General features: G+C 34.9%; 6 protein-coding genes and 3 long non-coding RNA genes across 11 annotated transcripts in view; 6 read left to right on the top strand and 3 right to left on the bottom strand.

The window, feature by feature from the left end:
• The first annotated feature begins 1,775 nt into the window (after positions 1-1,775).
• rheb (Ras homolog, mTORC1 binding) lies at positions 1,776-16,022 on the top strand. The gene is made up of 8 exons (XM_048175055.1): positions 1,776-2,058; positions 7,728-7,799; positions 8,985-9,052; positions 9,395-9,477; positions 10,626-10,682; positions 10,996-11,043; positions 11,813-11,894; positions 15,260-16,022. Exons 1-8 carry the CDS (start codon positions 2,007-2,009, stop codon positions 15,350-15,352), a joined length of 555 nt encoding a protein of 184 aa, XP_048031012.1. The 5' UTR covers positions 1,776-2,006; the 3' UTR covers positions 15,353-16,022.
• Positions 16,023-16,344: 322 nt separating this feature from the next.
• Positions 16,345-21,980, top strand: LOC125258615. The gene is made up of 3 exons (XR_007182654.1): positions 16,345-16,757; positions 21,002-21,073; positions 21,790-21,980. It is a non-coding gene; the product is annotated as an uncharacterized LOC125258615 (long non-coding RNA).
• A 39-nt stretch (positions 21,981-22,019) lies between these two features.
• On the top strand, positions 22,020-25,298 carry crygn2 (crystallin, gamma N2). Its single transcript, XM_048175562.1, has 4 exons — positions 22,020-22,214; positions 23,534-23,782; positions 24,761-24,906; positions 25,042-25,298. Exons 1-4 carry the CDS (start codon positions 22,194-22,196, stop codon positions 25,175-25,177), a joined length of 552 nt encoding a protein of 183 aa, XP_048031519.1. The 5' UTR covers positions 22,020-22,193; the 3' UTR covers positions 25,178-25,298.
• A 582-nt stretch (positions 25,299-25,880) lies between these two features.
• On the bottom strand, positions 25,881-35,196 carry nub1 (negative regulator of ubiquitin-like proteins 1). 2 transcript variants are annotated; one of them, XM_048174862.1, is made up of 15 exons: positions 35,084-35,196; positions 34,728-34,926; positions 31,567-31,731; positions 31,423-31,487; positions 31,071-31,135; positions 30,825-30,992; positions 30,595-30,683; positions 30,289-30,395; positions 29,760-29,946; positions 29,562-29,669; positions 28,286-28,438; positions 28,058-28,204; positions 27,883-27,939; positions 27,630-27,810; positions 25,881-26,674 (listed from the first exon to the last, which is right to left on the bottom strand). In XM_048174862.1, the coding sequence occupies exons 2-15, from the start codon at positions 34,842-34,844 to the stop codon at positions 26,514-26,516; spliced, it is 1,770 nt and encodes a 589-aa protein (XP_048030819.1). In that variant the 5' UTR covers positions 34,845-34,926; positions 35,084-35,196; the 3' UTR covers positions 25,881-26,513. The 2 variants fall into 2 exon arrangements, with proteins under 2 accessions (XP_048030819.1, XP_048030820.1); XM_048174863.1 differs by having other exon boundaries at positions 34,728-34,888; positions 35,084-35,194.
• Positions 35,197-35,572: 376 nt separating this feature from the next.
• Positions 35,573-38,310, bottom strand: LOC125258011 (uncharacterized protein C9orf152-like). The gene is made up of 2 exons (XM_048174802.1): positions 38,011-38,310; positions 35,573-36,705 (listed from the first exon to the last, which is right to left on the bottom strand). Exons 1-2 carry the CDS (start codon positions 38,189-38,191, stop codon positions 36,269-36,271), a joined length of 618 nt encoding a protein of 205 aa, XP_048030759.1. The 5' UTR covers positions 38,192-38,310; the 3' UTR covers positions 35,573-36,268.
• A 14,620-nt stretch (positions 38,311-52,930) lies between these two features.
• Positions 52,931-86,687, top strand: xylb (xylulokinase homolog (H. influenzae)). 2 transcript variants are annotated; one of them, XM_048174793.1, is made up of 19 exons: positions 52,931-53,079; positions 53,834-53,916; positions 54,161-54,230; positions 54,347-54,427; positions 55,553-55,639; positions 55,968-56,096; positions 56,181-56,246; positions 57,603-57,675; positions 57,896-58,014; positions 58,095-58,176; positions 60,223-60,263; positions 62,248-62,363; positions 63,257-63,372; positions 64,737-64,810; positions 66,419-66,515; positions 72,021-72,079; positions 72,239-72,326; positions 80,203-80,297; positions 86,358-86,687. In XM_048174793.1, the coding sequence occupies exons 1-19, from the start codon at positions 53,026-53,028 to the stop codon at positions 86,412-86,414; spliced, it is 1,587 nt and encodes a 528-aa protein (XP_048030750.1). In that variant the 5' UTR covers positions 52,931-53,025; the 3' UTR covers positions 86,415-86,687. The 2 variants fall into 2 exon arrangements, with proteins under 2 accessions (XP_048030750.1, XP_048030749.1); XM_048174792.1 differs by lacking the exon at positions 86,358-86,687 and adding an exon at positions 80,860-81,096.
• An 11,248-nt stretch (positions 86,688-97,935) lies between these two features.
• LOC125258024 lies at positions 97,936-101,995 on the bottom strand. The gene is made up of 3 exons (XR_007182495.1): positions 101,828-101,995; positions 98,303-98,400; positions 97,936-98,120 (listed from the first exon to the last, which is right to left on the bottom strand). It is a non-coding gene; the product is annotated as an uncharacterized LOC125258024 (long non-coding RNA).
• Positions 101,511-113,089, top strand: LOC125258022. The gene is made up of 5 exons (XR_007182494.1): positions 101,511-101,857; positions 102,230-102,603; positions 105,109-105,524; positions 112,640-112,722; positions 112,834-113,089. It is a non-coding gene; the product is annotated as an uncharacterized LOC125258022 (long non-coding RNA).
• A 24,717-nt stretch (positions 113,090-137,806) lies between these two features.
• The window catches only part of acvr2ba (activin A receptor type 2Ba), a 48,937-nt gene continuing 42,564 nt past the window's right edge, over positions 137,807-144,179 (top strand). The window contains exon 1 of the mRNA XM_048174610.1: positions 137,807-138,271. Coding sequence (XP_048030567.1) covers positions 138,220-138,271 — 52 coding nt within the window. The 5' untranslated portion in view covers positions 137,807-138,219. The remainder of the gene's footprint in view (positions 138,272-144,179) is intronic.

The following is a 144,179-nucleotide window of genomic DNA, read 5'->3' on the forward strand; positions in this document are numbered from 1 at the left end:
GAATTGATAAAACTAGCTACCACACAGTACAGAGTACTTAGAAATCTTGAGGACTGGTAATTCAATTTTACAAATTGAGTACTTAGTTCAGTCATGTTAAAAATCTTGTTCACATTATGTAGAAACTGCCTTAAAATGTCACCGTTGTTGAGATTTACACGCTGATTCTTGATGTCTCTGTGTGTCTATATGTCCATAGTTGCAACTTTGAGTAAAAAATGCTTGAGGAATTTAAAGTAGTTTCTACATAATGTGAACAAGATTTTAACTTGACTGAACTAAGTACTCAATTTGTAAAAACTTACTTGCTAAATTTAAGGCAATTGTTTTCCTTAAGTTTTTTATGTAAACCCAACAGTTTAATTAAGCTTTCTAAGTAAACTCAACTAATTACATTTTACAGTGCAGGATGAAGTCATTGCGAAACTGGATTTTTCTAAAGGGATTGAAAGATGCAAAGTAAATTAATTAGCAGTTAAAGTAATATTCCCAGGAAAACATGTTTTAAATTCTGATTTGAGAAAAAAGTGCAGATTTAAAGTTTCTGCAAATAAAAATTAACATCAACTCAAAGTGAGAAATTATTCAGCCCTATGTTAATATCATTGTGATATTGTGGTTTATGTATGATTTCCATCTTTAAAAACTGAGTTTGATCATATATCATATTACATACAGATATATGGCATGCAGCAACTGTGCATGTTTACACAATTGCTTTTTAAATTTATATTGGCAATATAGATAAAAATACTGTCGAATTAAAAACATTGACTGACCAGAAGAGGGCAGCAGAGGCTGGTATTTCACACAGAGTCCAAACTATACTGTTAATGATGGGTCTATTCATTTGATCAAAATCCTTGAAATAACATGGAGATTAATTTGATGAAGTTTTGCTCATTCCTGAATATTTTCAACTCTGTAACTTGGAAAAAATGAAATAAGTTTGTGTTGTAATTTTAAGTCTTTGCGTAATTAGACTTCAGACAAATCTGCTATAGTTAACGTCAAACATACAATTTCATTAGACCTAATTATTTAATGCATGTGTAATGCACATATTTAATAAACTGGGTGTTCATAAAGAGTTATAGTGAGTCTCAGTGAAGTACAGTTACCTTATATGAGGACATCAACCTGAAGAACCACTAAAATGTAAAAAAAAAAAAAAAAAAAAAAAACCACCCAATGATAACACTGATCCTTACTGATGTTTGTGCTGTTGTTTCCCCGAAAAAAAGAAGATGAAAATGGATTGAAGAATAAAGTGCATTAATTACCAGTTAAAATGATATTTGAAATGACATTTTTATTTAAGAAAGAAAAAGCATTTAAATAGTCATACTTTATTTTAGAAGTTTGTGCAGCTAAAACTTATCAGCTCAAAGTGAGAAATTATTCAGCCCTATGTTCAGTTCATTGTGGTTTATGTATGATTTCCATCTTTAAAAACTGAGTTTGATCATGTATCCTATTACATTCAGATATATAATAATGGAAATATAAAGTATAGTTAAAACAATCCAAAACCAGTGGCACGTAAAGTTCATGTAATGTCATGTAAAAGTAGTTCTGCACTTCTTTTCTATTCTGAAAATTGTAAAACGCATGATGTCTGTTGTTTAATCTGGCGTCTCATCATTGACAACTGCAGCCATCCAATCACATTCCCACATATAGAACCGTTGAGTCCCGCTGAGCCAATGATTGTGCGATTAACACCGACACGTCCCGCCTCTCAGGGCGGGCTCAACCAATCCAGCGCGCTCATTCTTGCATAATTAACGCAGGCTTGCAGTGGGCAGTGACGCAGAGTCTGAGACTTTCCTCGTAATTTATCAAAAATATCGCTTTATTCGCCGGAACGGAGTAATTACTTTATTCCCATTCAAGCTTCTCAACTCTGTAACGCAGTGCCGGATCAAATCCATGTGATTTCGTTTGTTCCAGACAGGACAAGCCCTCTTACATGTGGATATTGATGTGGTAGGGAATAAATAAAGATGCCGCAGCCGAAATCGCGCAAGATCGCCGTCCTGGGCTACAGATCCGTCGGTAAGTGTCTCGCGCGGCCCGCGTGCACTGCGTAACATCAGCTTTGTGTTTTGTGTATCGTTTGCATTATCTTTTGATATTTCCCCGCATGCATGAGATTCGTGCGTGCTCTCGTGAGCTGAATGTCACCCCATGCGCGTGCTGCATCCGCATGCATTGAAGCACGAGCTGAAGAAAGCATGCTTTGTGACATATAACAGAATATAACACACCCTACACACTCGTGCATCTAATCCCAAACTTAATTCGCATTGTCTTCATGATTAACGCAGTGTGAATGCTGTTCTGCAGATGCATGCAGGCCTCAGTTCAGTGTCAAAGTGATTCTACTGCATTATTATAGTTCATGCATTTTCATTCTTCATATCATGAATACATATGTCAGCACATTACAGAGGCCTGTATTCATTTATAGTAGCTTCATGCCAAATAACACCAAATATATCTCTCAGATCTCATTTGAATTGATGATAAGATTAAAAATGAGATGTTTTGCAGTATCCGATCTGAATTGAATGTGAACTCTCTATTGTTGAATCGAATTGTAAGTAATTATATGAGTTCAGAAGACTTATTTTGTCCATTTTAGAGCTTGACATTGATGATGATGTACTGATGCTCATGGATCTGTGCTGTGAGTGACTCCAAATGTCAAACTGATTCTTCCCACTTGAGTTGGATCGTGATCTGGTCGATTTTGAGTCAATGGTCATTTAGAGCAGATTTATTCTCTCTGCAGTAAAACGTTTACACCGAACACGTGTGTGCTGATGTGTGTGATGATTCCTTGCAGATCACAGTTGAGAGAACATGCGAACATCACATCAGGACACACTCGAGTTGACTCCAGCCTTTGGGAACAGTTCCTGTCATACAGTCATGCTGGTTTCATGAAATCATGATCAAATCTTAGCATGAATTCTTTGTGTTCACTGCACTCATTTTTACTAATAAATTAGTGATTAAACAAAAAGATGAGGCTGAAATTAAAATTTGATAATAAAATTTGGGTAATTGAACTCTTAATGCTGTTCAGGATGTCATTTTCTCAGGTTAAATTTACAGTTGTTGTAAAGTTCCCGATATTTCAACTGAAACAAATTAACATCATTTTTGTTTGGAGAAGTGCTAATTGAACTGTGTTTTTTTTTTTTTTTTTTTTTTTCCTGGCTGAAAATTTTTGGTTGCCAGAATTTTGGTGCATTATCCATTCATCCATCCATCCATCCATCTGTCCACTTATCCATCCATCCCTCCACTTATCCATCCACTCATCCATCCATCAATTCATCCACTATCCATCCTCCCATCTTTCCATCCATCCCTCCATCCACTCATCCATCTACCATCTATCCACCGATCTATTCACCCATCCATTCATCCATACAGGTCCTTCTCAAAAAATTAGCATATTGTGATAAAGTTCATTATTTTCCATAATGTAATGATAAAAATTAAACTTTCATATATTTTAGATTCATTGCACACCAACTGAAATATTTCAGGTCTTTTATTGTTTTAATACTGATGATTTTGGCATACAGCTCATGAAAACCCCAAATTCCTATCTCAAAAAATTAGCATATTTCATCCGACCAATAAAAGAAAAGTGTTTTTAATACAAAAAAAGTCAACCTTCAAATAATTATGTTCAGTTATGCACTCAATACTTGGTCGGGAATCCTTTTGCAGAAATGACTGCTTCAATGCGGCGTGGCATGGAGGCAATCAGCCTGTGGCACTGCTGAGGTGTGATGGAGGCCCAGGATGCTTCGATAGCGGCCTTAAGCTCATCCAGAGTGTTGGGTCTTGCTTTCTCTTCACAATATCCCACAGATTCTCTATGGGGTTCAGGTCAGGAGAGTTGGCAGGCCAATTGAGCACAGTAATACCATGGTCAGTAAACCATTTACCAGTGGTTTTGGCACTGTGAGCAGGTGCCAGGTCGTGCTGAAAAACGAAATCTTCATCTCCACAAAGCTTTTCAGCAGATGGAAGCATGAAGTGCTTCAAAATCTCCTGATAGCTAGCTGCATTGACCCTGCCCTTGATAAAACACAGTGGACCAACACCAGCAGCTGACATGGCACCCCAGACCATCACTGACTGTGGGTACTTGACACTGGACTTCAGGCATTTTGGCATTTCCTTCTCCCCAGTCTTCCTCCAGACTCTGGCACCTTGATTTCCGAATGACATGCAAAATTTGCTTTTATCCGAAAAAAGTACTTTGGACCACTGAGCAACAGTCCAGTGCTGCTTCTCTGTAGCCCAGGTCAGGCGCTTCTGCCGCTGTTTCTGGTTCAAAAGTGGCTTGACCTGGGGAATGCGGCACCTGTAGCCCATTTCTTGCACACGCCTGTGCACGGTGGCTCTGGAGGTTTCTACTCCAGACTCAGTCCACTGCTTCCGCAGGTCCCCCAAGGTCTGGAATCGGTCCTTCTCCACAATCTTCCTCAGGGTCCGGTCACCTCTTCTCGTTGTGCAGCGTTTTTTGCCACACTTTTTCCTTCCCACAGACTTCCCACTGAGGTGCCTTGATACAGCACTCTGGGAACAGCCTATTCGTTCAGAAATTTCTTTCTGTGTCTTACCCTCTCGCTTGAGGGTGTCAATGATGGCCTTCTGGACAGCAGTCAGGTCGGCAGTCTTACCCATGATTGCGGTTTTGAGTAATGAACCAGGCTGGGAGTTTTTAAAAGCCTCAGGAATCTTTTGCAGGTGTTTAGAGTTAATTAGTTGATTCAGATGATTAGGTTAATAGCTCGTTTAGAGAACCTTTTCATGATATGCTAATTTTTTGAGATAGGAATTTTGGGTTTTCATGAGCTGTATGCCAAAATCATCAGTATTAAAACAATAAAAGACCTGAAATATTTCAGTTGGTGTGCAATGAATCTAAAATATATGAAAGTTTAATTTTTATCATTACATTATGGAAAATAATGAACTTTATCACAATATGCTAATTTTTTGAGAAGGACCTGTACATCCGTCCACTCATCCATCCATCAATTCATCCACATCAATCCACCCATTATCCACCCATCTATCCATCCATTCATTATCAATCTATCCAGCCATCCATACATCCACTTATCCATCCACCCATCAATTCATCCACCATACATCCATCCACTCATCCATCCATCAATTCATCCATCCACTCATTATCCACCCATCTATCCACCCACCCATTCATCCATACAACCATCCACTCATCTGTCCACTCATCCATCCATCCATCCATCCATCAATTCATCCACATCAATCCACCCATTATCCACCCATCTATCCATCCATTCATTATCAATCTATCCAGCCATCCGTACATCCACTCATCCACCCACCCATCAATTCATCCATACATCCGTCCACTCATCCATCCATCAATTCATCCATCCTCCCATTATCCCCCCATCCATTCATTCATCCATACATCTATTATCCATCTATCCATCCATCCATTGTTCATTTATCCATTCATCCATCCATCCGTCCACCCACCCATTATCCATTTACCAACCCATTTATCCATCCATCCATCCATCCATCCATCTCCACAACTTCTGACAACTTCACAACATCTTATTATGTAGCTCTTAATTGGTCCTGTATTGGAAATGTTTAATGAAAGAATGCAGGACGAATAAATGTATGTTTCGTGTCTGATGATGTAATGAAGCTGTCAGCTCTCATCAGGTTCATTTCTGGCCTCAGTATGGCAGATGCATGTGAACTTTAGATTACATGACGTATATTTTGACCTCCAGTTTTAATTCGATTCAGCCGTCAGTTCTGTGTTCGTCAGTTCTGGTTTTCAGCTCTCTATATGGCAGTGCCGTAACCTTCACTAGTCAATAATAATGAAAACCTTCAAGTTTAATTCTAAAGATGCTCTCAAGTCTGTGCAGTTCGATTAAACCAGCCATAAGCTCTCTTTTTTTGTGATTTCCAAAAACAATTGAATTTCTTTTCAAGTAGAAAGCCTTTAAATCCGTCTCATGTAGGAATTGTACAGGATTCCTGCTCTCATTACAGATATAAGCGCTTCGCGTCGGAGGCCTGATTGTGGAGGATCTCTGCGTGTCCACTTCACTGGTCACTGACTAAACGCCGTCCGCCCACATCTGGGCTTTGTTTGCGGGGTCACGAGCCGGCCGATCGGAACTATATGTTCCTGATGCGTTTGCTCCTGTTTCAGTGTCTATTTATAGAACTGATGAGGAAGGATGCTTGAAATCCGATGCGCTTCCATTAAAATGGAGGGATTCAGGGCTGCTGCTCTCTAATGGATTTAACATGGAGAAATGCTTGAAATGAACAACTGAAAAGTGACAGATGGAATAGATGTTGCCTTTTATAGACTGTTTGTTTAAAAGTTAATTCATATTCCTGGTCTTATTGTGAATGATTCAGAAGTGACGATATTATAATGAAAATAAATGTTTCTGTTGATGTCATCCATCGCTTAAGGATGACATAAGGATAAATCTTGAAGGACTTATTTTGTTAGATTGCATTTTCATTTTTGGGTGAAGTAAATTTAATTATTTTAAATTATTATTAACACATTAAATATTTTGAATTATTCACATGTGTTAACATTGACAGCCCTAATTTAAATACAACAATTCATTCGTAAATATATTGATAAAAGTCATAACTCCTAATATGGTGGCTGTAGCCCCGCCTTTCTTTTTAAAGAGCCAATCCACCTTAATCGTCAGTTTGTTACTTTAGAATGTTAGAGGCTGTTATTTTGTATCATGTGAGCTGAAGACACACAGTTGCTACAATTGTTACATTTTTATTTCTGATTTGGAATCTTATCTAACTGTAACATTGACAAACTTGTTACATTTTTGGAGGCTTTGCCTTTGGTATTTCCCCATTAGCCGACTTGTATAAAAAGACTTTAGGAACACCCGCTTTTTAAAGTCCATTGGATAAAATAATTTTTTCTTTCTTTTCATTGAAGATTCTCCTGTTGCATCTCTAGTCAGAACATGTTTGGGCGTTCCGTGTGAATGATCAAACACGCTTCTGTCCTTCAAAGAGCTGCACTTCCATTCCGGAATGTCCCGATGTTCCTGTGGGCTTTTCCCTGTGAATGAGAGCTCGCATTAACAAATGCTGGATGCAGAGAGGAACTCGCGTTGTTATAGCAACAGGCTGCAGGGCAAATCTGCCCACACACTCATTCTGTGTGTGTGTGTGTGTGTGAATGTCCTGCGTTACTACCACTATGGCAGTTTCATCACAAACGCTCTTTTGAATGGGAGTGTGTTTAATCACAGAGACAATCACATGATAGCGTCACATTTCACCCCAAAATCATAAATAATATTTTGCATATAGAATCAGAAGCTTGTTGAGATGTTTGAACATTTTTTTGATCTACTGTATTAAGATAATGTGTTTGTGAGATATGAATAGTTTCAATTTGGCATTATGATAATGATTTCTGCATGATTTACATGATGATGTAAATCTCTTCAGCATGAATCTAATATGCATTTTACTATACATGTGTCCTGTGAGCTGGTCATGCATTACATAACTGAAGAAAACTACGCTGTACATGTATGTTATGTGTTAATGCATGTTATTAATGTCAAGTTCGAATGTACAGATCATCTTTCACGCTCTCTGACTTTGTGTTTCAGGGAAATCTTCCTTGACAATACAGTTTGTGGAAGGCCAGTTTGTCGACTCCTACGACCCCACTATTGAAAACAGTAAGTCAATCAAATCACAAACGACTGCATAATAATAATAATGTAGGTCTGGGAATTGAAATTCAATCTGTGAAGTGATAAATGACCATAGATGGTATATACTCTATATAAAACACACACTGTGGTTGATTTGGACTAAAACTATGATTTACCGTTTATGACTTGTTGCATCTGGTCTAGTTTGGAGATGGTGTTTGTCTGTGAGCTTGTTAGTAAACGGAATGTATTGACCGTATGTTGACCTCCTGTCCTGTGTGTGTGTGTGTGTGTGTGTGTGTGTGTGTGTGTGTGTGTGTGTGAGTAAGTAAGTAAACACTGTTTTTCTTCATTCTCCTCATCTGGCTGTATGACAGAGCTGTTGGCAGGAAGATGTAAACTCTTGGAGGAAAGCCATGTGTATGTGTGTCATGTTTTGTTGTGCGGTATAGATGCAGATGCATGTGACTCCAGCAGCATCAGCGTTTTTGCTGCTGATCGCAGACGCAGTGGAGATGCGGTCAGCACAGACCAGTGTGAGCTGCTTCTGCTCTCGGTCACCGTGACTTTGAAGAGCCGCTTTAAGTAGACCAGATGTCGTCTTATTAGATTATGATGAGATATTTTTAAAGGGGTGGTTCATAACGCAGGTGTGGAACAGTAGTTTGAGTGGACTCACGGAGGCGGGGCTTGATTTGTATGGGTGTGGCTTTCACAGAGATGACTCCACCCCCACAGTATTATTTGCTTATGTTTATAAGGGTCTGTAACACAAATTTAAAAGTGTTTTACACTTAAATTTTTAAAGATATTAATATTTGTATACAATTTCAACATTGATAATAATCAGAAATGTTTCTTGAGCAGCAAATCATCATATTAGAATGATTTCTGAAGGATCATGTGACTCTGAAGACTGGAGTAATGATGCTGAAAATTCAGCTTTGATCACAGAAATAAATTAGAGTTTACTATATATTCACATAGAAAACAGATATTTTAAATTGTAAAATTATTTTATATTTTTACAGCATCTTTGAGTAAATAAATGCAACACTTTTTTTCAAAACATTAAAAAAATCTTACCAACTTTTGAACAGTAGTTTATGTATGTTTAGAAGGTTTGTGTGTGATTAATGTTGGAGTATTGATTGTATCTGCTGATGTCTGCAAACTCTCTCTCATCTGATATTTTATTTCTTTCCACAGCGTTTACGAAAATGATCACAGTGAACGGTCAGGAGTATCACCTGCAGCTAGTCGACACAGCTGGACAGGTGAGAGCCGGCTTTACTCACACACGACTAACTAAACCAGTCCAGTTCAGTACAACAATACCAGAAAAACATAAACGAAAATTAAAAATGTTGCCTTGGCAATTAATAAAATATGTTTCATTTGAAGTACTACAATAAAGCTAAATAGAACTATGCTAAATTACTAATATTATTTAAACAAATTAAAATGAAAATTGAAAATATAAAAATAAAAGCCTATTCAAAATATTAATAAATACTATAATAGCATATACATATACACTTCAACATCATGTCATGAATCATCATTTATTTTTTTTAATGCATCATCTCTGAAGTGTGTTTTGATTTTCCATCTTTCAGGACGAATACTCAATTTTCCCTCAGACCTACTCCATAGACATCAACGGTTACATTCTGGTGTATTCAGTCACATCAAATAAAAGGTAAGAGCGCAGATGGTTCTTAATCTCCACTGAGATGAACATCTTTGGGACTGGTTCCTAAAGGATGTGTCTTTGCTTAAAGGGACTATACGTAATTTCATTTTCATGTATTAATCGCTTTTTATTGCCAATATGTGAACAGCTTGGAACAAAACTTCCCCAAATTCCTAGGTTGTCTATGAAAGCCTGTAGAGACAGATTTTTGCTGGGAAAATCTAAAGGATGAGATTTAACATGAAATGAATTCTATTAGGATAATGCCGAAAGAGTCATTCTGTACTGTAATGCATATTTTCATCTTTATCTTTCATCTCCGATTAGTCTTAAATTATAATGAGCCTGTGTTAGAAAAAAAATATCAGTTTGCAAAGTTTACAATTCAATTAAATAAATATATGCATTGCGTTGAGTGAAGAGAAAGGCTTATCAACAAAAAAGGAGCTTTAAGGAGAATTTTTTTTTTCCCGTCAAAATAAAAGTCTGATGGTTTAATGTTTGAAATTGAAATAAATACAGCCAAAAATATTTGTATTTTAATTTTACAGTTGTGAAATTATTTTTATTTTACTTTTATTAAATGCTTTTTGTACAGTGAAATATTGCAATAGTAATATTTCTTACTTTTATATTATTTAGTATTTTTTTGGCCATATTGATTTTTTGGGCCAGTTGTTTAGCCCTACAAACAAGCATTGCAATTTATATCAGCAAAACTACAATTATATATTTTTTCCCCGAATCATCAAGCAGTGTTGACGGTCTTTGCTTTTTTAAAAATCTGAATATGATAATGAATGTGCTTCCATTTGTCCTTCATTATAAAGCATCTAAATCGAGCCGTCTGGACTGGTGGTGTAAAGCCCAAGGGCATGATGTGACTCTAATAACTTTGTCAAGAGTCGTTCCATGACTTTATGAATGTTTTATGAATAATGTTTCAGGAGGATGATGGAGTTTATGCCACAGTCTCGTTTGAGCTCATGAGCAGGTGTTTAATTGCTGGATGAATGATGCAATAAACCACTAGATATTTTAATGATTTTCTTCAGTGATTAATCACCTCTGCCTGCATTATTCTCATTATTAAGTCAGTTAAAATCCTCTGCTATAATTCCAAATTCTGATCCACATCTCCCTCTTCTCTGCAGTTTTGAAGTAGTAAAAGTCATCCATGAAAAATTGTTGGATATGGTGGGAAAAGTACAGTAAGTATGTTTATTTTATTTATTTATTAATTCAGCATTTGCAAAGTTCAGTTAATTACTGAGACTGGAGTTGATAATTAAGGCTTGTGGTATATTAATGTTAAAATGCATCATTTTACTACCATAATGTGATGAATTTCTGAGTATGAATACTGGGATGAATCATTCATAATAAACCCAGGGCGACGTATTAAGAATATTTAGGTCAGTTTTGACTAATTATCAGCAGAATAAATGATGATTGCATGTGTTAAACTGTCAGTTAATGTCTGTATGTGTCTCAAATGTTCAACATTAATGTCCTTTTTTCTAGAGTACCCATAATGCTGGTGGGCAATAAGAAAGACCTTCACATGGAACGGTACGTCACCTCAGGCTATTTTTGCATTAAGAGCATTTGATTAATGAAAGCATGTGATATTCTGTTCCTGATACGTCACGTGATGAGGATGATGATGTATTCATAGATGTGCTTCATCTCTTTCACATGTTCCTGCAGTTCAGACGCAGAGGCTGTGACCTAAATTGAAGGCAAATTAATCTTTCTGCAAAAAACTATAATTGAGTTATATTGAGCTTTTCCACAAATAAGATCTCTTGTGAACAGCATTTCAGACAATAGGTGACTGGGAATAAAGAGGAAATGGTTTTCAGGATGTGATGTAATCCGTGTAAATTCCCCTTCGTTGAAGCTGGATCTGAGGCGGTGGAATAAACCCGCTGTCAACATCCTTTACTAGAGTTTCCTTCATAACGTGAGCGTAATCTGAGCCTCAGGGAGGATGATGGGTCGGTTATTCCTGCAGTGAAGCCCAATGCTACACAAACACTAGAGGAAGGCAAATAAAACGCATTGACGCAGAGGCTGATGATGCAGCTTCCGTGTGTATCTGGTGTTTCGTGTGTGTGATCTGCAGTGCATCGATCCTCTGAGCTTTCTGTCTCCGTCAGGGATCCGCTTTAACTCGTACTGCACCGTCATTCATTTGTTCAACTCCTGTACAAGTGATTTTTTTTATCTCAGAGAGGTTTCTCTTCTTGTAAAATAAATAAAATGAGTGTAGATTTGTGTGCCGGATTGTGCACTTTAATGTATTGTATTTGAAGCTGTACATGTGTGTCTCTCTCAGTGTCATCAGTTGTGAAGAAGGCAAAGCTTTGGCAGAATCGTGGAACGCAGCGTTCATGGAGTCCTCAGCCAAAGAGAATCAGGTAATGATGCGTTTCCTGTCTGACCTCCTTCCTCTGACTCTAGTGTTTTCTGAGGAAGTGTTGCATCTGCAGAAGACTTCAGTGTTACTCTCAGAAGACGATCACTGATCTGCACACACTGTCTGACGGTCAATAACGTTTGATCCAGCAGTCTGCATACACTCAGTATTTGTATACAACATCTCTGAATCGACTTTCCTTCTCTGCTGACATCATCAATCCCTCTTGTTGTTCAATCTCCTGTCTATGTCAGATCTCAGGATGCTCTTCCAGTAGTTTTCTACCTGGAAAAAAAAACAAAAAATTATTACAAAAAATATTTAAAGGGGGTCATGGTATGGATTTATTTTTATTATTTTAATATGTTCCTTGAGTTTAACTTATAATATTAATGTTTAACTTATAAATTATAAAGTTTTTTGCACAAAAAAACATCGGAAAAAACATAGGACAGCAGAAAACCATGATTTAGAGACTAAGGGCCCTATTTTAACGATCTAAACGCAAAGTGTAAAGCGCACGGCGCAGGTGCACTCAGGGCGTGTCCAAATCCACTTTTGCTATTTTAACGACGGAAAAACGGTCCGTGCGCCAGGGCGCATTTTTGAAATGGGTTGTCCCTATTCTCTTAATGAGTAATGGGCGTAACGTTCAATAAACCAATCAGAGTGTCATCTCCCATTCCCTTTAAAGGTCCCGTTCTTCGTGATCCCATGTTTCAAACTTTAGTTAGTGTGTAATGTTGTTGTTAGAGTATAAATAAAATCTGTAAAATTTTAAAGCTCAAAGTTCAATGCCAAGCGAGATATTTTATTTAACAGAAGTCGCCTACATCGAACGGCCAGTTTGGACTACATCCCTCTACTTCCTTCTTTAATGACGTCACTAAAACAGTTTTTTGACTAACCTCCGCCCACAGGAATACACAAGAGTTGCGTTTGTAGAGTGTGTTTGTCACCATGTCGTCGAAACGCTGTTATTTTCATCCCGCAGTCCAATCACCGGGTCTGATTCCGGCTCAAATTGATAGGGTAAAATTAAAGACATGTTTACAATAACACTGAGCGCGTGCATCTCCACGTTATGGTAAGAGGCGTGACCTTTCCGGGCAAGGAGCGCTCAGAGCTGTCGAATCACAACACAGGAACCGCTGGCACAATCAGAACTCGTTACGTATTTCTGAAGGAGGGACTTCATAGAACAAGGAAGTCATCAGCCCGTTTTTATGACAGTGGAAACAGCGGTATACAGATAAGTAAATTATGTGAAAAATACTGTGTTTTTTTACACGCGAAACATGAACACATGTTATATTGCACATTATAAACACAATCAAAGCTTTAAAAAACCACGAAAAACGGGACCTTTAAGAGCGAGATGCGCTCGCGCCATGGCGGAATTTGTTGGCGGAAAAGCTGAACGCTTTTCAAGCGAAGAAACCGATCTGCTCGTGCGCGAAGTTAAAGCGCAGTTAATATATATGTGTGTGTATTGGCACGATTGTTCAATTAATTAGCCAATTTCATTCATCATTATAAGTAGTAATAGGCTGAATTGAAAATAGGTAGCCTAATTCTAATACATGCAATGACTATTCATCATTACATTTTTATATTTATGTAGCCTACACAATAATATTCTTTTACACTGTAATCTTTTTGTTTTTAATATTTGGCATGTTTGTGTGATGCGCATCCCTGTGTGTAATAAGCAAAGTCAAGGCGCACTGTGGACGCGCCCAGAGGCGCAGTTTCTACCAACGCACTCTAACAAAAAAATATTGCGCCATTGACTTTAGACTTTAGACCAGGTTTGAGTTGGTCTATAGCGCAGTCTATTTTCAGCTCCTTAAAATAGCAATGCGCCTGAACACACCTCTTTTTTAGACCAGCACGCCCATGGGCGCACTAACTGGCGCAAATGCATTTACTAATTTAAGGACGTGACGCTGAACGGGAAAACGCGAATGGCGCCGGACGCAAACTAGCAAACACACTTGCGCTGCGCCTTGCGTCGCATTGCGCCGGGTGTATTATAGGGCCCTATGTATTATGAATCATTTACTTATGGTTTGTGAAGCAGCTGCTGTCGGATCCAATACAGTTGGCTGCTTCATCTTTCAAAAAAATTTTCTTTGCAAATTCTCCATTACACTGTGCCTCGTTTACAAAACAATCTGCAGTCAAATGCTCCAAACAAACATATAATCCTCCAACACGATCTGGGATGGCATTAAAATAAACCATCCACTGTTTCCGACACTGGGATCCTTCTGAGGTCTGTACAGAGACGCAAACAAGCTGTTTAAAATGGACTTGTCAAAGCAAACGTTTCTTTACTCTATTTACTCTTCCATTTGTCCTGTTGTCGGCAGATGTCAGAAACTGAACGCACATCTGTATACTGTATCAGTGTAGATAGCATCAGTGATTATAATGACTTCTGTTTGCTTTTGATGCGACGCTCACATCCAGTGTAGGCAAATGTCAGCTGTTAAGCGACTGAATGCCAGTGGGCGGGGCCTATGATGCAATGATGTATAACTATTGGTCGATATCATATGCATATTGCCCAGTGACATCACAGATCCTGCAATATCAAAACGAGCTGTTTTTGGAGCTTGATTAAATGCTTTGTTTATAATGAGGAGGATGTTTTAATGTTACAAATACCTCTTATATGTCAAAAGATCAAGGCAAATTTGATTTCTCATGTCAATAAATTTAATTTTCACATTGAACAGATTCATGCTAATTCTAAGCAATTTGAATAAATGCATTTTGAAATGCAATTATTATTTAAATCAAATCAAATAGATGCAAATAGTGGAGTGCAGAAATCTGACCTGTTTCATTTATGGATGACTGACAGATATGTATTTACATTACATTTATTAGTTTGTTTGTTTTATGCAATTAAAATACATAAACCTTAAATGTAGGCCTAAATATTTTGAGTGCACTCACATCCGTCGCGTTTCATTGCTGGTTTATCAGCAGATGTGTAGTGAGACAGGATGAGATGTTAATTGAATATCACAGTTCCTGTTTTCATCCCAGAGTTCAGATCCCTGTTGGTTTTCCCTTCAGTTTCTCACGGAGCAGATTGTCATGGTCCATGATTGACGTCTCGCGTCTCACAGGAGAATCAGTGTTATTTTAGAAGTGTTGATGCAGAACTGCAGCTGATTTCATCAATTATGTGACTTAATAATCAATCAGTTTATAATGCTCATTCATTTCTCGTCTAAAATACAAAATCAGTTCTTAGCTTATTTTTTAGTGGTAAAATCATGAATTCTCCCTAGTTACGTTTATGTTATCATGCATGTGAATGAATCAAACTGTGTGTGTGTGTGTTTGCAGACGGCGGTGGAGGTGTTTAAGAGGATAATCCTGGAGGCAGAGAAGATGGATGGTGGTGCTCCACAGGGCCGGACGCCCTGCTCTATGATGTAGATAACCCCGCCCTCCTCCCAGCCTGACCCCGCCCCCTCTCCCACAGTCTGCCCCGCCCACCGGAGAACCAGCACAAACTTTTCTAGCAAGCATGTTTGTTTCTGGCTGGTGTTTGGGGTTCACTGAGCAGCTGTGCTTTTGTGTTTTGGTCTAGTTTACGGTTAAGACTCGGTTAGCTGTAGGATTAACTGATTTGAACAGGGTTAAGGACACTTAATATGAAATGTTTGCTAGAAAAGTCTGTTTACAGAGCCCTCCTGCCCCGGCCCGCACCACAGCACTGGACACTGGGATATCCCTCTACTTGAAGTGGCTAACTGCCTGTTTTCCTGCATAGACATTTTCTTTTAAACCTTTTTTATACTTCATTTTATTTTAATTTTTTAGTTGTAATATTTTTTTTCTTTTATTTATTCAGAATCTTTTTGTGACATACATGAATAACACACACTCCCTCTGCTTCATGTCCTTTTTGCGTCTTCAGCCTTATGTCTCCATTCAGCTCTTCTCTACCTCTCATCTTCCTCTCTGTCCCAAACCCTCTGGAATTTGTATATCGTGTTTCTTAAACGGTAAATATGGCCAATAAAGTTGGCAGCATTCATTCAGTAGTGAATGTTGTTGGACTTTTTTTGATTGTAATCATTAAACGCAGCATTTTGTTTCACTATCACTGGAGTCGCTTGCTGTGATTTACACCACAACACAAATGAGTATGCAGTTTCAAATGAGTATTTTTATTTTCTTAATCATGAATATTTTATTACACAGACTTTTTAGATGAACTAAAAATTGTATAGATTAACAGTGCAACAAATATATATTTAAAATTTGTATTTTTTAGTTTAAATAATCTGTTTAACATTACAGTAGGCCTAGTGAAAATTTGGTGAGGTAGAATGTTTGTTGTGGGGAAAAAATATGATGCAAAAAAATAAATAAATAAATAATATATATATATATATATATATATATATATATATATATATATAAAATACATTTTCTTATTCATTTCACTTGTTTTTGTAGTGAAAAAAAGAACAAAATGTAGATGCAGTAAATTAAGGTGTAAATGCAGTGTTTGTATAGTAAATCAGAGTAATGAAAGGAGGTGAAATGATGTTTAAATGGGTTATATGTAAGAATTGTCATGTATGAATTGCTTTTTTTATTGGCAATGTGTAAACAGCTTGTAACGAAACTAAAAAATCGAGACCGTCCCCGACTTTCTAGGTTGTCTAATGAAGCCAGAGCCCTGATTTTTATGTGAAGGACTCGGAATCGGGACGGTTTTGCCGGGAAAATCAAAAGGATGTGACGTTTACGAGCTTCCGTGGGCCTCTCTTCCATTCAGGAATGCTTATATTTTCAGGATAATGCCGAAAGAGCCATTCTGTACAGTAATGTAAGTGTCATGCAAAGAAAAGTGTTTAATTCAAACTATAGTCGGATCTATAAATTATAGGCATACCTTAATCAAACTATCATAGTGTAACTTACCTCATATTTCGACATGATGCCGGTGAATAGAGGGTATGCACGTGACGTCACCGTCGACCGTTAGGACTGCGGTTACGCACGCTGAGTGGCAAAAGACTGAGCAGCAGCATTGGTTTTCAGCGTGAATGTCGCGAAAAACACACAAAACACATCCAAAACGGGAAAGAGCTTTGCGGCTGACTGTACAAATAGATTTGACACAAACCCTGAGGTATATATTTAAAAACTAGAGAAAGCAACAGAAAAAGAAGCAAATGGATCACTGCAAGTCACAGAAACAGCTGGACTCCAGCAGAGAAACATGGATTTGCAGTTATCATTTTGTGTCGAATTGTTGGATTTTGTGGTAAAATCATACCTTATATATTGTATTGTTATATATTATGTTGACGACTCATCAATTAAATATTTTCCATCTTATATTATGCATAATTGGGTGTTTTTAAATAAACAACACTGTCAAAAACTATACTATAAAACTATATATGTTTTAGGGCTGGACAATGACGATATAACATTGATGTAAGTGATTAAGCAGATTTAAACCTACCGATATTGTAGTTATATAAAATATTTACAGCCAGATTTGCTTTATGTATTTCCCCGGCGTCAAATCAGGCACATATAAATGTCAGGAAACACGACTCCTGGCTGCATGTCAATATCCATGGATTAGGTTTATTTGACAAGTTGTAAGAAACACTTTCGAGTCCAACCTTTAGGATAATTCGTTAGTTTTACTCGCGTTTTCGCCGTTTCTCCTATTAATCCAGTTACGCAGCAGGTTCTTTTGCCACTCAGTCCAGTTGAGGGAGCGCGTTTTCGGCGGGAAAGTGACGTCGATGCATACCCTCTATAGACCTTATGTAGCCCCGCCCCTTTTCAGCGTTGCGCTCGTTGTCTTTTGACTTCCGGTTTGTATTTCCACAGCAATATTACATTGATGAATGAACTGCTCGTTTTAAAATCTTCCCGACCTACTGACGTTTGTTAAGACATCTGCTTTAAACATAACAATGCTCATGATAACTTTCATTAACTCTACAACAAGTAAATCCACTTAACCAACTAATTATTCTTTGACAGCGATGCCATAGAAATGTACAGAGCTACCGCAAAACGGAAGTTCAAAGACAATTTTATAAAGATGGCGGCGCGCTTGTTTCTCTGGTAAATAAGGTCTATTGCAGAGCTTGTGCAAACATCCACGATGATCAGATGCTTTTTTAAATGCTGATTTCTCACCGCTGTCATTGTGTTTGTGTGTTTATTTTGCTATTGAGAGGAAAACGCGTGGCACATGTTTTCATCTAACCGTCGCTCTCGACATATATTCGTCGTATATTCGTTAACGATATCGCTGCAAATGTGTCTCCAACTTTTTAATTCTAAGCCAAGAACGAAAAAGAACTTTGTCGTGAGTATATCGAGGCATTAAATCTTGTTTAATGCCAAGAGACACTTCCCACTGAGCAAATTACGTCCAGAAGACGTCTTTTTGAGGTCTTGTCTCAGGTTGAAAAGACGTCCACTGAGGGGCCAGAATGAAAGTTTTTATGACGTCTTTTTTTGACGTCTTCTGGACATCCGATATAGACGAACACGCAGAATCACCAAAGGAGAAAAATCACAATTTTTAAGCCACCATCGTGGAGATGAGTGTTTGCTTTAGTTGGGCTCTTGACCCTTGCCTTCTTAATATTAGAGTTTGTTTGGGCAGTTAACTGAGTCATAACAGCCAAACAAGTAAAGAGAAATGATCAGGTGTTGGTTTTGTTTTCATATAATCATTATTTGACCTGAATCACTGAACTCATGACGAGCCCAATCTCTGAGTTAGATTTACATTATTGATTCCAGCAGCACTGTGATTCTACAGCACAAGATCAGCTTTATCAATATAATATAAAGGATTTCACATGATAAAAAGATTTTTCTCTTAGGCACACACAGACATCAAGAATCAGCCTGTGAATCTCAATGACGGTGACAAGCAACATATTCTGATCAACAGATCAACTCTGAACATTAGAAAACAAGCTACTAAAAAGTCACATAAACAGAACAAAATAAAATATGAGAATAAAGGAAATTACTAAGACAATTAAGCTCATAATTTATTCATGCAGCAATGCATGATGGGAGCCATGGGTGAATTTTGATTGGTGGCTCCCAGAATGCACTGCAACATGCTTTTTGATGGTCACCACTGTTGAGATTCACAGGCTGATTCTTGATGTCTGTGTATGCCTAAAATAAATGCTTTTTTTTTTTTGTTCAACACACCTTTTCTGAAATCATTTGAATCATATTGTAAAAGCTGATCTGCTGTAGAATCACAGTGCTGCTGTAATCAATAATGTAAATCTAACTCAGAGAATGGGCTCTAAATGAGTTCAGTGATTCAGGTCAAATAATGGTTATGTGAGACCATAACCAACACCTGATCATTTCTCTTTACTTGTCTGGCTGTTATGACTTAGATAACAGCCCAAACAAACTCTAATATTACTACGTTAAGGGTCAAGAGCCCAACTAAAGCAAACACTCATCTCCACGATGGTGGCTTAAAAATTGTGATTTTTCTCCTTTGATGATTCTGTGTGTTCGTCTATATCGGATGTCCAGAAGACGTCAAAAAAAGACGTCATAAAAACTTTCATTCTGGCCCCTCAGTGGACGTCTTTTCAACCTGAGACAAGACCTCAAAAAGACGTCTTCTGGACGTAATTTGCTCAGTGGGTTGTTCACAAGTGCTAGCACAAGCATTAAAGGGTAAGTTCACCCAAAAATGAAATTTCTGCCATTAATTACTCACCCTTATGCCGTTTCACACCCGTAAGACCTTCGTTAATCTTCAGAACACAAATTAAGATATTTTTGTTGAAATCCGATGGCTCAGTGAGGACTTGGGTAAAGTTGGTTTTATATTCGCACATTCGGACTTCTGATAAATTCAGACTTTCCAATAAATGTGCAATAAATTAATATTTGAGAATTTTAAGCAGCGACATGATATTGACAACCAACGATTGTCAACTTACAACATTTTTCACAGTCGATCAAAATAGGTAAGTATTGTTTTAATGGCATATTTACTTGTGAATGTCCAATGCAGTTTGATTAACAAGGCTATTGAATACGGATGTCCGAATGTGCGAATATAAAACCAACTTTACCGAAGTTCAGTGAGGCCTGCATAGACAGCAATGACATTTCCTCTCTCAAGATCCATTAATGTACTAAAAACATATTTAAATCAGTTCATGTGAGTACAGTGGTTCAATATTAATATTATAAAGCCACGAGAATATTTTTGGAGCGCCAAAAAAACAAAATAACAACTTATATAGCGATGGGCGATTTCAAAACACTGCTTCAGGAAGATTCGGCGCGCCAAAGTCACGTGATTTCAGCAGTTTGACGCGCGATCCGAATCATGATTCGACACAAAAGATTCATAACGATCCGAATCTTCCTGAAGCAGTGTTTTGAAATCGGCCATCACTAAATAAGTTGTTATTTTTTTTTTTTGGTGCACCAAAAATATTCCCGTCGTTTTATAATATTAACATTGAACCACTGTATTCACATGAACTGATTTTAATATGTTTTTAGTACATTAATGGATCTTGAGAGAGGAAATGTCATTGCTGGCTATGAAGGCCTCACGGAGGCATCGGATTTCAACAAAAATATCTTAATCTGAAGGTCTTACGGGTGTGAAACGACATGAGGGTGAGTAATGAATGACATTATTTTCATTTTTGGGTAAACTAAACCTTTAAGTTGCTAGCTCGCTAATAACAAGGGTTTCTGGATTGTTCAGACATTCGAGTTTAATTGTGATTAAATGGGTGAAGATTGCGAAATTTGGAGGGATATATTAAAACATATTAATAAATATTAAAATATAATACTAAAACAGTCCTGAGACAGTCTAAAGAATTTCAAATATAAACTTTTTTTAGTATTCAAAAATATTCCAGGTAGGCTATTTCTTTCATGTTTCATCTTTAATCAAAATGTTTCAAACTAAACATGTTTTCTTGTGAATATTGATAATTAGTTTACAGTTTGTTTTTTTGTTTTTGTTTTTTGTGGTGTCACAATGTCACTTCCCATCTTTTGTAAAATCCCATGAACTAGCAGCCCACTTCCTGAATGACATTATCCTCCAGGAAGTGACATCACTCTGGAAGGAAAACTGCAGAATGATCAGTAAGTATTATCAATGGATTTGATGAATTCTGGGATGTTTGTTGTTTTGTGTCTCTGTAAAATCATTCATCAATTCATGTTCAATCAAATAACACAAATTAGTTTGATAATATCAACATTTCAAAAGATGCTTAAAATATGAAAATTATCTTCTATGTTGACGTCTTGTATAATTGAGCAATGACTAACTTTAGCTCTTTATCAACCTGCTCAATGAGTAAATAATCGAATTATAAGTTAAATTGATAATCTGATAAATCTGATAAATGCTTAAATAAAGCATATTTATTTATTGTTCTTCAATAACTTGAAGAATGGAATGATCCAGATATTGTATTTCTGGTGACACCTTTGTTAGTTTCAATACATGTATAACAAGATGAATGTGATTCAGAACAAGATTAATATTGTGATACTGATAAAGACCAGACAGCATGATCTGATTAAAAACTAATTACACATGCTGTAATGACTCAGAAAGGACAGCAGGGCTGTTTCATTAAACCGTGTTGAGCAGTGAATCAATAACACAATGACAGACGCTAGTTTCTGGATTTTTCCAACTTATTTACTTCTGCTTCATGCTGTTATTAAGTCAAGTCAAACTAAAAACAAAAAATGTTCTGACTGATGAATGATTCATTATTTTGATTCAATTCAAATTTGTTTTGAACATGTGAGTGATTCTTGTTTGTTGTCCATCTAAAACTCTCCAGATCTTCTGAAGGTCTCTCCTCGAACCCTCAGATATGATCGACTCAGAGTTCAGATGAAGAATAGTTTCATGTCATCTGGATTGTACGGTTGTGAATCTCCGGGACACGAGAGCCGTCAGAGTTGAACACAAGCCTCGCATTTGCAAAATGGCCCCACAAAGTCGAGCGAAGCAAAATCTATTGTGGCGTGGACTGAAGGCCTGGAGTCAAAGCCCAGAATCAGCAGTGAGCGGCGGGAAAGCGTCCCATCAGCAGAAGCCTAAAGCCCTCCATTGTGTGACCTTTGTAGGGCGGCTCTCGCGATATCGGGCCGCACGCGACCGGCTGTATATATTGGGCTGTCCAACTTTTCCAGTGTCACACTTTCTTACGTGTGGGTCAGTTTGGACACTATCCAGTGGAAAATGTCGCAGTATTCTGGAAAGGTAAGGATCTGATTGGTCACGAGTCAAGAGAACCACCATCTTTCTCACAGAATCCAGCCTTTAGCTGAAAACATCTTCATTAAATCCCTTTCCTTCTGAAGTTTTATGCATTTAACTTTGACTTTGTTAATATTTTGGCCGATTTTCATTTTAGGCCCCTGCACACTTGGAGCGGTCTGAGTTTTGCTGGCATTTATATACTATTAGAGTTTTTGTTAATAATTTGAATTAGATTTTTTTTTTTTTTGGTAATTTTTGTTTTCGTTTTAATGTTAGATAAAGTTTTAGTAATGTTGTTGTGTGTGTGTCATTTTTTTTTTTAATTTTATGTCTATACAGTTTTTATTAAGTTAAAGTTTTTTGTAAATCTGTATTAGATTTTTTATATTTTCCATTTATGTTTTGTCATTTTAATTATTTTTAATGTCTATATAGTTTTTAAGTTTTATATTTTGTTAATATTTTAAATTAGATTTTATTTTTATATTTTTCATTTTAATTTTATTTAAGATTTTAGTAATTATGTTGTGTGTTTTTGTTTGTTTTATTTGTTTTTATAGTTTGTCTATTAAAGTTCGTTATTAGTTTGTCTATGTATTTTTTATTAAGTTTTAGGTTTTAGTAAAATTAAATTTTATTTTTTTATATTCCATTTTTAGTTAAAATTTTAGTTATTTTATGTTTTTGTCATTTTATTCAGTTTTTCTTGTCTATATAGTTTTAGTTTTTGGTAATAATTTGAATTAGATATTTTTTGTATTTTAGTTAAAATTGTAGAAATGTTGTTTTTGTTGTCATTTTTTATGTCTATATAGTTTTTATTAAGTTTTTTTTTTTGTTAATATTTTGAATTGGGTTTTATTTTTTTACATTTTCCATTTTAATTTTAGCTAAAATTTTAGAAATTTTCCAGTTTTTTAATGTCTATATAGTTTTATTTTTTTTGTTTTTGTTTATTTAGGTATTTTAGTAGGCCTACTTCAGTTTAAACTAAATGAAAATGACATGTTGCTTTAGCAACTAGTTAAAATAAAATTGTATGATTTTAAATTTTATTTTAGTGAATTTTTTTTTTTTTTATTTAAAGTAATGAAAATGTTTTTATGGTTTTAGTTTTTAACTGATAACCTTGGCTTTCTGGCATTATTTTTTACTTTAGTAATATTATTTTATATTTAATTTGACGTCAGTTTCTCATAGATGTTTCACAGGAATGGAAAAGATTGAATCTTCATTCATCTTTAGAGGTTATTTTCCAGCCCATAATCTGAAGCACATTCTGGTCCTCACGATGCGTTGGTTTGTTTTGCGTGTTTCAGATCGTGTTTTACGAGGGCCGCTGCTTCACCGGCAGGCGGCTGGAGGTGTACGGCGACTGCGATAACTTCCAGGATCGCGGCTTCATGAACAGGGTGAACTCCATCCGCGTGGAGAGCGGCGCCTGGATCTGCTACGACCATCCCGACTTCAAGGGTCAGCAGTACATCCTGGAGCGCGGAGAATATCCCGAGTTCCAGCGCTGGAACTCCCACAACGATCACATGGGCTCCTGCAAACCCATCAGGATGGTGAGAAGTTCAATGCGGATCATAAAAGACCCACAAGTAGTTTACTAAAGAACCTTTCAGTGATCAGTTCTTTAAAAAAATCTAATTTTCTAAATAATGTTGTAATAATATAAAGAACCTTATATGCATGGATGTTAAAGGTTCTTTGTGAAACCATCGATGCCAATAACTTCATTTGTTAAGAGCATTGCGTTATGGGATGCAGCATCTCATGCAATATGTTCTTTTCTTTACTGCATTTAGAAATGCGTCTTTCCATGTATACAGGAAATTTGCATACTCAAAATCAATCTGCACCCTAAGTATAATAAACACTAGCAAGGGCTTTAATGCTATAATTATGATGCGATTACATGCAACACATTAACGAGGCCATGCATGAAAACATATCTGATATATCGACAACATTACAGTATGATTGTTTAAAAAGTAGTGCACGAAATAGACATATTATACAATGACAAACGTGAAAATGAAGCCGAGAGCATTGCATCATGGGATGCAGCATCTCACGCAGTATATGCTCTGTTGCATATTTTAACAAATGTAGAACGTTTTTTCATGCATACAGAAAATGTGCATAGTATGCATGCTTCATACTGCAGAAATAGTAAGAGTTGCATGCAATTCCAGATATAAAATGTAATGAGAAAATAAAATGTACTTGATACTGCAGAAATGGAGTTGTAATTTTGTTGTACTGCATATTTTAGAAAATGCACAGAATTATTCCATGCAAACTGGAAAATGGGTGTAGTATGCATGCTTCATGCCTCAGAAGTAGTTATAATTTTGTTGTATATTGCATACTTTAGAAAATGCAATCCACGCATACAGGGAATTTGCATACTGTGCATAGTATGCATGCTTCATACTGCAGAAATAGTAAGAGTTACATGCAATTCCAGATCTAAAATGTAATGAGAACTGTATGGAAGTGAACACTAGTCGTAACGTGTGCTTGTGAATGTCCGTCAGCACGGAGAGCACTACAGGATGGAGATGTTCGAGGGCTGTAACTACACCGGTCAGTGTATGGAGTTCTGTGACGACTGTCCCTTCCTCCAGAGCCGCGGATTCAACACAAACTGTGTCAACTCTGTCAGAGTGTTCGGTGACGGAGCGTAAGTTCAATTACCTCGTGTTTCTGCGGACACAAATCCATAAACTTGTGGTAAAACGCAGATTAATCACTGAAAGTTCTATACTTATTCTATATTATTATAGAATTATTGCTAAGTTTGCACACTTCTCTTTAGGTGGGTGATGTACGAAGAGCCTAACTTCCGTGGTCGCATGTACATTGTGGAAAGAGGAAACTACTGCAGCCATAACGAGTGGCAGGCGCAGAATCCCAACATCCAGTCCATCCGCAGGGTCGTCAACTACTTCTAAACCCTCCAGACGCTGCTCTCCTCCATCTTCCCCTTCAGTCCCACAAACTCTGACTCCCCCCTTCTCTCTGAACATGTAAAATAAACACTGAAAACCAAAATCAGGACAGTATTTTATCACACAACAGTCTCTGTCTGTCACTGACTCACAACATCTCCTGACTTTATCACACCTCAAATGAAGCGATGCACATCATCTTATCAGCATCACGATTATAGGGTAAAACTTAGAAATGCACCACTGTTCAAAAGGGTTTTTTTTAAAGAAATTAATACTTTTATTCTGCAAGGACACAATAAATTGATTAAAAGTGACTTATAATGTTACAAAAGATTCTTTTTCAAATAAATGCTGTTCTTTTGAACTTTCTATTCACCAAAGAATCCTGAAAAATAAAAAGTATCATGTTTTTTACAAAAATATGAACTGTTTTCAACATTGATAATAATCATAAATGTTTCTTGAGCATCAAATCATCATATTAGAATGATTTCTGAAGGATCATGTGACACTGAAGACTGGAGTAATGATGCTGAAAATTCAGCTTTGATCACAGGAATAAATTACACTTTAACATATATTCACATAAACAGTTATTTGAAAGTGTAATCATTTTTCAGAAAAGAAAAATATATAAAAAATATTTGTTTTAAAACACCCAATAGCTTCACTGGTTTTAAATGGTCATGCAGTGACAAATGCATTTATAAAAAAATACAAATATTTTATTTTGTCTTAGTCATAAATAAAACCACAAAAAATGTGTCACAATATTACCAGGTGTTCATCACTGTGACTGTAGGAGAATGATAATAAGGGACTAGATGTGGTTATAAAAACAAAAGGTTAACATTATTTCAGTGGAATTGAATTAAACATTTATTGCACACATATTAGAAAACAGTCAAGCAGAATTCAGCTTCCTAACGAGATGAATATTGCAGAATGAAAAGAGAGATTTTTCACCATAGACACGATGAGTGACTCTTTATTGCGTTCAACAAATAATGAACCGTATGAACGTGAACAGAAGAATCAGAACGGAGTAAAACTATATAAAGCACTTGCATTCAACTGGGTCATGAAATTAGTGTCTAGAATCACCATCAAACAAGATCTTTAAATAAAACTACCTTTTTATATGTCATCAATCATGTAGAAGCTAAAATTATTTAACTGAAATTAACATTGTATAAATCAAAGTTTCTTCTAAGTTCTTTTTAGATTCAATGTTATTTGAAAACAAAAATGCATTAACTGTTTTGAAGTCGTACTCATTTGTTGAACATGAACAGCTGCATTGATTTGGTGACTCTAGATCCGGTGAAAGCTCTTCTCATCCGGAGGACGTGGCCTGTTTGTCCAGACGGGATCTGATCTGGATCATGAGCTCCTGCTCCTCGTCCAGCGTGACGTCCAGATAGTCTTCTTCATGTCTGGGAATGTCCTCCAGAACCTCGTTCACCAGCTCCTCGTCCAGAGGACTAGAACTTGAGACTGGACACAAACACAAAAATGACACATAAATCACATACTGATAATGATATATTTTTATTAATAATAAATAATGGCATTTTATATACATGCATAATATAAATATGCATATTTATAATATTAACAAGATGTATTCAGTCACTGACACAAATCATTGTCATTTTGTAACTATATATATGTGTGTGTGTGTGTGTGTGAATGCAGTTATATATACATTTATTTTAACAATAAATTACATATACATTATATATATATATATGTATATATCACTGTTATGCATGCATTTTATATATATATATATATATATATATATATATATATATATATATATTATTAACAAAGAATGGCATTTAATATATATATGCATAATGTAAATATGCATATTTATAATATGCATTTTTTTGTTTTTTTATACATTTTCCCTGATACAAAGCATTGTTATGTTTTTATATCTAAAAGTACATCTATATTTTATATATACATATTTATTTTATTAATAATAAATTACATTTTATGTTTATGCACAAAAACATGCATATTTATGATATGCATTTTTAAATAAATTTTTTGTCAATTAATTTAATATGCTATTTGATATGCTATTAAATTCATTGTCATTAATAAAAAGCATTGTTTTATATATATATATATATAACAAGAATGTATATATATATTATGAATATTGCATAATATATATATTTTTTAAATTGTATTAAAAAATATATATATATAAATATATATATACATACACACACACAAATATATATGTTTGTAGGTGATGTTATACATGCATATTTGTTTATTTTTAATGAGAATAAATAATGGCATTTGACATATTTATGCATGTTTATAATATGCATATGTATTCTTTATGATTTCTCTTTTGCATTCATCTTATTTCTCCCTGTTTGTTGATCATAGTTTGTGTTTTCTCTGTGGATGTGTGTAGTGTTCTCACCGGTGCAGTCGGAGGAGGTGCTGGGCTCCTCTGAGGAGGATGATGGAGGAGAGGGCGACAGGAGTTCAGGAGGAACGGCACCCTGGTGATCCAGCAGCATCTGTGTGGCCTGCTCCAGATCATCTCCCATGAGCCTCAGCGCCGAATCTGCCACGTCCAGCGGAAAGCCATACGACACCAGCTGCACAAACACACACATGAGTCATGTTCATGATCTACAGCTGAAGTCTGCATGTGAATCACAGGAACCCACCTGATCCAGTTTAGTCTGTCTGTCTGAACTCTGAGCTTCAGTGCCGTCCAGCAGAATCTGCAGAAGAACATCAGCATTATTCTGTCTCCATCAGCTCACGTTTGTGTGTGTGTGTGTGTGTGTGTGTGTGTGTGTGTGTGTGTGTGTGTGTGTGTGTGTGTGTGTGTGTTCTCACGTTGTAGGCCTTGTCCACGTCTCCTCTGGCCTGATGCAGGGCTCTGCCCGCGTCTCTCTTACTGTAGCCCAGCTCCACCAGCGTGTTGATGTCCTGCAGACGCCGTCTCCTCTTCTCACGCTCTCTCTCCTTCATCTCCTTCCTCTCCTGATGGAACATCAGCACATGTTTAATTCTGAGCTCACATGACTGAAAGTGTTGGTCATTATTGTGTTTGTAGCGCAGCACCTTCTTCCTCTGTGTGATGTGATCCACGGCCTGTGGTAAGTCTCCTCGACAGGCTCTCAAACCCAGACGAGCGTCCTGCTCAGAGAAACCCAAAGTCATCAGCTGCATGATCTTGTCAGGGTCCAGATACAACTGACCGAACAGATGCTCAACCTGACGACACAGAGAGACAATCAGGAGTCATATTCTAGAAGAATCAAATGAGTCATTGTCTAGAAGAATTAAACAAGTCATAAGGCTTGTTCAAGATATATCAGCACTGTGTAGACCGATCTGTGTGTATGACATCAAAGTACTGCAAGAGTGATTCAAACACTTAATAAGGAGTCGTATGCTCTCGTGGTACCTTGATTTCATACGCCAATTGGTTTGCGCAGCGCCGATGCATCTCGAACAAGCCTATACTGTAGAAGAATCAATCAAGTCATACTTTAGAAGAATCAAACTAGCCATGGTCTGGAAGAATCAAACGAGTCATACTCTAGAAGAATTAACTGAGTCATGTTCTAGAAGAATCAAATGAGTCATACTCTAGAAGAATCAAATGAGTCATATTCTTTAAGTATCAAATAAGTCACAATCTATAAGAATAAATCTAGCCATATTCTAAGAATCAAGTTATATTCTATAAACATTAAACATGTTGTTTTCTATACAACAATCAAGTGCATTGCATTCTATAAGAATCACATTCTATATGAATCAAATGATCCATTTTTGCATTTTATTGTTGTTACTGTACCTTGATGATTTCTATATGGACAATCAAATGTATTTAAACTGTCATGAAAATAATGTTGCATGCAATGCAAGAAAAGGATTAATTTTCTTTATAAAAAATCTTCTACTTTGTATTTTTTATTTATTGGATTTTTGAATTATTTATGGCATTTTTATTTATTTATCATTGTATTTTGTATTTTATATATTGATATTGGAGTGAAATATGACTTGGACATGTTGAAAAGCTGGAAATTTCACTTAAAAACTTAAACCCCTATAATAAGGAAATATCTTTGCTGCCATCTGGAGCATTAATGTGAAAATACACGTGAAGGGGTTTGATCTGTGATTTTGTACAAAAGTGTTGAGCAAATGATTCAAAGATTCACTCAGAATTCACTTTCACTGGTTACCTACAGGAAGAGTCACCAAATGAATCACTGAACGGTCAAAAGAATCAAAAGATTCAAGGATGAATCATAATCTGCACTATTAGTAGTTGAGGTTCTTTTGGAGACAAATAGACATAATAATTAAAATTCAGAGCATTTACTTCTTTGAGCTTGTGAGAGGCTTGGTTCTTGTTGCCTTCGTGGTAAGCCAGCACACTCTGAAGGAGGTACAGCCTCAGAAACAGCACGTCTTCTCCTCCGGTGTGGCCCTGAGAGCCAGAAACACATGATGCATGCAGTGAACACACACGTGTGTGAGGTAAAGAACAGCGTTCAGATGCTCAGGGTGTCTGACAGACCTTGATGAGCCGCAGTCGGCTCTGCTGCTCTCCGTAGCACCTCTGGAAACACTCCTCGGCTCGAGCCAGCCTCTGTCTGGCATCGTTCAGACAGTCCAGCTGCTCCAGAGCCTGATAACACCACACGATATCCAGCTGCAGGACGGCGTAATTATCCACCGTGTTCAGCAGCGCAGAGTTGCACTTACTGCAGGAACATAAACATCAGCCATCAGAGTTGCTATTAAATATGCTATTAAATCTCCTCAAGTGCTTTTGAAAGCGCATATACTTTCTAATTACAGATATCCTTTATTTAAAATCGAACAGCACTGATGTCATTGTAATGATAATTGTTTTTTTTTTTCAAGCGATATAGATTGTATTATTATTGTTCTTTGGCTTTTTGCATATACACAGCCATTAATACACTGTAAAGATGATATTTTGATGTGTTTACGATGGAATAAACCTGATATGTGCACATTAGTGAACAGTTATGATTTATTATTCATGTCATGATGAATGTAACATGAAGATGAAGTTGTACTTGAACTGTTCGTCGGCGAGGAGCAGGTGACACAGAGCAACACTGTGGTCTCTCTTCTTCATCAGAGCTCGACCTTTCTCATGGAAACCCATCGCCAGGATCAGAGCCTGATATCAGCACACAACGTCAGATGAATTCAAGAGATCGGATATTAATGCAAGCACTTCTGAACTATTGTCTGTTTATACACTCATGCAGTGCATTCATTTGTCTCATCTGTGAGATTCAGAAGGCTGGATGACACATTTATTAGAATAATATTTAGAACAAGAATTGATACAGTAACATGAAGACGACAGGAATCACCTTCCTCTCATCATCAGGGATCTGGAGTGGATTTCCTTTCTGATCTGCGATCTCTAAAAACGGGGTTGTGGCTGGATCTTCACTGCCATCTGATGGATACAAAAAAGGAAATGATTTATTATTGACAATTATTATTATTGAAATGATTTAATATTGTTTTTGAACACTGCATTGACTAATCTAGGCCTGGTGTAAAATCTGTGACTGTTTGGATATTGTGTCATGTTCACCTCTCTCCGACAGGATCTGGAAACCCTTCTGCGTCCTCTGCACTCCTTCATCCTGACTGCGCTTCTTCTCCTCGTCCTCCCGCATTTCATTCTTCACCTCCTCCGAGGACACGTTCAGCACCATGATCTTACTGTTGTTCTTCACGTTCTGTTCTTCGAGCCTCATCCCTTACAGAAACATGGATCATGTTACAATATGCAGTAATTAATGGATTTATGAATAAATGTTCAAGCAGGCTAGTTTACCTAGAGCCAGTTTCTTTCCAGACAAAATCAGGTTGAAGTGTTTGAATCCAAACTCCTCACTTATCCTTTGAAAGCAGAATGAGTTTATAATCAAACACAGGATGCAGAGGAATGGGATAGAACCATTTAAATGAGCAAATCACATCAGAAATGGTTCACCAAGAATCAACGTTTACACTTCGTAATCAATGAAGTTTGCAACATTGACACTGTTATGAACTGAAATGAATAAGGACACTATTGTCTTATGTAGTGCTCCTTATAGAACTGAACTTGTTTCATAATTAACTTTACAGTAAGTGAACTGAACTGAATCAACACTGAACTGACTCAAGTATAAGACATGACTCACTGTTTCTTCAGCTCCTGCGTGGTGATGTCTAGTTTGGTTTTTAAAGGAACTTTCCTTTTCTTTTTCTTAAAGGAAACAACAAAAAATGAGGTAAATTATTGAACAACAGTTGCATGAAAGTGATTATCTGAATGCATGCAGTACCTCTCCTTCTTTGGGCAGGTGGAGCTCTAGCGTGGCCACTGACGTCTCTTTAAACTGTTTATTTCCTTCATCTTTCCTGCTGGTGTCTGACCTGATGGTCTCCAGTGATGACATCACATCCTCCACTGTAAAGCCAGTGACTGGAGCGTATTTAAGAGCCAGTTCCTGAGCACAAGAGATGAATAAAGCTGTTAGAAGCCGAAGTAACACGTGATCATAACAGAAGTAATGCATGATTGCAGCAGAAGTAACACGTGATCGTAACAGAAGTAACGGGTGATCGTAACAGAAGTAACGGGTGATCGTAACAGAAGTAACGGGTGATCGCAGCAGAAATAACATGTGACCACAACAGAAGTAACAGATGATCTCAGCAGAAGTAACACGTGATCGCAGCAGAAGTAATGCATGATTGCAGCAGAAGTAACACGTGATCGTAACAGAAGTAACGGGTGATCATAACAGAAGTAACGGGTGATCGTATCAGAAGTAACGGGTGATCGTATCAGAAGTAACGGGTGATCGTAACAGAAGTAACGGGAGATCGCAGAAGAAGTAACGGGTGATCGTATCAGAAGTAACGGGTGATCGTAACAGAAGTAATGGGTGATCATAACAGAAGTAACTTGTGATCGTAACAGAAGTAACGGGTGATCGTAGCAGAAGTAACGGGTGATCGTATCAGAAGTAACGGATGATCGTAACAAGTAACGGGTGATCATATCAGAAGTAACGGGTCATCATATCAGAAGTAACGGGTGATCGTAACAGAAGTAACGGGAGATCGCAGAAGAAGTAACGGGTGATCGTAACAGAAGTAACGGGTGATCGTATCAGAAGTAACGGGTGATCGTATCAGAAGTAACGGGTGATCGTAACAGAAGTAACGGGAGATCGCAGAAGAAGTAACGGGTGATCGTATCAGAAGTAACGGGTGATCGTAACAGAAGTAATGGGTGATCATAACAGAAGTAACTTGTGATCGTAACAGAAGTAACGGGTGATCGTAGCAGAAGTAACGGGTGATCGTAGCAGAAGTAACGGGTGATCGTATCAGAAGTAACGGGTGATCGTAACAAGTAACGGGTGATCGTATCAGAAGTAACGGGTGATCATATCAGAAGTAACGGGTGATCGTAACAGAAGTAACGGGAGATCGCAGAAGAAGTAACGGGTGATCGTAACAGAAGTAACGGGTGATCATAACAGAAGTAACGGGTGATCGTACCAGAAGTAACGGGTGATCGTATCAGAAGTAACGGGTGATCGTAACAGAAGTAACGGGAGATCGCAGAAGAAGTAACGGGTGATCGTATCAGAAGTAACGGGTGATCGTAACAGAAGTAACTTGTGATCGTAACAGAAGTAACGGGTGATCGTAACAGAAGTAACGGGTGATCGTAGCAGAAGTAACGGGTGATCGTATCAGAAGTAACGGGTGATCGTATCAGAAGTAACGGGTGATCGTAACAAGTAACGGGTGATCGTAACAGAAGTAAAGGGTGATCATCTCAGAAGTAACGGGTGATCGTATCAGAAGTAACGGGTGATCGTATCAGAAGTAACGGGTGATCGTAACAGAAGTAACGGGTGATCATAACAGAAGTAACGGATGATCGTATCAGAAGTAACGGGTAATCATAACAGAAGTAACGGGTGATCGTAACAGAAGTAACGGGTGATCGTAACAGAAGTAACGGGTGATCGTAACAGAAGTAACGGATGATCGTAACAGAAGTAACGGATGATCGTAACAGAAGTAACAGGTGATCGTAACAGAAGTAACGGGTAATCATAACAGAAGTAACGGGTGATCGTAACAGAAGTAACGGGTGATCGAAGCAGAAGTAACGGGTAATCATAACAGAAGTAACGGGTAATCATAACAGAAGTAACGGGTAATCATAACAGAAGTAACGGGTGATCGTAACAGAAGTAACGGGTGATCGTAACAGAAGTAACGGGTGATCGCAGCAGAAGTAACGGGTGATCGCAGCAGAAGTAACGGGTGATTGCAGCAGAAGTAACGCGTGATTGCAGCAGAAGAAACGGGTAATCATAACAGAAGTAACGGGTGATCGTAACAGAAGTAACGGGTAATCGTAACAGAAGTAACGGGTGATCGTAACAGAAGTAACGGGTGATCGTAACAGAAGTAACGGATGATCGTAACAGAAGTAACAGGTGATCGTAACAGAAGTAACGGGTAATCATAACAGAAGTAACGGGTGATCGTAACAGAAGTAACGGGTGATCGAAGAAGTAACGGGTGAGAAGTAACGGGTAATCATAACAGAAGTAACAGGTGATCGTAACAGAAGTAACGGGTAATCATAACAGAAGTAACGGGTGATCGTAACAGAAGTAACGGGTGATCGTAACAGAAGTAACGGGTGATCGTAACAGAAGTAACGGGTGATCGAAGAAGTAACGGGTGATCGAAGAAGTAACAGGTGATCGCAGCAGAAGTAACAGGTGATCGCAGCAGAAGTAACGTGTGATTGCAGCAGAAGTAACGGGTAATCATAACAGAAGTAACGGGTGATCGCAGCAGAAGTAACGGGTGATCGCAGCAGAAGTAACGGGTGATTGCAGCAGAAGTAACGCGTGATTGCAGCAGAAGAAACGGGTGATCGCAACAGAAGTAACGGGTGATCGTAACAGAAGTAACGGATGATCGTAACAGAAGTAACGGGTGATCGAAGCAGAAGTAACGGGTAATCATAACAGAAGTAATAGGTGATCGTAACAGAAGTAACGGGTAATCATAACAGAAGTAACGGGTGATCGTAACAGAAGTAACGGGTGATCACAGCAGAAGTAAAGGGTGATCGTAACAGAAGTAATGAGTCAACGTAACAGAGGTAACGGGTGATTGCAGCAGAAGTAATGATCGCAACAGAAGTAAGGCATGATCGAAGCAGAAGTAAGGCGTGATCTTAACAGAAGTAACGCGTGATCGCAGCAGAAGTAACGGGTGATCGCAGCAGAAGTAACGGGTGATCGTAACAGAAGTAACGGGTGATCGTATCAGAAGTAACGGGTGATCGTAACAGAAGTAACGGGTGATTGCAGCAGAAGTAACGCGTGATTGCAGCAGAAGTAACGGGTGATCGTAACAGAAGTAACGCGTGATCGCAGCAGCCGCTTCATTCATTCACCTCTATCTTCTGGCGGTCCGCGGCGCCGCTGTCAGTCGTGAAGGGCTCCATCCACAGGCGGATGTTGTCCTGCCTGAGCAGAGCGATCAGACGAGCCTGAATGTGCTGCTCATCCATCGCTACAAACCTCCAGAGATGATCGGAGTCAGAAGATTCTGGAACTGAAAGTGAAACTCATCAGCCCTTGAATGGAAATCCCCTAAAAATCCAGAATTTACAATAAACGCTTAAAATAACATCTGAGATTAGACACATTTAGACGGTTTATATGAATGATATACTTCTATATGCACGTGTATGTGTTGTTAATGTGATTAAATATATCAGTTGTCGAGATGTTGTTGAAAACGTCTCACCAACTCTGCTGCGATGCGCACACGTGATGTTGTTGTTTTCTTCCTGATTCAGTCACTTCCGGTCGCACACGTCATGACATGTCATTTGATGATGGCGATTTTTTGCGTTTAGCACCTCCAGCTGGACTGGGGATGAACTGTTATTATATTATATTTAAATTCATATATAGGTTTATAATAAAGATAATAATTTATTATTTTTAATTTTTTTAGAACACTGTTTTATTTAAAGCCACACGCAAAGGAGGAAAATGCAAATAGTGCAAATAGAGAAACACTTTATGTAATATATTTTATGAATATAAAGGGTTTTCTTTTTTTATGAATGGTTGTTATATACACTGGCATTTTTTTGTGTGTAATTAAAAAAAAAAATGTTTTCATACTGTTGTATACTTTGTTTTAATAATACAAATGTATATTTGATTATTATAAATCAACTAGAATTTATACATGCTTATATAGGCTATATAATTAGAGAGAGATTTTTCATCAATGTTTATTTTATATAAATATCAGGTTACACAGACTGATTGTTCTTGCATTATTCACATTGAAATGTACTTTGAAAACAATTTTCACAAATAATTACAAAGAATCAAGAAGTGACACAATGAATTAAACATGAAATGTTAAAGTAGAAAGACTGAAATAGTATTTCCTTCTAAAACACTCCAATAATTACAACTTTTTTACAATGTACATCAAATATTGATTAGATAATTAGCCTAGTGATTGTGCAAACTATGCAAAAGAACCATTATTAATATGATGCAAATGCAACTGATGTCTCTAATCATTCCATTGCTTGCCAATAACTCCTCTAATATCATGTTTGTGTGTTATAAACCAATGAATATCAATATATAATACATACATGCTGCATGAATATCACCCATGTCCATGTCATATAGAAAGCAATAAGAAACAGCCATCGTTTTTGTTGTTAGCTCATTTCAGTCACTACACAATACTATTGGTTTATTGCACATTTTTTTGCCCAAAATCATGTTCTAAGAATGTTCCCATTTACTTTAAAAAAAAACGTTGTTTTGAATGTTCTCAATAAGTAACATTTAAAAATGTCAGAGGAACTAAAACACTTCTGAACAGTTCCATGAATGATTTTTGAAAACATTATTAGAGGCCAGAAAACAAAAAAGAATTTTCAGTCATGTATCCTCATTAAAATGAGGCGTAGAGTCCCAGTCTCCTGGCGGTCTCAGACTTCCTTGGACACTTCCTCTGAGGGAAGGGGTAATATTTGGAGCCTGCAGGTGTGGAGCGATAACTCCCAAAGCTCATCTGACGGGACAAAACTGCAGGTGCAGACATCTTCCTGGAGTTCAGAGCACTGGAGTTCTTCAGATGATGGTTCGAGTCCTCCGGGAGCCGCTCTGACTCTGAGCTCGTCCTGGAGTCTTCAGAAGACACATGATTCCTGTGTTCAGACGCTTCGGCCGTGTGTGTCAGACGGTGCACGTCCAGATGAGTGCGCCACAGACCGCCAGCAGAGTCCACGACAAACTCGACCGGGGTTTCTTGGACTGGAGCTGTTGGAGAACGCAGGCACACTGGAACCACGTCCACTAGAGTTTTGTTCATCTCTTCACTGTTTTGAGCTGTAGATAAACACAAGAAGAGCATTTGTCATTAAATACAACATCACATCCTTAAATATACATATAAATCATGATTTGCTTTCAAAAGATAATGCCCTAATAGGGAACGTTTTCAGAACGTTCTGGTAAGGTTCTCTCAGCGTTATAAACATGTAACATTAGTAGAACGTTTGTTCAGAGTTATCTGGCCTTTAATAATGTTCTCTAAACGTTAGCATAGGAACGTTATTTATATGGAATGTTTAATTCTGAAATGTTTTAGTTGGATGTTCATTTAATGTTTTTTAAATGTTACAACTTGTTTCGGAATGTTCAGAAAACATTCAAAAGTAACAATGCTTGAAGATGATAAAATGGAATGTTGGAAGGTTTTGCATTAAAAAAAGAAACAGTTTTAGAACTTTTAAAAAATGGAAGAATAGAACATTCAGAAATAACATTTTGATCACTTAATGGCAACGTTATGAAAACATTTTTCTTCTATTCATTTTTTTCTACTCTATATAAAGAAGTTTGGGTTTAAACTCAGGGCAAGAGTATTTCACTTTAAATCAGGGTGGGGCAAGTTGTCACATGATGTATACTATAATAATAATAGTGTAAATGCTAAATATTTTTAAATGTAGTCAATATTTCAACATTTTTGTCTATGCAGATATTGAGTTTGGATAATAACCCTCCCTGAGAAATATTCAGTCCATGATGTAAAGTCTGTGACAACTTGCCCCAGACAAGTTTATGTGATATGGAACATAAAAACAAAACCTTTAAAAGGTTGCAATAAATATCAATCAAACATTAAGATGTAACTCACAATAGGATTGTTCATTTATACAATTATGAATGTCCTTCGAGTGTTTTGTAACATATAACTGGAATATTTTATCATATAGCCATATAAGAGATTTTTTTAAAGTAAATTACAGGCTAACCTGAACTGCACTTATCCAGCATACAAAAGAAAACATTTTGCTAACATTTCCACTAAGTTATGAAAACATTATTTCTAAAAGGTTCTTTAAACAAACCTTAAAGAAACATTATGCAAACGTTAAGAGAACATTCCATTTTTATCCTTCTTCAAACAGAATGTTACTTTTGAATGTTCTCTGAACGTTCTAAAACAATTAACTTTTAAAAAAAAAGTTAAATGAATCATGTATACATAACCTTTTGAGAACAATAAAGCCCAGAAAACTCTGAACGTTCTCTTAACGTTACTGGAAGAATGTTTGTTCAGAACCTTGCCAAAGTTTCCAGAACATTCTCTGTTTGCTGGACACAAATCCAAACAACACTTCTTACCTTCTCTGAAGCACAGCACCTGAGTTTGGCGTCTCTGTTTGTCTCTGATGGAGTTGTATTGCTCTTTTAAGAGTGTGATGTCCATCCTAACACTGCTCAGCTCGTCCTCTTCTGACTGAAACATCCTCGTCTCTCCCCGCACATCTGCACACGTCAGAGATAAGCAACAGCATGGCCACATCCTGATAACATCCACTTTTATTGAAGGATAGTCATAAATGCAGCTTGATTTCCCCTCTGAACAGCAGATCTCATGGCTGTGTGTTTTGTGGGCATTCCCTCCAAGAGTTGCAACAAAGTGCAAACAGAAGAGGGCAATTCAAGGTTGTTCTGTTTGCAAAGACAATGTTAAGACATTCATGTGCAATATTCATATATTCATATTAAAATGCTGTGCAAAGTCTGTGAGAAAGAAGTAAATATGGTAAAAGAAAGACTTTAGAAAAAGAAAATTATCCAGTTCAGAATGTCATTACTCATGAGGAATTAAATTTCTCAGCATGTTTGCACAGTATTGTTGATGCAATGGGTGAGGTGAACATTCATAAACTCATTTTGCACGTTATTATGTTGAAGTTGAAGTGTAATATTGCAGTTTGTTTGCAACCAAAAAATGCATTTATATAACACAATTTCACTTTGATAAAATTCTATTTCAGTAATTCAGATTCAGCACAAATTGCATGTCTGCTTTATTTCACACAGACACTTAAATAACTGGTGTGAATAAGATTTTTTACTCTTGCATGTTTAATCTTCTCTTTCTCCTGTTCACTTCCACTGCAACTTCCATGAATTGTTTCAGACATTAATTAGTTTCCTGTTTCTGAAATGTGCTAGGAGAAAAAAAAACTTATTAGTAAATGAGTTGTTCTTGAATACATATTTCTAAAGAGCATGACAATAATTAAACTGACATGGCTTGGGCTACAGGTTGAAGTTTATGAAGCTTTGCAAAACATGTTTTTTTCAGAGGTGCACGGTCCCATTAAGTGTACAGTATGAAGGACCCTGTTATTATCACATGCTCGCTGAGGTCATGAATATTAATTAGGATACATGACGTGGTTGGCGAGTGGTGAATGAATGAATCCTGCCATGGTGAAGGCTCATGAATGTTAAGTAGGTCACATGACTGTCACTTCAGGAAAACATGAATTCCTAAAACAGAAACTAATCTCTAACCCTACCCCACACCCTGACAGACAGCTTTCACGACCAGTGATAAAGACCTTTCTCCACGCCCCAACCTTTCATCATGTCCATTACTCCAACCAGCAGATACTCACACATTCCACATTCCATTTCATTCCGCTTTTGGTGCATAAACATATTGAAAATGTATCAAACTTTTTGTAAGGATATATTGTGATAATTATCATTATCATTTTATCGATCAGCTCTACCTAGTTATTAATTTTACAGATATTGTTAGTAATTTTACAGAGTTTTACGTACAATTTAAAATAAAACAATTTGACTGTGAAAAAATGTTTTTATTTTTTACAGTGTATTAATTTGAAGTTAGTTTTCATTCTAATGTTTAAAGATTGTTCCAAGAATGTTGTTCTAAGGACATTTCCTCCCAACATTATGAGGACATTTTAAAAAACCTTCTACAAACAATGTATAAATAATATTTTTGTGCTAACCTTTTGAGAAACATTATTGAAGACCAGATAATGTTGAATCCCCATTCTATTTACATTACTGGAAGAACGTTTGTTCATAACTTTAAGAGAACCTTGCCAGAATGTTAGCCGAAGTTATGAGAACGTTCCCTGTTATCTAGGTTAATGCTATTCACCTTCAGAAAATGGGTTTCTGATCTAATGTTGTTCTAGTTGTTTGCATTGTATTTCATATCAACCACACATTTTTCTAACTTCTACTTCTGTGTCATGCTTGCATTGATATGTTTGCAGTTCACAATGTATAAAAAGAAAAACAACAATCCAGTCCACCGCATATATTTGTGTAGGAGTAGTATAAAAATAAACAACTGAATTGATTCACCTTGCATGTACATGACACCATTTATACTGAATCAACCATCCGATAAACAAGCAGCTAATATTGGGTAACTTGTTATTTGCAGGTCAGTGTCTGCAAAAATGTAGCCAACATGTGAGAAATAATAATATTCTGCATTAGCTGCTATTCAAATCTTGTCATGTGTCTCTTGTTTGTTGTAAAGACACCTGACCTGTGGGTCTCTATGATTATTCCAAGCACTCACTTTACCAACTACAACCCTGTTGATGTGCATCATGTTGTGTACATCATTCTTTGAACATCATTCATCAACTGCATGACTGAAAAAAAAAAACTTGAAAACAAATGGTTTGCCACTTTCTTGCAAATCACATGATCTTCAAAATAGGTGTTGGCTCTTATAGAAATAAATACTGAATATCTTCCTGTCTCTAAGTTCCTGGAGTGAGTTAGAGAAGGAAGCACCATTACAAACACGGAATATTGTAAGTTAAATGGTCTTCATGTAGGCATTATACTGTATACAATGGGGAGCACATGGCAAATCAGGAAACATGACTGTGACTAAACTGCAAAATAAGACATGAAACATAAAAAAAAAATAGACATGACAGGACCCGTGGCCTCTGTAGGATACCTATAGCCATCACTAGACTCTGGTCAGGGGCTGGAGCCTTCTCTTAATTCTGGTCAGGGGCTTGAGTGGATGGGGGTTGGGATTGGACGCTGGTGGTTAATCTTGGTTGGGACGCTGGCTTGGCAGTCATGACGTGAAGAGGCTCTGGTGTGGCGGCCATGACATGAGCAGTCTCTGGCATGGCGGCCAAGGTGTGAAGAAACTCAGGCTTGGGAAGCATGATGTGAACAGGCTCAGGCTTTGCAGGCATGGCGAGAAAGCAACTCTGGCGTGGCAGACATGACATGAACAACTCCTGACAGTTGGATTGTGGAAACAGTCGGCTATGGTTGGATACTGTAGGATTGCGGGCCTCCTCATCCGCAAAACCTACCGTAAAATATGAACCAGTCAGCAAAAGTGCATAATCAATGTACTTAGCTAAAGTCCCAAGAAAATTGAAGAACCGAAGTGCAGTTTACTTAAATCCCAACATAAACAAAATATTAAACAAACAAAGGCTTGGCTTGACTTGGCTTGGCTTGAACTGGAACATAGAACTCACCAACAGTGGTTACAGGGACAATACCAGACATTTACATTTGCATTACATTGTAACCAACAAACTCTGCAAACATGCGTCTGTTATTCTAAACAAGTACAATTAAAATACAATTACAGTCAAGGTAGAAAATAGAACAAGCACAGATTCAAAATGAATCCTTCCTAGCAGCAAATAATAAATGAAGCAACTGACCCAAAAACAGATATTAAGCAAAAGACTTACGTGCTCTTGCCATCTCCACTGCCAGCTCGCTACTCCTACTAGACAAAGACGAATGGCAAACGTAGGTGGCTGGTAAGGCGGCTGCTGAGCTGATCAAAGTTGGACAAATTTTCAAACCAGAATGCATTGCTTTTGTCTGACGTCTGCCAGGAGGATTCTTCTAAAGAGTAGGACTTCTACCCATTTTTATTTTACTTGTTGAATATAATAGCTAATAAGGCTGTTAGAACACATTTTACAAATAACTATTTTACCTCTGAGATGCATTTAGAGGATCTCCACGTGACCCGTGGCGGCCCCATCATTGAGGGTAGTGAGAGTGGAGGAGGCAATGAAGTGGCTTTGGGTAGTGAAAGGTGCCTTCCAAGAATTCTGGATCTCTTCATGCACCTCCAGGAAGAAAAACAGGGGCAGGATTCCGCTGTGAACAGCATCCCGCTCCCAGGAACCAATTGTCCAACCGCGAGCGCTCATGGCCAATGTCGTCAATTCTGAATCCGACTCACCGTGAGCGACCAGCCCAAAGGGGGTAAGCTCAGCTTTGTCTTCATCCCCTGAGGACAACAGCCCACTCTCCAATGCAGCTATCAACATCTGGTCCTCGGCTGGAGCCCTGAATGACACACTAGATCCACCATGAGAGGGACCTGCACCATCATCCAGAAGCTAGACGACATATGACAAGCTGGAGGAGTGGGAGGTAAGTGGGAACTGGCACAGCTGAAGAGCTCCCTCTGTAACCCTTAGATCTCCCTGATTGTTAACCACCCTGTGCTTCGCAGATGAACCGGGCTGGGTAACAGCAAAGGGGACTCTATCCCTCACAAGGAACGAGAGACATTGCCATGGTTATACTCTTACAATTAGGACATGAACCATTGACGAACACTGTCTCAGCATGCTCGCAGTGAACCTAAGAGACATTTCAGGTGAGGAAAGGTGGCCAGATGCAACAGCACAGGCCACTTTCTATAAATGAACTTGCATATTTCCAGGGCATTGTATGTATTATTATTACTGTCTTATATATTGTCTTTTGTATTGTATATTGTTTTATGCATGCTTCTTGATTGAACCTGTAACGAATGTAGCGGTTATTAATAAATTTTTGGATGAAATATGAATATAATAATTCATAAGGTTATGAATAAATTATGATTCATATATCGACCCAACGGGGAATTAAACATATATTGTGAATCAATTACAACGAATTATAATCAATCACATATATGATTAGTTCTGGTTTAATAATTATTTAGAGAAAATAATTCGTTTGTCCAGCAAACTAAGTCCCTCACAGAATATTATAAACGGAGTTATTCTCTGGCCATGAAAATAACTTGCTATTATAGCACCAAAGCATAAAGCGATCGAAAAACGTTAAAGTGACTTGGTCTTCAGTTGAAAGAACAACAGAACAATCGAGCATGAATTAAGTGTTTAATATATGCAGCTACGGCTACAGAGATTATACGTCTAAAATATATACAGAAGGTATATACATATATATACACAAGAGTGAGAATGAAGAAAAGACATGGAAAGAAAGATGATCAAAGGATGGCAAATTCTTTGTTAAAACTTTTTGAGAGAGAGCCAGCACAGAAATCAGTTTAGACAAATTCAGATAAATGATAATACTTGCTTATTGGTTCAAGTCCGTGTGTAGCAGTTTCAATGCGCCTGGCTGGGTTGGTCCTTTCAGAGAGGGTTTCTCCGGCGGGGTTTTCAAGAGGTTTAAGCTTAAGTAACTTAGCCGAAGAGAGAGAGAGTCTAAGGAAGTGGTCCTCCCGAACTGCGCGCGTGGTTGGGAAGCGCGGTCACCTGAGGCGTCCGTGCACGAGGTGCTCGTGAGTCAGTCGGGAGACAAAGGAGAAGAATAAGAAGAGAGCGAGCGAAGGTGTGTGTCGTTGTCTTTAAGGAAACCCAAGCTAACACACCTCCTGAATTGTAGCGACCAATAGATGCGCAGCACTATTTGGCGGGCAAAGTTGCTTTGTTTGGTCTCCTAGCTGAATTTGCATACTTGATGACTATCAGCCCGGATTTCGAGATCGAGTGCTTTCTTCACAGTATCATTAAACACATAGAAAAATGCATATGTCAGCCATGTGATCCACCTCAGTGAATAGCTCGAGTCCAGAGCTTTACGGAGAGATCAAACTCGACAGATCAGAAAGGCATAGACAAGAAGTTATGGTTTACAGACAGGATTCCCCTATTAAAATGCACACTAGCACAAATACACTCATTTAAACACTAGGAAACATGCATAGGCTCTAAAATATATCATATATATATTCCAGCATAGTGGTAGTTCACATATACAGTTAAAATGTATGATTGTGTGTTTCTGTATGTGTCTGTGTGTGTGTTTTTGTGTGTCCCTGTGTGTGTGGGGTGTTGGAATGTGGATCTGGTCAGTCTCTGGGGGGGGTGCTCCTTTTGAAGTCACCGAAGTGAGGAAGTTGCACTTTCTGTTTACCCTCGCAGGTCCACAAAAGTGTCAAGTGGGCTCATCTTTGGCAGATCTGTTCAGAGCCGGGATGGTTTTACAACCCAGTCCAGCATGCTAAAAGCGTTCTGAACATTCCAAAGTTTATTGATTATCCTGATACGTGTGCATACGCTACACAGGACACCTAGGTTGGCCTGTGTGCTAGCAACATTGGGATGCTGGTTACAGTTTTAGGGGGATGAGTTCAGAGAACTTTGATAGTGAGAGTGAGTTTATGGGTAATTCATTAAATACAATGAATAATTGTGTGGCTGATTGGTCCAGACGTTACACCTGTTACAGTTATATGGTACTTTTATGATCCAGAAGAATTCTGGAGAGACTAGTGACTCATTCTTCCTGAGAAGGACAAATAAACTCTCTTAATCCTATGTATTCTCTATATAACCACTTGGGAAATGTATAAACATGTATCCAATTTTCCCATCTCATGACTTTCCTTTTATAGGCTTTATTCTATGTATTAATTCTCTCTTTTGAACTATTTTGGTATTAATGTTCCATAGTTGCAAATGTATAGTTAACTGAGATCACATTGGCAGCATGTTTGGTATCTACGGACTCCAACTTTAATTTCCTATTTGGTAATTTATGTTACATGTTACTAACTCTGTGACATGTTAGAATTATAGGAAGCTAGAAGGTTATTCTCTCATTCATCCAATCCAGTGTCTTATGCTAATATCTTGCTACAGAACAAAGACTCGTAAAACTTCCCTCTGAAAGGGGAACTCCTTATTGGCTCAGACACCTCAAGAGGGTGTGACATCTTCACCCCTTATATTCACTGATCACAAGGAACCCCTGCTCTTCCTGCTCGTCCTCCTCTTCTTTTCTTTTACTGACAAATGCTGACGTCAAGATGACGCTTTAAGAAGTTAGAAGCTTCTAAGGAATCCAAGCTTGTGCCAGGCCTCGGCCTAGACCTTCCATTCACCAAAGATCCTCTGAATCCAACTGGTTCTCCTTCATCAAGACAATATCAGCCAAGATTCAACGGGAGCCTCCACAAATTGCATCAGGACAGTTTTAATTCAACTTGGTGAGACATGCAAGTATCAAACTTAGTCTCATTATCTGATACATTAAGTATCCTTACCCTTTGAAAGAAGGGCCTGTTAAAACTAAACTGATGGTTTGCTCAAGGCTGTTGATCTGCTGAAATGTCCAACAATGCTGTAACCTCTTGCTTCCTGTACTCTGCTTTAGCCCTCTCTCTCTTGGTAAACTGTATGCATGTATGTGTGTGAATGTTAGAGTAGTTTAAGTGTTTAGTCTAGTTAATAAAGTCTTGTTCATGTCACACGTAAGGTTGTCCGTGTTTTGCGCTCATATACTGGAGTCCCTATTCATGCAGATCCTGACTACAGGCTTTTAGAAGAATAAGATTGTTATTTCCCATAACCTGGAAATGAACATTTCTTAGAATTAATAAACAATTAACACTGTGTGTTCATTGAACAACAGGTTAATTGATTGTAATATTAATTTTATTACATTAAGTTAATTTTATTAACTGATTAAAATATTAATAATTAATTATAACTAGTTATGATTAATTATTCATATTTATTTTGAGCTAATTTGCTACAAACCACTAGTTAACGTAACCTCATCTATATCATTCTTGATATCAAATAATCCTTGTTTAGTATCTTACACATTGGTGTACATCCCCTCCTCATAGCTTACATTGTTGTTATATTATTCAAAATATAAAGAGACACAGAACTGCCAGCCGAATCTTATCGTGCAAATGAGTTATCTTCCAAACAAATAAAACCTTTCCTGCTTGAAAATTATGCTTTTCTCTGTGGTCAAGCCAAAACTTGAGAAGTGTGACCTCTGCAGAAGTTAAAAGGGCACTATCTCTGTGACCCTCTGTCCTTTGCTCTGGTGCGAAGCCGCACAGCTCTGTCGTAAATTCCCCGACTATAACCAGGTCAGACTGACACTGCTAAAGTTTGTCATTCCTCAACCTGGGGCAACTTGTTGCAGTTTTACCACTATCGTACTGAACCATCAAAACATTATTCTGAACACTTGTTTAATGGCTAAGGCATTGTGCAAGGATCGTACATTTAACTAAACAGAGGTTTAGTGTAAGCTGTAGCCCCCTTGTTGCCAAGGTGCCTTAAATTAAGAAACAGGTGGTTTGTTCAGGTGGTTAACTGACACTTGTGATTTTACTTATAGCTGCATTCCCCTATTTCTGTTTTCCCTGGGTTCATTCATTCACTTTCACCCATGTGTGCGTGATTGCCTGTGTGTGTGTATGTATGTGTTTGTTTAGACTATGTGTTCGTGATTTAGTTAAACTTTTGTGCACATTAACAAGTGTTGATTCTGTGGTAACAATGCAATCACAACTACATACTGTACCCAGTACAGTACTGTGGCCACAAAAAAATATCCTTTCTGAGTGTTGATAGATGATTAATACTGATTAATTCTATTACTGACTGTAATATTAATTTTGCTACATCACGGTAATTCTATTATCTGATCCAAATTTTTGTAATTAATTATAATGTGTTATAAATAATTATTTATATTTCACCAATTTGCTACACTCCATGGTTGCACTAGTATGTTTACAGTTTGCATTGTAACAGAAAAAACAACAATCCATTTCAGTGTGCATGTGTGTGTGACTGCTAACACATAGAACAGAACTGAAACTATTTAGTAGATATGCAGTCTGTTCACTTTATCAGTGTCACACACACTATATAATCTTCTTGAGGGGATTTTGTGTGGTATGTGTCACAATAATATGCCACTTTTTCCTTTCAACACTCTTATGTCACTTAATGAAAGTGAAACCTGAAAAATCCCACCAGTAATATACAGATAATAGTGATACAAACAGTGAAAACAGCCAGTGGAGCTGGACTAAATACCAGAACTCTTGAGTACAATCTTTTCATTAAATGGTTTGTTCTAAAAGATCCAAATATATGAGAAATAATAATACTTAGCATTAATCCTATTTAAAGCTTGTCATGTTTCTGCTTTTCTAATGTTTGTCCTGTCATTCTGAAAGTCTCATGACTCAACATTGCTGTTGCGCTGAAATGAAACATTAATATTATACTCTATGTGCAGAACCACGTCTTAGGGAATTCTATACATTACACTGGGTCCCTTATGTTTTGTTTTTTAAACAAAATGTAAAAATGCACCCTAGAAAAGCTAGCATGTGAATCATGTTATGTAAACACACTGAAAATTGTCTAGAAAATCTAGAAACTAAAGATTTGCAGGTTTTCTCAATTGATTTTAAAGCATTTCTCCAAATTAAAGAATTAGTTCATCCAAAAATGAAAATTATGTTATTAATGACTCACCCTCATGTCGTTCCAAACCCGTAAGACCTCCGTTCATCTTCAGAACACAAAAGAATCTTCCGGAATCCTTTCCATTGAATTGATTCCATTGAATCCTTTCATCTGTCAGTGTTGGTAATGCACTTTTAAGTCACCGTGGTTGTTTTTGGCGATTAGGGCATCCGTGACATGCACACTTATGCACCATTTTAAAAAATATAGCAATACCAAAATACAAACAATGTAGAATAGCTTGAATACAGCGTGCGTCTCCCTCAGACTGTAAACGAAGCTCGGGCGCACCGGATAACACATCAGCAGCGTCACTGCGGAGTCGTGAACCACACTCCGGAGCAGAAGGGGGCGGTAATGCACCAATAAGCTGGATGCCAACCGCCGTAAAACAGGAAAGAAGAAGAAGAAGAGTCTTGAACGCGAATTGACAACAGACCCGGAAGAGAAGACAATGCTGAATAAAGTCGTAGTTTTTGTTATTTTTGGACCAAAATGTATTTTCGATGCTTTAACAAATTCTAACTAATCCCACTGATGTCACATGGACTACTTTGATGATGTTTTTATTACCTTTCTGGTTTTTATTACCTTTCTGGACAGTGCACCGTACATACATTTTCAATGGAGGGACAGAAAGCTCTCGGACTAAATCTAAAATATCTTAAACTGTGTTCCTAAGATGAACGGAGGTCTTACGGGTTTGGAACGACATGAGGGTGAGTCATTAATAACATAATTTTCATTTTTAGGTGAACTAACCCTTTAATGCAGCTTCTCTCAAATCAATTAACACAGCAAATTAAACACATTCTTATGTTGGCAAAACAGTTCAGTATTCATTGCATAATGAAGCACTGCATTTTAGTAATTGCATTTATCAAAAATAAATACTAACATCAATACTACAAGTGTGTTCTCTGTTGATTTCAGCGGTAGAATGAAAGTACATGATTTTTGTGTTCTTTAATCATGCAAGTTCTTAAATGACGAGTTTAGTTGTATAACGATTAATTTTTCTTTTCCATCACTTAATGAATGAATTTATAAGGGTTGCGATCATATTCTTTCCATCTCCAAGAGGAGAATATGCTGGAAGGAACACCATCCTGAAATGTGGGTGATGCTCAAACCACTCTTGTACCGGTGCTGAATGGTGAATGTAGACATTGTCCCACACAACTACACAATTTCACTTAGTTTGCTCCTGATCACTCTGTGGAAAGTGGATTTCACTGAGGGAGTTTAAAAAATGTAGAAGCCTTTCTGTATTGTGCGGCCCCAAGACAGCGTTGTGTGCCACACCACAGTTGTTGTCCAGGGACATTGACTGTGGCTCAATGTTTATATTGGGCTGAACTATTTGTCCAGCTTCTCTCAAGGAAAGGCCATAATTTATAAAATGGTCAATTAGGTTGGCTCTGATTTCATTTGAAACCCATCTGTACCCTATCCTTCTACCTCTTCTCCCTCCTCTTACACCTTGCCCTCTCTCCATGTCTTCTTATATTTTCTTCTCTTGTTCTTTAATACCATTGCCCTCCACTAACATCTCGTCTCCTTCTACTCCTCAATCTTCTCCTCTTCCTACATCCTCAGCTCTTCTTGCTCCATCTCCTCTTCCTATACCATCTTTCCCCTCATCTCTTTCTACCTCTTCCACTGTTCCTCTCCCTCAGTATTACTCTTCCTCTATCCTCTCCAAAACCTCTCACTCTTACATCTCTTTCTTTTCCCATTCTCATTTTTTGTTGTTGTTGTTGTTTTTCTTTCGCCTTTTATAGTTTTTGTAATTGAGATGTGGTTTGTAATTTGCATGAAATGTTGGAAAATTTACAACCTGTTTAGGACAATTACAAACTGTTCAGATCACTGTGTTAACTGTTTTCAGAACAGTGACCTGAGTTTGGAGAAATGTGTCAAATGGATTGAGAGAAACTGTAAAGCTTTCTTGCATATCACATGATTTCAAAAAGAAAAAAAGGTGTTGCCTCATATATAAATTCCAGTGCAGATCCTCCTTTCTGACTGAGTTAAGGAAGCACTGTTACAAACAGGTAATATGATAAATCAGCATGTATTGTTCTGTTTACAAGATTGTTCATTGTTTAAGTTATGTCTTTCTGTACTGATGCCTGTTATCACAAATGAATATTATTTTATTTAGCAACAAATTGTTTGGCAACCTGCAGGACTCTCGAATCCAGAACCAGTCATGGCAGATTCTGCTGAAGAGGTACGAGACGCCGTCATTTTAGACTTGTTAATTCACTTTATTTTGCAGTGTGGAAATAAGCTATTAGTGAATGTGCAAAACTAGCAGTAAGTGGTAAAACTATTTGCACATACAAAGCAGTGTGTTAATTATTATGACAGTATATTAAAATAATATAAAAAATACCAGTTTGCAATATCAAGTAACATAATCAGCTGTTTTGTATGGAATAACTAAAAATAACTGGATATGGATGACAATGGAAGCATCAAGTTACAGTACAAGTTACACTAAAAATAGGTGAATTGGAATGTTAGAACACATTTTAACAATGATTTTGGTTGTTGAAATGAGAATTAAAAATTCTAAATATCATTTTTTTTATTAAAATATAGTTAAAAAGAGTAATTCACAATATTTCCAACCAATCACATAGTTGAACTCATCAGATGAAATGATGTTATTTGATGTTATTTTCACCAAAACATTCATGCATGTTAAATTAAAAGTTGCAGTGACTGCAATCACATTTCTGAAGTAAACATTTGAATCATAATTCATAACTGGATTCCAGTTATATGTCGTTTCTGAAATCCAGAAATGTACTTCTCTTTGAAAGCATAAAATTAATTTTAAGATTTATTCTGATGATGTTAGTAGTGAGGTTTTCTTGATACAACAAAATCTTACATAACTCTTACTTTTTTTACATCTCCAACTTACCGTCATTGTGTTATGTTGTTTTCCGCTTTACATTACAGACAAAATATGAGCAGTTTAAGGCCAGAATTGCAGAGAATTGATGAAATCACCAAGCAAAGTACTGTAATTGAGGAGGGGACTCCTGTTCGATACTATCTAAAACTGAGGACAGAGTCTCATGATCCATCTGAACCATATACAAAAATCACATTTGGAGAGAGAGACAAAAACAAACCCCATAAAACCATTCTGATGGTGGGAGAAACAGGAACAGGAAAAACAACCCTGATCAATGTGATGATCAACTACATGTTGGGTGTTCAGAAAGAAGACAAGGTTTGGTTTGAGATCACAGATGATCAGAGCGACAGAACAACATTTCACAGTCAGACCTCCATCATCACTGTTTATGGGTTTTATCTACAAGAGAGTCCAATCGATTTAACAATCATCGACACTCCAGGATATGGAGACACACGAGGAATCAGTCTTGATAAACAGATCGCTGAGAGTTTTCTTAGTTTAAGTGAATCTGCAGAAGGGGTTCATGAAATAGATGCAGTGTGTCTGGTGATTAATGCACAACAACATCGACTCTCTGGCAGACAAATATACATATTTGATGCTGTTCAGTCTTTATTTGGAAGAGATATTGCTGAAAACATTGTCCTGCTCTTCACACACTCACGTGGAGCTATCCCTAAAAATGTCCTGACGGCTGTTAAAGATGCTAAAATCAAGTGTGCAGAGAATGAGAAGAAGAAGCCAGTGTATTTCCTGTTTGACAACTGTCGTTCAGACACCACCGATGAAGGATATGAAATGATACATGAACAATCGTGGAATCTCAGTTTTAGAGGAATGAAAGGATTGTTTGAGTTTCTTGATAGAATTCAACCAAAAAGCCTGATGTTGACACAAGATGTGTTGCAACAAAGACAGCAGATGGAAGCAAATATCTCCAATTTACAATCACATGTTCAAATGATGAAACTGAAGCAAAATGAGCTGAAAAAAACTGAAGAATCTCTTAAGGAATATATCGAGAAGAATAAGAACCTTGAGTGTGAAGTTGAATTGCCCTACAAAGAGATGGTTGATATTGATCCTTCTGTAGCCAGTGTGGCGATGTGCTGCAGCGTCTGTGAGGAGAACTGTCATTATCCAGGATGCTGGCGGATCACCGGTCTCAAATGGTGCAACGTGATGAAAAATGAACACTGCAGAGTGTGCTCAAATAAATGCCACTACAGCAAACATGTCAAAGAAGCAAAAATATATGTAACAAAGATAAAGAAGGAGAAGAGGACAAATAAAGAGTTAAAGAAGGAATATGATGACACAATTAGCGATGTTGGGTCTGTGGTCAAGAAGCTGGAAAAAGAACTGAAAGAATTAGAGAAAGCTGAAAGTGAAACTTGTAAATGATGCTTTTCACTGTGTGGAAGCTCTGGAGATTATCGCACTAAACACTGATTCTGTGCTCACACTTCAGCACATTGATTTTCTGATTGAGAAGCTGAATGAAATAAATGAGCCTGAAAGGGCTGAAACACTGGAAAACATCAAGAAGAGAGCAGGAGAAGAAAAACAAGGAGCACTGAGATACATGTGCTTATCTGAATGTTATTTTTAAAAATCTGAGGACACACATTAAGTTGGTTGTGAAAAGCATGTCTATGCTGGAATCTCACCAGCAGCAAACTAACATTAACCAGCACACTGCCCTTAAGCTCTTTATAGAAAAATCAGAAATAAAATACTGAAAATGTTGTAACTGCTTTCAGTCTTTTAGTGTGATGTAAATACATTGACTGTAATCATTGAATTCACTGAATTATTCAAAATCATTGACTGTAATTTCAATATTTCTGTTAATCTAAGTATACATTGTTTTTCCTCATTTTGTAAGTTTTATTTTAAGTATCAGGTAACACTTTTTCATCACATCTGAAGGGGTTGATGTAAAGGGGCCGTGTGTAGGAGCCATTTTAATGCAATTATATTTTTGGGTGTCTATTGGGTGGCGCTCTGACAGTATACTAGGAGCACATGAATAATAATTAGGCAACGGGTGTGTTGATGGTAGAAGTGAGCAAGTAATTGATGCATGTGTAAATTAAATCCATGCACACAGATGTTAAAATGCAAACAGTCTTTTTTATTGTGTTCCAATCAATAAACATTACTTCCAAATTAGCTTCCTGTGAGCTCTCATTCTTTAAAGTTCATGGCATAACAATGCAACGTTCATACCTTCCAGATAGGGCAAACACATCCGTAATGTTCCTAAAGTGTTCAGTGATAGTTTGGAATTATATTATGGCTGCTTTATTTCACACAATACATTTAAATAACAGTGGTGTGAATAAGATATCAATGTTTTTACACGTGCATGTTTGATCTTCTCTACACTTCCACATGTTCTGAAAAAACATGAGCTGATTGTTATACATATTTCTAAAGAGAATGACAATAATTAAACACCTGACATGGCTTGGGCTACAGCTTAAAGTTCATGAAGCTTTGCAAAACATGTTTTTTCGAAGGTGCACAGTCCCTTTAAGTATACTGTACGAAGGTTCCTCTTAATATCACATGCTCGCTGAGGTCATGAATATTAATTAGGCTGCATGACGTTCGCCGACGTGATTGGCGAGTGGACGCACCAGTCAGCTGGTGAATGAACGAATCCAGCCATGGTGAAGGTTGAGCTCATGCATATTAAGTAGGTCACATGACTGTCGCTTCAGGAAGTTTACTGTAGCGTCCTCATGAATATTCATGAAGTAAGCCTTCGCTACTGTAGCAATCGATGGCGGGATGTTTGTGATCTGAATGGCTGAAGCAGCAGATTCTTGTTTTCTAGGGTTTGATTTCAGCACGCAACAGGTAGAATCACACACACACACACACACACACACACACACACACACACACACACACACACGCTCTTAATGAAGTATAGTGTTTATAAATACATATGTCAGTGTCTGTATTGCATATGAGGTTTTGTACTACAGAAATCATTGCATGATGTTTTATGATAAAGTCACTTACTAAAAGCAGTGTAGTGCTACTGTAGTACAGTGATGTATTTACCGTGATATTTACGTGCTACTTAAAGTTATTTTTAAAAATACCAGGGTAATATACTATGGTACATGTCAAAACATCAGAGTACCATGATATTTTTCAGTGTACTTGTGATACAAAACTCATACTTAAGCTCTTAAGCTCTTAAATGCACATTTAGTTGATCTGCTTCTGTGTGTAGATCAATGCACCAACACTGAGATTAATGGTCAATCAGTAGTTGACCTTTGGTCTCTCAGAATCTTGAATATTTGGTTAAATATTTGTGTTGACCCACTGATCAGGATGAGAGATCACCTAGTGCTGAAAAAGTGTGAATTTGACAATAAAAATCATTAAATGAGTCTGGCGTGGGCATCTGGACTCATGCAGTTGAATTAATAACATAAATCTGGAGTTCATCTCCCAGGGATTGATAACATGCATGCCTTAAATGCACTGTAAGTCGCTTTGGATAAAATTATCTGCCAAATGCATAAATGTAAATGTACATTAAACTGATGCAAACACTTTTAAACTAATCTGTATCATCCTGATTTTATTGTTTAAGCTGAAAGTGGTCGCTATTGATGGAAAGCTTGATGTTGTTCATCAGAGCAGCGTTCAGTTTGACAGCGAGCTGCCGGAGTTCAGGTGAACGTCACATTACTACTTATTATATTTTATATATCATATTTCTGTTATATACAGGGTTCCCATACTCTTTTGGTCCATTGATTACATGATACAAAATTATTATTAATAACTTATAAAGAACAACATATATATTTGCTATACAGACCTCAATGACGTTCATTCATTTTCCAAGCCTGGAATTCACAATTTTAATATTTCCTGATGTCCTTTTTGTGTCCAATAATAACATGTGTTTCTGCAGGACTCATGGAGGAGTTCATATCCATGCAGACCAGCTGACGGTCACGTCTCCAGCGCTCATGTGGGTGAAGGTAAACCTGCCTGATCATTTAACACAGCTGTAGTGAAGGACTAGATATATAACACATGATGACCGTTCCTGGTGTGTTTTGATCTGTTGTGCTGTGTGTCTGTCATCTGACTGCAGGCGCTTGATGTTCTCCTGGAGAAAATGAGGAACGCCGGCTTTGACTTCTCTCGAGTGAAGGCCATCTCTGGCAGTGGACAGGTGACTTTAAATCATTTATTTATTATTATTTGTGCAGTAAAATATACCTGAAATAAATCATCCCTCATAATGATGATCAGTATTTTTTAGATGTGAATTTTAAGCTTTGATTTGGTGGGAATTTAAGGGATTCCCTGTTTTTAAACTTGGTAAAATGTGGTAAATGACTAGTTTAGTGGTTTATATCTGAAAGCATAATCAAATTATCCAAAACATTTATTAAACTGACACTCAAGGAGAGACAAATGTGTGGAACTTTGTGATTGACAGATATTTTAAAATCTTAGTCCCAGCAAAAAAACAAAACAAAACACAAAAAGAAAAAATCTATATATTTTAAAAATGTACAGATAGTACTATATAAATACTATACTTATTTATATTACCTCTTATATTTTCAATATAAGAATACAGCATACTTTTAGAACGTGTTTAGCATGCATATATATATATATATATATATATTTGCTGCCAGTTGTTAAAAAAATGACTAATTAATCACAACTAACATTAAAATTTTGTAATATTTTTTATATCATAATGCATAATTTCACATTAAATCTACAAATGAATGTAGAAATGGCATGAAAAAAAGATGTATTTTAAGTCATTTAAGTAATTATAGCCATTCAACATTACAGTATAATTGAAAGCCATCATTTTTAACATTTAATAGACTTTAAAAATATAACAACTTTTAAGTTAAGTGAACTTAAAACAATCTTCACATAAACCCATTATAATAAATGTCGCATTTAGCTATTGTTTTTATTCTTTTTGTGATATGCAATTATGCAATAATGCTAAAAATGGATGCTGCATTGACTGCGTTAAATATATATATATATATATATATTGTAAGTCAACATTTGAAGTGGGTCAAAAAAGTTCATCAAAGTTGTCCTAAGAACTAAGTTTTATATATATATATATATATATATATATATATATATATATATATATATATATGCGTTTATATGCATTATAATATATATATTATATATTATATTTTTTTGTATGGGGTTTTGTGTGTATTTCTGTTGATGCAGAATCAGTTCAGGTCTGGATTTCACTGCATGTTTGATCTGATTCTGAATCTGATTCTGGATTTGATCTTTGTTTCAGCAACATGGCAGTGTGTTCTGGAGGAAGGGCGCGAGACAAACCCTCAATCATCTGGACCCGCGGAAACACTTACACGAGCTTTTACAGGTGACAATGACGATCTTCACCTCACATTACAGTGGATTCTCCTCACTGTCCTGATGCCGCTCAGACTGTTTGTTGAGGGTCAAACGTCCATCACTGATGGTTAATACTTCACCTGTATGACGACACAAGAGCTTCCTCTGATCATCTGTTTGCACGGGGCAGATGTTGTGGAACTGATGAAATGTGTTTGTTTTGTGTAAAATCATACATTGCATGACACACATGAAGTGGGAGCATAAAATACCCTCAATCCACATTATGTATGTAGTGCTTGTGTAGTGGTATATATGTTTATGCTCTCAGTGCTCAGTGGTTGTGTCTGCTGTAGGACAGTTTCGCGCTGCAGGACAGTCCGGTCTGGATGGACTCCAGTACCTCAGATCAGTGTCAGTATCTGGAGGCGGCAGTAGGAGGCGCTCAAACTCTGGCTGACATCACTGGTTCACGAGCGTATGAGGTGCTTTAACCCTGCCCTGTCTGTCTTATTTATATGAAAATTAATAATATTAATAAGTTAACATTTTCTGTATTTGTCAAACAGCGCTTCACTGGAAATCAGATTGCAAAGATTTATCGCTTGAAGCCGAATGAATTCAGAGAGTCGGAGGTAAAACTCAGTGTGCACAAATATCAATTAAACACTCTCTAGAATGATTTATGAAGATGTTTGAAAATATAAAGTGACGAGCCCTTCAGGATGATTATCCCAAATGTATGTTTCAGTAGGATATAAATTATCACAGGAAATAACTTTGCTCATCAAACTATTTTAAAATGTTTATGTTTGTGTGTAATTATAATTATATTTAGAATTTATATACATTAAAATATATTTTGTTATTTCATATAATAAATTTGATATAAAATAGTTTTTAATAAAAAAATTATAAATTTATAATTATTATAGCATTTATTATAATTACTTTTTATAAAATATTATTATTTTAATATCTAATTTTATTTCATTATTTATATATATATATATATATATATATATATATATATATAGCTACATATAATTAAATAAAAGTATATACACATATGTAATTACAAACTGTTTAATTGTTTATGTAAATAAAATATATATTGAATTAAATTAAATTAATATATATTTTATATTAAAGTATATTTGATCAAAATAAAATAATTATTTATTATTATAAAATAAATGATAAATTATTTTTAATGTGTATATACTAATTTGAATTATATTCAAGCAATTAAAACAGCTATAAACATATTTCAGTAAAAATAAATATTCATGCAGATTTTTGTTTGTATGTAATTATAATTATATAAAAAATATTTGTTTTATATATTTTTATAATGTTTATATAAAAATAATTATCATAAAATTTTAAATAATTATTGTTGATAAAATATTTAAATTTTTAATATTTAAATATTAATTTGAATTATATATAAACATTTAAAATGGTTTTAATAATAAATATTCCTCATGATTTATAAATATATGTGTGTGTGTGTAAATTCAAACAAATTGTTATATATGTGTATATATATATATATATATATATATATATATATATATATATATATATATATATATATATATATATATATATATATATATATATATATATATATATATATATATATATATGTATATATATATATGTATATGTATATATATAGAATATTATAATGTATATATATATATATATATATATATATATATATATATATATATATATAAAATAAAATAATTATTTTGTTTATAAAATGTTTTATTTTTAATATTAACTTTCAGTAATAAATAAATATTCCTTGTGATTTGAATTCATGTGTTTATTTTGCTAAATTAAAGAGCGTTGAGTCTGTCAGACACATTGAAAGTGTTTCCTGAGAGTAATTAAAGCAGTAATTATGAGTGTGAATGAACTCATGAAGCAGTCGAGCATCAATATCTGTTGTAATAACATGTAATCGGTGTGATTGTCAGAGAATATCACTGATCAGCAGCTTCGCTTCATCTCTGTTCCTGGGCGACTACGCCTCGATCGACTTCAGCGACGGTACGTTCCCTCACCGCGGGCCTGAGGAGTGTGTGTCGTGAGCCGTTTGATTGACCTCCGTCTGAACACATCTGATGCATTATGAATAACTCTCTGATGAGTATTTCCCAACTGTGAATATAAATCTGTGATCAGATAAAGAAGTTTGCTGTCAGTTATGAGCTGTGAATTATTAAGAAGTCTGATCTTCATTTAATCGTGTGTTTGTCTTCACATGAAGGTTCTGGGATGAATCTGATGGATATTTTTAAGAAGCAGTGGTCTCAGGCGTGTCTGAACGCCACAGCGCCAGAGTTGGCTGAAAAACTCGGAGATCTCACACCGTCTACAGCTGTTCTGGTGATTTAGACTGTTTTTCCTGTAAAAATCTCAAACGCCCTCTGAGGCCTGAAGTGATGAACTGTGTGTGTCTTTCACAGGGTTGTGTGTCTCCGTATTACTCTGAACGCTACGGGTTTCCACAGAGCTGTGCAGTGCTGGCCTTCACTGGAGACAATCCTGGTAAAAACATTTTCTGTCATTCTGTGTTCAGCGTGTTACAAACGGACCTGCTTTACCTCAGAAAACCAAGACAATGAACAAACGGGTGATGCATATGTGATTTTACAGTGTCACTCAACCTCTTATCACTGATAACATCTTATTGACTGTAGATGGCAGCAACAACACACGAATACATCTCTACACATGCAGCCATTACACACACACACACACACACATTTATTTTACAATCTTTTGTTTATATATATATAAATATCTTTATATATATATATATATATATATATATATATATATATATATATATATATATATATATATATATATAAAGATTGTAAAATAAATTGTCATTTTTAATATATATATATATATATATATATATATATATATATATATAAAATAACAAAAAAAATAAATATTAATTACAAAAAAATTATATAGACATTTCATAAAAAAAATCTAACAAAAATGACAAAAACAACAGAAATACTAAAACTAACTTAGCTTAAAAATGAAAACAGAAAAATGTGAAAGTACAAAGTAATAAAAAATATTAATAAAACATTTCAATGATACTAAAATAGCTAAAACTGAAATAAAAATGTAAAAAATCACAGACATATTAAAAAAACAAAAACTAATAAAAATGACAAAAACCAACAACAAAATTACTAAAACTTTAACTTAAATTAAAAATGTAAACAGAAAAAAAATATTATTATAATAATTAATTTAATTAAAAATATTAATAAAATCTCTCAATGATACTTAAATAACTAAAACCTGAAAAAAATAGAATATATATATATATATATATATATATATATATATATATATATATATATATATATATATATATATATATATAAAATAATAATAAAAATGACAAAAACAACAAAATTACTAAAACATTAACTTTAAATTAAATGAACAGAATATATATAAGATTGTAAAATAAATTGTACATTTTAATATAATTATGTACATGTACATACACACATATAAATTATATATATATATATATATATATATATATATATATATATATATATATATATATATATATATATATATATATATATATATATAGTGAATATTGTTATATGAATTATATATTTTTAAATGAATATAAATTATATTAGAAGTATAACTCGTAATTTGGTTCATTTACAGTGAATATGTGTCTTCTGGACCGTGGTCATGATAATTTTGTGAAATTTATACTTGCACAAAACAGGCCTAGAACGACTGCTGAGGTGAATTAATCTTAATTAATTTTTCCCAAGCATTTTTGTCAGCCGAACCCCTTTGAGCTCAAATATTTTCTTGAATTTCCCCTGAGATTTTAATTAAATACTTCAATAATTCAACAACACATCTGCATGTTGACGGTTTTCTGAAGTTAATGAGCACATGATGCACCTAAACAAGTAATATAGCTCAGTGTTTTAATTTTATTGCTTTTATTTTAACATTATTTATTTTAATTTGACACTTTGATGATTTAATTATTAGTTTTTCATCATTTCACAAACAACCTGCAGTTCTGAACAAAAAATAGAAATGTTGCCTTGGTTTGAGTTAAAGCACTAAAACTAAAATTGAAATAAAAATAAGTGAAAGCAAAACAGAATTATAAAATAATGACAAAAACACATAGTAAAAGTTTCCATTTTTCTAGAAAGTGCTGAAATGTTTTTTTCCTCGGCTCCATCCTGATGTATTGAAATGAGAATTGCGGATCATTTTTCTCGGCACTGAAGCTTCTGTTAGCGTGACGTTTCTGGTGATTTATTGAACTTTTGGTTTCTGTAAGGCCGCCAAGAACAGCTCTGACCACCTGTGATTAAACCTGACCCGAGTCGTCCCTCCGTCCCCCTGCGCTCCTGATTAAAACATGGATGCCCGCCTGACCCGTCACACTTCAGTATCAGTGCTTTATTAGTTCATGACGTCCTCCAGGACAGAAGTGTCTGTTTTCAAACAGCAGATATGTGGGACTAGAGAAGATAGTTTTGTTTTATTTAAGGATGTTTTGTGTGGTTCCAGGGTCTCTGGCAGGAATGAGGCTACAGGAAGGAGATCTAGCGGTGAGTGTTTTACTAATAAACATATGAAAATACAAACATCAAAGTCGCTCTGATGAAACCCAGAGAGCGTTTTAAGACAAGTTCTGATGTTTTACACACATTCACAACCGATTACTTTTGGTCAACTTGTTTAAATTAATATTTTATTCATCAAGGATGCATTAAACTGATCAGAAGTGACAGTGATGCTAGTGTTTAGGAGTTAAATCTTGAGCTAATTAGCTTGAAATCAGTTATTATAGTTAAATAAAACATAAGCCATAAAAACACTTTCATTTCTTAAAATAAACTTGAACTGACATAAAATAAAATATTAAAAAAGCATTATTTTTTATTTATTTTCAGGCAATAAATAAGGCAACATTTCTCATTTACATTTAGTTACACTAAAATAAAAATGAGTTACTATTGACTAAAATTTGACCTTAAATAAAAAACTATATAGACATAAAAACTAACAAAAATTACAAAAAACAACAAAATTACTAAAACTTTAATGATACTAAAATATATTTGTTTTTAAATATATATATATATATATATATATATATATATATATATATATATATATATATATATATATATATATATATATATTAAAAACAAATCATAAAAATGACAAAAAACAACAAGATTAATTAAAAATAAAAAAATACAAACTAATTAAAAATATGAATAAAATATCTCAATAATACTAAAATAACAAACTGAAATAAAAATATAAAAAATCATATAGACATTTAAAAAAAATAAAAAAAAAATAAAAATGACAAAACATGACAAGATTTAACTTAAATTAAAAATTATAAAAATACAAACTAATTAAAAATATATATAAAATATCTCAATGATACTAAAATAACCAAAACTGAAATAAAATATTTAAAAAAATCATATAGACATTTAAAAACAAATCATAAAAATGTCAAAAACACACAAGATTACTAAACATTAAACTTTAATTAAAAATTAAAACAAAACTAAAAAAAATAATAAATTATCTCAATGATACTACTAATATAACTAAAACTGAAATAATAAATATAAAAATCATATAGACATATTTAAAAAAAAAAACTAATAAAAATGACCAAAAAACACGACAACATTACTAAAATTTAACTGAAAATGCAAACAATTAAAAAAGGTTAATAAAATATCTCAGTGCTAAAATAACTAAAACAGATATAAAAATTACAAAATTAAATAGACAAAAAAAAAAAACACAAAACATCAAAATTTCTAAAACAAATTAAAAATGAAAACAGAAAAAATGATAAAAATACAAAGTAAAAACACGAATAAAATGTCTTGCTGATTCTTAAAATCATAGTCCTGTACTGTCCGTTATTCTTTCCTGTGTTTAAGCTCCAGTGTTTCTGCCAGTTTTGGACCCAAAATTGCAGCTCAGATTTATGTTTCTAAAATAAAATACTTCAATTAGTGATTTAGATTCTGTGTGACAGATGAATGTATCCAAACATCAAAGCCTCTGCCGTGTAAACGCTGGATTCCTGTGTGGATCAACCCTCGTCACATGACCACATCCGTGTGTTTCATGTGCCGAAGAAGCACCTTTGATCCGCTCTTAAATGATGAATCGCGTCTCCTCGCTGAACTCTTCGACTCTTCATAAATAATTTTAGCCTCTTTCATCCACAAGTTTGAATATATATCAGCACGGACACTTGTGGACACTCGCGTTAGGGTTGATGAAATAGTCGGAGAGCACGTGGAAAACCAAAACCTGTTGAAACTGTGGCATATTCAGGCCGAAAATGGTTCGGAATGTTCAGAGTAACATTCAAATGTAACGGAATGTTTGAAGAATGATGAAATGGAATGTTCATGTAACCAAGAAGAAACATTTAAAAAGAACATTCATTCAGAACAACTTAATAGGAACGTTTGCTAAACGTTTTTTGAATATATGAGTGTTTTAGGTGTGTCAGTGTGGTGATGTTGTTCTGGATCGTCTCCACAGGTCAGTTTGGGCACCAGCGACACGGTTTTCCTGTGGATCCGGGATCCCAAACCCACAGTGGAGGGCCACATCTTCTGTAACCCGGTGGACTGCAGCGCGTACATGGCGTTGATATGGTAAAACACACGCAGCGCCTGATGTAAACCTGGGTAAACAGGGCGTATGTTACGGTCTGACCTCAGAGAAAATATACTGACACCAAAACGGTCAAGAACATGTTATTCTGCTGGTCATATTTCACCCCGAAATAAACATTTGCATTGTTTCTTTACTGTACTGAAAACAACCTCATTCTGATTAACATCACATTGTGAAGTATTTGTTGTTTTGCATTTCATTTATTCTGATTTAAACACAATGTTTCAATAAAATATATAGTAGTTTTATTAGTTTCTATTAGTTAACTTTGGTTTATGCATATTAACTAACGATGAGAAATGCATTCGTTACAGTATTTACTACTCTTTGCTAACATTAGTTAATAAAAATTCTGTAGATTTTGGGGTGAAATATGACATTTCTCAGTGAGATTTGTTATGCTCATTTTATGTGTTTAATGTTTGACAGAACTGATATCGTGTCATAATTCAGTGTTTTTTCTGTGGCTCTTGAAGAATAACCTCAACACTTGACTCTCTGTTCCCGTCACAGTGTTTGAGAAATAAAAGCGAGTCAATGTAAATACTGTGCTCTCTGCGCAGCTCGACACTGACCTTCTTGAATTATTAAAATGATGTTTGAATGTTTTTCTTTACGTGAGAGACGGCGACGTCAGTGCTTTACCCGTCAAGGCTGGATGAATAAAAAGCAAGTTTGGTTACTTGCTTTTTCCTGAGAATGTGAAATTGTATTCTGTGAACTTCAGATGTAATGAAGATTGACCTCATTTACAACACCGTCAGACAAGAGGAAGAGAGTCGTGTTCACAGCATTCAGAGGCAGAAAGTTTTTATCTGAAGTGTCACAGTCACCAGTTATGTTTAACCTGAAACTCTCTCGTGTCTCTCAGCTTTAAAAACGGCTCTTTCACACGAGAGAGGATTCGTAACGAATGTGCTGGAGGATCATGGGAACGTTTCTCCAGCGCTCTGAGGTCCACACCGATGGGAAACAATGGAAATTTAGGTGATTAAATATTGTATATACCAGGGATATTGTTGTTAACTAAAACTAAAACCATAAAACTTGAGTTAAAAATAAAATAAAATATACATTTATTTTATATTTAAATAACTTATTTTATTTCAGCTTGTTGCCAAAGCAAAATCTTTTCTCATTTACATTTTGTTTAACTTGATGTATTAAAATAAGTAAAATTCAAACTGAAATAAAAATTAATAAACTATATATAGATTAAAAAAAATAAAAATGGCAAAACAAAATTACTATAACCTTTAAAAAACAAAATAAATAAAACCATAAAAAAAAATTCATTACTTGAAATAAAATAAATGTTAACTGAAATAAATTAGTTAACAGGTTTTTTTATTATTTTATTTAATTTTTTTTTTCCAAAGCAACGTTCTTCATTTTTATTTGGTTTAACTTAATGTACTAACATAACTAAAACAAAATAAAATTAATAAAAATATATAAACATTTTTAAAAATATAAATAAATAAAAAATAAAAATGACAAAAACACAACAAAATGACTAAAACCATTAAAAAACAAAATAACTAAAACCATAAAAAACATTTTCATTACTTGAAATAAAAATAAATGTTAACTGAATTAAAATCAGTTAACACTTTATTTTATTTTATTTTATTTTATTTTATTTTATTTTATTTTATTTTATTTTATTTTATTTTATTTTATTTTATTTTCCAAAGCAACTTTCTCCTTTTCATTTGGTTTAACTTAATGTACTAAAATAACTAAAACAAAATAAAATTAAAAAACATAAATTAACATATTTAGAACATATTAAATGTTCATATTAATTAAATTAAACATATTTAATGTAAATAAACATTTTTATACTTAATTTTATTTCAGCTCGTTTTCCAAAGCAACATTTCTCATTTTAATTTAATTTAACTTAATGTACTAAAATACCTAAAACTAAAAATGAAAACTATATAGACATACTTAAAAAAAATAAATGACAAAAACACAAAACAAAATTACTAAGACTTTAAAATGAAAATAGAAAATACAAAAAAAATCTAAATTAAAAAAATATAATAAACATTACAAAATTATAATAAAAATTATATATTTTTAATTATATAATAATAGTAATAATAATAATACATAAAATATATATAACAATAATATGTACAATATATTTAAAAAAATATGTTTAACAGCATCTCAATGATACCTTTACACTTGGATCTGTTCCTATTTAATCTGAGACATTAGTGACGACAGCATCCATATGCTTCTCACACGAACCTGCCGTCTCACGTGGGTAGTTAATCAATGAAGCCTGATGAAGCCGTGCCGTTTGTCCTTGTCCTGATGCGTCTGTGTGTTTTCAGGCATCTATTTTGACGTGATGGAGATTACGCCTCCCGCCGCCGGCGTTCACAGGTTTAATGCTGAAGGTCAAAGGGTGAGTCATTGAGTGGGCGTGCTGTAAACAAGACGCACTGCTCGCTACAGATTGATTTGCCCTTTTCAGCTTCATTTACTTCGGCTGAACAGGTTTGCAAATATTGCCACTGATCTGATAATTGCTTAATTTGTGCTAATTGGGTCACAGTTCAGTTCACCTGCCATAAGATGCTCATTAACCCTCCAGGAGTTGCACCCTCTGTTATTTTGTTCCTACTGTAGCATTTTCACATTTCACCTTAAAATTTTAGGATTTTTAGGGGTCTAAGCACCAAAGGTTTTGGAAAAAAATTGGCTGGATGGTCCCATTTGTGCATCGCTACACACCCATCGGACATTAGCTGGCACTATAATAATTGCTTATAATAATTTCTTACCCCCTAACCCAGAATCCTTGAGTCAAGTCGTACATATCGATTCTATTTCCGCCTATAAAATTGTAGGTTTAATTTAGGGTTAATTGGTCAACAATGGCCATTTTTACGAGCAGACCTATATGCAATGTCCAAACTTAATAAAACTTGACACACAAAGACAACAGGGCATTCTGAGGACTCACACCAAGTTTCATAAAATTCCACCAATAGAGGGAGCTACAGGGTTAATTTATGGTTAATTGGTCAACAATGGCCATTTTTTGGAGTTGACCTATAGTTGCTGAAAGAAATGTCCAAACTTATTGAAACTTGACACACAAAGACAACAGGGCATTCTGAGGACGTACACCAAGTTTCGTAAAATTCCGCCAATAGGGGGTGCTACAGGGTTAATTTAGGGTTAATAGGTCAGCAATGCCCATTTTTACAAGCTGACGTATAGTTGCTGAATGCAGTGTCCAAGCTCAATGAAACTTGATACACAAAAACAACAGGGCATTCTGAGGATGCACACCAAGTTTAGTAAAATTCTGCCAATAGGGGGTGCTACAGGGTTAATTTAGGTTTAATTTAGGGTTATTTGGTCAACAATGGCCATTTTTATTAATTGACCTATAGTTGCTGAATGCAATGTCCAAGCTTAATCAAACTTGACACATAAAGACAACAGGGCAGTCTGAGAACATACACCAAGTTTCATAAAATTCTGCCAATAAGGGGCGCTACAGGGTTAATTTAGGGTTAATAGGTCAGCAATGCCCATTTTTACAAGCTGACGTATAGTTGCTGAATGCAATGTCCAAACTAAATGAAACTTGACACACAAAGACAACAGGGCATTCTGAGGATGCTCTCTAAGTTTCATAAAATTAGGGGGCGCTACAACTTAAAGAACATTGTAACTCTGTAACTGTATGATCCATACAATTGAAAATTGACATATATCTTCTTTGGTGGACGTCCTAACATATCCTCTAATATGATTTGGATACTTAAAAAAACATGTAAAAACAACCTCGGGGTTGTGTTTAATTGTCATGAAAATAATGTCTCAATAATGTAACAAGCCCGGTTCTCATGCTGTGGTTGATAGGCGGCTGGCGGTGTCAGTTGAGTTCAGCTCAGTGCTCATGTGTGGGAATGTTGCCGTCAGACTCAAAGAATGCTTTATGGGAGCAGAAACGGTGTCTGGTTACTTGAAGCCCGTCTTTGTGTTCACTCTTGCACAGGTAGCTGCCTTTGACCGCGAGGTGGAAATCCGAGCTCTGGTTGAAGGACAGTTCTTGGCCAAACGAGTTCATGCCGAAAAGCTGGGCTACAAGATCAGTAAGTGTCTGATCTCCATCTCATGTTCTCACTGTTGTCTTCTCATCTTTGAGTGAGTTATCTCTCTTCTTACACTCCCTCAATCATTAGTGCAGTTTCCTTTGCCAGTCATCAATATTACTTTAGCATCTGCATAGCAACATGCTAAATCCTACCTATATTACCTTAGCAACTGCATAGCAACACCTCAATTTGCTTAAACTGCAGCAGCGACAGCATAGCAACAACCACATAGCAATTTCCTACCTATATTACCCAGCTATAAACCACATTGCAACATGCTGAAACCACAGTAGCAACAGCATAGCAACATCTTTGCAACTGCGTGGCAACTTGCTGAAACTGCAGCAGAAACTGCATAGCAACACCTTAGCAACCGCATGGCAGTTTGCTAAAACAGACCTATATTACCTTTATAAGCGCATGGCAACATGCTGAAACCACAGCAGCAACTGCATAGCAACACCTTAGCAACTGCGTGGCAACATGCTGAAACTGCAGCAGCAACCGCGTAGCAACACCTTAGCAACCGCATGGCAGTGTGCTAAAACCCATCTATATTACCTTTGCAAGTGCATGGCAACATGTTGAAACCACAGCAGCAACTGCATAGCAACACCTTAGCAACTGCATGGCAACATGCTAAAACCACAGCAGCAACTATATGGCAACAACCTAGAAACTTCATGGCATTGGCAACATGCTTAAACTGCAGCAGCAACAACATAGCAACCACATGGCAAGGTGCTAAAACCCAACTATATTACCTTTGCAACCGCATAGCAACTCCCTAGCAACCAGAGAGCAAAATGCTAAAACCTACCTATATTACCTTAGAAACCGCATAACAACACCCTAGAAACTGAATGTCAGCATGCTAAAACCTACCTATATTACCTCAGCGACTGCATGGCAAGATGCCAAAACCGCATAAGCAACTGCATGGCAACATCTGCACAGCAACTTACCTTAGAAACCGTATAACAACACCCTAGAAACTGCATGTTAGCATTCTAAAACTCACCTATATTACCTCAGCAACTGCATGGCAAGATACTGAAACCGCATAAGCAACTGCATGGCAACATCTGCACATAATACTTACCTTAGAAACTGCATAACAACCATATGGCAAGGTCTTAAAACCAAATATATTACCTTAGCAACCACATAGCAACACCCTAGCAAAATAATAAAACCCACCTATATTACCTTAGTAACGACAAAACAACACCCTAGAAACTAGAAACCACATCAGCAACTGCATGGCAACAACTGCATGCTGCATTACCTTAGAAACTGCATAGCAACACCCTAGCAACCACATGACAATGTGCTAAAACCCACCTATATTGCCTTAGCAACTGCATAGCAACACCCTAGCAACCACCTGGCAATGTGCTAAAACCCACCTATATTGCCTTAACAAGTGCATGGAAACATGTTGAAACCACAGCAGCAACTGCATAGCAACACCCTAGCAACCACCTGGCAATGTGCTAAAACCCACCTATATTACCTTAGCAACCCCATAGCAACACCCTAGCAACCACATGGCAAATTGCTAAAAACGCCTGTCTTTTGATGGAGTTTGCTCATGTATTCAAGGTTCTTCTCCACTCTTGTTTTCTCATTCTCTGCTCTTTTCACTCCTGATTGTGTGCTGCATTTGAATACTTCATGTCCTCCAGCGACCGTTTGTGACTTTCTAGGGTGTATATGAAGTGCTGGCGCGTCGCTGTGAGCGCTCATTTCTCGCCCTCTGTTGTGTGGCGGCGGCGCGGGTGATTATATGATGAAGCGGGACTCTGGCTGCCAAGAGCCGCAGAAAACAAACAGGCTTTAATTAAACTCCGATCAGCCACTGAGCACGGGGAATTTTCTCCTCGCCTGAAGGAAATTCCCCTGATTATTGGATGACCCGCTTACGGCTCGCCCCGCTGTTAGAGCAAGATCGGCGCTCGGGAGCAGAGCAGCAGGGCTCAGAAGTTTCACCAGTCAGTCGTGCTTTTTATCATGTTTAATATTCACTCATGCAGATTCTGGATGGCATATCACATGAATAGAACATTAGGACCATTTTTAGGTCTCGGGTGTCACAATATTATTATTAAACATTAACTAAGATGAATAAATGCTGTAGAAGGATATTGTTAGTTCAGGTTAACTAATGAAAGCTTATTGTAAAGTGTTTTTGTACTAGTTTTACTCTCACCACCCAGCATCTCTTCCACATGTATTCACTCGGATATCTCCAGGCCTGAGGGAGGTTTCTCAGTCTTTTATCGGGCAGGAACGTTGTCTGTCGATTTGTGCCGAAGGTGGTTTGACATTTTGTCTTGCCGCAGGGCGTTAGTGTGATGTAAACTCGCTCTCATCTGAAGGTCGGCGGTGTTCTGACCGGGGTTTAACCAGAGTCACGCTGGACGCGTCTATCGATAGTCATTAATAATGCACCTGCAGCAGTCAACACAAACATCTCAATGAGACCTCAGGGCTGTGCATGTGATGCATGAGTGCGTCTCAGTGCAGGAAAACACGGATCAGAAGACTCTGGATTGAGAAACAGCAGCCCAGGATGAGATGTGTGATTCTCACTGTCCTGAAAACACTGTGCTTTACATTATATCCCTGTGAGAAGGCATTGATGATGATGATGATGAAGATGGCCACACCCCCTCTCACTGAATTCATCATAGTGCTGAAGGATATTGATGCTCTGATGATCTGTATTATATAAAAACATTTATTCTTTAATAAATATTTAAAAATGTCTAAATCTTAAATATTAATGCTTAATGTAAATTTTAATAATCATAATCAGAATGTTAATTATAAATCCAAATGAGATGCATTATTAATTCACATTTAAATGATGTATACTTTAGTTGCATTTATATTTCATTTATAAGTTAGATTTACATTTACATTTATTTTTGCTTTTAATATTCATTTCTTTCTTGATTGCTTTCAGATTGTCTGTGGATCCTTTTTTCTTTCTTTCGTTCATTCGTTCATTTGTTCTTTCGTTCGTTCTTTGTTTCTTTATTTTTTTAGCTTTCTTTCATTCCATCTTTCTTTCTTTTGTTCTTTCTTTCTTTTGTTCTTTGTTTCTCTTTTTCATTTTTGCTTTCTTTTGTTCGTCCTTTCTTTCTTTTTCGTTCTTTGTTTGCTTTTTTCTTTCGTTTATTCTTTCGTTCTTTCTTGTGTTCGTTCTTTGTTTTTGTCTTTTGTTCATCCTGTCTTTCTTTCTTTCTTTCTTTCTTTCTTTCGTTTGTTCTTTGTTTCTTTGTTTCTTTCTTTTTTGCTTTCTTTCGTTCGTTCTTTTTTCTTTCGTTCTTTCTTTCTTTGTTTGTTTCTTTCTTTTAATTCTTTCTTTTGTTCATTCTTTGTTTTTGTCTTTCATTCATCCTTTCTTTCTGTCTTTCTTTCTTTCTGTCTTTCTTTTATTCTTTCTTGGTTGCTTGCTTTCCTTTGTACGTTCATTATTTCTTTCGTTTGTTCTTTCTTTCATTCGTTTGTTCTTTCTTGCTTGCTTTCATTCATTCTTTCTTTTGTTCGTTCTTTTGTTTGTTCGTTCTTTCTTGTTTGTTCTTTCTTTCTTGCTTTTGTTCTTTCATTCATTCGTTCTTTCATTCATTCTTTCTTACTTGCTTTCTTTCATTCGTTCTTTTGTTCGTTCTTTCTTTCGTTTGTTTGTTTGTTCTTTCTTTCGTTTGTTCTTTCTTTCGATTGTTCTTTCTTGCTTTCATTCTTTAGTTCGTTCCTTCTTTTGTTCTTTTGTTCTTGCTTGCTTTTCTTTCTCTCTTCTTTTTATTTCTTTAATTTGTTCTTGTTCTTGTTCGTTCTTTCTTTCTTTCTTTCTTCCTTTCTTTCTTTCTTTCTTTCTTTTTTTCTCTCTTTTATTCTTTCTTGGTTGCTTGCTTTCCTTTGTATGTTCATTATTTCTTTCGTTTGTTCTTTCTTGCTTTCATTCATTCTTTCTTTCATTTGTTAGTTTGTTCGTTCTTTCTTGCTTGCTTTCATTTGTTCATTCTTTTGTTTGTTCGTTCTTTTGTTTGTTTGTTCTTTCTTGCTTTTGTTCTTTCATTTGTTCGTTCTTTCATTCATTCTTTCTTACTTGCTTTCTTTCGTTCGTTCTTTTGTTCGTTCTTTCTTTCGTTTGTTCGTTCTTTCTTTTGTTTATTCTTTCTTTCTTTCTTTCTTTCTTTCTTTCTTTCTTTCGTTCTTTCGTTAGTGCTTTCTTTTTCGTTCTTTCTTGCTTTCCTTCTTTAGTTCGTTCCTTCTTTCGTTCTTTTTATTTGTTCTTGCTTGCTTTCTTTCTTTCTTTCTTTCTTTCTCTCTTTCATTCATTCTTTCTTTCATTTGTTCGTTCTTTTGTTTGTTTGTTCGTTCTTTCTTTTGTTCTTTCGTTCGTTCGTTCTTTCGTTCTTTCTTGCTTTCTTTTTCGTTCTTTCTTGCTTTCATTCTTTAGTTCGTTCCTTCTTTCATTCTTTTTATTTCTTTAATTAGAACTTTTTCGTTCTTTCTTTCTTGCTTTCTTTCATTTGTTCTTTCTTTCTCTCTTTCGTTCATTCGTTCGCTTCCTTGCTTTCTTTCATTCGTTCTTTCTTTCTCTCTTTCGTTCATTCGTTCTTTCTTTCTCTCTTTCGTTCATTCGTTCTTTCTTTCTCTCTTTCGTTCATTCGTTCGCTTCCTTGCTTGCTTGTTTTTCTAAGGATCAGAGTTATATTCATGTGTAGGAGTAACACAATGGATGTTGATAGACGCTGGATTATACAGCGAGGTCATGTGTTTATACATTGTGTGTGTGTGTGTGTGTGTGTGTGTCCGTCTTCAGCAGCACCTGTAGGTCTGAGCGTGTGTGTGCGAGAGCAGAAATGCGCAGAAACGCACACGCTCTTAGGAGCGAGTCTCATGAATATTTAATGAATGCAAATGAGGCTGATCTTAATCATTCCGTCAGTCTTATCCGGAGGAAATGCAGGAATGCTGGGAAATAGCCAAACAGAAACTTCTCCAGAAAATGCCTGCAGTGTTGTTTGGTTATGAACAATGAAACAGGTCGACTGCATGTGTTCATATATATACACACATCACTTTCTGTCTGATTATCAGGTTCATGTTCTCTATTAATATGCAGTTTGTTGATCTCAGATCTGTTCCTCATGGAAAATTTTACAAGTGCAATAATTTTATGGTTTGTTTCTGCAGTGATTTCCCTTTTTTATGTGCCATTTTATTGCATAACATTTGTTTATATGCTTTATGCTCCCTGAATTATGCTTTAATTAGCATAACATAATGTTTTATGTCTCATTGCAGCCTGTGATGGCAGCGTGAACATGACTGATGTCTGGCACGGTTCATACACACAGAGAAAAACAGCTCACAGCTCTTCTGTCTGTTAATCTAGGGTCATCCGGGGCTAGTTGTCACAGACTCTGTGTCTCAATAACTGTAGTTTATGATGAATTATAACTCTATAAATCATCTGTCCTGTAGTTCAGGACACACGAGTGCTGGCCACAGGAGGAGCGTCAGCCAACAAGGACATTTTACAGGTATTTATTTTAGGATGCTGTCATTATCACTGCAACACTGTAAACATGAATGTGAGTTATAGCGTGTGCATGTGTGTAATATCCCCATCATGCATCTGATCTGTATGTCAGGACTTGTAGCGTTCGTTCATGATCAGACGTGTCTTCTCAACACTACAGGTGCTGTCTGATGTCTTCAACGCTCCGGTTTACACCATCGACGTGGCGAACTCGGCCTGTCTGGGCTGCGCTTACAGAGCTCTGCATGGTAACAACAGCTTTTGCTTATAGATATATGTTAACCTATAATACAAACTGTTAACCTAAGTTTACATGATCTAATACTAGTTGAAGGAAGATTTGGAAGAAAAATGCAGTTTCAAATGTCTCATTTTATGTGTTTTAATTAATATTTGAAAATATAAATTAATTATATAAAATTATATATAAATGAATAATTATATATAAATATATGATTATAAATAATTTAATTATATTAATATATAAATTATTAACATATTAAATGTAAATGTTATTTTAATTAACATTCAAGATTTTTTTTTAAATTAACATTTTGATTTAAAGTTAAAGTAATATTTACATTTGGACAAAAATGGATTTAAGATTTATATGTATATTTAATCATTTATATTTTTATTATTTTATTTATAATGTCATCACATTTATAAGATAATGTATTTTAATTAATATATGAAAAATGAATTATATCAAATTATATATATTAGTATTTATATATACACCAACTAAATATAAATATATAATAATTATAAATCAATTAATTATATTAATATTTAAATCATTAACATATTAAATATAAAAATGTAATCAAGTTGTGATTTATTTTTTTTATTTAACATTTTGATTTTAAAGTTAAATGTAATATTTACATTTGGACAAAAATAGATTTAACATTTATATGTATATTTAATCATTTATATTTTTATTATTTTATTTATAATGTCATCACATTTATAAGATAATGTATTTTAATTAATATATGAAAATATGAATTATATCAAATTATATATATTAGTATTTATATATACACCAACTAAATATAAATATATAATAACTATAAATCAATTAATTATATTAATATTTAAATCATTAACATATTAAATATAAAAATGTAATCAAATTGTGATTTATTTATTTTTTATTTAACATTTTGATTTTAAAGTTAAATGTAATATTTACATTTGGACAAAAATAGATTTAAGATTTATATGTTTGTATTGTTTTGTTTTTTGTTTTTCATCACTAGATCTACTAGTTGAAGGAAGATTTGCCTGATTCACATATTATAAAATAATGCCGTTTCAAATGTCATTTTTTATGTATTTTAAATGTATAAAAAAACTATTAACACAATAAATGTAAAAGTAATTCATATTTTCCATATGTTGGCCAACAATGCCCAGAGATGTTAATATAAATATATTTATAGTTAATAGTTTATTTGTATTATTTTATTTTATTATTAATTTATTTTATTTATAAGTACTAATGCATGAAAATACTTAATACTATAATGTATGATAAATGAGACAATTTAATGTTTTATTAAATGTTTATTCTGGCTAAAATTGTCAGACAGTTACTAAAATGAACAGAGTGATGCTTTACTAACTGAACAGAATATCTGAATAACTGTCTGTCCTTCAGTTCAGCCGCCGCCGCCTCCGTCTCTTTGATGTCCCGCATTGATCCGATCGTACAGAGGAAGCTCTTTATACTCCACTAATGATGTCTGTTTGCTTTGAGTGTGTGAGGGCCAAAATTCAGACAGACGCTTGAGTCTGATCATGTTAAAATGATGTGATGGAGAGGGTCGTTTAAAAGCCCTCCACGAGCGCGTCACTCGCTCTACAGTCAAATCTGAGCGTCCTGTAGCCTCATTACCAGAATCAAACACACACAGACGAGACTTTTAATCACAGGACTTTCTGCTTCATCTAAACATTCATTATTGACCCAGAGCGCTTTCTTTAATAGACCTCAGATCTTACTTGGAGAGCAACTTCCTCCTTAAATCTGAAGAAAAATCAGTTTCCACTGATGATGCTGAAAATTCAGCTTTGATCACAGGATATTAAATACAGTTTACTATATATTCACATAGAAAACAGCTATTTTAAATTGCAAAAATATTTCACAATATTTCTGATTTTACTGTATTTTTGATCAAATAAATGCAGCCTTGGTGAGCAGAAGAATCATACATATAATTATATAAATTTAAATAAGGTCTGATGTGATCTGAAATGCTGTTGCTTCTCCTCTCAGACGTACCGAGACACAAATGTTTGCCTGTGTGAAACACAAGAGCCTTTTTATCGGGATGAGAGTGATTGAGTTCCTGACGGATGTGGTCTGAATCAGTTTCCCAAACTCTATTAGATTATGAGGCATTAGATGGATTAATGCGTTCACACTCGCGTCGGCCTCATTATTCCACGTTACGTCTTATCGTGAGTCAGTCATAAAGAAACGAAGCCCCGAGCGTTGAATCTGACGATTGAAGGCCGTTAATTAACGCTGGTCTTCTGACACCAGACACCGGATGGACAGCGGCTCTCGCTCACGTCAACACAAGTCCATTTTCATTACATCTGCCGCTTGATTTTAATCGCTTGTCATGATTTATTATCTTTGCACAGTGATAACTGTGTTTCTGCTGCGTTTGCTTGAACAGGACTTTCTGGAGAATAAATCAGAGACGTCTGTAATACCTGGACAGAGACATTTGTATGAGTGCCGTAAATTAATATGATTGTCCAGATGATTTATGCATTTAATTATGCATTTATTTATTTTTGCATTTTTTATGCTTTTTTATTTATGTATTTATTTATGCATTTATTTGCTTAAGTGCATTTCTGTTTATTTGGTTAAATGCATTGAAAATTTAATTTGTTTAAATGCATTTAAATTGAAATTGTTTATTTATTTATTTATTTATTTATTTATCACATATATTTGCTTAAGTACATTTCCATTTTTTTGTTTAAATGCATTTCAATTTATGTATGTATTTATTTGTTTAATTGCTTAAATGCATAGAAAATTCAATTTGGTTAAATGCATTTAAATTTAATTTGTTAAATTTATAGTTAAATTTAATGCATTTTAATTTATTTTATTTATTTATTGCATTTATTTGCTTAAGTGCATTTCCATTTATTTGTTTAAATGCATTTTAATTAATTAATTAATTTATTAATTAATTTATTTATTTATTTATTCCATTATATTCCATTTATTTAGTTTAATGCATTGAAAATTAAATTTGTTTAAATGCATTTAAATTGAAATTGTTTATTTATTTATTTATTTATCACATATATTTGCTTAAGTACATTTCCATTTATTTGTTTAAATGCATTTCAATTTATGTATTTATTTATTTGTTTAATTGCTTAAATGTATAGAAAATTCAATTAGGTTAAATGCATTTAAATTTAATTTGTTAAATTTATAGTTATATTATATTGCATTTATTTGCTTAAGTGCATTTCCATTTATTTGTTTAAATGCATTTGAATTTATTTATTTATTTATTTATTTATTTACTTATTTACTTATTTATTTATTCCATTATATTCCATTTATTTGGTTTAATGCATTGAAAATTAAATTTGTTTAAATACTAAATAATATTTCAGTTGATTTTGTTCAAATGCATTTAAATTTAAGTTGCATCTAAACAAATACAATTTGTTTTAAATGGATTTAAATTTATTTAAATAATTTTATTTATTTATTTTAATTTGATAATTTAAATAATTTTATTATAATTATATTATTTCAATAATTTTTAAAAAAAATTAAAAAATCAACTCAATTCAACTTTTATTTATAAAGCACTTTCAAAACCATTAGAATGGACCAAAGTGCTATCCATAAAAAGTAAATAACTCTAAAACTCATACATGCATACAATACCAACAAAATAATATAACACCACGGAAATCATGCAACCAATCACTCATAATCCTCAGACCTTCAAAATGCATATTACATTTATATTGTTTTATTCATATGATTGTGTTTGAAGCTTGTCTGCCAAGATAAAGTATCAGAAATCTATCTGACATATGAGAGTCAAATGGCCATCTCGACACTGTAATCCAGACATTATTGATCACTGAGTGACGTACGGTGCCTCGGAGGATGATGCAACGGCTGCGAGCTGAAAGAGAAACTTTGCTGTAGTTGCTTTAGAGCCTCATTAGTCTTTCACACAAGATGAAGCAACTTCTGCGAAATCGTAACACACTATAACATCTTTTCACACACGGACCGTCCGTCGCTGTCTGAGTGAGTTCATGCCTATTATGTCGATAGAGACGTCCACTCCTACGAAAGGTCAGCGATGCCAGAGCGATGCTTTGTAAGCCTTGCCAGTACCTTATTTTGAGTCTGTTTGCTTTTGTCTATGATTTAATAAGGCAAAGCAATGCCTCTAATATCACATGACATCATATGGACGACTGTCTCCTGTGGATACGTTTCATTGCATTCTCTCATGAGAAAATTGCTCGGTTCAATAAGTCTTTCAAATTTAGTCGCAGTGTCTTCTCATGCTGGCCTTCGGTGGCTTCTTCTCATTATTCTGCTCCTTTTCAGTGCCGGAATGAATGTGAGACACGGCCTCTGCGGCTGGACTGTATTTCACTGCAGTTTGATTTACAGTCATACAGCCGAGATTCATTTGAGCATTGTTTAGAAGTTAAGACATCAGATGAATATCACTTTTGATCTGAAAGTTGATTTTTACCTAGTTGAACATCTCACAGTCTCACAATCTTTCTTTTGTCTGAGCTGCTTTATTCCATGAAATGAAAATAAGATGTGATTTATAGTTAGAATCACTGAAAAGGACAAAAAAAAACATAAAAGTTTAGTTAGTTAGACAGATTTTATTTTTCTGAGCCGCTCTATTCCATGAAATGAATTTTGGATTGTTATTTATAGTTAAAATATCTAAAAAGGACAAAAAGCACCATAAAAGTTTGGTTGGTTGGGTTGGTTGGTTGGTTGGTTGGTTGGTTGGTTGGTGGATTGGTTGGTGGGTTGGTTGGGTTGGGTTGGGTGGTGGTAAGTTGGTGGTTGCGTTGGGTGGGTTGGTTGGTTGGTTTGGTTGGTGGATTGGTTGGTGGATTGGTTGGGGGTGGGTTGGTTAGGTTGGTTGATTGGGTGGTTTGGTTGGTTGATTGGGTGGTTTGGTTGGTTGATTGGGTGGTTTGGTTGGTGGATTGGTTGGCGGGGTGGTTAGGTTGGTTGATTGGGTGGTTTGGTTGGTGGATTGGTTGGTGGATTGGTTGGGGGTGGGTTGGTTAGGTTGGTTGATTGGGTGGTTTGGTTGGTGGATTGGTGGATTGGTTGGTTGGTTGGTTGGTTTGGTTGGTTGGTTGGTTCGTTGGTGGGTTGGGTTGGTGGGTTGGGTTGGGGTGGGTTGGGTTGGGTTGGGGTGGGTTGGGTTGGGTGGGTAAGTTGGTTGGTTGGTTGGTTGGTTGGTTGGTTGGTTGGTTGGTTGGTTTGGTTGGTGGATTGGTTGGCGGGGTGGTTAGGTTGGTTGATTGGGTGGTTTGGTTGGTGGATTGGTTGGTGGATTGGTTGGGGGTGGGTTGGTTAGGTTGGTTGATTGGGTGGTTTGGTTGGTGGATTGGTGGATTGGTTGGTTGGTTGGTTGGTTTGGTTGGTTGGTTGGTTGGTTCATTGGTGGGTTGGGTTGGTGGGTTGGGGTGGGGTGGGTTGGGTTGGGTGGGTAAGTTGGTGGGTTGCGTTGGGTGGGTTGGTTGGTTGGTTGGTTGGTTGGTTGGTTGGTTGGTTGGTTGGTTGGTTGGTTGGTTGGTTTGGTTGGTGGATTGGTTGGCGGGGTGGTTAGGTTGGTTGATTGGGTGGTTTGGTTGGTGGATTGGTTGGTGGATTGGTTGGGGGTGGGTTGGTTAGGTTGGTTGATTGGGTGGTTTGGTTGGTGGATTGGTGGATTGGTTGGTTGGTTGGTTGGTTTGGTTGGTTGGTTGGTTCGTTGGTGGGTTGGGTTGGTGGGTTGGGTTGGGGTGGGTTGGGTTGGGTTGGGGTGGGTTGGGTTGGGTGGGTAAGTTGGTTGGTTGGTTGGTTGGTTGGTTGGTTGGTTGGTTTGGTTGGTGGATTGGTTGGCGGGGTGGTTTGGTTGGTTGATTGGGTGGTTTGGTTGGTGGATTGGTTGGTGGATTGGTTGGGGGTGGGTTGGTTAGGTTGGTTGATTGGGTGGTTTGGTTGGTGGATTGGTGGATTGGTGGATTGGTTGGGGGTGGGTTGGTTAGGTTGGTTGATTGGGTGGTTTGGTTGGTGGATTGGTGGATTGGTTGGTTGGTTGGTTTGGTTGGTTGGTTGGTTGGTTGGTGGGTTGGGTTGGGTTGGGGTGGGTTGGGGTGGGTTGGGTTGGGTGGGTAAGTTGGTGGGTTGCGTTGGGTGGGTTGGTTGGTTGGTTGGTTTGGTTGGTGGATTGGTTGGCGGGGTGGTTAGGTTGGTTGATTGGGTGGTTTGGTTGGTGGATTGGTTGGGGGTGGGTTGGTTAGGTTGGTTGATTGGGTGGTTTGGTTGGTGGATTGGTGGATTGGTTGGGGGTGGGTTGGTTTGGTTGGTTGATTGGGTGGTTTGGTTGGTGGATTGGTGGATTGGTTGGTTGGTTGGTTTGGTTGGTTGGTTGGTTCGTTGGTGGGTTGGGTTGGGTGGGTAAGTTGGTGGGTTGCGTTGGGTGGGTTGGTTGGTTGGTTGGTTGGTTGGTTTGGTTGGTGGATTGGTTGGCGGGGTGGTTAGGTTGGTTGATTGGGTGGTTTGGTTGGTGGATTGGTTGGTGGATTGGTTGGGGGTGGGTTGGTTAGGTTGGTTGATTGGGTGGTTTGGTTGGTGGATTGGTGGATTGGTTGGTTGGTTTGGTTGGTTGGTTGGTTGGTTCGTTGGTGGGTTGGGTTGGTGGGTTGGGTTGGGGTGGGTTGGGTTGGGTGGTTAAGTTGGTGGGTTGCGTTGGGTGGGTTGGTTGGTTTGGTTGGTGGATTGGTTGGCGGGGTGGTTAGGTTGGTTGATTGGGTGGTTTGGTTGGTGATTTTGGTTGGTTGGTGGATTGGTTGGGGGGTGGGTTGGTTAGGTTGGTGAGTTGGTTGGGTTGGTTGGTTGGGTGGTTTGGTTGGTGAGTTGATTTGGTGGGTTGGTTATTTGGTTTGGTTGGTTGTTTGGTTTGGTTGGTGGATTGGTGGGTGGGTGGGTTCGTTGGTTTGGTTGGTGGGTGGGGGTTGGTTTGGTTGGTTGATTGGGTGGTTTGGTTGGTGAGTTGGTTTGGTTGGTGGATTGGATGGTTGGTGGATTGGTTGGGGGGTGGGTTGGTTTGGTTTGGTTGATTGTTTGGGTGGTTTGGTTGGTGAGTTGGTTTGATTGGTGGATTGGTTGGGGGTGGGTTCGTTAGGTTGGCTGGGTGGTTTGCTTGGTGAGTTGGTTTGGTTGGTGGATTGGTTTGGTGGGTTGGTTTGGTTGGTTGTTTGGTTTCATTGGTGGGTGGGTGGGTTCGTTGGTTTGGTTGGTGGATTAGTTTGTGGGTGGATTGGTGGTTGGGCTGGTTGGTTGGTTTGGTTTGGTTTGGTTTGGTTTGGTTTGGTTCGGTTTGGTTGGTGGGTTGGTGTGGTTGGTTGGGTTGGTTAGTTGGGTGGTTGGGTTGGTTGGTTTGTTGGTTTTATTTGTCTGAGCTGCTCCATTCAATAAAATAAAAATAGGATGTAATTTATAGTTATATTCATAGTCATTTATATCTAAAAAAGACAAAAAAACACCATGAAATTTTACTTTTATTTGTCTGAGCTGTTCTATTCTATAAAATGGAAATTGGATTGTGATTTAAAATCTCTAAAAAGGACAAAAAGCACCATAAAATTTTATTCATTTATTTAGGGGTTTTTTTTTCTGAGCTGCTCTATTCCTTAAAATTAGTTTTGGATTGTGATTTATACTACTCCCTAAAACTCTTTATAAAACACACAAAAAACAATGTTTTAATATGTAGGACATTGTACTTCATTCCATCTGTGTTTCATCATGTATGTTAAGTAACAGTGACTAAAAATAACCGTAATGTCTTCCTCCAGGCCTGGTGGCAGAAACAGGAGCATCTTTCACAGAGACACTCAGAAGCGCTCCGGATCCGCAGCTGGTCGTGAGACCCAAACCAGGAGCTCAGGAGGTAAAAACACAAACTCACTCACTCCGGGGACACTTCACAATCTGAGATGATTACTCTCTCTCTTGAATATGATTCACACTTTTTCAAAGTCTAGATTTTGGGCTCTACTAGAACAGGTTTTCCTGCCTGAATGTTGATTATTTTCCTCATATTCTCTATTGTTGCAGCTCCTCTCTTCTCAGTCTGTCAGAAACACTGATATAGAGAAGAACTGGAACTTTTGCAGAGCTTTTTCATGCTCAAACAGCAACATTACTTGTTGAAAAGCATAATAGGATCTCTTTAAATGATGTAGTAACAGTGTGTATGATGTATGAACAGCGTCTCCTTATTGTTGAGACCCGACAGGAAATACCTGCTGTTAGGTGATTCAGACCTGACTGATATTAGTGAAACTGCAGTCGTTCTGACCTTTTCACGCTGTTGAACGCAATGCGTCTCTTCTGCGTTTTTACCTGCTGAACTCTGCTTTATGAGTCACTGCGTCTTCATTAAATGCTTCTTCCCGATTGGAGAGACGGATTGTGTAGGAAATTGCATGCCAGCTTCTCTGCCCATTCAGCAGGGTCAGTCCGGGACGAGCCAAACGCTGCTGACTTTAGACAAGGCCTCTTTCATCGAGCGCTGGATCATTTAAAGCTTTACAAACACCATTAGACCCCATGAACCTGCAGGATGAGAATAATACACACATACTTGATGGAAAATATAACAGCAATGCATTTATGTCATGTTAACATGGTTCTGAACAGCAGACGTCAGGAATATGAATACTGAAGTTCACCCTCATATCATTTTTTTTTTAATGCTTTTTCTCCTAATTCCTGACAGAAATGAGTATGGACTAATTATTTTATGCTTGATATTATGCTTTTTTATTTAATTCATTTAAATTTATGTATTTAATTTAATTTAAAATGTAATTTGTTGAATTGCATTTAAATATGTTTTTATTTTTATTTAAATATTTTATTTATATATTTATTGCATTTAAATTTATTTAATTTCATTTAAATAAATGCATTTGATCTTTTAAATTATTTAATTTATTTATATATGTATTTATTTTAATATGCTTATTATAATTATATTTAAATAATTTTATTATAATTATCTTATTCAAAGAATTTTATTATAATTATATAGTTATTTAATAACAGAAAGTGGAGGAAGTTTTGAGTTTTGGAAGTTAGAATATGTTTCATAGTACAATTAACTTTTTTTATGGAAATTTCCATATATTTTGCTTTATGTTTCTGGATATTAATATGTCAGAGTTAGCATGATTTATTATTATGAGCCGTTTATATTATATTTTGTTGTTTGGTGGTCCAGTTTACTTGTCAGGAGCGTTTTAACTTCCTCCCCGATTACAGCTACAAGATTGACAGCTCCATTTAGCAAAAGGCAAATTGAACAAAAATTCCCATCATGCTCTGTGAATGAGGTGACAGGGTAACGTTCATACTTAAACCTTATTATTATGCATGAGTTTGGCTTTGACGGCTCAACGGCAAACATTATGATCTGTTTTTTCTTCTGAATGCTGTTGCTGAAGGGTGAATATGTAGTTTGTGTTAGAGATCATATGACTGATTTCTGCAGAACACAAAAGGAGATGTTCAGCAGAATGTTCCAGGGCTCCAACCAGGATCATAAATTCATCTATATATGACCTGCTATATTCCACGAGTGAAACATAGTGAAACTGGAGTCATTATCCACTGAAAGATTTGAAGTGAGTAAATGGGCAGAATTGTCATTTTTAGATCAATTATTCCATTAACGTCCCACTCTAAAGTTTTGTTTCAACACGTATCTGTGTCAGCGTGTGCATATGAAGTGTATGGAAGCCCTTTTCCACCACGTAAAAAAAAATCATGCTTTGGTGACAAAATGACACAATTATGACATACTAAAGCATGATTAGGAGACAAAAAAGTCAAAATTAGGATATAAAAAGTCAAAATTGTGACGAAAAAGTTGAAATTATGACAAGTTTTTAAAAAATTATGGAATTATTTCAACTTTTCTCATTGACTTTTAATCTCATAACTGACTTTTTATGTCATAAATTTTACATTAGTATATCATTATTCACACTGTCATAATTATTTAAAAATGATAATGAAAAATTATGATAGAAAAAGTTAAAATTATGGCATAAAAGTCAAAATTATGACAAAAAGTAATAAAATCCTTAATTTAACTTTTCTCATAATTGAATATTATGAGAAATTGACTAATTTTTTATCATAATTATGACTTAGTATGTCATAATTTTGACTCATATTTGGTCATAATTATTAAATAAAAAGTCATAATTATGAAAAAAAGTCAAAATGATGATAGAAATAGTTGAAATTGTGGCATAAAAAGTCAAAATTATGCTTTATTTTACTTTTCTCATTTTTAATCTCATAATTGACTTTTTATGTCATAAATTATGGCATAGTATGTCATCATTTTGACTTTTTATCATAATTATGACAGAATGTTCTATTTAGAACACTTGTCACTTTTTATCTCATAGTTACGACATAGTATGTCATAATTTTGACCTTTTTTTTCTTATAATTTTGACTTTTTAACTCATAATTATGACTTTTTAGGGTCTGTTTACACCATTTTCAACTAAAAACTGAAAACCATATGCATTTTGTCCATTCATTTACATGACAACTGCATTTTTGGGGGCCTTTTGAAAACGATACTGTTATCGTCTCCATATAAATTACAAAAACGGGAATTTGCGAAAGCGGTGACATCATGTGCATGTGTATTACGTATTCAGTCTATAGGCGTGTAGTGTTTCTTTAGAAAGTGACATAGCCAACTAATGGTCGTTTTCACAGATCCGTGTGAACAAGGTCGTTTTGATGTCTGTATGTGAAAAGTTTTTAAAAAACTCAAAGGAAAAAGTGTTCCATTTTTAGTATATTGTTGTCATGTAAACGTACTCTTAAACTCATAATAATGAATTTACCAAAGCATTTTCCCTACACTGCAAAATCACCAATGGTCCGTCTCTAAATAGTGTTAAAGTAACACTGAAACAGAGTTAAAGTTAATGAGATGATTAAGCAATTAATTGATGAATGAGCATTAGTGATGAACACCTGCTGTTAACAAGCAGAATCACTGAAGAAAAGACAATCCTCCTCTGCTGAGATCTTGAAAGACATACTGTATTTATCTTCAGTAGATTTCATCTAAGACTGTGGCTTGTGTTTATCTTTTCTTCAGTGATTCTGCTTGTTAACAGCAGGTGTTCATCACTACTGATCAATCATCACTTAATTAATCGCTTAATTATCTCATTAACTTTAACTCTGCTTCAGTGTTACTTTAACCCCATTTAGAGAGGGACCATATGTAGAGATGATTTTGTCGTGTATGTGACCAAAATGGGCCTCCACAGAAATATGGCGTCTGAAGTGAATCATACGCCCTCGTCCAGCGCTCTGACGGCCTGTTCAGTCTGCAGACGCACAGAGACACCTGGAAAGTCACTCATTCGTTGAAGGAACACTAAATCAACACACACACGTGTGATTCCTCTTGAGGCTCTGCTCCGCTGTGATCTTAGTTTCATTATTTATCATGATTCAGACTCGTTGTCACATGTGTCATGTAGCGTGTGCCGCTGGATTATGGGACATGAATAAGAGATGCGATTTTGATTATATTAGTGTGTGTCATGCCTAGGGCTCTGGATGATTATAACCGTAATAATTCGCTCTGACCTGAAGCGGCGACATCAACTACATATTCAAATGAGCAGCTGATTATATTTCTAATATCGTTCATGTATCTCATTCCCTTTAAGAAGAGCTGGATTTTGTTCTGTTTTACATCTTTGTTGTATTATGAGGTTGAACTAAATCGATTCACAAGAGCCATTCTGTGCAGTTTGAATCAGTTTTAGTCCATTGTTTGCTCATATGATGCCCAAGACAAAGTAAATCATCGAAGCATTGATTCTGCGCTGTAATCTTTTGAGTTTTTGCTGACTCAGTAATGTCGTGTCTGTTTTGCTTGTGCATCAGTTGCAGTCGTCCGCATCAAACTTCTTTATTGGCCCGTTTCTCACACAAACCTCTTCATCCTCAGCTGAAGTCATATTAAGTATGCTGTTGAAATGTTACGCGCTGCACATTTCTCTCCGGATGAGCCGCTGCTGCCTCACGCAAAATCGATGGATCATGTCAAGGGCCGGAAAGCAATTTTCCGAGGGAGAAAACATCTAACAAACCCACCCTGAGGGGACGAGATGACCAGCTGTCATCTTCAACATCATCTGATGAATTCATAAATCCTGATTATTATTTTATTACCAGTAGTTGCACGTGACAAGTATTGATCCCAGTTCACACTTTAGTGGATAAAGTCAGCAGAATCACTGTAGAGAGAGTTGACATAGACGGCACTGCAGGCGTCATACATGGCAGAAGAGCTGAAACGTCGAGTTTATATTTCATTCAATGGTCAAAGTGTCAATAAAATGTCAATAAATAAATTAAATAATAATATTAGCAAAAAAAATTAAACAAATATAATAACAATTGTTATTGTCTTTTTAAAACAATAATAAATAATCATTAAGTAAAATACAATAATAATAGAAAAATAATGATAAATAATCTTAAATGTGATAAATAACAGGCATATGATAATAATATCATTATTATAAAATAAAATATATAATTTATATTATTATATAATTATACAATTATTATTTGTCTAATAACAAATAATAATAATTAAACATAAATATAATTATTATTGTTAAAATATAATAATAATAAATAATCATTCAACTTATAATAATAATAATAATAATTATTATTATTATTATTATTATTATTATAAAAAGTATAATAATAAATATAATAATAAAAAATATATATAATAATCAAACAATAATACATAATAATCATTAACATTAAATTTTATAATAATAATTGACGTAATAATGATAATGATAATAATAAAACTTCAATATAATAATAATTATTATAATGAAATAATCATTAAACAGATATAATAATAATAATAATAATAAAAATAATGATAAATAATCTTAAATGTGATAAATAACAGGCATATGATAATATCATTATTATAAAATAAAATATATAATTTATATTATTATATAATTATACAATTATTTGTCTAATAACAAATAATAATAATAATAATAAAAAAAATGATAAATAATCTTAAATGTGATAAATAACAGGCATATGATAATATCATTATTATAAAATAAAATATATAATTTATATTATTGTATAATTATACAATTATTATTTGTCTAATAACAAATAATAATAATTAAACATAAATATAATTATTATTGTTGAAATATAAAAATAATAAATAATCTTTCAACTTATAATAATAATAATAATAATAATTATAAAATAATAAGTATAATAATAAATATAATAATAAAAAATATATAATAACCAAACAATACATAATAATCATTAAAATTAAATTTTATAGTAATAATTGACATGTAATAATGATAATAATAAAACTTCAATATAATAATAATTATTATAATGAAATAATAATTAAACATAGATATAATATTATAAAAAACGAATAATACTAATAGCTAATCATTAAACAAATATAATTATAAAATAATAATAATTATATAAAGTAATAATAATAATGAATGTTAGTATTGCTATTATTAATGTAATTAATAATAGCAATAGTAACGTTATTTATTTAATTATTTATTAATATTGGTCTTTTTATCATAATGCCATAATGCCCCAGCATCTGGTTGAAATAAACTCCTCAAGGACAACTGAAGATGCCATAGTCAAATCTAATACATTACAAAACCTTCTTATATTTCTGTGCTTTATAAATCACAGAAATATGAGCTGAATGTGACGTCATCACGGTTCTTAACCTTAGCCGTCAAATAAATGACAGAGAGAGAGATGGGGACTGAAGTGCATGAGAAAAACTGCATTAATCTTTTGTTTTGTAATATTGAAAGTGCAGATAATTGACGTGTTTTTCTCGTGTCTGCAGGTTTATGCACCGCTGCTGCTCAGATACGCTGCGCTGGAGGATGAACTTCTGAAATAACTCAATCTGCTGTCAACAAACACTTATTACTGCACAATATTAATACACCACACATCTACAGATCATTCCTTTGAATCCAGGACCTAATGCATCAACACTTTAAACGTGTGAATCATGTGATCAGACCCACATGTTCATGACAAAGAAGCAGAGCTTCTGTAAAGGGACCTAATTTCATAATAAGCGTCTGTTTAAATTTGTTCTTTTGTGTTTGGATTTATAGTCTCATATTGCAGTTTGGAGGAACATTTGATAAAACGCATTAAAGGCGAAGTTGTGCTCGTTTTTTCTTCCCTATTGTGACATTTATCCGAGTGAAAAGGCTTTGCAAATAAGAACAAATGTAGGGCGGGGCTTGATTTTGTCTGTGGGGAATTGATTGGATGGTGGTGGTCTGCTATTGGTGGATCTCATTTGAGTGACAGGTTGCCCCGCCCTCATCATCAGAGGAAGAGCGAGGGGAAGTTATTCTGATTCAAGTTTACGAGGAACATGAATTTAAAATGATAATGATGTGCACCGATAAATAAACACTGCAATATTCCATTAAAAAAAATGATTTCATGCTGACTTTAACATTGATTCATGTTCACTGTGTCTGAACGAGCCGTTGTGTGTGTTCTGCTGTGATTTCTCGCACATCTGTGACCTTCAGTGGTCAAAGCGGAGATATTCAGATCTCCTGTTTTTCCCACCTAAGCTGCTGAAGAAAAACGCCGGATACTGAATCAGTGTCTGTCAGAAAACACTTTACACACTGAAATATTGTTCCTCAAGGCCTCGCTGACGGTTCAGATCTGATGTTCAGCACACCAGCTCTGTGTTTTCCTGTATTTTATTCATTTTCAGGATGGATTTGGGAATGGTGGACTCAGTGACTGAACAAATGCAGATAGCTTGCTTTGCACATGGAATTTTATCTTAATATCCGTCTTTTGATAATGTACAGTACCGTTCAAAATTTTGGTAAGATTTACTTTAAGAAGTTTTCTTTATTGATCAAAAATACAGTAAAAATGTGAAAAATTTTTACAATTTAAAATAGCTGTTTTCTTTGTGAATATAATGTAAAATGTAATTTATTCCTGTGATCAAAGCTGAATTTTCAAGAGCAGTGAGTTTCTATTTATCTTCTCAATATTCTTCTTTAATTAAAGGGGACCTATTATGCCCCTTTCACAAGATGTAATATAAGTCTCTGGTGTCTCCAGAATGTGTGTGTGAAGTTTCAGCTCAAAATACCCCACAGACATGACAAAACATGCCGTTTTTTTGTGTGTGTTCCTTTAAATGCAAATGAGCTGCTGCTCCCCGCCCCCTTTCCAGAAGAGGGCGGAGCTTTAACAGCTCAACAACAACAAAGCTGGAGAATCTCACGCAGCCAAAATGAGGATTGTCAGCAACGGTGTTCAGCCTTACATTGTTCAAACCGGAGTCGACACTGATGGAGAGACTCAGGAAGAAGTTACAATGTTTTTTGTTGAATTGACCCTCGTTTGTGAAGCAGTTCGGCGTAAAATGACGGCATGACAACAACACTCCACAAACAGTGAATCTTTTCCTTATAATTAGGAGTCAAATGAGTCGGACAGAGACTTTCGAGACCCAGAGCTGCTGTGATTTCTCGTCTCGTACACTGGCATATATTCATGTAAAACAACACGAGCTGCAGCCGCTCGAACAAATATGCTGAACTTCAAAGATGCAAAGCAATAGTGACAAATCCATCCGTCTGAAGATCCGGGATCAAAGGCTTCCACGCCGAGACGCTGAACGACACAGAGACTCTTGTGCTTCTGTTTCAGCGTCAGAGCAGGTGTAGAGGAGCGACGCGTGTCCTCAAATCTACTTCTTTTTCTTTCTTTTATGTGCATGTTTGTATTAAGAAGATTCACAGTTAACCAGGAACGCTCTGGCAAGGTTCTCTGAAAGTTATGAACAAACATTCTTCCAGAAAGATTAAAGAAATGTTCATTTAGAGTTGCTCTCAAATGCTCTCAAAACGTCATTTATTCATTGTTTACGGAACTTTTTTTCTTTAAACACTTCAGTTAGATGTTTGTTTAAAGTTTTTAAATGTTACTACTTGTTTCGGAATGTTCATTCAAATGTAACATTCCAGTAATGTCTGAAGATGATAAAATGGAATGTTTGCATAATCACACATTCTTAGAACACATTTTTGTCTGTTTGCATTGTTAGAATAGTTCAGTAGTTGTTTTCCTGCAGTTATGAGGATCATTAGTTTAATTATGTGTTTATGTCTGCAGATGAATATCCTGTGAAGCAGAAGCCATAAGCGGCGCAGCGGTGGCGGTCAGTCCTGAGATGAGTGGAGGGACACAGATGGTCAGTTCAACAGGGGTCAAACCCGAATCGCTCTAATCACAGACCGTCCCGCTGCGTTTAGGGCCTCAAAGATCTGCTGAAGGTTTCAGCGTTTACACACAGATTAATGCTGGTGCACTGTCACTCAGACCTGTGCTCAAAACATCTAAAGCATCTCCATTAATAATGAGCAGAACCAAACAAACAGCCGATTTCATTAGTCAGCGGTCAAGAAAAGTTCAGAAACATCATGGATGCTCAATGTGCTACTAAGTTCAAGGTTTGTTTTGGTATTTTATAGGCAATTTATGGCTTAAATAATAAAAGTAATTGCAACATTATATCTTACAATTCGATTGCGAGTTTATGTCTCACAATTATGTGAAAAGAAGTCAGATTTAAGAGTTATAAAGTACAAGCTGTGAGATTTTATGTTGCAATGACCTTTTTTTCTGTGGCGGAGTGTGATTGAGTGTGATTGTGATCAGCAGTGTGATTGACCAATGAAATCATGAGAAGCGGCTGCAGGGGCGGAGTTTGTACTTAAAGGGAATAAAGTGCAGCAAAAATGCATTGAAAGTATATAAAGTGCAATATTGCAATATTTGCATTTAGTCTAAAAGCAAAAATATGTTTTTTCATCAGTTAAGTGTACTTAAATTGTGCTGGTGATTTGAAAGCATATACTTTGATATTTATCCTTTACCAGACTTGATCTGAATAATGACACTATTTTCTTCTGTAGAGCTGCTTTACAGCTGAAATTGTTTCATAATTGATTAATTTTCCAACATTAACGCTGTTTGGGTTGTTCTGACCCAGTGGTTGGGTTAAATGTTTGACTCAACCTGCTGGGCAGTTTTATTTAACTCAACTATTGTTTAAAAATTACAGTATTGCTTGCTTAAAATGAACCCAAAATATGTTGGAAATGAACATTTATTAATAAGTTTTATAAATAATATTTAAATAATAAACATTTATTAAATTGCTTATTAATAAATGTTCACCTTTTGATTATTATTGTTGCCTCTAGTAATTTTGATAATTCTGATTTTTAACTTCCAACCTATTTTGGGTTCATTTTAAGCCAGACATATAGTCATTTTTAAACAATAGTTGAGTTAAATAAAACTACCTAGCAGGTTAGGCAAACATTTAACCCAACATTTTTTTTGTGTGTTTAGAAATAAATAGAAAACCTTTGTTACATTATAAATGTCTTTCCTGTCACTTTAGATCAATTTAATGCATTTTTGCTGAATAAAAATATGAATTTCTTTAAAGAAAAAAATCTAACTCCAAACGTTTGAATGGTATTGTATGTTTATATTTATTATTCATAATATATCTAATAATACTGTAGGAGTTTCAGTGTTCTGTGTTTAATCTCAGATTAGAGCTGTGCGTTAATATAGTTACATTTTGTGATGATATAAAGAACCAAGCAGTTGAGATTTGCTATATAGTATGCGGATAAAGCTGGACATAACTCTATATAAAGAGCCGTGCAATAATAGTTAAATTTTGGGATGATATAATCAATGGGATTTGCTATATCGTGTACGTGAAGTGTTGGTGATTTTTTCTTTGCACGTTGTAAAGCTGTTGTGGATCTTCTCCATCACAGTGTGTGACTCTGTGTTCAAACCCTGTTATTTGTCTGATGGTTTTGACCCGCTCGTCTTCCTCTGATGGAAAACCTCTGATTGAGTTTATTGATGCTGTTGGCCGTGTCCAAGTCAATCTGCAAATAAAAAGCTTCACGCTGAGCTCCTCTGGCTTTAATGTCTGTGAGAGCGAGGAGCTGTTTTTCTGGAGCGGAGGGTGATTTTAGACTGGAGACGACAGTGAAGACACTAGATGGACATGATAATGAACTGAAGCAGCTGCATGTTAATGAGCGTCAGCAACACATCGCTGGAAAAACATTGCTTTCAAACTATTTTCACTCAGAAATTGCTAGTAAATTAAATATAAATAATTACAAAGATACAACAAAGAACAGTGAATCAGTGTTATTTTCATTTTATTATAGTTCTTTTATATCTTTTATTTTTGTATTTTTAGTTTTCATGTTTTTGTCATTGTATTCTTTTTTTTTATTGCTATTTATGTCTAATTCATTTTTATTTTAGTTAGTGTAGTACTTATTTCCAGTTAAAAATTGTAGTGTTTCAAAACTTATTTCAGTTTATTGCCAAGGCAACATTTCTAATTTTTGTTTAGTTCAAGTTTTTCAACTTATATATATGTTGTTTGTGGAGTTGTTTAATCAGATCTTGAGAGATTTAATATCTTCTTATAACTTCAGTTGATTTAATTCTTTTTGTTCTTGTTGTTTCTCTTTCCTTCAGTGATTCTGCTTGTTAACAGCAGGCGTTCATCAGTATCTGAATTCACTCATTTGTTTTTATTCACTCTCTCAAGTGGACTATATTAGTGAAATAATGTAGGGAATAGTGAATCGAAGTGTTGGCTTTGAGCGCTGTTAATTCACAGTATATTGCAGTAGGCTACTTTCTCGAAAACTAAAAATATTACCCAGAATGCATTGTTTTCAGCTGAATATTACTGTTTTAATGGAAAAGAGTGTTACTGTCAAAATGTGGTTGTTTTTTACAGCATTTTTTTTACTGTGCAGCATTTATATATATTAAATAAGGTGAATTTCATACTTAAAACAAAAAACAATTAATTTTTTGGCATATATGTTTTCTTGTTTTAAGCAGAAACTTAAATGGTACATCCTCAAATTTACAGTTATATGATATTTAAAGTGTTTTGTATCTGTTTGTTTTTCCTGATGTTGATTCAGGTCAGATTTTGGCTGTATCTGCTGATGATGTGATAAAACTAATTAATATTCATGAATAGTATCCAAGCAGATTCATAAGGCATCATCATATCCTGTGACGTCCACATCTGCGCTCTCAAATGTAAGTCTCGCTCTTTCCCCTGAAAACACATTTTATTTTCATCTTGTTTGTTGTTTTCTTCTGGCTGACCTTTCACAAATACAAGCATGTTTAAATCTGTGATCTGAAGCAGAAAACTGGCCTTTAACCAATCAGAGTTCAGTGTTGTTTAACATCCAACACAGGGTGTGTTGAGACGAGCGCGATCACTTCCTTTTGCCGCAGGAAGTAGTTTAATCTGCTCTTCACTCCTGCCAATGGCTCATTAGTGAGTTATATTTCATTTCGATCCGTCAAGCTGCTGGAAAATCTGCTGCTTTATTGTGAGAAATGACTTCATCTCGTTACGTTTCGCAGCTTCCCCTGTCAGATTCATTTCATCTAATTAATATGCTTCCTAATTAATGTACACACACGCTTCTGTTGCTAATTTAAGAGGTTTGCTCTGACTTCACATCAGCACAAATATCATAATATCTCTGCGTTTATGATTTGAAGTCAACGTGAAGTACTATTCAAGTGATGAGAAGAAAATGTAGAGTGTTTTTCTTTAGAATAACATGCACTAATGAATTCAAGAAGTTAATAAATACATTTTGATTTCATGCAATAGTTTCCATTTAGTGAGTGGTGTAATTTTTTTTGCATTATTAATCTGATTTTGAAGAATATTTTGACTTTTGGCAGCCTGATGAAGATAATCTGTCAAGATCATATGTAAAAATTACATCAAACCCAATTTTTTTATCGCTCTAGAAAGGTCAAGCACAGTGCATTGTGGGATACAGTGTACTACACATAAAAAATCACACTTATTTTAGTATCATTTTGATACTATTATAGTTATTAATATTTTTAATTAGTTTAGATTTTTATATTTTCTGTTTTAATTTAAATTGTAGTTAAAGTTTTAGTAATTTTGTTTTAGTAATTTTGGTTTTTATATTTTTTTATTTCAGTTTTAGTGAATTTGGATTTTATTTTTATATTTTACCGTTTCATTTAAGTTTTAGTTAAAGTTTTAAGTAATTTTGTTGTGTTTTTTTTAAATATATTTTGTAGTTTTAATTCATTTTATTTCGGTTTTAGTGAAATGGTTTTGATTTTTATTGTATTTTTTATTTTAGTTTGTTGTGTGTTTTATCACTTTTATTATGTTTGTGCATATATTTTTTTATAATTTTAAGTCATTTTAATTTCAGTTTGAGTTATTTTTGTTCATCAAGTTGCTTTGGCAACTAGCTGAAATAAAATGTTTATTTCTTTTAATATCTTATATTTCAGGTAAGTTTTATTTTATTTCAAGTAACAAAAGTTTTTTATGGGTTAATCAACTATAATAACCCGAACACACAGTAATGCATACTTCAGAAGTAAAGTTAAACAAACAAGGAAGGTGTTCTGGTACTTAAATGAGAAATAAGCTCATTTAAGTTTCCTAAAAGTGATTGAAATATACACATTTGACCAAAATGCCTTTGCGTTTTCAAGAAATATCCTTTTGTTCCACTGGTAAAGCAGTTTGCTGCCCTATACAGTACAATATACAGTATGTAAGTGTTGCAGAAAATAAAGCCCATCCTTGCATTTCCCAATTATACATTCCCAGATCAATTAAAGTGTCAGGTTTGATTTTATTCCGATGCATTAGCATGTCAGGCGTGCCGGAGACGAGGCAGTGTGCCATTCTGGATAAATCACTGTCAGCCGCCGCGCTGACGCCGCACATTGTATTGTCATTGTGTCAGTTTGAGGAATAATGCAGCAGAGAGAAACGCTCTCGCTCCAGAACTGCTGAAACTCCTGTTCCTCTGCTTCGCTTACTGTCCTTCTCTCAAGTTTGAGAATCTGCAGTGAATTCAGTGTCGATTGGACCCTGAAACACTTCAGATCTGTCCGATGCAAGGGCCCTAAACCAATTACTCACCTTTGAAATCGCTGTTGACTTTCTAGTGTGAGTTTTCTATTGCATGGCAGATGCAACTGATGGTTGCTTTGGTTCCTTTGAATTCATGTGATCGGAGTCAGATATAAACACCCATCATGACTCACTCTCAACCCCCTCAGGTGATCATTGATTCGGCTCTTTTATTGTCACCTATGGCTCTGTTTTACTGCCGGATTAGAGGAATGTATGGAAGTGAGAAGTGACATCTATGATGATGACGCAGCCGTCCGTGTCCCAGATACCCGCTGATGTGGAAAGTCCTGGCAAACGGATCCATCTTCCCTCACCTGCCGCTGTCACAGCACTCGTCTCTGGAGGGGGTGAACACTTATGCACCAACATCTCATGTGCATTTCTGCTGCTGAGCATCAATATTGTTTGGTGTTAAATAAACACACTCACTGATTTGGCCCAGTCTGTTGTGATTGGTCAACCTCTAGGTAATGGAAAAACATGACTTATTTTTTTTTACAGTACGTGAATGAAACTTCATGTCTTGTTGTACTTACTGCACATGTAATTAAACTTGAATAAGTGTGTGATCTTGACCAGAGCGGATTTATTCATTAAACCCTTTCAATGCTTCCTTTAATTAATTCATGTTTAAAGTTACAGAGTGTAAAATATTATTCAGGGCTTTGAATAGCAGGAATGACCCGAGAGAGCGGCAGGAAAAGCGAGTGAGATGTAACAGAAGAATGAAACAGACTGTGTGAAGGCATGCTTTAAATTGCAGACGGTGTCTTGAGGGAGATTCATCCGCTCGGCTGCTGTAAACAATGCAGAAAAGCACAGATTCATGACAGGAATTCAGAGCGCGTCGACAAACTTCATCTTTGAAGTGGAAGAGAATGAGAAAAAGCGCTTTCCAGGATTATTAAGTGAGCTTTTCCCATAGGAGAGAAAAATCCTGCATGAGGTTCTTTAACATCTCAACTGTGTCTCCTAAACAACGACCAGAGAGCAAATGAACTTTCTTCTGCTGCTCAGGTGTTTTCAGACGTTAATTTCATATAGACTCTAACTGGATGAAAACTACTGTAGTGACTCAATTGGGTCTGTTTTTATTTTATGGGAGAGTGAGTCTGAGACTGAACATTATCAGGAAGGCTATTCCAGAGTTTAGGAGCCAAATGTGAAAACGCTCTCTGTCCTTTAGTGGACTTAGATACTAATCCTACTTGCAAAAGTCCAGAGATTTGTGACCTTAAAGATGGTAAGAATTGCACAGATCGCTGACCTGCTGAGAGACTTCAGCTCCATCTCCTCTGAGTCTCTCTCTCTCACACACACACACACACACACACACACACACACACACACACACAGAGACTCTGAAACGCTGCTACTGTTTGTTTATCACTGATGGCGGGAGTGAGAAGAAACAGAGAGAGAGAGGAACAGAAGTGACAGCGGGAGACATGAGAACAAACAGATCTGTGTGTTTAATGTATAAAGACTGAGCGCCACAGATGCATGGGGGATTATAAATGTCATATTAAATATGAGTAGTTTAATATTAATTTATTCTTATACTAATATTGAAGTGGACCTATAATGCTCCTTTCACAAGATGTAATATAAGTCTCTGGTGTCCCCAGAATGTGTCTGTGAAGTTTCAGCTCAAAATACCCCACAGATCATTTTTTATAGCTTGTCAAATTTGCCCCTATTTGGGTGTGAGCAAAAACACGCTGTTTTTGTGTGTGTCCCTTTAAATGCAAATGAGCTCCAGAAGAGGGCGGAGCTTTAACAGCTCATCAACAACAAAGCTGGAGAATCTCACGCAGACAAAATGACGAAAGTGTTCAGCCTTACATTGTTCAAACCGGAGTCGACACTGATGGAGAGACTCAGGAAGAAGTTACAACTTTTAGACGTTTCTGAATGTTAGTGGATAAATTGATGTAGTTGCTGTGGAGTTGATTCAACTCATCCACTAGCATGTGTCGTCATGTTCATCTTTTGTGTTGAATTGACCCTCGTTTGGCGTAAAATGACGGCATGACAACAACACTCTACTACAACAACTCTTCCTCTTCTCTAAAGCAGCCCAACATGGCTCCGCCCCCTTTGTTGTGTGTTCTTGGGGCGGGGTTTATGTAAATTTTAGGGTTTGTGATGTCACTAACCCAGGAAGAAGCTCATTGTAGTCCTTAAAAAATGAATTCTCCCTTTGCATTGAACTTTGAGCGTCGTAACTTTGCAGATGTTGTTTATGATCAAACAGCAACATTACACACTAACTAAAGTTAAAAAAGTGAAATCATAATCAACCACCCCTTTAATATTTAATGTTACAGATGATTTACTAGTGGGTGATTTTGACATTAATATTAATTAATGATTAGTGCAACATCTTCAATAGATTCTTATTTTAATATTAATATTTGATAATAGTTCAGTTTATAAAATATTAATATGTAATATTAATTCAAATTTTAATATTTAATATTGAAGATGATTGATTTACCAGTGGGCGATTTTATACATTAACATTCATTAATAATGCAACATATTTAATATTAATATGTAATATGAAGTCATATTTTAATATTTAATATTAAAGATTCTTTACCAGTGGGTGCTTTTCCAGAGCACCCACATTAATATTAATTACATTAATATTAATTAATGAATAGTACAACATCTTTAATATTAAATATGAATTGATTCATATTTTAATATTATTATTTAATCTAAAGGATGATTTACCAATGGGCGATTTTTTACATTAATATTCATTAATAGTGCAACATATTTCATATTAAATATTAATTCATATTTATTATTAAAGGTGATTTGCCAGTGGGTGGTTTTACATTAATATAAATTATTAGTGCAACATATTTCATATTAATATGTAATACAAATTAATATTTTAATATTAATATTAAAGATTCTTTACCAGTGGTTTTTGATATTTATATTAATTAATGAATATGTCAACATCTTTAATAGTAATGATTCATATTTTAATATTAATATTTAATTTAATTAAAGATTTTTTACATTAATATTCATTAATAGTGCAACATATTTCATATTAATATGTAATACAAATTAATATTTTAATATCAATATTAAAGATTCTTTACCAGTGGTTTTTGATATTTATATTAATTAATGAATATGGCAACATCTTTAATAGTAATGATTCATATTTTAATATTAATATTTAATTTAATTAAAGATTTTATGCATTAATATTCATTAATAGTGTGACATATTTAATATTAATTCATATTTTAATATTTAATATTAAAGATGATTGATTTACCAGTGGGCGATTTTATACATTAACATTCATTAATAATGCAACATATTTAATATTAATATGTAATATGAAGTCATATTTTAATATTTAATATTAAAGATTCTTTACCAGTGGGTGTTTTTTTTACATTAATATTAATTATTGAATAGTACAACATCTTTAATATTAAATATTAATTGATTCATATTTTAATATTATTATTTAATCTAAAGGATGATTTACCAATGGGCGATTTTTTACATTAATATTCATTAATAGTGCAACATATTTAATATTAAATATTAATTCATATTTATTATTAAAGGTGATTTGCCAGTGGGTGGTTTTACATTAATATAAATTATTAGTGCAACATATTTCATATTAATATGTAATACAAATTAATATTTTAATATTAATATTAAAGATTCTTTACCAGTGGTTTTTGATATTTATATTAATTAATGAATATGGCAACATCTTTAATAGTAATGATTCATATTTTAATATTAATATTTAATTTAATTAAAGATTTTATGCATTAATATCAATTATTAGTGCAACATATTTCATATTAATATGTAATACAAATTAATATTTTAATATTAATATTAAAGATTCTTTACCAGTGGTTTTTGATATTTATATTAATTAATGAATATGTCAACATCTTTAATAGTAATGATTCATATTTTAATATTAATATTTAATTTAATTAAAGATTTTATGCATTAATATTCATTATTAGTGCAACATATTTAATATTAATTCATCTTTTAGTATTTAAGATTTAAGATTTAGCCGCAGATGATTTCGGACATTAATATTAATGAAATAATATAAATATGAATTAATACTAATTTGCCTGCAGAATGGTGTAGTTATGACATGGACCAGGATAACCAGCTAAACCTTGACCTCCAGGATTTCCCTGCAGAAGTGAGATTTTGTCAGAAAAATGGAAACAGCCGGAGTTTGAACAAATTCATGCCAAATAATTCCTTGATGCATAAACATTCTGTTTCCTCTGGTTGAGAGGAATAAATAATTGATCGATCTTAATTTGTGCAGATGTGAATTTGTTTGTTCACTGGACAACTCTTATAATAACTCTAAAGATTTGCATTTGATGACAAACTAGAGAAGTGCTCTGCTGTATTGTTGTTCAGCATTCCTGATTCATAGAGGAACTGATGAAACTCTGGATTAATGCTTGAACACAGAGAATCAGGAATGTGATGCTCCAAATATCCTTGCTGTTTTGGAAGAGGAAGAGATGAAATGTGTCATAATTTTGCATGTGAAGAAAAAGCCTCAGAAACACATCAAATGATGTCAGCAGATCAAAAAACGCTTTCAGAAACAAATACTGTCTGTCAGTAAGTGTCTGTTTGCTGCATCTGTATAATAGAATCATTACATATGATTTATTGTCCACCTGTATTTTCCCGTCTCTCCAGACGTGTCGAGATTACGCCTGTTGAACCATGAACTGAGAGTCAGTTTTGATTCCATGTTGACTTTCATCTGTTCATTCTGAAATCAAGAGAAGTTAAAAGTTAAGACATTCACACTCATATTCAGATACACAAACATTAACACACAGCTTTTGTCTTCCAACGGCTGAATGCACCGAATGGAATAAATACAGTTTGGTTGATCAGTGCTTTCCGTTGCTTGAAAGCAAATCAAAGCCGCTGTTAAATCTCATTTGTGTAGTTGACTAAACATCACGTTTTAAAACTGAACAGTCTTTAGAGTTCCTTGTTTTCGCCAGTAATTGAACAGAAATGGCAAACTCAGTAATGCACAAACAGACACTGAGGAAACTGGCAGGATGGGAAATGAGGCATAAAATTCAGTTCATGAAAATCAGACCGAGCAAAGAAAAGCAGCACATTTTCAGACCACCAGAGATCTCAGTGATGCTCCGTCTGGTTTATTGTTTTCCTGTTTGTTTGATCATGCATTTCATTGCTTTTGCAGTTGATTTGCGTTAAGGTGCATTTTGTCTGTCCTTATTCATTTATTTGCAATTTATATTACATTTATGACTTTTATCCAAAGCACCCTGCATTTCATTCAAATGTTTTTTCTTACTTAGTATTTTTGTCTTGTTTTCCAGTACAAATATCTAGAAACATTCTTAAATCAAGATACATTTAGCAAAATGACTTACGATAATAAGTCTTGTTTACCGAAAAATGGATCATAATTTGGTGAGTTTATGCTTAAAATAGAAGACAAATATCGGTCAGAAAAATAAACTTAATTCAGAGGGAAAACAAGATTATTTTTCTCACCATGTTGACAGATATTTTTCTTGTTTTAAGCATCAAATCACTTACTTTTGATTGATTTTTCATAAAACAAGACTTTAGTAAATGCATCTTGATTTAAGAACGTTTAGATATTTATTAATATTAATTAATAATCCTTGTTAACGTTACAAAAGTTGTTCATTAAAGAGCAATGAGTGATTGTTCTTTGTCTTTTTTTTTTTTTTTTTGCTTGATTAAAGGTCCCCTAGAATTAAAAATTGAATTTATCTTGGCATAGTTGAATAACAAGAGTTCAGTACATGGAAATGACATACAGTGAGTTTCAAACTCCATTGTTTCCTCCTCCTTATATAAATCTCATTTGTTTAAATGACCTCCGAAGAACAGTCGAATCTCAACATAACACAGACTGTTACGTAACAGTCGGGATCATTAATATGTACGCCCCCAATATTTGCATATGCCAGCCCATGTTCAAGGCATTAGACAAGGGCAGCCAGTATTAACGTCTGGATCTGTGCACAGCTGAATCATCAGACTAGGTAAGCAAGCAAGAACAACAGCGAAAAATGGCAGATGGAGCAATAATAACTGACATGATCCATGATAACATGATATTTTTAGTGATATTTGTGAATTGTCTTTCTAAATGTTTCGTTAGCATGTTGCTAATGTACTGTTAAATGCGGTTAAAGTTACCATCTTTTTTTACTGTATTCATGGAGACAAGACTGTCGTTATTTTCATTATTAAACACTTGCAGTCTGTATAATTCATAAACACAACTTCATTCTTTATAAATCTCTCCAATAGTGTGTAATGCTAACTTTAGCCATGGAGCATAGCCTCAAACTCATTCAGAATCAAATGTAAACATCCAAATAAATACTATACTCACATGATCCGACGCATGCATGCAGTATGCATGACGAACATCTTGTAAAGATGCATTTGAGGGTTATATTAGCTGTGGGAACTTTGTAAATGCACTGTATTATAGTCGAGAGCTCGGGGGACAGGGAGCACAAGATTTAAAGGGGCCGTGCGCTGAATCGGTGCATAGTTAATGATGCCCCAAAATAGGCAGTTAAAAAAATTAATTAAAAAAAAAATCTATGGGGTATTTTGAGCTAAAACTTCACAGACACATTCAGGGGACACCTTAGACGTATATTACATCTTGTAAAAACTGGTTCTAGGGCACCTTTAACATCAAAAACACAGACAGCAACAGGAATATTAGGCTACTGTCCCTTTAAGAGCTACTGTTACTAGGGCTGGGTATTGACACAATTTTCACGATTACTATTCACATGCTTTCGATTCGATTACGATTTCGATTCGATTCGATTTGAAATCGATTATTTTGGATGTAGTATTTCAGTTACAGTACACTGTAAACTACACATGGGAGTCAGCTGGTACTACTTTACTATAATATTGAAGGTTAAATTAACTTATTTATATACAAACACTTAAATTACACTCAATGATGTTTTTATTATACATAAAGTTTAGAATTACATAATCATATTTCTACTCCAGTTCGTTTTTTAAAAATATTAACATTTAAATCGCGGCTGTCGTAACCGATTTATTCAAACATGCATTAAATATTGAAGAACATTAAAACTTATAACGAATATGTAACGGTGCATAGCTATATTTATCAGAATGCTGCTTTCTAGAGTTCACTTTTCTAGCTGACTAATGAGTTTATGGTCACTGAATATGTTTTTCTGAGGTAAATGTGACGTTACGTGACATTGTTTAAGTTTTATTGACGTCTTTCCGAGGTTGAAACACTGATTGAGCGATTACACGAGACATGATACGGATTTCAGTAAGTTTTACTGTATATTTTAACATACCTTCAGATGTTCATGCATGTTTATTTCGCTGTAACTGGTATTAAAGCGGAGGAGAGGATGATCACATGCTTCTCTTTAACTGAGGCGCTAAAGCGATCCGTCACGCCACATTAAACAGCGCCAAAACGCTATTTATTTTTTGAATCTCATAATAAGATGGACGTCATTTGGGCTTCATATCAAAAGTAACAAAGCACAAAGATTATTGCGATTTATTTGATGGGAGGCGCTACATATTCTGCTCATTCATCAACTGAAAACAGACTAGACTAATCGATTCTTGGGATTTAAGAATCAATATCGGTTCATAAAAATGAGAATCGATTATAATCTAGAGATCAATATTTTTTACCCAGCCCTAACTGTTACACATATTTACATTCAGTTAAGACATAACTGACTATGTATGACTACTTGCCAAGACTGGCATTTTGACATAATTTTGCTTGAATATGTCTATTCAAGCACAATAAGACAAGAAAGAGAGCTCAATTCAGTATTCGCGGGTGCGCGCTTTAAACTTCCCACACATCGCGCGAGTAACAAATTGAATTCCCTTTCGCCATCTTCTTGACTGAGCATGAATATTTAAATTGATAAGGCTTAAATGTTCATGACGAAGCAGCGCTGACCCATCAACTTTCCAAGGCTTCAAACATCCATCACGACGGATCAGTGTTTCTCCCGCCATTGTGTTCCCGCCGGGGTGATATGAGGGGAGGACGCGCGCTCGCGATTCCAACATGACGAATGGCTGTAGATTGCTGTGTCATAATTAACGATGGACATTACCGTGAGTCTTTGACTTACCTCGCGTTACCCGGCTCCATATCATAGCAGGTCAGTCCCCACAGCACATTAGGACAATTAATACGCCGGCTTAACCTTCGTCTGCCTCTCTACGTGAGCAGAAAGAGTTCCCGCCACCGGCCGCCATGACTGATGACACCCGACGGCCATTATCAGGACTTCACACGTGTGTGTGTTTAGCGCAGGAAGAGTGTGTGTGACTATATGGGCTGACTACATTTTGCCCATTGTTTGTGTATTAGTGATGTTTACTAAGCCAATCATGCACTGAAACAAACAAAATATTTACCAACCTTGTGTAAAGCCCTAACTTTAGCAGACATTGCATCGCTCAAATTCTCCTGTTCAAGTGTTTCCTACACATGTTCACTCTAAAACTCTGTCATTTTGTGTTTTTATCAGCATGTGACCTTTGCAGTGACCCTGTCATCCTCTGACCCCTGACCTTGATAAAGATGGAGGAGCTTCAGCTCGTTTCCGACACTTTTATGGGCTGATTTAGAGAGACACATGATTTCCTCGTGGATGATCTATGGAGTGTTGCTCTCCTCTGGACCGGACGCTGTTCATCAGTCTCAGAGATAGAGCTGTCCTCCTTTCTGTTCACGTGGACGACATGTTGTGCTTTATCTCCACTGAGAGAAGCTATCAGAGGAACGCGGCTGTAGAAAGGGAGGATCTGGACTGTAAATGGGTTTATCAGTTCTGCGTTAGTTTAGGATGATTATAGAGTCTCTCCTGCTCTCACATCCACAGACGTGGCCACAAAAACATGGGTATTTTTTATATATGGAGTTTTTCTTCCTTCATTTAAAATAAAATTGTGTCCATGAAAATGCAAAAACATGGTATGAAGCGATGTCAAGAGCATGCCAAACCAACAGGTGGCGATATAACCCTAACTGTAAAGCCACGTTGGCCAATCAGAAGCCTCTGGTAAAAAGGTTATTACCGGTTCCTGTTCCGACATCACAAGTTTCTAAACATCTTCACCCTGGCAGGAGTTTTCCAAAATGTTCAGTTTCAGTGACGGGATACTGCGTTTGCGTGTGGATGAACGGCCAAACCGCATAGAAAAAGCTGCGGTTTTGAAAATAAACGTGTTCGTGTGGACAGGGCCTAAAATGTCTTAATTAACTTCAGAATCAAAAGAAAATTTTTTTTATTAATTATTGTAATAATTTGGTTTCATTAATTCATGAGGAGGAATGTTTCAGTAATTCTTGTAATAATTCTTAATTTCATTCTTAAAAATAATTCTTAAAAATTTCATTCTCATGTTTTTTTTTATGATTAATGCCAAAATCAAAAGAAAAAAAATTAGTTTAATTATTTTTATACAAAATTACATTTTTATAGTAAAGATAGTTTTTAAAAGTGGAATGAACATCATTTAAAAGCAAAAGAAAAAAAATTACAATTAAAAAAAGTATTAAAAAAAAATAAATAAAAATGTATTAATTCTTATTTTTTTCCATAATTAACCCCAAAATCAAAAAGAAAAATAATATATATATAGTTTAATTGTTTTTATACTAAACCCCAAAATCAAAAGAAAAGATAGTAAAGATAGTTTTTTTTTTTAAGTGGAATTAACATCATTTAAAAACAAAAAAAAAAAAAAAAAAAAAGTACATTTAAAAAAATGTCATATTTTACAATATATATAATGTACTTTTTTCCATTGCAGTAGGTTATAATACAATATAAAGAGAAATATATATATATACGTAGACACACATACATATATATGCATATGTGCGTTTGTGTATAAAAATGATATAATATTATATAATAATATATTAATATATAAATTCAGATAATATATAATACATAATTTATAAGTTATAATACAGTTTATTAATAATAAAATAAATATGTACAATATACAATTAATTATATAATAAATATATAATATATATAATAAATATATATAAAATGCATGTGTGTGTGTAAAAAATATATTAATATATAATAAATAATATATTAGATTTATTCATATAATATATAATATATATATAATAAAAATATACAAAATACATGTGTACGTGTATAAAAAAATTATATATTAAAATAATAAATAATATATTAATATATAAATTCATATAATATATAATGCAAATAATTTTATACATTTTATATATATATGTATAAATAATACAGTTTATTAATAATAAAATACATAAAAAACAAATATATACAATATAGAATTAATTATATAATAAATATATAATATTATATAATAATATATTAATATATAAATTCAGATAATATATAATACATAATTTATAAGTTATAATACAGTTTATTAATAATAAAATAAATATGTACAATATACAATTAATTATATAATAAATATATAATATATATAATAAATATATATAAAATGCATGTGTATGTGTGTAAAAAATATATTAATATATAATAAATAATATATTAGATTTATTCATATAATATATAATATATATATAATAAAAATATAAAAAATACATGTGTACGTGTATAAAAAAATGATATATTAAAATAATAAATAATATATTAATATATAAATTCATATAATATATAATACAAATAATTGTATAAATTTTATATATATATATGTATAAATAATACAGTTTATTAATAATAAAATACATAAAAACAAATATATACAATATAGAATTAATTATATAATAAATATATAATACATAATAAATATGTGTATGTATAAAAATTATATATTGATATATAATAAAATATTAATATATATATTAATATAATATATAATACAAATAATTTTATAAAAGTTATATATATATATATATATATATATAGTTTATTAATAATAAAATAAACAAAAATAAATATATACAATATAGAATTAATTATATAATAAATATATAATACATATGTGTATGTATAAAATTATATATTGATATATAATAAAATATTAATATATAAATTAATATAATATATAGTACAAATAATTTTATAAAAGTTTTATATATATATATATATATATATATATATATATATATATATATATATATACAATTAATTATATAATAAATATATAATACATATATATATGAATTATAATAAAACAGTATAAATAGTAAAATATAAATACTCTTTTTCACAATGCAGTAAAGAGAATTAGGTGGGGAAAACAAAGCGAGGGTGCTTAAATATCATTAAAATCAAACTTTTTTCATTTGATTGAACTGGACATGATCATCTGAAATATAATGTTTTTGTTTTGTTGTTTTTCCACTGATTGAAGGATTCTGTTGTTTCTGAAGGTGTTTGTGCCGTCGGAGGATCTTCAGTCACACACCTGCTGCATCTGAATGAATGATGGACTTCCACACGTCTTTCAGCTGCACAGAGAAAATCTAAGGACACGCTGAAGGAAGCAGAAGCAGAATGGCTGAAGTGACATTGTGTCTGGATTGTCAGGGGGAGATTGGCATTAAATTTTCACAAGAATGTGCAACTTTTTTCACCGCAGTATTTGTGCCGGACGATTTCCGCATTAAACTTTAATGCCGCTGCCGCATCAGTGAGGAAATTAACTTGTGCTTTTTATTTACAGGTGTTCAAGAGGCCGCGTCCTCGACCCAGAATCAATATATGCTGATGACCTCTGACCCCTGACGTGTCTGGAGATTAGGATCTGATCAAAGCTTCCCACGGAGCGTGTGCTTCTGCTGAGCAGGTGATTTGAGATGATTGTACAGGGATAGTTCAGAGAAAATATAGTTATATATATATATATATTAACAGCTCCGAGTGTTTAAGAAGGTGCTACAGGTCAAGCTGGTTAAAGTTTCTGACTTTCTGTAGTTTCCCATCAAGAACACGGATGAGATTATAATGACGCCGGCAGTTAGCCTAATGCACATTGGGATCTTGACATTTAATTTTAAAGTTCACACGAAAAAGGTAATTGCTTTTGAATGACCTGATAATGCTTTAGGAGAGCGGCAGAAAGCCTTCGTAACATTAACTAGTCCTCTAATGGTGATTATTTTCCCCCCGGCTTCGTGTCACGATTACTGAGAAAGGTTTCTGTAAGTAAATAATGTATGGATATAAATTTCTGCTACTGAACGACTGCTGCTTATCGTCATTAAAATACAGGATTGATCTTTTCCATCATGAGGCCATCGGATGATAAAGGTCAGGCGCTCGTCTTCCTCATTAATAAAACTGGGAAAGCGTGAATATTCATAGTGTGGGCTTTAGGTCCAGTGACATGAAAGTTGTGTTATATTACCACATCAAAACTTAATAACCAGCTATGAAACGTGTATGCCGTTCTCATGAAAGTTTTCGCCGTAATGTTAAAGAACTCGTTAAAAACACGGATGCTCTGGCAGTAAAAAAGGCCGTAAAGCTTGAGGACAAAAGGACAGTTTGGTCAGCCGGAGTTAGACGAGCTCTTCATGAAGATCACTGACGCTGAACTGAGTTTCTCTGATCTCTCTGTCTATGGACTGTCACTATATTTTCCAAAGCAGTGTGAGAAGGGAATATTATGTTGCATATGGATATTTTTGCATTTTATATATATATAAGGTCCTATGCAAAACCATTCATATATAATATGTATAAGTATTTTTTTTACACAAACAATATATATATATATATATATATATATATATATATATATATATATATATATATATACTTATAATATACTTTATATAGGTAGATAAAACACATATATATATTTATATATATATATAAGCTATAAAAATATTTATGAATATTTTTTAATTAATAATATTTCAATAAAAGATTCAATATTTACTTTTTAAATATTAAAATTATTTTTTTTATTAATTTTAAAATTTTATAAAGACTAAAAAATATTTACTTTTATTTAAACATATTTATATTTAATATATTAACAATATATTATGTAATTATATATATATATTTATATAGCTATAAAATATTTAAGAATTTTTTTTTAATTAATTACATTTTTTAAATTATATTAAATAATATTTCAATAAAATAGTTTCAATATTACATTTTTTAAAATATTAAAATTAATTTAATTTTAATTTGAAATATTATAAAGAATATAAAAATATATATATATTTTTTATATTTATTATTTAAAAATATTTATATTTAATATTTTTAAATAATAAATATAAATGTAAAAAAATATATATATATGTGTGTGTGTGTGTGTGTGTGTGTGAGGATATTTGTTTATTATTTTAAATAATAATATTTCAATAAAATAGTTTCAATATTTAAATGATTAAAATATATTATTAAGACCATAAAAATATTTACTTTTATTTAAAAATATTTATGTTTAATATTTTTTATATCAAACTATATATATTATGGAGGATATTTGTTTATTATTTTAAATAATAATATTTCAATAAAATAGTTTCAATATTTAAATGATTAAAATATATTATTAAGACCATAAAAATATTTACTTTTATTTAAAAAATATTTATGTTTAATATTTTTATATCAAACTATATATATATATATATATATATATATATATATATATATATATATATATATATATATATATTTATTTATTATTTTTTTTAATTTTTTTTAAGTTGCATGTGTTTTTTTGTTCATATTTGATAAATCAGTATGATATAGTGAGAATATGGAGGGGAAAACAACCTGTTTTACTCAGAGGCCTAAACTTTTTGATTTTAGGATGCAAAACGCATTATAATGCAATGCAATACATTGATGATTGAGAGATGAAAAAATAAACGTTCCTCAAAAGCCTGATGGATCATATTTAACACTCATGATTTCTCTATAAAACATTATATATGGATAAACTTGTAAAAACCTAAGTTGCTTCGGTCCAGTAGGTGTTCATCCTGAAATATTACAAACAATAACTCATATGTTATTGTGTTTATCAGTGGAGATCTGTGGTGTTCAGACTCCAGCAGTGTCACTGCAGACACTATTTGCATTTTCTGCCCCCCCCTCACCCCGACGTTATTATTCAGAATGCTTATATAACGCAGATGTGTGGCTTATGTAACATGTTTAAGATGTGTACAATGAGAGATTGTGTGTTCCTGGAGCTACAGGAGACTGGCCCACTTCTGCAGGTTAGAAACACAAAACTGAAACAAACCATCACTGCGTATGAACCATCTGGTTTTATATGTTTTAGGAATAAAGAATTGACTTGATTTCCTTTCTTAATTAATGTTTCTGGCCATGATTAATCAGTGCATGTTAAAGAAAAAAACATTTCATAAAAATTCCTCGCAATTTAATGTTCATGCTGAAACCGCAGAGGCTGTTGTTCAGTAATGTTAATTAAAGCTTGTAACAAGCAGTCCACTGATGGCAAGTTTGATGAACCCATGTGCAGTTTTATTCCAAAAATACAAAAAAATAAATAAAGACTTAACAGAGCATGACTAGCTTGACTTGAAACATGAACTTAAATACAAACACAAACAAACTCACACAAACAATACCAGACAAGAGACAGAGGAAACATGAGGTCAATATAAACCCCGCCAAATTAACTACAGTAGCCTAAAACTAGCCCAATCGCGTTCCATGGGGTAAAATCCACGTTTTTGCCGGGATTCCCCTAGTAAAATTCGCATTCCAGAGGATAAATGTCATGTTATTTGAGGTCGCTTCAACCTGCGGACTTGAAAAACAACCCCCGGTAACAGTGTTGCAGGAAAACCACAGACTTGGCAACACTGCACCTGTGAACATGATTAAACAATTAACCAATAAGCACATGACATGATCACATGAGGACAAGGGAATCACATGACAAAGGGGAGCACATGGCAAGATAGCATAGCTGTGTAAGACATGAAACATAAACATGAAACAAAACCACATCTAGATTTAGCGATTTTCTTTTCTTTTATTTTTTTAAATTATCTTATTTTATACATTATTTTACTTTAAATAATCCAATTAATTCCTGATGGATAAAATCAAGTTCCGCTAATTTTCTTATATTTCTTTATTTATTTTTTTATTATTTTATTTTATTATTTTATCTTATTTTATTAATTATTTCACTTTAATCATCCAATTCATTTCTGAAGCATACATTTAAATGTCTGGCTAAAAAAATAAAAAATTGAAATTATGACGTACTAAATCAAGTCAAATATTACAATAAAAGACAAGATTATGACATACTAAGGCATACATTACGAGATTAAAAGTCATAATTATGACACATTAAGTCAATTATTACATAAAAAGTCAAACTTATGACATACTAATTCAATTATTACATCAAAATTATGACATACTAAGGCATAATTATGAGTAAAAGTCATAATTATGACACACTAAGTAAGTTATGACATAAAAGTCAAAATTATTACATACTAAGTCATAATTATGGCATACTAAGTCATAAAAATGACATGAAAATCATGCAAATAAAAAGTCAAAACTATATTTTCATAGTCATAAAATAAAAAGTAAAAAGTGTGACAAGTCGAAAACTGACATAAATCAAAATTATGAGATGAAAAGCTGAAATTGAGATGAACATGACTTTTAATGTAATAAAATGGGCTTTTATCTTAGAATTAGAAATATCTAGTTCAGTCTCTAGAGGGCACAGTCTGCAAAGCAATCACACCATTACCGTATTGTGCAATCTGATTGGCCTCTGCTGATCCTGCAGCCAATGAGATTGCTTGCTCAACATTTAAACAGTTCCTCTGAACGCCTCCACCTCCCCAGCTCCACCTGCCTAGATCTGCTGTGGGATTCAGCAGCAGCAGATCTCACATGCTCACAGCAGCGAGTCTGTGTTTTTATTAGCAGTAATGCTCTGCAACAGCAGCAATAATTAACAACAGCGACAGCATAGCAGATATAGTCGGCCAAAACCAATTACATTAACATTGCCATATTCGATAACATGCTAAAACTATTCCAAGACTTGTCATGACTAAGTTTTTAAGATCTTAATATTTTTCCCCCCTATGTGGCATAAATGGTTTTCCATAGATTAAAGCTTGTGATTTTGTCCAGTTCTGGTCGGTAAAGTGACGTCTGAGATCGAACCCATCAGCGCTGCTACAGAGATGCACACTTAGCCTCTAATCAGGCTGGATTTACGCTTTTACAAAACAAGTCGAAGGCCAAACATTATTCCTGCTGTGAAATAGCAGCTAAAATGATTTTTACGAGCAGAGAGCTGCTTTAAATGCACGGCAGTCAATCACCGCACTGTAATTATGCATTTGAAACGATGTCTATTTTAATAGCCTTCCAGAGAAAATAACAATACGCGCGTTTTATGGAGGGAGATAACCATTTCTCCCAGAGCTTTTTCCTCGCCGAGCAAATGCACATGCAGAGACGAAACGGCTCTCCTGGGAAATCAAGTCCTTCACAACTCACCGCCAAAAAGTACAAGTCATGTTCTCCGCAAACTGCATGTGTTGCTACTGTATGCATAAATAATGCAGCAGACGCATTAGAGCAGGATCTGTGTAAGTTCACACAGCAGGGACGATCATGTGATCTGAGGCTTACTGCAGTCGCACACAATCCTCGACTCCGTGAACTTTCTGTATGAATGTGTTTGAGATGTGTGATTCTCTTATACAATATCCATAAATAATAAGCTTATATATAAATCCACATAAATGAGTTTGTGAGGCTATAATATAATATTTGGTTGCATTCTCTGTTTTGGAAGAAAATGTCAGTGACGATGGCGTACACTATAAAAAATAATGTGTTTGTATCAATTTTTTTGAGTTATGACAACTTTGAGCGAATTTATGTTCAACCAACAGGCTACAATTTAATTTGTAGCAAAAACACAAATTTTTAAGTTGATTACTCAAAAAAATTAAGTTGCTCCAACTACTTAGAGTCCTGGAACCAATTAATCTTATCTATTTCAGTTCAAAACAGCTATCATAGCACATGCTAAAAGACATAAAAAAAGAACATAAAAAACACATAAAATAACACTTAATTTTAACATTTATTCTCCTTATCCAGCATGCTGGGAACTAGAAATCCACTGCTGAATTGCCGAATTGTCATTTTTTTTGTCCAAAGGCCTTAATAATAATAAAAAACACAGATATGATATCCAGAGTATGTAAGGTAGTACAACTAAATCTATTTTATTGAATCCAAAAGGTTTAATTATATTTTGCTACATTTAAAGGTATTTTAAAGATTTTGAAGTGTCAAAAGGTCATTCGGTTTAACCGTCCAAAGGCCAATACAGCCATTTCATTTGTGATTAAAATATCTTAAAATGTAATAAATGTGTATATTTTTTTATTCTGGCATGATTTTATAACATCATATATCAATATAGTGAACAATGGTATTAAAAATTATGTGTAGAAGTCGTTGCTTTGTTATGAGAAAGAATGAACTTCATTGATGTCATTTGGAGTAACCAATATAAAGGGACCATTTTGGATCAAGACATGCAGGTCAATATCATGTGACAGGATGTGACATCATTCAGACACCTGCAGAGGACCACATGGTCATGAAGTAAAGTCACTAACTCTCTCTTAACTATTTGAAAAATTCATATTTTCACTTGATCATACACATGTCCCGAAACATCAGGTCATTTGGTATAACCGCTATAAAACATGGAAAATGTTGCAATATTTTAAAAACTTGTACTAAATATAAAATGTTTGATTGTCCTTTTGTTAGCTAGCTAGATATCAGCCTATTAGCATTGTTTGAAAATATCGTCATTCGGTAAAACCAAAAGTGTCATTCGGTAAAACCGAATTACTTTTTTGGTGACAAATTTTGTCCATCTTGTAAAAAATGACACAAGCAGTGTTAATTGATTATAAAAACCACATAATCTCATTAATAGCACTTAATAAAACTTCAAAATTAATTATATCTCCATTATGTTTTTTTACACTTTTAAAAAACTTATTCGTCAATGACCCTACTGCAATTTAATTAAAACTTAATTAACGCAGAAATTTGAGTTTAAATTACAGACGATTTTAAGTTGATGTAATGATCAACATTATTATGTCAACAAAATAATGTTGCAACTTAAAAGGTTTAATTAAAACAATAAATTAGAATTTTTAACTTGCAACCATGCAATTATTTAAGTTGCGGTAACAGGAATTACAAGAACAATATTGTTTAAAAGTTTAGGGTCAGTATGGGTTTTTTTTAAATAGTCTCTTCTGCTCACCAAAGCTGCATTTATTTGATCAAAAATACAGTAAAAAATGTGAAATATTATTACAATCTAAAATAGCAGTTTTCTATGTGAATATATAGTAAAGTGTCAATTTATATCCAGTGATCAAAGCTGAATTTTCAGCATCGTTACTCCAGTCTTCAGTGTCACATGATCCTTCAGAAATCATTCTAATATGATGATTTGCTGCTCAAGAAACATTTATGACTATTATGTTTTTGTAGAATCAGTTTATTTTTCAGGATTCTTTGATGAATAGAACATTCAAAAGAACAGCATTTATTTGAAATATAATCTTTAGTCACATTATAAATGTCTTTAAATATTATTTTCCTTTCATTATTTAGAATTATTTTAACCATCTTCATGAATCTCGTCCTGTATCTTTCATCAGATCATCCACAAATGTGTGTCAGATAATCTAGAGACGCTGCTGCTCAGAAGTTACACACACATTTTTGTGACGTTTCTGCCGGTTCACATGTAATGCATCAGTGAGCGTGCCAAATCAATCTGTACGCTGATTCTGTCGCTTATTCGGTGGAAATGTAGTGTGTGACCTGGTTACGTGTGTTCATGTTTATCTCTGTCTGCAGGTATTTCAATGTGATCGTCTTTGATTCTCCATTGAAAATCATATTTACATGTTCTGACTACACAGACCGGCCCTCTCCTCAACGTAAGAGCCATTTACATCTGTTTGAGCTGAAATTACGGTCACGCCAAGAACATTAGGAGAATCAGAAGTTCAAAGAATGGCACACATAAATTCACAGTTTTTTCTTCACAGGGATTTTTACAGCCAGTCGTAAATCTGAAGAGAGATGGAGGGAAGATCATAATGGACGAAGACATTCCTTCTGCGTCCTCCTGGTATCCTGGATATATCAGTTTCTCAATTTTAATCGATTCTCATTTTTATGAACCGATATCGATTCTTAAATCCCAAGAATCGATTAGTCTAGTCTGTTTTCAGTTGATGAATGAGAAGAATATGTAGCGCCTCCCATCCAATAAATCGCAATAATCTTTGTTACTTTTGATATGAAGCAAAGTCTCAGATTTCAAATGACGTCCATCTTATTATGAAATTCAAAAAATAAATAGCGTTTTGGCGCTGTTTAATGTGGCGTGACAGATCGCTTTAGCGCCTCAGTTAAAGAGAAGCATGTGATCATCCTCTCCTCCGCTTTAATACCAGTTACAGCGAAATAAACATGCATGAACATCTGAAGGTATGTTCAAATATACAGTACAACTTACTGAAATCCGTATCATGTGTCGTGTAATCGCTCAATCAGTGCTTTCAACCTCGGAAAGACGTCAATAAAACTTAAACAATGTCACGTAACGTCACATTTACCTCAGAAAAACATATTCAGTGACCATAAACTCATTAGTCAGCTAGAAAAGTGAACTCTAGAAAGAAACATTCTGATAGATATAGCTATGCACCGTTACATATTCATTATAAGTTTTAATGTTCTTCAATATTTAATGCATGTTTGAATAAATCAGTTATGACAGCTGCGATTTAAATGTTGAAATATGATTATGTAATTCTAAACTTTATTTATAATAAAAACATCATTGAGTGTAATTTAAGTGTTTGTATATAAATAAGTTAATTTGACCTTCAATATTATTATAGTAGTACCGACTCATAAATCGAAAGCATGTAAATAGTAATCGAATCGAATCGGTAAAATTGTGTTGATATCCAGCGCTAGTTATCAGAATAAAGAAAATTAAACATTTAGGCCTATAAATTAAAAAATTATGTAATTAATAAGTTATTTATTTATTACAACGGTGAAAAAAGACCTAAACAAAATGTACTAAATCTTTAAAAATTTTCTTCTTTACATTTTTTCAAAAACATATTTTCTCTACCAATTCGAACTTGATATTTTTTTCTAACAAGTAATATTGCTTCAAATACACATAGTTGTCCTTACAACTTATATAATACTTGAATTTAATAGTTTTTTTTCTGTATGATTATCATATATGAATAAAATGCTATAGAGTGCCCCTATTATGCTATATTAAAGGTTCCTAAAGTTGTTTTGGCGTCTCCTACAATCAGTTTACGTGAATCCAAGGTAAAAAAAACATTTTAATTTTCTCATAATATCCATTGCAGCATCAGCACTTTGTTCAGTCTGAAGCAGTTTGTTCAAAGATTCGGTCTCTCTAAACCCCGCCCTGCTCTGATTGGTCAGATGACCCAGTCTGCTGTGATTGGCCAGAAACCAAACGCTCATTATCATATCTGAATCTCAGCTCTTGATTCACAGTGATACGAACAGTAACGATGGCGTCGGTTTTACCGTATCAATCTCTTTGAAAACAGCGTCTTCTCGACATGAACAACACGAACCAAACTCTTCCAGTCTCAGATACAACTACAAAGTTTGAGGGCGGGGCAAAGAGACGCCATTCAGCCAATGAAGACCATAGACTGGCATTATGCAAATTAGTTCCAAACCTACTGACGACTCGTTTCAGGCTGTTTAGGACACAAAAACTTTGAAATCTTTGATACTTTTACATTCACAAACAGCTTTATATCACACACCAAAAAAGCATAATAATATCTAGTGCATGTAGTCCAACCATTTCAGACCAATAATAAACAACAAAAAGGCAATAAATGCATAATATCTTCCTGAAGAAAGTTACTTTCGTATAAACTTCAGGGCACTCTGACACAGAGAAACCCTGATGTAGAAGTTTCTCAGACAAACAGCATATCTGACACCTGGAGTCACGCGTAAATCATCCGCTCGGACGAAAGGTCAACAGAAGCATCGCTGCCTCGGGAAAGAGAAACCAGACGCAAGAAACAACAGCGCTGCTTCTGACATTTGTGTATGTTGAGGTCACATGACACACTCGAGCGGATTCTGAGAAGGTAAACATCTGAAATGAATCACTTCTTCTCATTCATGAACATAGAACTACTTTCATGTTAATCACTATGAGACTGAATTCTGAATTAATTTGGAGCGAATGATTGGTTTTTCCAACAACAAATGCAGTTTGACATGTTTACACACGCGGCGCATTAACAGCAGGAGTGTGTTTGATGGGATTATTTATCTGAGAGGAATCTTTCTCAAAGAGGACGATCCTGTGATGCTTTGAAGTCACGATTGAACTGATGATGTTCTCCTGAACAACAGAGAGAAATGGAAAAATGAAATGGATATTTATATCAAACATATTTAAATCATGTTATTGCATTTTTCCATATGCTGTTTCTGTCATTATCAACTGAAACTGAACGTTTGGATTGTAGAAATGCTTTTAACCATTAAAATAAAGCGGTGAGCCACTTCAGGTCATGCATGGCATGTTTTATTTGTAATATAAAATATATAAATATATAATATAAAATAATACCGGTGAATAATTAATAAAAATATATATATATATATATATATATATATATATATATTATATCTTAATGTATAGATATATAATATTCATATATTTCTATATTCATATTTTTATAATATATTTTATTAAATAATATTTAAATAATATTTTGAAAAATATGAAATAATACTGGTACATCTTAAAACACTAAACTACAACTAAAACCTAAAATTAAAATGAAAACACAAAAAAAATTATAAATAAATAAATTAATATATATATATGTAATATATAATATATTTTTCTGTTTTAATTTTAATTTTTAGTTGTAGTGATTTTGTGTGATTTTGACATTATTATTATTAATATGATTATTATTTAAATATTTATTTCTATCTTTAATTTATATTTATTTCAGTTTTTTAGTTATTTTTGTACTTCAATTTATTTTTATTTTTATTTTTTTATTTTTCATTTAGTTGCCAAGGCAATATTTCTCATTTTTGTTTACGTTTTTCAAATTTAAGTTGTTCTTCCAATATTTATATTTTATTTCAACTTTATTCCAATTACTGAAAACATTCACTCTAAAAAATGTTGGGTTAAAAACAACCCAAGTTGGGTTGAAAATGGATAAACCCAGTGATTGGGTCGTTTTAGCCCAGCGGTTGGGTTAAATGTTTGCCCAATGTGGTGGGTAGTTTTATTTAACTCAACTATTGTTTAAAAATTACTATATGAAATGAACCCAAAATAGGTTGGAAATTAAATATCAGACACATAATTACTAGAGGAAACAATAATAATCATAAGGTGAACATTTATTAATTTTATTGATTTAATAAATGTTTATTGTTTAATTATTATTCATTAAACTTATCAATAAATGTTCATTTCCAACATATTTTGGGTTCATTTTAAGCAAGAAATACAGTAATTTTTAAACAATAGTTGAGTCAAATAAAACTACCCAGCAGGTTGTGCAAACATTTAACCCAACCACTGGGTTTGTCCATTTTCAACCCAAATTGGGTTGTTTTTAACCCAGCATTTTTGATTCCAGCTGAAGGTATTTCTATTTTAGTGACTTTGAATGTGTCTCATCCAGAACTATTCATTATATATTATTAGTTGAACTGTTTTAGTCTTCAGTTTTTGGTTTCATAATACTAAAATGTTTTTGCACAGATCATTCACACTTCCAGCATATATGTTATATATGCCATTAATAATTACTCATTCTGTGACAGGAAGGTCATCTTACCTTTAGATAACTGAAAGTCTGTAATATAAAGAGCCACAGAAAGTAAACGCTGTTGTATCAGGCCCACGTTCATTAAACAAAGATCTCTGTCTCTGTGAATATCCATCATGTGTGCATGAACCTCATGTTCTCGTCCGTGAGTCACAGAAAACATTTCAATATTATCATTGTATAGTGCTGTTCGAGCACATCCTTCATCTCTGTAGGAGGAAACATGTTCATCTGTCCTTGGACGAGAGTATTGACTGAAGCACAGCGCAGAGCGAATCATCCTTGGGAAATGTCATACCATTTAGTGAACGCCATTGTTCATGGCAGCCGCTCATTGATATTTATTGATATTCCAGTTGGAAACGACTGATGGATTCTCAGGATCTGAGAGCGACAGGAGAAGAAATCTAAGAGCTTGAACTGCTTTGGTAAGGAATAATCACCCTGAAATGCACAATTTACTTTATTTACTCACCTGCATGTCATTTCAAACCTGTGTGGCGTTCTTATATTCTGTAGAGCTCAAAAGAATGACCTTCACGCTGCTCTTTTCTAAGAGGCTATCATACTCCAGAAATCACCAAACTGAAGTCCATGTGACTCAAATCTTCTGAAGTGAAACTGATTTACTGTTTTTCGCTGCAAGATGCATCATGACAGACTTTGATTTATGTTTTTGGTCTCATCCCTGCGAACAAAAATATGCTCTAAGAATGTTTTGCTAATGTTCATATTATGAGAATGTTAATGCTTTCTGAACATTCTAAACGTCCAACTTTTTGCTTGGTTACGCAAACGTTTAGGCAACATTCCATTTTATCATCTTCAAACATTCTGGGAACGTTACTTTTGAATGTTCTCTGAACATTCCGAAACAAGTTGTAACATTTAAAAAATGTTAGATGAACGTCCGACTAAAACATTCCAGAAAAAAAAAAATGTTTTGAGAACATTATTGAAGAGCAGATAACATTGAGCAAACGTTCTGTTAACGTTACTGGAAGAACCTTGCCAGAACGTTCCCTGTTATCTGGGATTGTGAATGATTCATCAGAGGTGCACTCAAAAAAATAACTCTTTGAATGAACATAAAAAATCATGGAAAGGATTAAGTTGCTTTATTTCAGCATTATGCAATTCTGTTATTCCAATTTAATGTACTTACATTGGGTCAACTTAATTTATTAAGGTTGATTCAACTTATTTACTATGGTTGGGCACAGCTTAATTTAATAGTGTCAGCCCAACTAATTTGCAATGTTTTGGACCAACTCATTTACTTAAGTTGATCCAATCTATGCAATTTAAGTTAGCCTAACAAACGTGCTTAATGCTGAAAGAAAGCCATTTAATCAAGCGGAAATCCTTTCCATGATTTAATTACATTAATTTAAAGAATAGCTTTTGAGTGTTAATAAATGAAAACCTTTTTTAGAAATTAATGTTTGTCTAAAATGACTTTTCTCTTCAGATGAACTCATCGATCTCATCAATATCAACCACCTTAAAATACAGGAACTTTCCCCGTCCAGTCAAATCCAATCAATGGAGAAAATCAAACTCTTTCCTGTATTATTATTATTATTATTATTATTGGATTATGTAAGTAAAATTAGATGTGAATTGCACAGCATAGCTGAGGCAATTTTAAACATTTATAAATAAATATAGAATTTTACTTAATATTTTTATATGCTTATTTTATCCCTTAACTCCGTTCATTCATTCATTCACATTTATTTAAACATTGTCATTTCATTTTCTACATGCAGATTTCATAAACTAAATAATTGTACTAATTTAATATATTTAACCCTTTTTAAAAAAAAATGTTAAAATTTAATTTAATTTCCTCCAGAAATGCAATCAGATTTTCTCCAAAAATTTGAAATCAGCTGTGAAAAAAATATAAAATAAATAAATAAAAGTGAATAATTTACTGCAAAGCTCTAGTCACAGATGGACATCCTCTGCTCTATTACACTATTTTTGTATGTTCAGCTCTTAGTTTGATGAAGATGTTTGTCGGGTCGGTTTGCTTTCATGTGCAATCAAGAAAACCAATCATGTTTTGCCCTATATTTACCCTGTTAAACGAGGAGGTACAGCAGGAGTTAATTGGCTGTTTCTAGCAGCCGCTGAGCTCTTAAATAGAGTTTCTCTGTTTCTGAATGAGATTTCTTCTTGTTGCACTAAAGCACCTTGGAACGTGATCATTCTCATTTGATAGTCAGCTACCTTTCCAACATAAACTAATACTGTACCCTTTATAAAGTACAAAAGTAGCATTAAATTGCTGTTAACTAGTCTAAACAATGAGTAAACAGAATATTGGTCAACATTACAGCGACATCAGCTAAAAAGGAAAGTTGTCATTTGAGTCAAGTCACATGAAGAACCTTAACATCCATGGAATCTTTTGGAAAAAGGTTCTTAAAATGTTTTTTTCCGGGACACTTTATTTTTAAGATATCAGTACAGATTGTTTCAATCAACAAAATTTCAGCCGAAAAGACCATTTTTGTGTCATTATTCAGCTCAATTCAGTTCAAATTCTGTTCTCAACCGATATTATCAGTGAGGTTTATGATGAAGACATGCACTGAGGAATTATTCACAGCAAGAGCAGGAAAATAGATGGGCATAAATGGAGTCAGTTGAAGTTTCTCTGTGTGTTTGTGACGTCCGTCTCAAACTGTGATCGATCTCCCTCAGGGTGTCTGTTTGTGTGTTTGTGTATCGACGAAGCAGCTAAATGAATTTATGTTGGTCTTCTCATGGACTCGGAGCTCGATCAAACCCCATACACAAACCCCCACAATCCAATGCTGCACGGCGCTGGAGTCCTGCTGATGATGATGATGATGATGATGATGAAGGGTTTTTTCTCAGGGAGCAATTAGTCTCAGACTCAGAAACAGTCCATCTGATGATTATCGAACAGGTACGGAGAGAACTTCCTTGATTAGTCAAGCTCTAATCTGACTTCTAGAAGTCATGCAGGTGCAGGTGTATTTACAAATCTTACAAATTTACACATCTTCACATGTTTACAAATTTACATTTCTGCCTGGAAACAGAGTTGTGCTTAAGAACCAGCTTTCTATGAGCTCTTTGATTTGAATTTGACATTTTTCAGGTTAGTGGCATCAGATTTTTGGCAGGATATTCAGAGTTTTAAAGCACTCTGTAAACTAGGTTATCCAGAACTGTATGATTTTTAAGGATTTTAAAGTCTCTTCTGCTCACCAAGGCTGCATTTTTATATTTGATCAAAAATACAGTAAAAATCTGACATATTTTTACAATCTAAAATAGCTGTTTTCTATGTGAATATATAGTAAAATGTAATTTATTTCTGTGATCAAAGCTGAATTTTCAGCATCATTACTCCAGTCTTCAGTGTCACATGATCCTCCAGAAATCATTCTAATATGATGATTTGCTGCTCAAGAAACATTTATGATTATTATCAGTGTTGAAAACAGTTTTTCTGTGATACATTTTATTTTTCAGAATTCTTTGATGAATATAAAGTTCAAAAGAACAGCATTTATTTGAAATAGAATCTTTTGTAACATTATAAATGTCTTTACTGTCACAGTTTAATGCATCCTTGCATTAAATCAAAATATAATTGAATATAAAAATAATTTTAATAATCTTGTTAAACATTGACTATTGAGAAATAATCTAAGCTTCATGTTACTTTTGGATGGACAGAAATTCTGCATTTCTTTTTTTATGTGTTTTGTAGTCGGTTACATTCAGTTTGTTTATGATGGTCTTTATTATTAAGCAAAAAACTAGTTCAGATAAAGCTGCCCATAAATGGCATGTTTAAACAAAGTGAACTGTGATTGGTCACTTTACGTCACATGTGACCTTTCCAACATGATTATGTAATGCGTGGCGCATCACAGAGCAGTGCAAGACGAGCATTTGTGGTTAAAAAGAATATAAATTTTATTCTTTTAGAACATTTTTCTAGATAAGACCCTTATTCCTCGTCTGGGATCACGTAGAGCTCTTTGAAGCTGCACTGAAACTGACATTTGGACCTTCAACCCGTTGAACCCCAGTGAAGTCCACTATATGGAGAAAACTCCTGGAATGTTTTCCTCAAAAACCTTCATTTCTTTTCGACTGAAGAAAGAAAGACATCTTGGATGACATGGGGGTGAGTAAATGATCAGGATATTTGAATCTAATCCTTTAAATAGTTCACATTTTCTCCCTTCTGCTGATTTAAAGATCATCTGGACGATGTGGAAAAACTAAAAATATTTTTCATAAATCAGTACCTGAAGAAACTCCAGATCTTCACACCCACCTGAAGCAGCGGGAACGCTGTCCTCCATAATTTATGACAATGATTCCCATGACTTCACTTTGTTCATTTAAACAAATCTGCATTAATTATGCATGAGAGTCATTTCAGGCCGGTAAATTAATTAAACGCTTCTGTTTCGCGGGTCTGCCTTCTCAGGTTCACATGACGCGACGAGAGGAAGAACTGTGAGGAACTCGCCAGAAACGATAATGAGGAAAAAATGGCCAATTTATGTTTTCAGCGGCTCATTGGAGACGACGATTAGTAAACGTTAAACTCGTTTGAGGGGCTGATGAGCTTCAGACGCCGTCATTAAGATCTTCAGTCGATTCCTGAAGTTTCTTTATGGAATCTTTCCTTTTTTAATATATTGAATATGTATAAAATTATAATGGGATATATATTTATTTATATGGGCTATTATATATAATGCAGTTTGAGTTTCTATAGTTGAGTCGTAGGTGAATCTGTGCAAGTTTCTTTGAATCACACTCACACAGCTGGAGGTTTTTTGCACTGAACTTTGACCTTTGACCCTCAGAACATCTGCTTCATCCATGAGCTCTTTCTCTCATCATTTTCCTGCAGAACATGTAAATTATGCATCATTTATTCGCATTTACTTACAAACCCGTGTTTGTTTATCTTGCCGCCTTTGGCGTTTGGCGTTTTTCCAGCGTTTCATATTCGTGAATGTAACATGTTTTTGTTTCACGTTTTCCAACATGTTTTCATCACTGGTGATGAATGAATTCATACACACATTCTGAGATCATTTCCATGCTGATTGATTTTGCTCGAGCTCATTCGACAAATCAACGCTCTTTATTTCTGCACAAAGCGAAAAAATTCTAATAAATGTAAACATCTGACTAATTAAATCTGTTTTATTTGAGATGCACATAAATCTATGCAAGTGGTTATTATTTATCACATGACAGAGAAAACAGCCCAGAGGAGGAAACACAATCTTCACTTTGTTTGCACAAACCCACTATCAAATAATTAAAGTTTAATTACCTTGTTTATCTGTTTAGCAATCTCGCACTAATTGATGGAGCACCATTGGTTAATGAACTTGACTTTGATTAGCCCGATAAAGATTTGAGCGCAAACAGCCAGCGATCCGTCGCACAATGGAATCCATTAAGGATGCGTCTCTGGAGGGAATCTTCTCCTCAGATAGCATCTGTTTTCAGAAGAAACCTCAGAGGACCAGCGTCGCTCGCTCCGGTGTTTACTGAGAAACGCACCCAAAGCAAATCTCCAGCATGCAAATAAGTCGATGCAGACAGTTTTAAATGTGTAGTTTTAGTCAGCTGCGGGGTGTTTATTCAAACAAGAGTAATCGACTGTTGAGAAGAAAATAAAGCTCAAGATCTTGGTGTTTCTCCAGCAGTCCAGCTATACTTAGTGGCTTTTTTATATACTGTATTGATTTTCCTCAAACATTCTATTCAGCTGTTTTACAATCGCTAGCACACATTTCTCAAAACTTAGATCACTTTTTTAAAACTCTTCAGGCACATCGCTCTATATGAGATCAACTGCATCATTTATCTCTGCTTTGGCACAAAATGTGAAGATGTGTCAGTGACGACATCTTTCTTTTTTTTTTTTTTTTTGTGACGACATCTTTTAGTTTACATGCACTTCTTTTCTCACTTAGACGCAAACACCACCAAAACTTTATGTGCACTCTAAAAATGCTGGGTTAAAAACAACCCAAGCTGAAAATGGACTAACCCAGTGGTTGGGTTAAATGTTTGCCCAGCGTGCTGGACAGTTTTATTTAACCCAACTATTAACTATAACCCAAAATCAGACACAATTACTAGAGGCAACAATAATAATCAAAAGGTGAACATTTATTAATAAGCAATTTAATAATTGTTTATTGTTTAATTATTATTCATTAAATTTATTAATAAATGTTCATTTTCAACAAATTTTGGGTTCATTTTAAGCAAGAAATACTGCTTTTTTAAACAACAGTTGGGTTAAATAAAACTACCCTGCAGGTTGAGCAAACATTTAACCCAACCACTAGTTAAAACAACCCATTCACTGAGTTAAAACAACCCAACTGCTGGGTTAAAACAACCCATTCGCTGGGTTAAAACAACCCATTCGCTGAGTTAAAACAACCCAACTGCTGGGTTAAAACAACCCATTCTCTGGGTTAAAACAACCCATTCGCTGAGTTAAAACAATCTATTCACTGGGTTAAAACAACCCATTCGCTGAGTTAAAACAACCCAACTGCTGGGTTAAAACAACCCATTCTCTGGGTTAAAACAATCTATTCACTGGGTTAAAACAATCTATTCACTGGGTTAAAACAACCCATTCGCTGGGTTAAAACAATCTTCATTTCACTGGTTAAAACAACCCATTCGCTGAGTTGAAAACAACCCAACTGCTGGGTTAAAACAACCCATTCTCTGGATTAAAACAATCTTGATTGTGACTTGGGTTAGAATACAACATAGGCTATTCACTGGGTCTAAAACAACCCATTCGCTGGGTTAAAAAAAATCTATTCGCTGGGTTAAAACAACCCATTCGCTGGGTTAAAACAACCCATTCGCTGGGTTAAAACAACCCATTCGCTGGGTTAAAACAATCTATTCGCTGGGTTAAAACAACCCAAACACTGAGTTAAAACAACCCATTCGCTGAGTTAAAACAATCTATTCACTGGGTTAAAACAACCCATTCGCTGAGTTTAAAACAATCTATTCACTGGCTGTTAAAACAACCCATTCGCTGGGTTAAAACAATGCTATTCACTTCGGTTAAAACAACCCATTCGCTGGGTTAAAACAATCTATTCGCTGGGTTAAAACAACCCATTCGCTGGGTTAAAACAATCTATTCGCTGGGTTAAAACAACCCAAACGCTGAGTTAAAACAACCCATTCGCTGGGTTAAAACAACCCATTCGCTGAGTTAAAACAATCTATTCACTGGGTTAAAACAACCCATTCGCTGGGTTAAAACAATCTATTCACTGAAGGTTAAAACAACCCATTCGCTGGGTTAAAACAATCTATTCACTGGTGTTAAAACAACTCTCATTCACTGAAGTTAAAACAATGCTATTCACTGGGTTAATGGCAATCGGATTGCACTGGGTTAAAACGAACCCATTCGCTGGGTTAAAACAATCTATTCACTGGGTTAAAACAATCTATTCACTGGGTTAAAACAACCCATTTTACTGAGTTAAAACGAACCCAACCGCTGGGATGTAAAACAACGTTTCCATTCGCTTTGTTGTGTGTAAAACGTGAACCCAAACGCTGAGTTAAAACAACCCAACTGCTGGGTTAAAACAACCCATTCGCTGGGTTAAAACAACCCATTCGCTGGGTTAAAACAATCTATTCACTGGGTTAAAACAACCCATTCGCTGGGTTAAAACAATCTATTCACTGGGTTAAATTACAATCTATTCACTGGGTTAAAACAACCCATTCACTGAGTTAAGGGCAATCTATTCACTGGGTTAAAACAACCCATTCACTGAGTTAAAACAACCTTCAACCACTGGGTTAAAACAACCCATTCGCTGGGTTAAAACAACCCAAACGCTGAGTTAAAACAACCCAACTGCTAGGGTTAAAACATACTCCATTCACTGGGTTAAAACAACCCATTCGCTGCGTTATCTTAACGAGATCTATTCACTGGGTTAAATAGCGCAACCCATTCGCCCTTTGTTAAAACAATCTAGTTCACTGGGTTAAAACAATCTATTCACTTTTGGGTTAAAACAACCCATTCACTGAGTTAAACAATCTATTCACTTGGGTTAAAACAATCTATTCACTGGGTTAAAACATTTGACCCATTCACTGAGTTAAAACTGTACCCAACCACTGGGTTAAAACAACCCATTCGCTGGGTTAAAACATACCCATAACGCTGAGTTAAAACAACCCAACTGCTGGGTTAAAACAACCCATTCGCTGGGTTAAAACAACCCATTCGCTGAGTTAAAACAATTCTATTCACTGGGTTAAAATCGAACCCATTCGCTGAGTTAAAACAATCTATTCACTGGGTTAAAACAACCCATTCGCTGGGTTAAAACAATCTATTCACTGGGTTAAAACAATCTATTCACTGGGTTAAAACAACCCATTCACTGAGTTAAAACAATCTATTCGCTGGGTTAAAACAATCTATTCACTGGGTTAAAACAACTTCATTCGCTGGGTTAAAACAACCCTTTAAACGCTGAGTTAAAACAACCCAACTGCTGGGTTAAAACAACCCATTCGCTGGGTTAAAACAACCCATTCGCTGGGTTAAAACAATCTATTCACTGGGTTAAAACAACCCATTCGCTGGGTTAAAACAATCTATTCACTGGGTTAAAACAATCTATTCACTGGGTTACCAAACAACCCATTCACTGAGTTAAAACAATCTATTCAGTCTGGGTTAAAAACAGACCCATTCACTGAGTTAAAACAACCCAACCACTGGGTTAAAACAACCCATTCGCTGGGTTAAAACAACTCCAAACAGACTGAGTTAAAACAACCCAACTGCTGGGTTAAAACAACCCATTCACTGGGTTAAAACAACCCATTCGCTGGGTTAAAACAATCTATTCACTGGGTTAAAACAACCCATTCGCTGGGTTAAAACAATCTATTCACTGGGTTAAAACAATCTATTCACTGGGTTAAAACAACCCATTCACTGAGTTAAAACAATCTATTCACTGGGTTAAAACAATCTATTCACTGGGTTAAAACAACCCATTCACTGAGTTAAAACAACCCAACCACTGGGTTAAAACAACCCATTCGCTGGGTTAAAACAACCCAAACGCTGAGTTAAAACAACCCAACTGCTGGGTTAAAACAACCCATTCGCTGCGGTTAAAACTAACCCATTCGCTGAGTTAAAACAATCTATTCACTGGGTTAAAACAACCCATTCGCTGAGTTAAAACAATCTATTCACTGGGTTAAAACAACCCATTCGCTGGGTTAAAACAATCTATTCACTGGGTTAAAACAATCTATTCACTGGGTTAAAACAACCCATTCGCTGAGTTAAAACAATCTATTCACTGGGTTAAAACAACCCATTCGCTGGGTTAAAACAATCTATTCACTGGGTTAAAACAACTCATTCGCTGAGTTAAAACAACCCAAATGCTGAGTTAAAACAACCCATTCGCTGGGTTAAAACAACCCAATCGCTGGGTTAAAACAACCCATTCGCTGGGTTAAAAAAAAACATTCGCTGGGTTAAAACAACCCAATCGCTGGGTTAAAACAACCCATTCGCTGGGTTAAAAAAACATTCGCTGGGTTAAAACAATTCAACCGCTGGGTTAAAAAAAAAAACATTTGCTGGGTTAAAATAACCCAACCGCTGGGTTAAGCTGTCTATCACTAGCAAAGCTTGACGACTATCCTAGGACAACATGCTAAAACAAGCTAGCAGCATGTTACTGACATGTTAATCATGTTAGCACATGTTAATCATGGTAGCAACATGTTAAAACATGCTGACAATGTGCTAAATCATGCTAGCAAAATGCTAAAACATGTTAGCAATTTGTGTTAAATTGTGCTAGCAAAATGCTAATCATGCTAATGACATGTTAAAACATGCGAGCAATGTGTTAAAACATGTTAGCATCATGTTAAATCATGTTTGCAAACTTGCTAGCAACATGCTAATAATGCTAACAACATGGACAACATGTTAACAACATGCTAAAACATGTTACCAACATGTTAAAATATGTTAGCAATGTGTCCTAAAACATGTTAACAGCATGTTAAATTATGTTAGCAAACATGGTAATCATGTTAACATGCTAAAACATGCTAGCAATGTGCTAAATCATGCTATCAATATGCTAAATAATGTTAGCAAAAGCTAATCATGCTAACAAAATGCTAATGACATGTTAAAATGTGCTAGCAATGTGTTAAAACATATTAGCAAAACATGTTAACACATGTTAGCAAAAAATGAAAATAATGTTAGCAACATGCTAACAAAATCCTAATCACACTAACAACATGGCAAACATGCTAACAACATGCTACAACATACAAGCAATGTGTTGAAACATCCTAGTAACATGTTAAATCATGCTAACAAAATGCTAAAACATACTAACAATTTGTTAAATAATGCTAGAAAAATGCTAATCATGCTAACAACAAGCTAATTATGCTAACAATGTAAAAATGTGCTAGCAATGTGTTAAGACATATTAGCAACATGTTAACACGTTAGCAAAAATGAAAATAATGTTAACAACATGCTAATCACGGTAACAACTTGTCAACATGCTAACAACATGCTAAAACGTACAAGCAATGTGTTAAAACATCCTAGTAACATGTTAAATCATGTTACCAACATGGTAATCATGTTAACAAAATGTTAAAAAATGCTAACAATTTGTTAAATAATGCTAGCAAAATGCTAATAATGCTAACAACATGCTAATCATGCTAAGAATGTAAAAATGTGCCAGCAATGTGTTGAAAACATGTTAGCAACATGTTAATTACATGCTAGTAATATGTTAAGTCATGTTAACAAAAATGCTAACCATGCTAACAACGTGCTAAAACATGCTAGCAATATGTTAAAACATCCTAACAACATGTTAAATCATGTTAGCAACATGACTTTCATTTTTTGACTTTCTCTGAGTAAAACCTTCAAACTTCAAGCTTTTCAAAGTTATTTTAAACTTATTTTGAAGTACAAAAACAAAAATAGTGTTTTCTTGTAAAATGTACTCCAAAAAAATCACTTTTTGACTTCATCTGGTCTGAATTAGTACATGTGTGTACATCTGTAAATATCTCTGTCTCTGGACACACACGCACAGCTGCTGTTTCAGATCCAGAGGAGGAGAGCGAGCTGCTGCTGCGGCGTCTGATTTATGGCCCGGTTCACTCATCAGGCGGCGTCCTTAGGGGACGATGTTCCGTTCTGTTCTCTAATGGCCCGACCCGAAGCGTCTCATCTTCTCCTGCCCAGCACAACACCATCAACAGCTCAACAATTTATAAAACGCCCTCCTGCAACAGTCAGACCAGTTACTAGACGAGAGGAAACACAACGTGAACTCACCAGAGCAGTCAGCTTTATTTCTACTGATTGATTATATGATGCTATGTTCTTCCTCATGGCTTCTGTTGGAGAAATAGAAAGGACAGAATATTCAGTAAGTTTTGATTGTGTTCCTCCCTTCAGTTCTGTAATGAATTAATCAGGACAAACTCTCATTAGTGAACGAACTCATGTACGCTGAGAGTGGCATTAGTGCTGTGAGTCGTTCTGATTGATTTGTGTTGGCTTGCAGAGCTCTCCACTGCATTCGGCTCAGTTTGCATTGATAAGGCCAGTAATGCGCTTCACTCCTGATACGATAACGTCTCTTATCAGTCAGGAAAAAGCCTTTTCATCAGGCTTGGATGCAATCGATATCGACACCTGTGATGTACAGTCCGGTGAGAGGAGAGAACTCAGGAATGAAGCACCTGCAGCATTCATGTTCCCATCAAACACATGATGGATTCTATACAACTTTGTTTTTCCATGCATTTTTTGGGGTTATTTGAGATGACTGGGAAAAAGTGTACTTATCAACCTGAATTCACCCCTATAAATATACTTTGACTTCATATTGAGATCTCTGACTATTAATTGCTGACATTCAGGAGTTACACACTGAAGTTAGTGTTTAACTATTTGGTGTTGGTAATAGTTATAGTGAGTGATATGTGATAGTGACGACTGACTTACAGTATTTTTTTAAAAAATAAAAAAAAACGGCCCAAGTTGGGTTGAAAATGGACAGTCCCAATGATTGGGTTGTTTTAACCAAGCGAATGGGTTGTCTTAACCCAGCAGTTGGGTTATTTTTAACTCAGCGAATGGATTGTTTTAACCCAACAGTTGGGTTGTTTTAATCCAACAAATGGGTTGTCTTAACACAGCGAATGGATTGTTTTAAATACACTAAGTCTTATTGTACAAAAGTCTTCACCCCCTCAATGAAAGTCTATGGGACATTTTGTAGATTTCATCGTCCTTTTAATGAAAATCCAATCAGTTTGAAAAGAGAGTCAGGATTTGGTGGATGTAGCTTGAAAGCTCTAGGAAGGACATTCAGTTTAAAATTTAATCTCAGAAGAAGAAGAAAAGAGTAGATCAGTATGTTGACTTTGTCAAGTGTATATAATGTAAATACATCTACACTTATTGCCTCTCCACATGTACAGTAAATGTCACGTGACCTATAGTTTCCTCTTCCCTCACTAACAAGCAAACAGAGTGATTCCTCTCTGTCGTGCTGAAGGCGTCATACACACTCAGTGTTGTGCGGGTCAGTAATTGTGTCCAGCGGCCAGCGTTCTGGCACTTGTGAGGACAGTGACCTCTGTGTTCTTCTCTCTCCTCTGCAGAGCTTAATGACCAAACACAGAGTCATTACAGTTGCTGCCGACACCACCGGACCGATCGTCAAATAATGCACACAGTAAATTCAGTAATGATGAGATTATATTCAGTGAGATTGTTTACTTCAAACTTCACACACCCCCCTCATACATGACCGCTAGTTATCAGTCGAGAGAAGCTTTCTGGAGGAAATCGTTTGACATTGTTTACAGATTCAATCCTGTTGGGAGATATTATCTTTTAAAGAATTCTCTGTTTAAAGGTACAATATGTAATAATTTTGTCCGCTAGAGGTCACTAGAGGTCTATTCAAAACAAAGGCGAAGTTTGATGACGCCACGTTTTAGAGCGGAATCTTGGGATATGTGGTCTCCACCTCAACAGTCGGTGGAAAAGAATAGGGATTGGAATCGGGAAGAAATCATGTTCATGGATGTGATTATTAACGTTACTGTAGTATGAAGCAGAGCAGGAGCGAGTGTTGTGGAGCTGAACGAGGAGCTGGAGCGATTGATCAACACACGCCTCACGAGCAGCGGGACTTTTATTATGACACAGTCGCCGGCGCCGCTGCCGCTTTTCCGGTCATGAGTATGAGGTAACGCAGTTCTGTTTATCATATTAGATACATTTGAGAGTGTTGAAAATGATGTTATAACGTTACTCTGTGCGTTCGCTCGGCGGCTGCTGTGAGACACTGTTACACACTGCAGTAAGATAGATCGATTTTACAATATCATATTAAATGCTGGATGGCTTGTGTTGATAAATGGCATGCAATTAATTTTAAAACGTATTGTATGATGGAGAAAATGCTGTATTACTGTTACTAAAAATAAAGCTGCATCTCATTATGCTATGTTAGCTACTTGACAAAATAGTGTTTTTCTCTGAGGCATAGGTAAAGCATGGTACTCGCAAAACATCAAGAAAATTAGATTTAAACAATAAGATTTAACATGTTGAGCTATATAACAATAATTAGTTTTCTGTCTATAAATATATCAAAACAGTTGTTCCCTTGCCTATTAAAACATGTAAATATTAAAGCGTCTTTGGTGTTTTCATGGTTTCTACAAAATAAAACTTGGTTAAAATTGCAATTTTCTCACGATTTACAAATAGTTGCAAACATTTGGGATATTGTAAGTACTCAAGTGAACAAAATATATAACACTGACCTAGTGCTTTTTGGATATTTTACTGCAAAAATATTACATATTGCACTTTTAAGGACTACAACAAGCTTCTTCCTGGGTTAGTGACATCACAAACCTAAAATTTACATAAACCCCGCCCCTGAGAACACACAACAAAGGGGGCGGGGCCATGTTGGGCTGCTTTAGAGAAGAGGAAGAGTTGTTGTAGTAGAGTGTTGTTGTCATGCCGTCATTTTACGCCGGACTGCTTCACAAACGAGGGTCAATTCAACACAAAAGATGAACATGACGACACATGCTAGTGGATGAACTTGAATCAACTCCACAGCAACTACATAAATTTATCCACTAATCGTTCAGAAACGTCTAAAACTTCTTCCTGAGTCTCTCCATCAGTGTCGACTCCGGTTTGAACAATGTAAGGCTGAGCAAAATCCTCATTTTGGCTGCGTGAGATTCTCCAGCTTTGTTGTTGTTGAGCTGTTAAAGCTCCGCCCTCTTCTGGAAAGCGGAGCTCATTTGCATTTAAAGGGACACACACAAAAACGGTGTGTTTTTGCTCACACCCAAATAGGGGCAAATTTGACAAGCTATAATAATGATCTGTGGGGTATTTTGTGCTGAAACTTTACAGACACATTCTGGAGACACCAGAGACTTATATTACATCTTGTGAAAGGGTGGTCTCCACTTCATTTGGATGTGTTTTCTAATTTCAACCCCAAAGTTCTGCTACTTGTTCACTTAAATGCCCTGGAAAGCATCATCCAGCTCAAGTGCACAGGCAGTACTCGTACTCATTTTTCATTATACGAGAGACTTTATTAGCGCTTGTCTCGTGCTCAGGGGGCGACCCGTCTGTCCTTATAGGACATTTCTTATTCATGGCTCTTTTGTCCTCAGTTCAGAGTCACGGTGTCGCCCAAAGCTGAAATCAGTGCAGTGAGAGAGATCCCATTAATACAGCGCTGAGCTTCAGTGTGTGAGTGTGTGTGTGTGTTTTCACCTCAATGTACACACTGCAGACACCCTCAGTTTATTTTTGAAACATTTTGTCATATCCCTCCTCCGAAAGCATTGATCTGCCACAGTGAAAGGTTTCTTTCCGGTCCTTTATGATGTGCCTTCATATTAGTTGCAGGTCGTTGGTGTGTGAGAGTCTGAAGGCCGCGCGGCGCTTTATATTCACGCAGTGGAAGTGCTTTTGATCAAGGCTGCTTTCGCAGAGATGAGGAAGGACAGTGAGAATGACCAGAGCGCTGACTTCATCCTGTTCATCCCTGCAGATTCGCGCTGTTGATGCCTGTGGATTTGCTTCTATGCATCTGCCAGGTGCTTTTATTCAAAAAGCATTTTAAAGTGCATTCTAGATGTAAATTTTATCAGTATGTACATCCCCTGAGAGCCCATCCATCAGTGGTGTTGATAGAGTCGTGCTCTACAAGTTGAGCCAAATAAAAAATCTCAAAGTATTCATAAGAGTTATTTTTCAGGTATTAAAAGTAAGCAAACATGTAATACACACACATCTATATATATATATATATATATATATATATATATATATATATATATATATATATATATATATATATATATATATATATATATAGAAATAATATTTGGCACTGATAGTAGATTCATAATCGTTCGGGTCCTAAAAGTAAGCAAACTTAAATATGAAAAATGTAATATATATATATAAATATATATATATATATATATATATATATGTGTGTGTGTGTGTGTGTGTGCATATATATGTATATATGTACATTTTTTCTTTTTTTTTTAGTATCTTATATATATACAGAAAAATAACAATTTAGCTATTAGACTATCAATGTTTAATTTTATATATATATATACATACATATGTAAAAATAATATTTAACCCTGACATCAGATGACCTAAATAAAAAAATCTCATAAATCATATTCTCATATATCATTATAGTATGAAAAAAATAGTACTACTATATAAGTATGAAAAATACATATATATTTATTAAAAATGTAAATAAAAAATCTAACATAATAAAAAAAACTGCTGACTTATAAAAAGTAATTTTCTAGTATCCTAGTGTGTATCAATCAAACATTAATTAAAATTTCATGAGCTCAATGAACAACAGTTGCATGCATTGTTTATAAATAGAACTGATACAAATTGATAAAATCAATTTTTTATCATCAGTTTAGTCACATTTACAGACACTGAGAACCTTCATTATTTGTCACTTTGCAGTAGTAAAAATCTGTTAAATTGGACATTTTTATCTGATTAATCTGATGAAATAATTTTTACATAATAATAACTGGATTAATATTAATAAATGATAATAAACGGTTTAATTTCCATCCAGCCTGTTCTGCTTTAGACTGAAGTCTTTATTCTGTGTAAAAGTTGGGAGCAAATACTTTATTTGTCAGAATGAACTGGAGTGATATTAACTCCCTCCAGACGCGTGTCGATGAACGAGCATATGTCGAGTTCGAAGGGCTTTCATTCCAGAACGACTGGAGGGTTGCCGTCGTCATGGCAACCGGTTTTACACCTGTTTTTACGTGGCTTTCAGGACTTTTTAAGAGCCGAGATTCCATTAACCTGGGTGGCGTCTCCGTCATTTTCCAGTGCCCGGGATTTAGAGTCCTTGAAGAGGAAAACAGCCGGCCTGATCCCAAACTTACAACCCTGACTAATTAAGAAAGCAGCACAGTGTTGATTTGAACAGCTCTGCAGGTCAAGCACTGATTTCTTCTTCTGCTGCTTGTTATTATTGCATAAGAACTCTGAAATGACTTTCCTTTCTCTTTTATTTTTCAGCATCGCTGGAGAATCATCCCATCATGCATTTTTTTTTTCCTTTCAATATCATGTTTCACTCACATTAGAGAAGTAAATGCATTGGATTGTGAATGTAACAGTAAGTTTGGCTCACTAACAGACAAAAAGTCTCTTATATGCTCACCAAGGCTATTTATTTGATCACAAATACAGTAAAAAAATATGAAATATTTTTACAATTTAAAATAACTGTTTTGTATGCGAATATGTAGTAAAATGTAATTTATATTGTGTGATCAAAGCTGAATTTTCAGCAGTCTTCAGTGTCACATGATCCTTCAGAATTCATTCTAATATGCTGATGAGAATATATTAAAACAGAAAACAGTTTAAGTTGTAATTTTACTGTATTTTTGATCAAATAAATGCTTGGTTGACCACTTTTGAGCTCTATAGTGTTATAGTGAAGCAAATGGTCATTTTTTCAGGGAATGTGATGCAGTTTTGCTCCAGATCTGTGTCTCTTGGCAGCAGTGATCTGCGATCAATGCGATCTCTGTGAGAGGAAGCGATGCAGTAATAGTGTTGGGGATTGTGTTGAATCATGTGGCCGACTGTAATGACTCTATACCTAGGTTGTCATATATTTTATTTGGCTAAGTGCTGCTTGGCAGACCTACTTAGCAGAGTTTGGGAGCGGCGCTCATCTCTCAATCTGAGCAGGCCGGTGTCGTTTTAAAAGCGCTCGCTCTCAGTTACTCTAATGTCGCTGCTGTCAGTGTGAGAAATAACCATCGAGACGGATCGTGGCTCTTCAAAACTGCACGGCTGCATTAATGCGGCTCAAATGCTCTGAAAAGAGCCATATTCGTATTTACAATTGTGTTTATACTCCTGTGAAGTTTGTCTTTTCTTTGCCCTGACACGAGGGTCTGATTCTTCACAACAATATAATTATCAAAATAACAGCTTTTGTGAGAGTGATTCAGTGTGTGGAAGCAAAGTAATTACACAGAATATATTTTGACACATAATTTGCCATTCACTGCTAAAGCTGCAAAACTGTCTGATTAAACTAATTTTACAAGAAATGTTTTTTTTTATTATTATTTGTAATTAGCTGAGAGCTTTTTAAAGGATTAGTTCACTTTCAAATAAAATTTTCCTGATAATTTACTCAACCCCATGTCATCCAAGATGTTCATGTCCTTATTTCTTCAGTCGAAAAGAAATGAAGGTTTTTGATGAAAACATTCCAGGATTTTTCTCCTTATAGTGGACTTTAATGGAGCCCAAACGGTTGAAGGTCAAAATTACAGTTTCAGTGCAGCTTCAAAGAGCTTTAAATGATCCCAGACGAGGAATAAGAGTCTAATCTGACATTTTCTAAAAAAAAAAAAAAAAAAAATTATATACGTTTTAACCATAGACGCTCGTCTAAGTTTGAACTGATTGTTTTATACTTGCACTAGCATATTGTATATGACAATTAAGTTCAAACTTTGACCTGTGGAGGGCAGTAATGCACTTAGCAGTGTCTACACTGCCAGAATTTAAATAGAGAAGAAGAAGAAGAGAGCTAGTTCAAGATGAGTGTCTATGGTTAAAACGTATATTATTTTTTATTTTCTTTTAGAAAATGACTGATAAGACCCTTATTCATCATCTGGGATCGTTTACAGCCCATTGAAGCTGCACTGAAACTGTAATTTTGACCTTCAACCGTTTGGAGGCCATTGAAGGCCACTATAAGGAGAAAAATCCTGGAATGTTTTCATCAGAAATCTTAAAGGTGCACTATGTAATATTTTCTGTCCGCTAGAGGTCAGCCTATTCAAAACAAAGGCGTAGCTTGATGACGCCAAGTTTAAGCGCGGAATCTTGGGACATGTGGTCCTCATCTCAACGGTCGATGGAAAAGAATAGGGATTGGAGTCGGGAAGAAATCATGTGCATGGATGTGATTATTAACGTTACTGTAGTATGAAGCAGAGCAGGAGCGAGTGTTGTGGAGCTGAACGAGGAGCTGGAGCGATTGATCAACACACGCCTCACGAGCAGCGGGACTTTTATTATGACACAGTCGCCGGCGCCGCTGCCGCTTTTCCGGTCATGAGTATGAGGTAACGCAGTTCTGTTTATAATATTAGATACATTTGAGTGTGTTGAAAATGATGTTATAACGTTACTCTGTTACACTGTTACACACTGCAGTAAGATAGATCGATTTTTCAATATCATATTAAATGCTGGATGGCTTGTGTTGATAAATGGCATGCAATTAATTTTAAAACGTATTGTATGATGGAGAAAATGCTGTATTACTGTTACTAAAAATAAAGCTGCATCTGATTATGCTATACTTCTAGCTTTTAGCTACTTCACAAAATAGTGTTTTTCTCTGAGGCATGGTAAAGCATGGTACTCACAAAAAATCAAGAAAATTAGATTTAAATAATAAGACTAAATGTGTTGAGCTATATAACACTAATTAGTTTTCTCACGATTTACAAATAGTTGCAAACATTTGGGATATTGTAAGTGCTCAAGTGATCAAAATATATAACACTGGTCTAGTGGTTTTTGGATATTTTACTGCAAAATTCTTATATATTGCACCTTTAATTTCTTTTTGACTGAAGAAACTAAGACATGAACATCTTGGATGACATGAGGGTGAGTAAATTATCAGGAAATTTTTATTTGAAAGTGAACTAATCCTTTGAGAGCCACAGTTTTGTAATCTTATCTCACAAATAACTACAATAAATCAATGTGATTTTTTTTGTCTTTTTGAAATTCCTGTAAAAGGTTTCTGGTGTCTTTTAAATGCATGCAGTGAAACATTATCTCAGCTAAAATATGTTTTTAGAATGTTGTGAACGTTCCAAACTTCCGGTTAAGGGAACATTCCATTTTATCATCTTCAAACATTATGGGAACATTCATTTTGAATGTTTTCTGAACGTTCTAAAGCAGGTAGTAACATTTAAAAAATTATGAACGTCCAATTAAAAACGTTTTCAGAACATTATTAAAGAACAGATCATTTGGCGAACATTCTATTAACGTTACTGGAAAAACTTTTGTTCTTAACGTTGAGAAAACCTTCCCCTAACGTTCCGTTAGCTTGGATATAAGTAAAAAGGTTACATTTTGCCAGAATTTTTCAATTATTTACCAGTCCCCTATCTAGACTGTTTACCTGCCCTTGTAAAATATTATAAAAAGCATTAAAATAAGGAAAATTCTTTGCAAACTTAAATAATATAAATATTTACAATTAACTTTTATACTGAAGTATCACTTAAAAATTGTTGTTAATATTATACAGTATTAAAAGTATCAAGAACATGATCAGATCTTTTTATGTGATACTCATAAAACATAGTTTCACATATTTTTTCAAGATAGTTATAAGTGATCTTAACTGAAAAATCATGAATACAGCAGATCTGGAGGAGATGTGCATTACTGAGCCATGATTGTAATGTCCTGTCTCATTTACAGTATGGATACACAAGCTTGTTTTTTAATTAACTGTACGTTAGCAGCTTCGGAGACGTGCATTCAAACAGTTTCACTGCCAGAAGTCAGGGAGTTTGTGCTTCACTTGTTTTTCAAGGATGGTTATTGTCCTCTGCGCTGGCTCACTTGACACGACAACTTAGTGTGTGAAGGTGAAGTGTTTTTACACAGAAAGTTGCATTCTGTGATTATAAAATTCATTTTTCTGATATTTCAAACTCCAGATGCTTTGCCTAGTTTAATTTTGAGATTATTATCTTGAAATATGATCTTATTATTGTAACAGTAATATAATAGCTACTGATTTAGCCGCTTTGTTGTTGTTGTTTTTTATGGGTAATGGTATTTAACTAGGCTATTTATCAATTATTTTTTTTATTTATGTGCAAATTTAGTTTGGAATTGAGCTTCCAAAAGACCTCAAATAGTTTCATCTCAGCAGCCTAACTAATGTTTAGGTGAATCAATCAATAACAATAATTTTGCATAACCAAAATAAAGCACTTTACTCTTCATATTCGCACCAAAATACTGCAGTGTTGGCCGTGATGTGCAGTATGTGTATATATTGTGTAGCCTGAGCATATGGGCTCAAAGGCTTTGCATTTCTCTCTTTGTGTTTCAACATCCGGGTTTTCCTGCTGCGAAATTCCCAATCCTACTACAGCAAAGCCACGGCTCATGAATATTAATTAGATCGTGCTGACGTTGACTGTCAACTTTCCGGGAACGTCCAGTCATGGAATCAATTCAATATTCATGAGCCTGGCCTTCTCAGCAGGCTGACTAGAACTCAGCCAATGAGGGAGCGAGCGTCACGTTGCGTACTTAATATTCATGAGCCAAGCCTTCGCCTTAGTAGAACTGGAAAATTGGTTTCCCTGCTGGCTGCGTTTCGCTCTCCGAAGCCATTTTGGACTCAGTTCAGTTCCGAGCATGTCAGAATCGGACCCTGTCCAGCCATTCTCACTCTGAACGGGAGAAGCTTCGCACACGGACAGGCTTTGGGTGGAAATCACTCATTATTCCCTGCCGGAAGGCGTTTCTGTTGGAATAGCCGCTTTTCCTGATGGATTTCTGCATATGTTAAAGTTTGATTGGGTGGACATCAGGCCGACGGTCACTCGGGCTCCTGTGTGTGTGTGTGAGAGTGTGTGAGTGTGTGCATGTGTGAGTGTGTTTCCCCCCGATCGTTTTAAATGTGTGCAAAGCAGAAGACACTGAAAAGGAGAAAATCTGGGGTGTTTTTGTGCCATTAGAGGAATATGTTCGCTTCCTGGCTGACTTTTGCACTTCTTCTGGGAACTTTTTGTGCAGGTAAGCGCTCATTTATTCCTTTGACAAGACTTGGGCGAGTTTGCATGAATGCAATCCTTAGGATTTCTGACTTTAGACATGCATTTGATAGGATGCACTGGACTTTTATTGCTAAAGCGCTCCCGTCATTAGGAAACGTGTTTGAGTTCCATCAGCGTTTGATGAAAATAATGATTGCATCAGTGTTTTGTAGATGTGAAGGAGTAAAGCTCGATATCTTTCATTCAGAACTACAGATACTTCTCGGTTTGCTCAGGAATAACACAAGGACAGACAATTTTTGATAGTTGCATTTATGAATCAAGTCCTGCAGAAATCATTTCCACCTGACAATCTCATGCATCCATGTTAAATATGGATAATATAGTGTGCTTGTGTAGTGCACTTATTAATTGAGTGTTGTGATTTGTGGTAGTGTCTTATAAGGGTTTATTCCTCTCATATTCCTCAATCCATCACACATCCTTCAGATGCTCATAAAGTCTTGTGTATATGCAGTAAATGTGTGTTTGTCTGCTTGTGGACTGTGGCTTTGTTGTGTTGGAGGGTTTTGGGGGGAGGGGTGGATCTATACAGCTCAATATTATGCTGAATTCAGATTAAATAACATTGCACAGTGCACTTTAATAAATGATCTCAGAGTAAATATTTCTCATATTGAAAGAGATTGCTTCCATTTCAGGGACCGAATTCCCAATGTTTTACCACCAGGAATGGCCTTGTTGGGCAAAACATTGGGAATTCTTAAAAATAAAATAAATAAATAAATAAAAAATTAATAAATATATATATTTGAGGTTTTGTGCCTCAGATGCAGTATTATTTTAGTTTTATCAACAATTGGAATTGGCTTTTATTGTAAAATTTTTAGTTTTCTTATACATTTTTTAGTAATTTCATTATGTGCTTTTGTTATTTTTGTCTTTTTTTTTAAAGATTTTATTTTTGGTGATTTTTGCTAGGGCTGGGGCAATAAATCGATTCACCTCGATTTGTGGATTTTCCGAATGCATCGCGATTCTCTCTTGAATCAATTCTGAACTTATTTTTTTTAACAGCAGATGGCGCTCTAGGCTAGTTTTTAACCATACACGCACTCAAATGCTCATGAAGAAGAGTGCTTGTGCCTTCGGCTATATACTTTCCCCTCAGAATGCTTTTAAGATTATTGCAAACACCCTTGCAATACGCTTCAACCTTTTCGAGTTCTATGAATGACTATTTTATAGAAAGTTCAAGTGGTGCGTGTACGGCTGTTTCTAAAGCACCCATTGCCATCTCCTGGTGAAAACTAAGCTCAGAATTGATTTGAGAGAGAATCGGGATGCATTCGGAAAATCTCAGAATCGATCCAGAATCATTTCTCAATTCGCAATTCAACGATTTATTGTCCCAGCTCTAATCTTTGTCTTTATTATGATAGGATGGTATAGAGTGGACAGGAAGCGAGGTGGGAGAGAGAAGGGAACGGGATTGGGAAAGGTCCACGAGCCGGGACTCGAACTTGGGTTGCCCGAAGCACAACGGCATTATATGTCGGTGCTGCCCACGAGGCTATCGGCACCATTTGTCCTTTTTTTATATATATATTGTTTTTTAAGTTTCATTTATTTGTGTTTCAGTTTTAATTTTAGTCTTACTTTTGTTTTGTTTTATTTTATTTATTTCCAGTTAATAATTTTAGTGTGTCAACTTAAATTGAAATAAGTTAATTTCTAATTTTTATTTGGTTGAAGTTTTTCAACTAATATTTATACTTTATTGCATTTCAGGTTTATTTCAGTTAGCAGAAATAGATTCAGTTTCAGTTAATAATAATAATAATAACCCTGCTCAATGTCCTGGTGTCTGTGAGGAGTGTGGGAAGTTTCTGTTTTGTGAACATAAGTCTTTGAACAGACCAGCATATGTTGTGTTGTGTTCTTTACTAGCTTAACCAACAAGCCTCCTTTGGTTTAGCAGGTTCAGCAGAAGGACAACAAATGCTCTTTTTCCTGTGGTTGGTTTTCCTCCAAAAGGCTTCATGGAGTGAGAAGACACATAGTTTGTTTTTAGAAATTTTGTTAGAAAGCAACTTCGGAGACGTGTGTGTTCAAACATCACATGATGTGTGTTTTCGGTTCAATAGAAGTTGGTCTTCAAGGTTGTTTATTGTCTTTTATGGTGAGTCACATGACAGAAGAAAGCTGGTGTTTTGTAGCTCTTTTTTTACCCCGTTCCATTGTCAGAAAATTTGATGCAGATTTACTTTATTTCATACTCATTCTGCTTAATTTTGTGATTAATATCTTGAAATATGATCTTCCTTTTCCATTAATGCAACAGAAATATACTGACTCGTATAGATTCAAATGTGACCCAGTAGAAATGCTCACAAAACCTGCCAGAATCTTTGATAAATTGCTTGTTGTATTCCTGATTTTGATAAAACCGTCTTAAAATGTATTCAGTTTTTATTCTTTATTTTTTTTTAAATAAAATAATTATATTTATCCTATTTATCCCATTATCCTATTACATTGTAAATATTACTTTTCAAAGTTGTAAATAAAACCGATTATTAGAATATGTTTGAGAAAATACTATTTCAGGCTTTCTAGTTCAAATTTTTATGATTAATTGATTGATTCAAGCATTGCTTGTCATTTATTTGTGAAGCTTACTAGCAATTTCTGAGTAAAAATTGATTCAAAATAAATCCTACTCCATTTTTTTCAGTGTATGATGCTTTTTTGAATTAAAATAATTTAGAATTTTGGTAAAATTGTTGAATTATCATGAAAATACCATCACAATGCAAACAATCCCTTGATTTTCTTAATGCAAAACATCATTTCTTGAGTTTTCCTTCTGATTTCTTGGTGAAATGTGACCCTGACGTGTTCCTGTTGGTCTCTCTGTCATTGTTCAATGGTTTTGCGATGCCGCGAGGGCTCATAAAGCCTGATGTTTTGGCTGTTGTGTGTGTGTGTTGTGTAATAGTCTTTGCGAAGAGCATTCCAAGATTCCCCTGGCTGAGCGGAGGGTGCCGTAAAAAGAAAAGCAGGGCGGTGTGGCTTTTAAACACCCTTCTATTGGAGGAAACAAATTACCCTTGATGCTCCGTTTACTGCTCGTATCTGCTTGAGAGCGACGTTGAGTTTTTGCGTATTTGAAAGGTTGGACGGGGGGGTCGATTTCCCTGTACATCCATGTATTTCTGGTGAACTGTTCCCCTCGGAGGGCCGCCACATTACTGACAGCAAGATGTCTTGTATGTGGTTTGTGTGTGTGTGTGTGTGTGTGTGTGTGTGTGTGTGTGTGTGTGTGTGTGTGTGTGTGTGTGGGTTTGTTCAAAGGATTGACCACATGGTTGGATGGGGGGAGGGTGGAGTGGAATTCCTCCCTGGACTGAAATGGCCACCGTATAGTCCATCAGCGCTCCAATCAGCGGAGCCGTAGAGCTGCCATGGGATCATCCAGAGGGAGATACGGTGGTTTGCATGTTGCGTTATGGATGTAAGCTGTGGTGCATGGGTGGGGGGGCTGGTTGAGCGAGAGGGAGAGAAAGAGAGAGAGTGTGAGAAATGGGGGATGGGTCGCCTGAAGCAAGAACTGGGATTTAAAGTAACAGTATGTGTTTTTCTTGTGGTGTTTACCAAGTCAATCAACATTACACTGGAAAAAAAAATGGTGTTAAAACAGATTTCACTCAGAAATGAGTAAATATTGCAAACATTTACAAAGAAACTGCAAGAAACTCATTAAACGTGAAATTTTGAATAAAAAAAACCCTGAAATGGTATTTTCTTGTAAAATGTACTCCAATAACATTTGTTAAAAAAAAAAAAAACTTTATTTACAGAAAAATTGGCATAGGAATTTGCATAGGAAATTGCTAGTAAAATTTCAAAAATATTTTTACACCAATAATCTTCAAAATCTTCTTTTTACAGTGTATGTGTTCACTTAGTCATGTGATTCAACCTCCAGCATTGAATGTCAGTGTGTGCTTTGTCAAATCATGTCTTGTTGAGTGTGTAAGTGTGTAATTTTTGTGTGTGAATAAATGGGTAAACATATTTACATTTGCATACTGTGGCATTGATGTGTTGAGGGAAAATGTGTTGGATTTAATTTCACAAATTATTAAATTATTACAGATAATAACTTAAGGTTTTCTGTAAAGCTTTTTTGAAACAATGTGTTTTGTAAAAAGCGTTATATAAATAAATGTGGAAATTTGAATTACAAAGAAATGGCAAGTAACACATTGGATTAAATGTGAAGTTTTGAACTGTAGAAAGACTTTTAGTTAGAGGTGCATTAGCGTTTTGTAATCATGTGAAGATGCATGAGTCGATGGCTTTGATTGATGCACACAGAGGTCGGGGTTGATGTGAATATATACGCTTTTGTGCTCAAATAAGGACCCTGTGATTGAGGTTCTAAGTTGTTTGAAGGAATTTGAATGGGATTTAATCCCAAACAGTCTGAAATGAAGTGTTGATCCCTCCGGAATATTCTGTTTGAGTTGAGCTTCTTAAGAATTAACATCCAGAAACCTGTCTGTCTCATCATGAGCCTTTTTCAAGATTTGTCGAATTTGACGTTCAGTCATCAAATATTAGTGCTGTAGAAAGTTTATGTTTACATCCACTTTATTGGAAGAAATAAGACCACAAAGACTTTCATATTGAACAATATTGATATATTAAGGATTCATGAGTTCCTTGCATAAATTAGTGTGATTTACTGTTCATAAGATTTTGCAGTATTGTTGTAGTTGTGATGTTAAGAGTTCATGTTTTTACATTCATTGATTGTCTCCATTCCTGATGTTCTTTGTCAAGTGTATGTGCAACCTTTTAAAACTATATTCCAGATATTTTTGCTTTGTAAGATAATTTCTCCTTCAGAAACATGACTAAACATGAGGCTACTAGAATGATTGATTTATTGTTACTAATTGAAAATTTGGTCAACAAGAAATCTGCAGTTGCCTTAATGAATTTATTGGCTGATTTTGTTTAGAGAAAAACAATTACAAACTGACAAATCAAAGTGCTGTTACTTATGATAATTATTAAGATAACAGTTGAAAATTGAATGCACAACAAACTTTTCTCAACAATACATAGTTTTTTACTGTGTGTAGAGTCAAATTGAATATTGCATTTAAACAGAACACAGACTTTTGTTAATTTCATCATCAGGCAATGCCATTAATATCAAAAAGGCCAAATAATGATTGTTTAATCCATCATCTGTCATAATGCCATTGGGAAGTTTAAGGTTTTCTTTGACACGACCCCAGCTGGAGCAGATGTGGCTCAATTAAAGAATCACAGTGGAAGTTAGCGGTTGTTGAACATTAAGTTTCATTGCAAATGTTTTATGAGGTATGAAGGCACAGATTGTCCTGTTTTTAGACGTGTTTGAGCCCGTAACATAGTTTGTGATTATGTAAAACAGCCGTATGCATGCTGAGAGCTTCACGTTGAGGAGAACACATTGTCCTTTTATACGAATCTGTGTTTAACTATTGAGTGGACTTCCATGAGCTTGACTTTTACACAAAAAGAATCGTCTGCTAGACCCTCTCTTGTATTTTCCGTTTTATGCTGTGTCAGATCTTTGCGTTAGAACGTGAAATGTTACTTAAACATGGAGATGGTATGCTGGGATTTGCTCAAATTGTCCGTAATTGACTTTTGGCCCGGGGTGTGGAGAATCGTGGAATTCATGAATGTATTTTCCTCCTGATTTTCATTCTAATCTGTTATAGATGCTTGAAACCAACGTTTCAAATCTGAGCTAATTTGATAAGCGAAGATCAAAACGGTTGCATTCAGACAGAATATCTTTGGCTGTCTAGATTACCCATAATGCACCACAGCATTCATTTTGGGCCACAGAAGATCAATAT

The sequence above is a fragment of the Megalobrama amblycephala genome, linkage group LG22 (genome assembly GCF_018812025.1).
Source record: "Megalobrama amblycephala isolate DHTTF-2021 linkage group LG22, ASM1881202v1, whole genome shotgun sequence".
Lineage (NCBI taxonomy): Eukaryota > Metazoa > Chordata > Actinopteri > Cypriniformes > Xenocyprididae > Megalobrama > Megalobrama amblycephala.

Coding starts and splice junctions, on each gene's coding strand:
- rheb (XM_048175055.1), top strand. CDS start 2,007: ATGCCGCAGCCGAAATCGCGCAAGATCGCCGTCCTGGGCTACAGATCC. Junction 9,053..9,394: donor TAGTCGACACAGCTGGACAG/GTGAGAGCCGGC, acceptor TCCATCTTTCAG/GACGAATACTCAATTTTCCC. Junction 10,683..10,995: donor GATATGGTGGGAAAAGTACA/GTAAGTATGTTT, acceptor CCTTTTTTCTAG/AGTACCCATAATGCTGGTGG.
- crygn2 (XM_048175562.1), top strand. CDS start 22,194: ATGTCGCAGTATTCTGGAAAG. Junction 22,215..23,533: donor TGTCGCAGTATTCTGGAAAG/GTAAGGATCTGA, acceptor TGCGTGTTTCAG/ATCGTGTTTTACGAGGGCCG. Junction 23,783..24,760: donor CCTGCAAACCCATCAGGATG/GTGAGAAGTTCA, acceptor AATGTCCGTCAG/CACGGAGAGCACTACAGGAT.
- nub1 (XM_048174862.1), bottom strand. CDS start 34,844: ATGGATGAGCAGCACATTCAGGCTCGTCTGATCGCTCTGCTCAGGCAG. Junction 28,205..28,285: donor ACATCACACAGAGGAAGAAG/GTGCTGCGCTAC, acceptor ATGTTCCATCAG/GAGAGGAAGGAGATGAAGGA. Junction 27,940..28,057: donor ACGTGGACAAGGCCTACAAC/GTGAGAACACAC, acceptor GTTCTTCTGCAG/ATTCTGCTGGACGGCACTGA.
- LOC125258011 (XM_048174802.1), bottom strand. CDS start 38,191: ATGTGGCCATGCTGTTGCTTATCTCTGACGTGTGCAGATGTGCGGGGA. Junction 36,706..38,010: donor GGTGCTGTGCTTCAGAGAAG/GTAAGAAGTGTT, acceptor GTTTATCTACAG/CTCAAAACAGTGAAGAGATG.
- xylb (XM_048174792.1), top strand. CDS start 53,026: ATGGCTGAAGCAGCAGATTCTTGTTTTCTAGGGTTTGATTTCAGCACG. Junction 53,917..54,160: donor AGCGAGCTGCCGGAGTTCAG/GTGAACGTCACA, acceptor GTGTTTCTGCAG/GACTCATGGAGGAGTTCATA. Junction 63,373..64,736: donor GGGAAACAATGGAAATTTAG/GTGATTAAATAT, acceptor GTGTGTTTTCAG/GCATCTATTTTGACGTGATG.